At 37.1% G+C, this 144,179-nt stretch overlaps 1 pseudogene; it reads left to right on the forward strand.

The window, feature by feature from the left end:
* Positions 1 to 3,540: 3,540 nt before the first annotated feature.
* On the forward strand, positions 3,541 to 9,177 carry LOC122907469 (annotated as a pseudogene).
* Positions 9,178 to 144,179: the final 135,002 nt, after the last annotated feature.

Here is a 144,179-nt window from a genome sequence, read left to right on the forward strand (position 1 = left end):
TGGACTGGAATTACCACAGAGTTTACACCATGGAGAGCAGTCTCCAACTAAAGTGAAAGGTGTGAATAACTATCCCAGCTTCTTTGTCCCTTGGCTGGGATCATTATTGGTGATTTCTACATCATCTCCCAGAGGTGCCCAGTGGAATTGTGCCTCAGTTGTCAAAAGCAGCAGCAATCTCTTTACTCACCCTCTTTAGTTCTTCTCTTCTCCATCTCTTCTCCACACTCCCCTGTTGGTGTTTCTTGGGATCATTTGCCTAATAAGCTACCTGTTCTCACATAGTTTCAGCAGTGAACTCTGAGGGAATCGGTCTTGAGGTTTAGGCTTCTCAAAATCACTATTATACCCATATTTGAATATTAATAAGGAGCAGTCTTTTACATTTATTTTCCCAATTTTTAATAACATGGGTCATTTTTCTTTCAAATATGAAAATAATCCACAGCCATGAACTACCACTATATTCAACAATATGGATGAATCTCATGAACATAATGATGAGCAAAAGAAGGCATACAAAAGAATACACACTGTATGATGGATTTAAATATATTTTTAAAAGCAGGCAGAACTAATTTATGATGTTAGATTTTAGGACAGCTGTTGCTTTTGAGAAGGAGTATGAGGAAAGTAACAAGGAGAATATCTGGGTACTGTTTCTATCCTAATTCTCATTCTAGGGGGTGCTTACACAGATGTATTCCCTTTGTACTAATTCATCGAGCTCTATTCTTAGTGTTTGTGTGCATTTAATTTCTATATTATTTTTTAACAAAATTTATTTTTAAAAATTGGGTTAAAATTAGTTACTTCTGAACACTTACTAACCCCCAAAGTATTATTTATTTCTCAAACTTGATTTTATCTTGGGTAGCAAAAACAAGTATATGAAGATATTTTTTAACCCATTGTAATATGCTCCCGTTATTACCTCCCCTTAGATTCTTAAGTTGAATATGTCAACCACAATTATTCCTGAAGATACTGGCTTTATTGCTCACAAACTGGTGATTATTTAACATTTTAAAAAAGGCAAACCTGATTGATGATCAATTAAATCTTCAGACTCAAGTGTTTCCCTTTCCACATTTGCACAGGATTAACACACCAACTACCATTACCTTCTAATTTCAGAAAAGCCTTAACGAGGCAGCAACTGTACTAACAACAGAGAGCACTACTCCCCTACGATTTACAAAAGGAATCTCTAAAAACAAAGTAAAACCAATAAAGACTCTTCTACACCACATTGCTGAATAATAATTTGATTAAGGAAAATAAGAGAAAGAAAATTTTATAAATATTCTCTCATTACTGGCATTCACAAGTTATTTTCTTTAACTATATTATAACAAAATAAATTTAAACTCCACAGTTGATGTAATTTAATGTTTTCCTCACTCTTAAGATTGAAAGAAGGCATTTTCATGGCAGAAACATTCTCTCATATTCCTTCTCACAAAATGTCCTCTCAATTGCCTCTCATGAATTCATCCTCTTTGATGAATTCATGAGAGGGGTTGCTCTGGAACCCCATCTGCCTTTGCACACAAACCTCTAGGAAAACCGTTTATTTGGGGGCTCTTTTGCTAACTCTTCTAGGAAGCAATACTGTGCAAGATGCTTTCTCCCCCTGCCATTCCTTCTCTTAAATAATTCAGCTACATTTTGTTCAATATTACTTTTTTTTTTTAAAGATTTTATTTATTCACCTGACAGAGAGAGATCACAGTAGACAGAGAGGCAGGCAGAGAGAGAGAGAGAGAGGGAAGCAGGCTCCCCGCTGAGCAGGGGGCCAGATGCAGGACCCGATCCCAGGACCCCGAGATCATGACCTGAGCCGAAGGCAGCGGCTCAACCCACTGAGCCACCCAGGTGCCCCCAATATTACTTTTAATTAAAAGTTATGATTCCCGAGACTTGCTTTCTCTTCCTGCCATGCCCCCTTTCTGTTGTATAGAATGGTATCTTCCATTCAGACACAGGGTTTTGTCAGGAACTAGCCCAATGTCTCCATGAGCATAATGACCAATCACAGGCTTGTAATCTCATCTGTATCTTTACTCTTCCTCAAGGCTATACACCATGTCATATACTCATATTTCTTCCTTTGCCTTTTCAGTCTTATATCCATAATTGCATGCCAAGGCAACAATCTCTTTTGTTAAATACCAACAACTTCCTGCCCTATGATGTCTACTTATATTTAGCACCTTTTGCTCAGCTGAGAAATGATTTAGAACTGCTTCTTACATCTATGAATAGACATCATCACAATTGTCTACCACTTTTCTCACTTTCACTGTTACCTTTCAAACACACCTCTTTTTCTACCCCAAGCTTTTATCCTCCTCTTCAAAGCAACCCTCTCTTTGTCTTAAGATGAAAGTTCTTAATATGACTTAATATTGATCTCTCTCAGTCTTTCCAGATAAACTCATTCAAAATCCTATAATAACTTTAGTAATTCCTTAATAGTGGACATAATGCAAACATATGTGCATGTACATTTTTCCAGTGATACATATGTGTTGTCCACTTCAATTAGAAAAATTGCTCCAAATAAGGGACTTCTTCCTTATTTCCTTTGGTATTGGCAGCATGTACAGTGTTTTGATCACACAGCTGAGTCAGGTAATTGGAATATCTTCATTTCTTTAAAGATTTTATTTATTTATTTGAGAAAGAGAAAGTGAATAAGAGAGAGAGAAGGAGCAGGAGAGGAGAGGCAGAGGGAGAATGAGAAGCAGACTCCCTGATCAACAGGGAGCTTGATGACTTGGGGCTTGAACTCAGGACTCTGGAATCATGACCTGAACCCAAGGCAGACACTTAACCGACTGAGTCACCCAGGTGCCCCAAGTATCTTCTTTTGAGAGATGGAATAATGTGACCCAAACTTTTTACATGAGTGGCTTCCATAGTTCATCTGACTCCCTGAACCACAGTGGCCTCTGTGACCCTAATCACAACCTCTATTCCTACAGTTATGAGTAACATCATCTCAAAGAAAATATGCCATACGTGCATCTATGGTACAAATAATCTTGCACTGACAACCATCAGTGCATTATCAAGTCAAATCATAGAAACTTAGCAAAGATTCAGAATTTAACAAAAATAGAAAAATGGATAATCAGATGATAGATATATCTGGCAGGCAATTAAGGAGGTAGATACACAAACAGACACAAACAGAAAGACAGACCATCCCAGTGAATGCTAAGGGAAAGGAATTACAATATAGAATAACTGCTAGAAAAAGTTATATTGGATTTCTATTACTCCAAAAGCCAAAGAAATATGAATTCATTTTATGTATGCTTAAGTGAAGAATGGATAAACATCATTCCATGAACATCATACCATGTTTGTTGAAAGAATTTGTTTTCTTGACTATACATTTGGTGCCAATGCTATAGATACCAAGACCATCCTTCCTGACTTTAAGGCACTTTAATACAGTCTAGCAGAAGATAAAATATAATACAATGTGTGAAGTGTTTTATGTTGTGATAGCAGGTGCTTGATTGCAGGATGTGCATGGTTGACTGGAAGGTGAAAAGTGAGTCTGGATTTTTTTTTCCCAAGGGGTTTGATGAGGAAAGGTGTGAATAAAGAGAAAATAAGATTTAAGTGGGGGTAAAGAAGATGGGTTTGTAGGCTGCACGGGAGAAACTAACAAAAGGAATGATGGAGAAATCATTGTAAGGGAGAAGTTGATGGAGAGTGATGCAAATACTGTTTTACTTATCAAGTCCTAGTATAGTATTTTTAATCATTAGAAGAATCATTCCTAATAAAAATGCTGATAGATTTTTATTGCTGCCATCACATTGTGAAAATAGATAAACTGTTCAAATATGCTTATGAAAAGATACACTTTAAATTAAAAATTTTTAATTACTGAGAAAATATCTCAAAATGCAGAAAAACTCAATGTAAGCATATTTATCACAGCATATTATATAACAATGCATTTGAAACAAGGGTCCTTTAGAGGCATGATTAATTATAATAAATCCACAAGATAAAATGTTAGGCAACCACTGAAACTTCTAATGAAAATTTTTATAATATTATAACAAGCATTTTTAGCATTTTTAGTATGGGAAGAGTACGTACATTGTGATTATAGTTACTTAAGATAGAGAGGAAAGCAGAAGGGAGAGAGAGAAGAAGGGAAAAAGAAGGGAGAAAAAAGTAGGAGACAAAGGAGTGAAGTAGGAGGGGGAAGAGAAAGGAGAAAGAGAAGGAGAGTAAAGAAAATAGTACTATGGTAGCAGCTGCAAAATATACCAAAAATTTTAAGCAGTAATTTTTAGTCAGTCATCTTTGTAGTGGCAGTATAGAAGGACCCTACAAGCATTCTGAAATGATTTTCTTTTGGACCAATGATTTCATATCTGATCCTACCTCACCTGTGAGATAATAAACAGGAGTTAGTTTCCATCTTTTCCTAGATTTGTTCTTTCTCATAATCATTCTAGAGGAATATTAATAGCTTTTGAACTTTAAAAGGAAAGTTTTATGGTAGGGGAATTTTGAGAAATACCAGGTTAAACTGTTTTTTTTTTTAAAGATTTTATTTATTTATTTGACAGAGAGAGATTACAAGTAGGCAGAGAGGCAGGCAGAGAGAGAGAGGAGGAAGCATGCTCCCTGCTGAGCAGAAAGCCCGATGCGGGACTCGATCCCAGGACCCTGAGATCATGACCTGAGCCGAAGGCAGCGGCTTAACCCACTGAGCCACCCAGGCGCCCTAAACTGGTTTCTTAATGCAGAAGGTTTTCTTGAAACTTTTATGTTAATGGCTATCATGAATCTCCAATGGGGTATAAACTAGACAGCATTTAACAAATGGATTTAGCCACCAAATACTTCAGTGTGTGTGAATTATTTCATGGAGCTCTTTTTCTGCCAAATGTATCTGGAGGAATTTCTCACTTACTATCATGGTATTTACTTAAAAGTAACAAAACAAAAATTATCTGAAATATTAAGAGCATATATCTCTGTGATATCAAGGTGATACTAGTTTAATGAAGAATTTGAGAGACTTTCTCTGATACAGCCTCTTTAGCTCTGACTACATCCTACACATAATCCCTGCCAAGTCCCTTCCTGTCCTCTTCCTGGGGACATGCTGAATATACTTATCAATGCCTTCAATTCCCTTCACCCTCAACTGGACCAATCTACATCATGACTCTAGCTTAGAATACTTTCCCGAACATCACACTCCGGTATCCAGCTTAACCCTAGACAGCACCTTCTCAATATCTCCTTGAGAGATCACAGGCACCACAATATAATAAATTCAACCAACCTTCTGTCTTTTTTGTGTCAATGATACAACACCTATCTACCCAGTTACTTGGGCCACAGATCTAGTGTCAATTTGAGCTCTCAATCGAGAAACAAACTTTCTCCTCAGTTTCCCTATTGGTTCTACTCTATGGGGACTCTATCAACTCTCACTGACAAATGTGTGATAGCTTCTAACTATTGTCCGTGTCCTTTAAATCCATCAACACAAAGCTGTATTTAAAATACAAATTTGTGGTGTCACTCTCCTTAAAATTTTTCATTATCTCTTCACTGACTGTTGAGTAAAGACAAAACTCTTTAACTTATGTGGCAGGAATGAAGATTTTCACACTCTGATCAAGAAACATAACATTAATTTTTGAATCAAACATATTGTGTTCTGAGGATAATAAAATATTCACTGTTTCTTTCTTTGAGTTTGTCAAACCTCCCTGGACTTGCAAAAGAAACTGGAGTCTTCTCTGGTATACAGGAAATAAAAATAGAAGTCATGACCTTTAGTTTATGGAGGTCACCACTTTCACTGTGACTCTGTTCATTCATGAGGTTGCCTTCCAACTGCTCCCTCACCATCCCCTGGACACTAATCTCATGCTGCTCAGGTTATGTCCTTCATAACTATGCCCCCCTCTTCTTTAACTGCAACTTGCTCGTAAGACACTCATGACAGCCACTGGCCAGAGTGGCAATACTCTGAAGCACATGGGTAGGTCTGTGCCACTAATGGAAATCCTCTGGAAACCTTTCCCACATACAGCTCCCATTGTTCTGGGAAGACCATTTCCTCCCCTTCCATCCAGAACTCCATCCTCACTCAAGAGAAATAAGGCCCCAAAGAAAAACCTAGGTAAGGGGATGTCCTCCAGGAGCTTCACAACATCTTGTATCAGTCCTGAAACAAAATGTTATTCAGACCCTTTTTTCTGCCCAATGAACACCATAACAGAAATAGTTGACTTTCTCCATGAGATGAGGAAGGCAAAAATGCCTATAGGTATCTCAATTCCCCTAGACTACTTAATCTAGTATTTTTTTCCATAGCACTTTTCACTTTTTAATATGCTGAAAGATTTATTTACTTATTTTTCTCATTGCTGATGATCTCTCCCCTAAGCCTTAGGATGGCAGGCCTTTTTGTCTCTTCTGTCAAATGCATATATCTTGATTGCCTGTAACAGGGCCTGGCACATATTAAGTTACTGAACAAACAGTTGCTGGATGGATACATAGATTCATAAATGAATGAATGATCAGGATAAGGAGAGAAAATTCCTCTCATTTGCATCTCTTAAGATCAGCATAAACAAAACAAAAATCCATACTTTATTTTTTTTTTCTTTTTTTTTTTTTTCCCAATTTATTTATTTTCAGAAAAACAGTATTCATTATTTTTTCACCACACCCAGTGCTCCATGCAAGCTGTGCCCTCTATAATACCCACCACCTGGTACCCCCAACCTCCCACCCCCCCGCCACTTCAGACCCCTCAGACTGTTTTTCAGAGTCCATAGTCTCTCATGGTTCACCTCCCCTTCCAATTTACCCAAATTCCCTACTACTCTCTAACGCCCCTTGTCCTCCATGCTATTGGTTATGCTCCACAAATGAGTGAAACCATATGATAATTGACTCTCTCTGCTTGACTGATTTCACTCAGCATAATCTCTTCCAGTCCCGTCCATGTTGCTACAAAAGTTGGATATTCGTCCATACTTTAATCCGTGCTGTACTACTTCTTGTTTTCTTGCCTTTCACTCCTTACACTGTTTTCTCTGCCTAAATATTCTCCCTTCCTTTTTTTTTTTTTAAGATTTTATTTGTTTTGAGAGAGAGAGAGAAAATGCACAAGTTGGGGGGAGGGGCAAGAGGAAAGGGAAGAGCAGAGGGAAAAGAAGGGGCAAATGGAGAGGGAGAAGCAGACTCCCAGCTAAGTGGGGAACTCAACACAGGGCTTGATCCCAAGTCCATGAGATCATGAACTGAGCCAAAGGCAGATGCTTAACCACCTGAGCCATCCAGGTGACCCTGAATGTTCTCCCTTCTATCATATACATACTACACACACAAACACACATCCCTCAGGTAATTTTCAAGAAAAAGGGAGACATGAGCAAAGGTATCTAATCACCATTTCCTCCCAAACAGAACCAAACAACATACAAAATTAGTGAAAACTTCTATCAAGCCTTCAGACAAGACTCTTTTAATTGTAAAGAACTGAAACTAATCTCAAGAAGTTATCCCCAGAAAATAAATAATATATACGTTGACTATGTACAGTTTTTTGTGCTAATCATACTTCAATAGAGTGGTTTAAAAATAAATACTAAATTATATAAATTTAAATAAATGGCTATTGTTAACATTTTTATACTTTGGGACTGTAATGACATCAGAAACCGAGGCAACTTTGTTTAACTGCACTTGTTTCACCTGGTGGAAGTGAGGCAGCAGACTCTCACTTCCACACTAGGTTCTGTAGCAACCGGTTAGCTCCCTTTGCTTACTCTTAGTTTCTAGTCCCTCATCAGTCTGTGAGTTACTACAATAAAACTGATATGGTTCTGATTCTTCATAACGGATTCTTAACCAACTACTGCAAGGCTCCCTGAATCATTTACTTAGATTTTCTTAGCTCAGACTTGGAAAAGAAATAAATTGGCTCAACTTATTTTTTAATGCCACCACATAGATTGCTGCTCAGTCTATGCATTTGTGAGTCAGATTCAGATACCTATGATCCAAGCAGTTACGGCGAAAGGGTTAAGGTCATATGAAACAAAATACAATGATCTAGACAGCTAGAAGAATGTAGCATCAGCACAACAGATATTCAGATGGCTGGCTTATTCAATACAACATGATTACTGAGGCAGCAGGAGCTATGGATTCCTGAATTGGAATGCTAGAAATTCTAAATCAAAATAAGAAAGCAACAACTAAGATTCTACCACCTAAACTGTGACAGTAGTTAATTAACATGGGAAGTGAGTCAAAGAAGAGCTCCTGTTAGAAAATCATTAACTTCCCATATTTGAGAGGATGAGAGCAAATAGGGGAATAGACGAGAACCACTCTGTTTCTGCTATTATAGGTCATTTAAGACCTGTTGTGACAACTGAATAATCCAAGACATACAGGATTACTAGATATGGTGGGTCCCTTCCCTGATGCAATCGTTAGTAGCACCAAGAAGAAAGCTGGTCACAGTCACACCATTTCCCTGGACATGAATCTAGGCTGAAGAGAAGCCTGCATAAAGAACTTTACCTGCATACTTTGACATCAGCACACACTAAAAAGAAAATAAGAAAAATAAAGGGTCCCTCATAGGAATATCTATGATCTATTTTCTCCCTACTTATTTCTGGCCTTAGAGTTTCATTGTCCAATACAGTATCCATTACCATATGTGGCTATTTAAATTTAAATATAATTAAATTGTGTTAAATTTAAAATTCAAGGGTTTATACCCTAAGCAATACCTACAATTGAGGACTCCTTCCCAGGAGGCAGCTGCCTGTCAGCATGGGCTCAAGAGTTTGTGGACAGCAAAATCCAACCTGAGAAGGTGGTTGTATTCGTCAAGCCCACCTGCCTCTACTGCAGAAGGATCTACAAACTCCTCAGCCATTGCCCTCCAAACAAGGGTTTTTGGAATTTGACAATATCATAGCCACCAGTGACACAATCAAGATTCAAGATAATTTGCAACAGCTCACGGGAGCCAGAATAGTACCTTGGGTCTTTAAAGATTGTATAGGTGGATGCACTAATCTGATCGAAATGCATCAGAGTGGAGAACTGTTGAAGCAGCTAAAGCAAACTGGAGCTCTACACTAATTACAGAGCAGACCCCAGGCTGATATCCCCCTTGAGAGCTGGATGGCATTGCAAATGACCAAACTTCCTGGTGGATGTTTCTGGGGCTAACAACTTTTTCCTTAAAATTCTGAAATACATTCACCAAAAAAGAGAGAGAGAGAGAGCAAAAGAGGCAGGGCACATTTTTTGGCAAAAACAGCTTTTCCTTCTTTTGACGAATTTTAAAAGTGGATCAACTTGCCCCAAATCACAGGTCTGAGAAGGTTGATGGACATCTTGAGTACCTTTCAACTGGCCCTTTGGGTTTGAAAAAACTGTGACAAGTTATGGCTTAGGATTCACTCAGTGACTCAAAGGATGTTCTTTCTCTTTGACACATGCTTCTTACTGATTATTCTCTATATGCTAGGACTCCTCTACCTCTAAGCCAGTGTTTTTCAACCAAGTTTATCCCACACCCTCTAGGATGAATCTACAACTGGTTTTCTGCTGATGCCTATTTTATGGAGTCTGACTTTATAGAATTTGCATTACAAAAACAATAGGTATTTTGACTGTGCTTTTCTAAGCTACATCTGTCTCCCCAGTCATCACCCCATCCCACCCCATCCCATCTTGAGAATTTCTGCTCTGAACCAGTTCTTAACCTTGACAACTCACAAATCTCATAGGAAATGTTCAACAACCCCATGAAGAGTCTTGAGGACCCAATCTGAGAAACACCATATGAAAAGTTAACATGGTTGGTCTTCATTTGGTGGATGCCACCGAGATCAGAGGTACAAATACAGCTGTTGTAGCACCTCTGTTATGTATGATGGTTGTCCACATAATCCTGAATGAGTATTAACTTGTTTATATTATAAAGAGAAATAAAATATAAAATTTAAATATTATCAGAGAAAATTTGCAAACCCCTCTCCTAAGAATATGTCTGTGAAAATGGCTGAATTTGAGAAACAGAGTCCAAAATGATTTTCTCTCTCTCTTTTTTCTTTCTACTTTATGAAAACTTGAGTCCCTTATTGTAAAGTTTGTTCTAGAATTTCCATATTAAGTTAATTTCCTTCTGTGGTCTCTAGTGTGAATGGTTAATTTCTTTTCTAATAAAGAAATACTCAGAAATGAAAAAAAAAATTGCATTAGCGAAATCTCAAGTGCTCAATTGTCACATGTGCCTGGTAGCTATCATATTGGACAATGCAATGGAGAACATTTCTTTCCTAGAGTACTGATTGGTAGTAATATATAAGTAATAAACATCAAAATTATTAGATGAATTTCAAAAGTCCATTTGGAAAACATACATATGAAAATCTGAAAACACCAAAAGGGGGGAAAGGATAGGTAATGTGCCTTTAAATAGTATGAAAATACATGTAAAGCTTCTATAATTAAAACAGCACTGGAGATATCAAAAGAAATAGAAAAATAGATCAATGCACAATATGCTAGCACAGAAGTATTTCTAAACATATGTGGGAATTTTAAAATCATAAAATGTGTCATTTAAAATCACTGCTATTTGAACTATATATAAATTCTGAAAGAAAATTAAATAATTAGAAGCTACTTACTTTACATTAATAAAAAATCACTCCAGATAAGACTAAAGATCTAACTGCATTCAAAATAGCTTAATAATCTTGAGATTTAAAAAAAGATGGAAAAGCCCTTTTAAGGAAGATATGAAACCCCAGGAATAATTATAGATACAATATAGGAAAAAATCCTGAGGTATATGCAAACCTGAACTTGCAAATTAAAATGGTTTGCTTTGTAACATCATAATAATGAAAAGAGGCCATCATCTGGAAATGGCTTGAACATTTTCTGAATTTCAAAGATAAAAAGAGAATTCTAAAAGGAATCCAAGCAAGGAAAAAAAAAAAAAAAAGCTTCCCTCTCCCCCCAAAATAATACTTTTTCTTCAAGATTCCTTTAAGCAGTAATAAAAAATGTATATTTAACTTCAAATTCCAAAAAAGTAGAAATAGTGTAAGTCACTTTGACCATGATGAAATAAAGATGGAAAATTTTTTAAAGAATAAATTTAAAACCCCAATAAAACAAATGTAAGGAAACAAAACCACACTGTTCTAAATAGTTCCTAGGGCAAAGAGGAAATCAAGGCTTTAATTATAGACTACTAGGTAAAGAAGGATATTGAAAAACTTCGGCTCCTGACAGATGATAAACTAGCTTGAGTACTGAATTCTTCTAAAAAATTAATTAAGACATATATAGGAATGAAAGGGGAGAGCTCAGATACAAACAACTAACCTGTAAGAACTTCTCAAAGAGAAATAAAGAAGTATTTCTGGAATCCTCTCTCTGGAAGAGAAAGAGAAGCCTGTCTTAGATTCTTGGTCTACAAAGGTAGTGCTCTGGCTCATTACACCTTCTTGCAAATTATAAATAGTATAGTTATAGCCCCAAGTGAAACTGAGCTCATGGACAAGAACTAGATGATAAAGAATATATGAGAAATTATACTTTACAAAGATGCCCACACCTATAAGTTCATTCATTCTAACATGCTCTTCTTACAGTGTAACTTTCACTCCCTTCACCAAGATTTATGGTCTATATTCTTTCCTCGTGAATTTGGACAGAGATTCATGCCTGCTTCAAAGAGTGGAATAAGAAAAAAGTGATCTATCTGACTTCCAAGGCTAGACCAAAAAAATATTACAACTCTGCCTGATTCTTCTTTTTCCTTCTCTCTCTTTCTCTTTTGGAATCCAGACACCATGTTGTGAGGAAACTTAAGCCAAAGACAGAAGGCACATCTGGGTTTTCTTGTAGATACCCCCAGCCAGCCTCCAGCCAACACCTGCATCCACTACTAGAAATGTGAGAAAATGCAATTCATATCATTCCAGTCCCCATGCTTGAAGTCTTCCAGCTGAAGCCCCAGAGACTGTGGAACAGAAACAAACTACCCCTACTGTACACTGTCTGAATTTCAGAACCACAGAAACCATGAATGGCAAAAAAAAAGAGATTACTGTTTTCTAAAGGCATTAAGTGTTAAGATAATTTGTCATAAATTTGTTGTGTGGCAATAGATAAATAATACAAAGGACATTTGTTACAAAGAAAAGCTTTATTACATGAAGTAGGACAAAAAACAAGAATAAAATTCTCAAAGAAATAGATCAGGTTATAGATTGTATCAAACAGGCTCCAGAAGTCAAAAAGAATAATCAAATAGAAATACTGCATACTGAAAATATAACAGTCAAAAAACAAAATAAAATAGATGAAATAAACTGCAGAATCTATAAAACAAAAAAGGTATAAAGAGATGAAATTAAGAGGGAGAACAGAATAAAATACTGACATATATACAACAGAAATCCCAGAAAATGACAAAAAAGATGAGAGAAAAATTCAAAGGTAATGATGATCTATTTCCCTGTATTTCAGAATTGATTAAAGACCTTAAATTCAAAAATCTAGAATATGCAAAACTGAATAGTTAAGAAAAAAAAAACTACTCTCTACACGTTATAACAAAATTTAAGACCATCAAAGCCAGATATTAAATGGTAATTTTTTTTATTTTTTATGTGTGTGCTCTTTATTGGTTACCTACATTAAGTTTGTAATTAGAAAAATAACACAAAATATTTGAGATTAGATATCACCTTCTCCAGAAATACTTCCCTATCCAACCCCCTCTGAGAACAGATTCAGTGTCCCTATTTTGGGATTCCATAATATCCTGTTCATGACTCAGAAATTGTTCTTACCTTGCTATGTCTGTCCCCACCTCTTAGCATGTTGAGTCGTGGTTATTAACAAGAGTGACACATCAAAACCCCAGGGGAGTTGTTTTTGTTACCGATGATGGTGTTTCTTAATCTACTTGTTCCGATCCCACTACAGAATTTCTAAATCTGAATCTTTAGGACTGGAGTACAGGTTTTTAAAAATACTCCAAGATTTAACCTTGGTTTAATCCATCAATACAGAGGAAAAGGCCGACATATTCACCTCTGTATCCTATGACTTACACAGTGCCTGACATATAGCATATGAGAAAAATATCTATTGAATGAACACATGATACCGTAGATATACATTATTTCCAACATATGTTAACTAATGACATTTATGTCTCTAAAACCACACTAAAGTGTTTTGAGATTTGAATATTCAATGTCATTTATTAATCCTAATGTTGTCACCCCATGTTATCTAATATCCTATGCTATTCTTTTGTCAGAGATCAAGTTTTATATCCTACTGACATACTGTCAAGGTTCTTGATTTCAAGTGAACATTTTCCTTCCAATGTTAGATACTGGGCAGCTTAAACTGAAATCTGTCATATACCTTCGCATTCGAGATTTAGTTATGATTACAAAACAGTTTTAGTCCATGGACAGATATCTCACTTTCCCCCAGAGTAATATGATTCAGGTTTCTGGGTAAAAAAAAAGGGGGCGCCTGTGTGGCTCAGTGGGTTAAGTCGCTGCCTTCAGCTCAGGTCATGATCTCAGGATCCTGAGATGGAGCCTGGGATTTAACCCTGCATCAGGCTCTCTGCTCAGCGGGAAGCCTGCTTCCCCTGTCTCTCTGCCTGCCTCTCTGCCTACTTGTGATCTCTCTCTCTGTCAAATAAATAAATAAAATATTAAAAAGGAGCACTGGATGTGGTACATAAACAATGAATTCTGGAACACTGAAAAGAAATTTTAAAAAATAATAAGTCATTAAAGGTACGGAATAAGGAATATCATACATAGAAAAGATTAAAATTACTAAATGTGTGAAGAAACCAATAACTTATCTTTTCTTAGAATTTCAAATGACAGTAGTAACTATTGTCATTTAATGTGGAAAATTCCAGAAAACAACTGCTTATTTTCCACTATTCTTTTTAGGAAGAATCCATGCATGGGTCTCTACCCACAGTGATTATTTTAGTTTTGAAATGGTTAGGAAAATCTCAACAGTCCCTTGGCAATTTTAATACCTTATACTTGTGTAATGCCTTCCAGTTTCCAGAGAATTTTCACTGACATTATCTCATTCGGGCATTATAGCAACCCTATGGGGTTTACACAGTAAGTGTTTTGCTGTTTCCCCTTTGCAGATGAAGAACTTGAGATTCCAGTCTGATAAGTGACTGACTCAGAGACTCAGAGCAGAGCTGGGATGAAGACAAGACCACCTGTCTTCCTGCATGGTGCTCTATAGTGCTTCCAGAAAATCCTGCCCAAAGAAACAACAGAACATGGGTATTTATATATTTTATTGTCCTGTACTCTCAAAGTCTACTATTGACTTATTTCAGTTGGAATTCTGGGAAATAGCACATCCCCAATCAAGTAAAATGAAGAAAGAGAATAAATAAGGATACAATGTAATATCAAGAAAAGAGAATCTTTAGGGCACCTCTGTGGCTCAGTTAGTTAAGCATCCGACTCTTGGTTTTGGCTCAGGTCATAAGCTCTGGGTTGTGAGATTAAGCACTGCCTTGGGCTCCGATGCTCAGCTCAGAGTCTGATTGAGATTCTTTCCCCTCCCTTTCTCTCCCTCTTTTGTTCCTTCCCGGGGCTTACGATCTCTCTCTCTAATAAATGAGTAAAATCTTTAAAAAAAAAAAAAAGAAGAGAATCTTCATAGTCTGTTGTAATGTGCTTTCTATGTGTTATATGAAGAATTTTCTCTTTTTCATAATGTAAAAATATATTTACAATTAAAAGCCAATTAACATATTTAAAATCACAGCCAACTCTAGGCAGTTAGCATCAGGTTTTGGTCAATCTTTATAGGAAACAGTTATTGTGTGGCAGGAACTTCAGTGTTTTCTATAATTCCTGTTTAACCTTCCCCTTCAGTCTTACAAGTGTAAGGCATTTACATTATTCCAGCTTTCATAAGAGGTAAACGCACATTCTATACTATGTGCCAGCAATAATCATAAAAATATGTTAAACGTGACCTGATGCCAAAACTAAGTTTCATGAAAAGTGATCTGTCCATGATGCAGTTGGCAGGCAGGGTGCACAGCTGACTGATATTTAAACTTTTAGGAAATTAATGCCCAGAGGAAGCATATAAAGCAGATGTGGAAATTCACAGAGGAGTTCATCATAGGACATTGTGTTATGGAAACGGCAGAAAATTTTTTCCACTTCCCTAATTCACAGGAATGTTGCAGGAATGAATGTCAACAAAACATCAAACCACCTAGATAAGAACAGTTGAATCTCTCAAAAAAGACAAAATGTAAGTTAAAGATTCATCCAAATTCCCAATTTCTTTGTATAATCTATGTAGCTGACTAGATATGCAAGAGGGACAAATTAATGTCCCTTGGGGAGTTTTCCCACTTCATGACTCAGGGTTTTTAAATTTTATAAATTAAGGCTTAATTTTCATTTTAAAAATAAATTCCAATACAGAAGGAATAAATAACTGATTCATTCTGGTTCTGTGTACTACTTTTCATTAGATTTTATATTTTTTGAGCAACCCGGAGTTCAACTGTGATGTCAGATAACATATGTCACCCAGGTCATGCACCACACCAGTGGCCAGCAGTTCAGCTCCTTACCCTCACGGTGCTGAGCACAAAACAGAATTCCTGACCTCCTCAAAACTTCCCACTACCTCATTCTGAGATTTTCTCTATGAGACAATAGGATAGAACAAAATAATGCCTGAGGCTCAGAAATGTGCACACTCATTTCAGACTAGCTCATATACTTTGGTCTCTATCAGGTCTCTAGACTGGGTCTAGGAACAGAGGAGAATCAGCAGAACTCCCACAGTAAACAATTTTCTTCTCTTCTTGTATTCAAGATAAATCCAATAGCAATATCTAGAGTTTCTACCTTAGCCAGCTGCTTGAGCTGCACTTAGAGCTCTTTGACAAATATACCACAGAGCTCCAGATTGAAAATGCCTTCCCCTTCCAATCTTATGAGCAATGTTTTCCCACAGAATTTACATGGTATTTCAATATTGGAAATGGAATTAAAGTAGCAAGGACATATTCATTCAATATTCATTTACTGAGTATATACCATGAGCCAGGCACTTTGCTTATATTAAGTATTTTATAGATTTACATCAATAACTTGAATTACTTCAACCACATAATATTTGTATGCATGCAGCTGAGATACAATAAAGAAGAGTCATCACACTTAAAACATTGCCATTCAGAAAATGACCATCTAACTGTAAATGGTATAGCTCTTAACATCATGCACTGGAAGGAAGAAAGCCAGAAGATGCCTGTTCTTTGCTGCTAGTGTTCATCCAGTCATACTTTCTTATCAAACGATTAGTTACATTTGACATTCTAAATAAGTTTAAAACTTTGTAAGACAATAGATCATCTCTAAATGTTATGACTTTAAATTTATCATTCCAAGATTTACCCAAGACCCTTTTCTTACAACACACTTCTACATGGTAAATTAACAGAACCCATGTCTCCTATCTATGAAGGAGTTAAAACAATATATTTTATTATAACCGGACTGACTTAAAAGAAGTTCTTCCACAGGTAAACCAAATAAAGATAAACTTGAAAAGATAGTGATAAATAAATATATGTTAATAAGAAGTGAGCAAGTCTAAGATCTTGGTCTAACATACATCTTCCCTCAGTATGAATGATTTCATTTGCCTTTTAAATAGATAAATACAAAAACAGCATTTTCCCTTGGCAAGAAAGTAACTGTTTTGTATTATTTACCTAGACTGCATCTGTGTTTCTAAAAGAACAGTAAATACATTTCTGGAGCAAGACATGTTTCTGTGATAATGTGAGTAATGCTTCTTAAACACTTTGGAGATTATTAGAATGCTTTCCAGAGCTGCTATAGAACTCAGTCAGTTTAGCAAGACCACAAGATAAAGAGGAAAAGATGCTCTCAGCCTTTTTCACTAAACTATTCGTAGAGAGCTGCAGTTGGAAGGCCTCCAGGAGGGTAACTGTCAGAAGGTGAGGGTCAGGATTCTGCCCAGGCATTCAGAAAGAAATCTGATTCCAAGCCAGTTTGAAAGCTACATAGGCCCAGATGCCTTCATCAGAAGGGTTTTCTGAATGATCAACCCAAGTTGGGTGATAACCCCTACCTCCAACCCAAATACTGGAATAAGTTTAAGCCTGCCATGAGAAGTTAGATTCACAATATGGCTATTGAAGAATCTTCTAATAGGTGTTCAGAACTTAATTAAGTAACTACGTCACAACAATGAGAACAAAGTGAAAACACAACAAAGAAGAAAAAAAAGACCTGATAAGATTAAGTCTTATATATGTTCCCTCCCAAGCCAGGCCAGACCTGGAGAATTAAGACTTAATGGAATAGCCTTCTCATGTCTCTCACATACCCTAGAATTGGGTGGTGGTGATAGCATATGCATGCTCATCCTTTTAAATCATGATGGATTAATTCAATATCTACTGAATTTCTATGGTGTAACCTCATGGAGCTTATATGCTAACATGGAGAGGTGGGGAGACAGACAAGTGATAGACTAATAAATACCTAACTATATAATAATATATTATATATATATAATATAACAACTGGTTGATTTCATGTAAGTTTTATGAGTGAAAGAGTGACACTAATTTGAATGCAGGTGGTCAGAGATCTTGCTGCGAATGAGCCACTTAGGAGGGAAATTATATGAAGAATGGGAAACAGACTTTGCAAGTTCTAGTCATTCATTTCCTCAAAGAAATTTTTGAAAGTCATCACTTTTTTGGACATTATACACTTGGGAACTTCATTAAATTTTTTTTTTCAGTTCTTCTAACATTAGATGGAAAAGAGTCCTCCTCCCAGATCGTCTACTTACAAGATTTTTCTAAGAACCCATATGTATTTGACAAAGTTTGCCTGTCTTGCTTCAGTGTATTTAAATACTTCTAATTCCAGACTTCAGGATATATTACAAAGCTGTAGTGATCAAGAAAGTATGGTACTGGCACAAAAAGAGACATATAGATCAAAGGAATCAGATAAAAAGCCCAGGAATAAACCCACAACTATATGGTCAATTAATCTATGACAAATCAAGAATGAATATCCAATAGAAAAATTATCTTCAATAAATGTGTTAGGAAAACTCCAAAAGAATGAAACTGTGTCACTTTGTTATACCATACACAAAAATAAATTCAAAGTGGATTAAAGACCTAAATGTGAGACATGAAAATATAAAAATTCTAGAGGAGAACACAGGCAGTAACCTATTTAACATTGGCCATAGTAATTTCTTATTAGATACGTCTCCTGTGGCAAGGGAAACAAAAGCAAAATTAAACTATTGGGATTTCATCAAAATAAAAAGCTTCTGCACAACAAAGAAAAAAACAAAATTGAAAGACAACCTACAGAATGGGAAAACATATTTGCAAGTGACATATTTGATAAAGGGTTAGTTTTCAAGATATATAAAGAACTTATACAACTCAACACCCTAAAACCAAAAAATTCAGTTAAAAATGGGCAGAAGACTTGAAAAGGTATTTCTCCAAAGAAGACATACAGATGTGCAATAGATGCTCAACATTACTTATCATCAGGGAAATACAAATCAAAACTGCAATGAGATACCACCTCACCCCAGCCAGAATAGCTAAAATTAACAACACAGGAAACAAAAAGTATTGGTAAGGATGCAGAGAAAGAGCAACACTCTTAACACCAATGGTGTGAATGCAAACTGGGTGCGACTACTCTGGAAAATAGTATGGAAGTTCCTTAAAAATTAAAAATAGATCTACCATATGATCCAGCAATTTTACTAGGCATTTACCCAAAGAATACAAAAGTACTAATTCAAAGAAATAAATGCACCCTGATGTTTATAGCAGCATTATCAACAATAGTCAAATTATAGAAAGAACCCAAATATCCATCTACTGATGAAGGGTGAAGAGGATGCACACATACATACAGACACACACACACACACAATGGAAGAAGATGGTGGAAGGTGGTGGTAAATACACATACACACACATACACACCCCCAAACACACAATGGAATATTACTTAGCTATAAAAAAGAATGAAATCTTGCCATTTGAAATGACATGGAGGAACTGAAGAGTGTTATGCTAAGCAAAATAAGAGTCATTCGGAGGAAGCAAATACCATACGATTTCACTCATATGTGGAATTTTTAAAAAGATTTTATTTATTTATTTGACAGAGACAGATCACAAGTAGACAGAGAGGCAGGTAGAGAAAGAGAGAGAGAGAAGGAAGCAGGTTCCCTGCTGAGCAGAGAGCCTGATGCAGGACTCAATCCCAGGACCCTGAGATCATGACCTGAGCCGAAGTCAGCGGCTTAACCCACTGAGCCACCCAGGCGCCCTCATATGTGGAATTTAAGAAACAAAACAAATGAACATGGGGGGGGGGGGGAAGGAGAGAGAAAAGCCAAGAAACAGACTCTTAACTGTAGAAAACAAACTGACGGTTACCAGAGGGGAGGTGGCTGAGGGAATGGGAGAAATAGGTATTGTGGATTAAGGAGGACACTTGTGATGAGCACCAGATGTTGATGTAAGTATTGAATCACTAAATTGTACACCTGGAACTAATAGTATACTATATGTTAACTAGCTGGAATTTAAATAAAAACTTGGGATGGATGGATGGATGGATGGATAGATATTCTTCTAATGATACCTCCACACATCCTCTCTGACCCTTTTACCTGGTACTTACTGATATATTTCCAAAATTGACTATAATAAATATAAGTTTTGCTCTTTCCCCCCAGACTTTTTCCCAGAGCTTTGACTCCCACTCCTGTGACATTAGAATGTTATCTCTTTCAAGTTCAATTTACCCTCAAACTCAACATTTCTAAAACTTATTATTCCATTCCCTCACCTTTCTTCCAACCAGATATTGCTGCTTTATTTCATCCTTTCTCTTAAGACCATCATGATCATTTCATTGCTGTTTAGAATTTCAGGGTCGGTTTTGGTTTTGTTTTGTTTTTAAGAAAGAATGGTGTTTGTGTCATTTAATTTTGCTTTTGAAGTTTTTGAAGCTCAATTAGAAATACATTTAATATTTACTTACATAGACTTATACTTAGAGGAATGCTTTTAAATAACATTCCAGAATTTTCAGATCTCATTTATCAGTTGACTAATTGTAATTGGATCAGTAAAATTATATTTAGCAGGTTAACTTCAAAAGTGGTTGAACAGATTCAACCTCCTATGGCAAAAACAGCTTACACTTCTAAGAAAACAAACACAATTCTCTAGAGTAAACATCCTAACAAATATAGTTGTTTGGATTTTTTTTAACAATCAATCTGAAGTTTATAAAACATCAGGTCTTGGATCTAGTGCAATAAACTTTTGACTATTACAGAAAAACCTTATGCTCTTTTTAGTAAACAGGTTGACAGAAATTCAACATTGTATGGCAAGATACAGAAATATATTTAGCTTAAATTTGGGGGTACCATATTTAGCTTCTAATTCCATATGGGTATATATGGCTATTATCTACTCAGTTTCTGTCAAAAAATGTAATTTTTTGATCCTTGTTCAAATGGCTAAGTACTATATTGACCATGGGTCTTTCTCCTCATAGATTCACTAACTAATGAAAAAGCTGTGTTCACGTTATTTAAACTCAAGATGCAAACATGGATGGATAAAAATAGTATTATTCCTTTAACAGACAAAGGTGTTCCCCACCTACCCATTCATATCTATACAGCTCTAATCAATACTTTGATTAGAGGGGAGGGGTCCCCTGTAGTCAATGCAGGATTTAAGATGCCATTTCTTTCAACTTGTTTTTTTTAACCAACTAGGAATTCTCTGCTCGCTCTCTCTCTCTCTCTCTCTCTCTATATATATATATATATATATATATATTTCTTTTTGTCTCCAAAAAGAAATAAATTTCAGAGAACCTGCACGTTAAATCTTACTCTTAGAAGAATAAGATGCTCATTAGCATATCGAGTAGTCTGAAGGATGTACTTCTGAACCTGTTTAACATCATTGTAAGTTCTTGGACAGTAGCACTCTTTTTTTCAAATAGCACCTTTAATATTTCAAAGAACAATAATCCTATAAAAAACACTTTCACTGAAGGCTAGATCACTTTACTTTTTTATCCTTCCTTTCGAGAACCTCTCTTTCAATACCTTCTGACCATGACCAAGCACTCTCCTTTATCCCAGAAATAGACCCCTTATCTAGTTCCCTTATTTCAAGATGTTTGGCAGCACTCTATAACAGCTAAAATTTCAGCAAAGCTAAGAAAAGGTGAAAAATCGAGTATCCTGATATAAGAGGTATGATATTCCCAAAGAACCAAAGATATCATGGCATTCTTCATGTAACACATCTCACAGGGTATAATATTTCTGTCATCTTGAGGGCAAGATTATATTCATCTTACAAACTGAAGTATTTAATAGTTTCAAACTCTAAAATATTTATTCAATGAGGTAAGAGTATAATGTTAATTGCTAATTTGTTCCTAACTAGATGTTATACAAACTAGGTTACAAATATCTCTCTTGCCTTTTAAGAGTTTATAATCTTTTGGGGCACTTGGATGGTACAGTTGGTTAAGTATCTGACTCTTGGTTTTGGTTCAGATCTTGATCTTAGGGTCATGAGATCAAGCCCCAAATCAGGCTCCTTGCTCAGTGCAGAGTCTGTTTAGGACTCTCTCTCTTCTGCCCCTCCCCACCTCTCTAATATAAATAAATAAATCTTTAAAAAATAAAAATAAAATAAAAGCTTATAATCTGTGATAAAGAGAAAACATGGATTTTACAGAAAAATATAAGCATCTAATGATCAATTGACTTCATAAGCTTTTTAACCCACAAAATACTTTGCACTGAAGAGTGTAGGCATAATAAAGCATGAATAGGCTATCATTGAACCTATGGAGCTGAAAAAAAAAATCTAGAAAAGAGAAACTCAGTTCTTAAAAGATAGCAGAGGCATATAAAATATACCATAAGAGAAGCAGAAAATATAATGAAGACCATGGCAGACAGATTCTAAGGAGGTGCCCATGATTCTTAAGATGTTCATGCCTTTGTGTAATTCCTTCCCCTTGAGACTGGACCAGACCTGTGACTTGATTCCAACTAGTAGAAAGTGGCAAATGTGATTCAATATGTACGATAACATGTACATGATTATGTAAGGCATAGAGCCCATCTTACTAGAGATCCTCTCTCTCCATTGCTCACTTGGAAAAATCTACAAAACCTGCAGTGGCAGAGAAATGAATTCTGCCAACAACCTGAATGAGCTTAGAAATAGATGGTCTAATTAAGCTTCTACATGAAAACCCAATCCAGATGGCTGACACCTTGATTATGCCTTACGAGACCCTAAACAGAGGACCAGCTAAGCTATGCCAGAGCTCCTTCCCCACAGAAACTGTAAGATAACACTTGCATGTTATTTTAACTACCACTAAGTTTGCTGTATTTTGTTATGCAAAAGATAACCTATACACAGAGGTTCAAATGAAAGAATATCTGACTGTGAGCAATCAGAAAATTTTCATTGAGGAAGTAGCATTTTATAGATGTTAAGAAATGGTTATGATTTGAAACCTTAGAGATTAAGGCAACAATCTCTTAATTTCATAGAGCTATTATGTATAATTTGAAAATTAAAAATTACTAAAATAAAAGCATGGTATGTCAATAAGAAACAGTTCATATTTAATAGTGAGAAACTTGAAGCTTTCACACTAAGATCAGATACAAAACAAGGATGGCCCCTCCCACCACTCCTTTACAATACTGGTCTGCAAATACTTGCCTCTGTAATACAATAAGAAAGATAAACAAAAGGCACACAGATTAAGAAGGAAGACCTGTCTTTGTTCATAGATGCTATGGTCATCTATGTAGAAAAACTAAAATAATCAACAACCAAAAAAATTCTTGGAACTAATAAGCAATTATAGTAAGATTGTTTGAAATATATATACACAAAGAATCAATATACAAAAGTCAATTTCTTTACTATATACCAACAAAGGACAAGTGGAATTTGAACTTAAAAACACAATACTATTTACATTAGCACCAAAAAATTGAAATAGTTATAAATCCAGCAAAATAAATACAAGATTTATAAAAGAACAGCAAAATTATGAAGAATGAAATCAAAGAAGAACTAAATAAATGGAGAAATATTCCATGTTTGTGGATAGGAAGAGTCAATATCATCAAGAAGTCAGTTCTTCCCAACTTGGTCTACAGATTTATTGCAATCCAAATTAAAAATTCCTACAAGTTATTTTGTGGATATCAACAAAGTGGGTCTTATGATTATATGAAGAGGCAAAAGACCCAGGATAGCCAATAGAATATTAAAGGAAAAGAACAAAGTTAAAGGATTGATGCTATCCAACATGAAGATTTATTATAAAGCTATAGTAATGAGACTTAATATAAAGTTATAGTAATCAAGACAGTGTGGTACTGGTAAAGTCATAAAAAGACATGAAGAAAACTTAAATACATATTATTAAGTGAAAGAAGCCAATATGAGAAAGCTACATACTATATGATTTCAACTATATAACTTTCTAGAAAAGATAAAACTACAGAGACAAAGGGCGCCTGGGTGGCTCAGTGGGTTAAGCCTCTGCCTTCGGCTCAGGTCATGGTCTCAGGGTCTTGGGATCGAGCCCTGCGTCGGGCTCTCTGCTCAGCAGGGAGCCTGCTTACCCCTCTCTCTTTGTCTGCCTCTCTACCTGCTTGTGATCTCTCTCTCTCTCTGTCAAATAAATAAACAAAATATTTATTAAAAAAAAAAAACACTACAGAGACAATAAAAAAGATAGGTGGTTGACCAAGGCTTGGGGAGGTGGGTGAATAAGTAAACCATAGATGATTTTCAGGCCTGTAAAAATACTCATTATTGTATTATAATGATGGTTATATGTCATCATACATTTCTCCAAAACCATAGAGTGTACAACACTAAGAGTGAACCCTAAGGTATACTACACATTCAGAGTAAATTTGACATGTTAATGTAAATTCAACCTTGGTAAAAATGTACCATTCTCAAGAGTGATGTTGGTAATGATGGAAGCTATAGGTGTAGGGGGGGTGGTGAGTAAGGGGTATATAGGAAATCTTTGTACCTTCCTCTCAATTGTACTGTAAACCTAAAAGAATTCCAAAAACAACTAAAAACAAACAAACAAAAAAAAAAACAAGAAATAGCTATAGCCCAGGCTACTTAGTGTATAGGCCAGGTAGAACTAACCAATATTCTTTGTAAGATGACTCAAATTATTACACTGAGGAGTTCATAATTTATTTGGGGACCAAATAGATGTTACTGAAGATTTCTAGATTGACAGTAATGTGACTGAAGATGTGTTCAGGTAAGATGATTCTGGTAATACAAAGCTCAAGCACTGTATTAGAGAAAGGTAAAAGCCTACAGGAATTGAGGTAAGAAGTGGCTGATTTATAGGAGTGGGAGAGGGAAATTTTCATAGGAGAAGTTTCCAGAAGCATGTACAAATGAAAGTGAAAAAGCCTAGCAACTGCTCAGCATGGAAGGGCAGAGTTGACTCAAAGATTTCAAACCTAAGCTTCCTTCCTCTCATGAGCAGATCAAAAGAGATCTTTTGAATGGTCAAAGGAAAGGAGCACAGGAATTATAAAATGCTGCTGCCAAGCATTTTTATTGATGTGTCTTGATGGAACAGTCTTATCTAAATTTCCAAGTACCTCACTGAAAATGTAGTAAAACAAAGTAAAATATTTCTATGCGGCATTATTGGAAATAACAATGAGTTAAATTCTGCTATCAGCAGTGTCCATGCAATATCCTCTAATCTTTCATATGCAAAACTGGATGGAATATGAGCTGCACTTAATAATTTTATCATTATACAACATTTCTCAAATGTATATGTATATGTAATATGGCTTTTTAATATAATGAGATACCAGACACCTATCTTCAGTGATAGATGAAAAAAAAATGAAGGCTTAATATCCTCAACGAAGCTAATTAGAGGTCATCAGATTACAGGTAATTCCGAGAAACTACAAAATCCAACATCTCTATTTCCACCATCACATACATTGAAACCACTGTGACAATGCTGTCATTCTCCTTTGTGAGACCGAGGCAGGATGACAGGCTCTAAATAATGCATAAGCTACCAACATTCCTGCTCATATCCTTTTCAAAAAGTGGTGAAGTGTCTCTTTTATCCCCAAAGAATTGAAATCATATGGTGAACCCTGATAATTGCTTTCAGGAGGAGCTCTTGGCCCGAGCTGCAGGTTCTTCAGTGCACCCATGTTGGGAACACAGACTGTCACAGCATACAGATGAGGATGGCACCCAAAGGCCTCCTGGCTGCAGAGTTTCCCAACGCTGGAAGATCCACGCAAACTTAGAACCCCACCTCTACCTCTTCCTCACTAATGAGCATTTCCTTCACCCACTCCCTTCCTTTCCTATGAAGTCAGATTAATACTTTACACAAGTCAATAAGGCTCTCAGAAAAATGTGTGACTCTTTCCTTTACCTCTGAATACAGATCCCAGATTACACAGACTGAAAACAGAATAGAAAATATAACCATTGTGCAAGTTAATACTAGCTCTCAATTACTGGGCCACATAAGTACATACTGACAGTTCAGTGTTTCCCTGAGAGTAGGAGCAGAGGCTCTAGGGGAGAGATGGAGTGGTGAGAAGAAAGCGCACTGCCCAAGAATAACGTGCACTCTCCTTTGTTACCTTTTCTTCTTCTCTGGATACTCCCTAGGCTTTTGGCTTTCAGTATGAATTTTTTCAAGATCACTCTAACCCAAACGCCTTACTCTGGTCCCTGAATGCATAGCACACTAAGAGCATGACTCTCCTCTATGACATTTCTTACCGTGTTGCTTTGTTTAATCATTTGTGGTATGTATATGACTTACACTCACTCTCAGGCAAAGGCCATAAGGTAGAGAATGTGTAATATCTCTGGTTACCACCTACATTCCATCCAGTACACAATACTGGGAACATAACAGGTTTCAATAAATATTAGTGAAATGAATAAGGACCAATCTGAGAAAAGCCAGTTTCCTTGGAGGAGTGGGATCAGTGACATGTACAGGGTTTACCAGACAGTAACGACACTATTGTAATCTTACATGAGGAGAAGTAATATAATTCCTTGAAGGGAAAGAAGAGCAAGATGAGAATAAGGGACTAAAAATTCACACTGTCCATGATGCATTCACTGTTAGGGCCAAATGTTTCAATTTAGCTTAAAACATGGAAAGCTCTTAATAACTATTCAGTAGAGATTTACATGTCAGAGATTACAAAAATAAATAAATAAAGATAAATCAATTCATCAACATATTTTTTTCTTGCTATTTGCATGACTATCTTTTAGAAATGCATTTTCTAGTCATTTATGTTTCTAGTCACCTCATACAGCTTAGTTCCTTGTCTCATATTTGTGGGTACTGACATATTGGTTAGCTGATCACACACATACTGAGATGAAACGATCCCCAAGCCTACTCCAGGTATGAATAAACAAGCACAAAAGGGCCAAATATTTTGCCCATGGCCTCATAACAACAGAAGTCATGAACTGAGCCTTGCTTTTCTATGGCATGAGTACATTTAATTTAGTCTTTAGTCAACATACACTATACAGTTAGTGTGGTGAGATATAAAGTATATTACAGACCTGCTTTTGAGATCATAGACCCATACAATTTTGAGAAAGTTACTTTAGCTCTCAATGACACAGTTTTGACATCAAAAAAGAGGGCAATTCCTAACAGGTAGGTATACTGTGATTGGAACTGTGTCTACAACAGTAGTTCCCAAAAGTCAAAGTTCATTAGAATCATCTGCAGAACCTGTTAAAAGATGAGGTGATCAGCTCCATCCCTTGGCATTTTCATTTTATAGTTCAGGAGTGGAGGCCAAGAATCTGCATTTCTAACAAGTTCTCAAGTGATACTGATGCTGAGAGTCTAACAATCATGCTTTGAGAACCTCTGATCTTAAACAACTAACGCAGACTGGACATTCAGTAATTAGTAGCTATTATTATTTCTGAAGCATAGGAAACATTTTAATGAAATGTTAGATTGTAGGGCAGATATTGAACATAAACAGAAAACATAATCAAGAGCCAAGTCCTACCAACTCAGAACACAGATAGAAGGTCACTTCAGCCAAAGCTAATCTGAGAGATTTGAGAAGGAAGTGATGCTCCTTAAGTTTTAGGGGGGAAAAAAAAAGTGCTTCATTTTATAAATGTCTTTTATACATTTTTTAATGGCTAATACAATACACTATATGGAAATGATTTACTTGTCTCTCTTCTTCCTCTTCATGTGTGACCTCTTCCTCTGAATGTGGTGAAACGTTCATGGCCAAGAAGGTGGATGATTAACATTAATGGGAGTTGCCTGTGTTAATCCCTTGTGCTTACTGGGAGAATGGATTTTTATCTGCTAAACTATTCCAGATTTAGCCTTTACACGCATAATATAATGTAGTGTCAGAAAAATTCAGTAAATGTGTTTTATGTAAAAATAAACACATGGAAGTTAGAATGTTGGCTCGTATATATGAGACATGGAATACTACTGAATATCTAATACTCATAATTTAAAACAATGAAAGCACACATGTGAGGGCAGTTTGAGAAAAAGAACTGCATACAACACAAAAATCTCTTTTGAAACTATATAGTTTAAAAAAAGGCAATTATTAAAACAGATGTAAGCTTGAGACTTGGGGCCACACTGTGTTCCCTACTTTTATTAAATCTCCCAGTTATCAAAAGTTAAAAGTAAAGATAGTACAAATATTCCTATTCATCCTTTCTTCATATCTAAGATGACCTGATTCGGTCAACTCTTCTCAAATCCCTTCATTTTCATTTTCACTTCTCCCTTTCAGAGCCTCATTACCTCTCACCTAGAATATTTCAATAACCAATTAATTCCTCATTGCTCCATTCAAGGACATCTTATACTTAATGCTGCATAATTTTTTTTCTTATCATTCAACCCTCTAGTCATCAGGCAATAATTTGCATTGCATAATGAATAAAAGTCCAAATTTGGCCTGGTAATCAAGACCTCCATGATTTGGCCCTAACCCTACTGCCCACTGTTTCACTATTTTTTTTTTTATATTCACCTCACTCCAGGCATATTGAACAACCAGGCTGCTAGCAAATCTTGAGCTTTCATTCTCCTAAATCGTTGCCTACAGTACCTCTGTCTCTTTAAATAACTAATAAAAAAATTTAATGTTTATTATTATTACAAAACAATTTCACAAGAATAGTCTCAATTGATCCCCAAAAGATTAAATAGAGTTGTAAACTAGGCATTTTCCTTTTCATTTAACAGAAGAGGAGAGACTTACAGAGATTACATATTGATAGAAATAGCCAGCAGAGATACAACTGCAATAACTTTAAAACAAAATCAAACCAAACACACATATACATACATATGTGCACACCAATGCACATGTACGTGCACACACACAACTGGGAATCGTTCCAGCCTTAGACAATCTCATCTTATAGATCATAATAAGGAAAGAAGTTGCAAGATCTATACATCAAAAGAATTCATCTGAGAATGTGCCGTGATAGAATGTGAATCAATTCAGTGATAATTACATTTAGGGCAGGCTGATGTTGAATGAATTCCAATAGCCTGAATATGGATCCTCTATGGAACTACCAAGTCATCTTATTGAAAAGTTAATGACTAATAGGTTCTTTATTAATTTCAAGCCTACGGAGTTTTGCACCCCCAGCAAATAGAATCCTCCCCCACTTTCCTTTCTTAAGTTTCTATTCTTTGGCTTTTATAGCCCCTTACCCCTCAAAAAGGAAATCAAAAGTTTGTGGTGATACTAGCTGCCTTCTTAGTGTTTAATATTGTTGTCAATAAAAAAATAAATTTATTTTATCACAAGAAAAAAAGTAGATGGTAGGATTTGACCTGTAGAATCTAAAAGATGTAAATTTTGGACTGTAAGACTAACTATATCAAAATGATCTGGTACTTTGTTAATAATGCAGATATAAATTAGAATCTTCAGCTATGGGGTCTCAAAATATAGTTTTCAAGCACTCCAAATGATTCTCATGCCTTCTAATGTATAAGAAACAACAGAGATCTTCTACTCATATCAACAATATATAGCTTATATGAAACCAGACTTTCTGACTTGGACAATCCTAAAAGATTAATAAAATGCAGAAAACTGAACAACTTTTCAAAGGCATCTGAGAGCAACCAAGGAAGCCTGGACTTGAGGGATTAAACTCTTGAGTGAAAAGAGAAGCACACTGAGGTAAACCTCACATTAACAACCACTTTATTCTTTGACACATTTTCTAATTCCCAGCATAATTCATAGAAATCATACAAAAAGCTGCAGCCCTAATCATATGGCAGCCATGCTGAGCTTGGAGGAAAAATTTGAATTCAAAATTCTAAAGGCAATCAGAATGTAAAGAGCCAAAATCCAGGAGAAAAGAGAATCATAGGGAAGTAAACCATTGTTCAGCTTGGCTTTTGCCCTTTTAGTTACTGGCTGAATGGAGTAGGAGGTAAAAAAAAAAATTAAAAAATTAAAAATAAAATTAAATAAATCACCCTGAGCTGCTAAGATCTTTAAAAACTAAACAGAATCTTTCCTGTTTTTGTTTTTGTTTTTTTCACATTTTCACAGACCTTAGAAGTCAAAATATGAGTTCAGGGTCTTCCAAAGGTCAGGGGTTATAAACTCACCAGACGTTCAAGTTAAACTTCAGAAGGATAACAGATAGTAGTAATAAGAACAAACCAGAAAGAGACCTGTCTGAAAATCAGCCTCAGTTTACCTCATCATTGATCAGATCTAGATGATTAACCTCTAATTGCCTTCTGGAAAAAAAATCATTCTCTCAGAAGGAAAGTGATATTATTAAAAACTTTTTAAATTTTTATACATAATGTCAAGCATGTAATCCAAAATTTCCAAGCATAACTGGAAGTAGGATCAAATGACAAAAAGAAAAAAGGAAAAAAAAAAGTAATGAACCCAGAGTAATGTAAGTACTGGAATGATCATAAGGGGATATTAAAATAACTAATGTGTATGTTCAAGAAAATAGTTCAAAATATAGAAAATTTCATAGAGAACTGAATCTACAAAGTAAATGGTAGGTTTTGAAATAATTTAGAAATGAAGCAATTAAGAGATGAGTTTACTAACTATCAGAGAGTATTAGTGAACTAGAAGAAAGTTTAGTATAGGGGCACCTGTGTGGCTCAGAATAACAACTTAAAAAATTGACAACAATTTTTCCAAATTGGTTGTGCCATTTTATATTCTCACCGGCAGTAAGATTATATTCTTTAGCATGTACTTCTCCTGTCCTACTGAGATAGGCAGACAGCACTAAAAATATTCACCATGGAAAGATCTTCTTCCTCCACAAAGGCCTCCACTCCAAGACCAGACCACTTTAGCCAATACAGTTTATCTGTGTGATTCCCTATTCAGCTCTGCTTCCTCTGAAGAGGAACCATTTCATGACCCAAGTCTCCCCTCCACAGGTCCTATACCTTCTACCTAACTGTGCAAATAGGTGAATGCTTCTCACCTTGGAAAAGTGTAATTTACTGGCCCCTAACTCTAACCAATAGTAGTCTCTCTCTACTCTCTTTATTGTTTTTAATAGCCCTTTCTCTTGTAATGTGGGTCAGGGTTCCAGATGCTTTCTGGTTTTATAAAAAAAAATTTTTTCTTGCTCATTTTCCTTGTGTTCTTTGAGTAGTTTCCAAGTGGAGAAAGGGAAATATCAAATTTATTCTGCCATACTCAAATGTCTACTTTGCCTTTTAGTATCAAATAATGAAAGATTAGGTTTTGGTGATTTTAAGAACACCTGAAGTCCATTTTTTTTTTTAAATGAGAGTCCTGTCCTGGTATTTTAGCATATTCTGGGAATATCAGGGAAGTACCTCACATTCCACAAATCTACCCTTATTAATATATGTCACCTCTGACAACTCTTACTTCAGAATGTTTCTTACGTTCTTGCAATTGACTTTTTGTTAACTCATAACTAACCTCCCCAGATTTCTCCCACTTTCCATAGTTACCTTTTTTAATTCCCAAAGACCTGCTGAGTGCAAGTTATGATTTTAGCAAGATATTATGGAAGGCCTGAGGATAACAGCAACAGAGAAATAACAACTGCCAGTTGAAATGGATAGTCTTAGCATTCCCAAGGCCAACCCCACCCTGAGTCCCTAGCTACTTCCTATGAAGCATTCACAGGCTCAGGTCAATTCCCACCAATGAATTCCCACCAAAAGAGTTCCAGCCCTACTTCCGTCAGCCCCACAAGAATAGAGAATAGAAATGATTTATAGAGGAACCATCCACTGCATTGCAGGGAAACTCCATCGCCCTCTTTATGGATGCTATATAAGCCTACATCACCAAGACAAGAATATCACAATAGTCCAAGGTTATGCATTGTCAGATAATATGCCATGAACAGCACACATGGAGGCAGTCCTGGTAGTGCTTAACTAAGCCCAGCTCAAGTTCAAAGCAAAATCTATCTTCCAAACTAACATAGCCTTCCTGCTCTAGGCTCATCTCCCAACCTTCCATAAACAAAGTCCTACTTAGATCAGAACACACACATGCACACACATGCGGATCATCTTCAATGGCAGAGTTCTTCTAATATAAACATGTTCTTTTTTCTTTAATTTTATTTTTTCATTGTTCCAGGATTCATTGTTTATGCACCAAACCCAGTGCTCCATGCAATACCTGCCCTCCTTAGTACCCACCACCAGGCTCACCCCTCCCCCACCCCCCCTCCCCTCCAAAACTCTCGGTTTGTTTCTCAGAGTCCACAGTCTTTTGTGATTCCTACCCCCCTCCGATTTACCCCAATTCACTTTTCCTTTCCTTTTCCTAATGTCCTCCATGTTATTCCTTCCTTATGCTCCACAAGTAAGTGAAACCATATGATAATTGACTTTCTCAGCTATATTCTTAAAGTTTGTCTAAAATGCCTCCATTTGAATCACTCTGCTAAATCAGAGGTTTCTAAACCAAAATCAGGTCATATGTAACTAAAGATGGTTATCAAAATGTTTTCTCCCAGAACAAAGGAAAGATATGCCCTCATTCTTGTACTCCCCCAAAAGGCAGGAATTATTTGCAACTTCTAAAATGACTGTTTTTCAACTAAATATACTTTCATAAAATATTTACAACAGTTCAAGGAGTAAACACCTTAGATATTCATATCCTTCTCTAACCAAGGGATGTCTGTCCTTAATTTACATGGCAAAATATTTAATAAAACATAATACTGAAACTGAACACAGCTCTCCAGTGGACTCTGGTCCACAGCAAACCCGGTGGGGTCACAACTTATCTTGCCATGGACACTCTACTTGGTTACTGCAGCTTAAGGTATCCTCAGCCTTCTTGGTAACCACGTTACATCACTGGCTCACTGAACACATTTTGGTCTGGGGGCACCTGAGTGGTGCCATTGCTTCAGCGTCTGACTCCTGGTTTCAGCTCAAGTCGTAATCTCAGTCATGATATCAAGTCCCACATCAGGCCGGGTGCTCTACACAGAGTCTGCTTGAGTTTCTCTCTCTCTCTGCCCCCCACCAAATAAATAAATTTTTAAAAATTTTTGTTGGGGCATCTGGGTGGCCCAGTGGGTTAAAGCCTCTGCGTTCGGCTCAGGTTATGATCCCAGGGTCATGGGATCAAGCTCTGCATCAGGCTGTCTGCCTATGAGGGAGCCTGCTTCCCTTCCTCTCTCTCTGCCTGCCTCTGCCTACTTGTGATCTCTGTTTGTCAAATAAATAAATAAAATCTTTAAAAAAAAATTTTTTTTGTCTGTTGCACAGAGATTTTTTTTTTCCACAGGAATAACTATCAAGTAAAGTCTCTTTCTGCACTTTAGCATTCTTTTTTAACTTTAGGACACCACTTGAAATTTAACCCTACTCAATTTCACCTTTCTTATTTTTGCTCATTACTCATCCATCAAATAACCATTTTGAATCCTATCTTCTAATGTTAGCTGTTCAGCTTCAGTTTTTATTATTCATGAATATGATTAAGTTGCCTTCTATTTCACTGACAATATGGATAACATTTTTAACAAAACAGTCTCAAGTGGGATCCTACAGCATGCCACTATATACTTTAGTCCAGATTGCTCTCGACTCATTATTTAACATCATAATCCAGGTATCAACAAACTAAACCCTGTGGGTAGAATTCAACTTGCCTTCTGTTTTTATAAAGAAAGTTTTATTGGAACTCCTGTCAGTCACACATTTATGTGTTTCTATGGCTGCTCTCATGCTACAATGGCAGAGTTGAGTAGCTGCAAAAGTGACCATTAGCCACAAAGCCTAAAATATTTGCTCTGTGGCATTTTCTGGCAAAAGTTTGCAGACTTTTGCTCAAAAGTGACAGACAGATTAAACATGTATAAATATGACTTAATGGTACAATCATCCCCTTTTTAGTCACACAAACATTTCTCAAATATCGTCTTGCTAAAATGAAAATAACTATATATATAAAGCATTGTCTTGGTCTATAGATTCTCACAGCATCATCCATAGAGGAAATGAAATTATTTTTGTTTGGATATTCTTGGAGGACTCCCAGGCTCCTGGTGATTACTGCTTCTTTTCTTCAATTAGCAATTTTCTGTCTTACTAACCTATTCTAAAATGTGGCTAGGAATCCTCCATCTAAAGTTTTTAAATTCCTTGTGTCTTTTGGAAGTTGAATCTATCCTACTTTTCTGGAATATCTCTCATTCTTCTTGGTGAAGTATAAGGATTCCACAAATAGGAAAGCCATTTCATTTAACCTTTGTAATAACAGAGCAAAATAACCACGAAGGTATTTCCTTTATTTAACACTAAGATACCTAAAATAACATCAGTGTTTTACCTTTGGAATAATTTATGTGATATTATGAGTTTTGAATGACTTACTTACATACTATGAATTTTGAACTATTTTTGAGCAATTACAAACTAGTACATTTTATTGCAAATATAAAAATTTCTAAATGTTATGAAAAAGACAATAAACTTATAACATTTGTATGTTAAATATATTTTGTAATTTTTATATAAATCATTAGCTGTTCCCAGTTCTGACACTTTTTTTTACCTAACTCCCTTTAAACCAAGCTGCTCTTGGAGTTGCTACCTCTAATGTAGGACTTCCATTTATAGGCTCCAGAACCTTTGAGCTGAGCTAATTCCCTCAATAGTTTTCAGGAGTGCTGGCTCAGAGCATTAAGTCTGCTCTGCAAAGTGGGGCCACAGTACCACAATTATCGTCCATATTCCCATAGACCCATGAGGTCTGGCCTGGGCTTAGTCTACATTTCCTCCAACAGAAATATCCACCCACATCAAAAGATTTCTCCTTCCAGTTCCAAGCTTAACCTTTCCTTCTATGTTTGGAGTCAGAAACTTGACTGGAGAGAGAGCTAAGGGCCCGGGTTGTTGCCAGCTACTTTGAAATTACAAATTATATGAAAACTTAAAAAAAATACCTGAAGATGACATATTCTGACCCCATTCTCCATTCTGCTACCTTATTTCAGCTTACATCTCTCACCTGGATGAAGGCAGCGATCTCTGAATCCACCTGCTTCTGCCACACTGCCCCCCAAAAGATTTTCTCCATGCTTCAAATCCTCCCAAGACTCCCCATTGCCCACAAACTTCATAACACATTGCTCTCTGTGTTATCTTCCACCCAACACTCCAGCAGTAACACATTGCGTATCCTTGAGCACAGGATGTATCTGTGTCTTTGTACTTATTTCTTCTTTCTGGAACAATCTCCACTCTTTTCCTTCAGAACTGCTATTGATCCTCCACAAAAATGATAATTTTTTTTTAAAGATTTTATTTATTTGACAGAGAGAAATCACAAGTAGATGGAGAGGCAGGCAGAGAGAGAGGGAAGCAGGCTCCCTGCTGAGCAGAGAGCCCGATGCGGGACTCGATCCCAGGACCCTGAGATCATGACCTGAGCAGAAGGCAGCGGCTTAACCCACTGAGCCACCCAGGCGCCCCAAAAATGATAATTTTAACTCATTAGTTAAGTAGTTCCTAACCTGTTCTTCAAGGCTATATTAAGTGTTCCTATTCTGTTCTCTAATCATACTCTTATACAAGGCTCTTTAATGGGGTTTATCATGTCATGTTACAGTTATTTTCTTACATATGTTTCTGTGCCAGAATCTGAACTCCTTGAGGAAAGGGCCATTCTTTTTTCACCTTTGTATTGCTAACTGATATCACTGTACCTCCCTAATGGCCAGAACTGAGCAGTACTTAATGAACAAGTAAACAGATGAGCAAACTCATTCAAAGTAGTCTGGTCCTTTCTTACAAACTCTGTATCCATCTTTAACTCCAATTATGTCTTAATTGTATTTATTTGATCCTTTCTGCAGTTTCATATGGTCAGATCATTGGCAATTTCTATACCTGCAATTTGCAGCTTCTTTAATTTCATAATTTGAAATCCATTTTAAATGGATCTTTTCTCCTAGTTCACCTCAAGTCAAATAAATGGTAAATGAAGCTAAAAGATGTCTCTGCTTGCTTTCACATCCATCAATGCCTCTCTTCCCACTGGGACTATTTTTGCTTCACAGCCATTCCTCTGCACACATGACTGAATCCTCCCCTAGGGTCCCTTCTTGATTAGCCACTTGCCCATCATTATATTTTGAACTGTCACTGCCGACTGTCCCCACTCTCTATCCTATTTGCTTTTCCTCCTCGTGTTTCTTTGTCTGCCCCACAAGACCTTTCCTCAGCATCACATGGCTTGTGAGAGGGAGCTGGAAATCAGAAAATGTAGAGCAAAGCTCCAGCTCCAGCAGTCACCAACTGAGAGTGACAAACAGCACCCATCACTGCCACTGAAGCAGCCGAAGTTACTGCTTTAGATACTTTCCTTGTGTTCTTAGGTGATTGTCAAAACACCCTGCAAGGTATATACAATCTATCTATTTTTAAAGATATGGAAACTGAAACTGAAATGGTCACATGGCATATAAGCTGTGAACTTCAATGAGGCGCACAGGATAAACCAGGCAAACTAATGTTCAGATCCAGACTCTATCACATATTATTATCTGGCCCACCACCAGCCAATTAGTCATTTTAAGTAACAGCTTTGTATTTATTAAAATGTGGATAATACTACCAACTTTGCAGTAATATGTGTGTGATTGATAAGTGACTGGCACATAGGAGGTACTCAAGAAATCATAACTTTTTTAAAAGATTTTGCTTATTTATTGAGAGAGAGAGAGAGAGAGTGTGTGTGTGTGCGTGCGCGCGCACACGCACATGCAAGAGCAATGAGGAACAGAAAGTGAGGGAGAGAGAGAGAATCTCGGGCAGATTCCACCCTCCTGACATGAGGCTCAATCCCACAACCCTGAGATCATGACCTGAGCTGAAATTAAGTCAGCTGCTTAACTGACTGAGCCACTCAGGCACCCTGAGATATGGTAATTCTTAATGTGACACAGTGACACATTTGGCATTTGGCTTCAAATCTGGCTAAAAGTCCTTGTTCCCAGGACCATGAGGCCCTGATTTTTTTTTTTTAAAGATTTTATTTATTTATTTGGTAGAGAACACAAGTAGGCAGAGAGGCAGGCAGAGAGCGGTGGGGCAGGGCGCGGGGGGGGGGGGGGGGGGGGAGGCTTGAAGCAGGCTCCCCGCTGAGCAGAGAGCCCCATGTGGGACTCCATCCCAGGAACCTGGGATCATGACCTGAGCTGAAGGCAGAAGCTTTAACCCACTAAGCCACCCAGGTGCCCCGAGGCCCTGATTCTTATGCAATTAAGTAAGGAAGATAAGATGATTCTAAGTACTACAATAACCTGCCTCCTCCTTCTAGTTTAATGTCTTCCTAACATAGGCTTGCCATTTAATCTCTGAACCTCAGTTTCCTCATCTATAAAATGAAGGGGGTATCTGTCCTATCTTCTTGAAGTTTTTTAGGGTCTAATTACATACCATAAAATATCTTGAGAAATACCATATGTAAGGGAAACCCTCAATGGAGTTAATTGATTAAGACTCTCTCACCACACCACCTCAGAAATGTTTACAGTCTCATAGGGTAAATAAGAAAATAAAAGCTACAAAGAAAAAAATTACAAATATCTAATTTTTGAGGCCCTAGACAGCAAGTCTAGGTAAGTGTGAGAAGACAGTCTACTGCTTAGCAAGGCATTCAGATAATATACCATGTGATTATATTTGGTTTCCAATTCATGAAGCCAGACCTAATGGAGCATCTGCTCTGAAAATCAGTGGGTCTTTATTCCTTGTCTAAACAGTAGATTTCAATCAAGTAAGGAAAAATTATCCTCTAAGAAAACAAAACAAAAAAAAATAAGTCCAACAAGCTGAAACAGAGTCCAACATAAATTGTGTGCAGCTAACATTGCCTGCAGTGTGAATGCACTTGGACAGGACTCTGTGCTCCTGGGCAACTGCACACCCCAGGAATATTATGGGATAGACGAATGGCTAAACATCTCATTGGATATAATTGGTATTATAATTACAGAATCCACTGAGGAAGGTTTTCTCTGAGAGGGGGTGAGAGGTTGGAAGCTAAATCCCTGCATAGCCTGTATTTCACACTATGCCCTGTCTGGTCCATGCTGAACCTAGATATAAATAAATGTGACCTGATACACAGGTTCCATTTCTCCATTGCTCAGAAAAACCATAGCTACTTTATGAAGAAGTCTTGAAACATTGATTCTGACCAAACACTGGAAACAATCTCAGCACCCTACAGTGCCTTGGCTACTATGATTATCACAGTGGTCCTCTTACCAGGTTTGACTTATTTGCTTCTGTAGAAATAGGGAGATATGGTACAAAACAGTAAACAAAAACTCAGTGTAGAGTCAGATCAACATTTAAGCCCTCCATCCAACTCTGCCTTGCTGTGGTGTCTCTCCCTCCCAAGTGCAACTCTTCTTCCACCAGGCTATGGATCCATTCCCTCTCATTGCTTACATCAGGGATGTTTTTTTGGTTTTGTTTTTTGGGTTTTTTTTAAAGATTTTATTTATTTATTTGAACAGAAATCACAAGCAGGCAGAGAGGCGGGCACAGAGAGAGGGGAAGGCAGCCTCCCTGCCGAGCAGAAAGCCGGATGCGGGGCTCGATCCCAGGACCCTGGGATCATGACCTGAGCTGAAAACAGAGGCTTCAACCCACTGAGCCACCCAGGTGCCCCTACATTAGGGATGTTTTATCTCCCATAGATCAAGTCTGCTGTCTTTGTTGTTCCTTCTTCTTCATCTATAAGATTCTTAGCTCTTGTTGATACCATGAGTCAGTCTCCCATTTGTGACCATTGGAGGGCCACTAATCCTTAAGAACAGCAGGTTCTCTACTGTGTCTACTTCCTCATACATTCACTGAAGCCTCCTCTAATACAATTTCCATTTCCAATAGACAACTGTAAATGCTCTCCTGAAATGTGAATAGTGATGTCTATATATTATCTCCTACTCTTTCCTTTCAGGCCTCAAACTACTGAAATCTGGCACTGCAGCCCACATTCATCTTCTTGGAACATTTCTCTCCTGATTTGAGACATTGATTTCTATTGTCTCTACTATCCTTAACCACTTATATTTTAGGCTTCTATTACCCTTTGAGTGCCAACAGTCACTAGTACTCTTTTATCAGTACTCTTTCAACTATTTACCTTGACCATGATGATGAATATAGTCACAACTTGGTTACGAAGGTTAAGATAATTGTTTAATACCTACCTGGTTTTTACTAAGCATTCAAAATTAAGAGTAGTTATAACAAATTTTTTACTTCATTTCCTATCACACTTTACTATAAAATCTACATTTCAATACAAGGAAGATTCTATACTTTCAAACAACAACTTTGTGTTTTCTGAGATACTATCTTCATCATGGAATGTCTTGCCTCCTCCCCTAAGGATTTGTTGCTGTTGTTGTAAAGAACACTTTTTTATCAAATTGTAGTTGACATGTGATATTACATTAGTTTCAGGTGCACAACAGAGTGATTCAGTGTCTATATGTTATCGTATGCTCACCGCAAATGTAGCTACCATATGTCACCATGCATTACTACTATAATACCATTGACTATATTTCCTATCCTGTGCTTTTTAGTTCTATGACTTATTCATTCCATAACTGAAAGCTATATTCCCACTTCCTTTCACCCATTTTGACCATTCTCTCCTCCTCCTCCGTCAACCATCAGTTTGTTCTCTACATTTATGGGTCTGTTTCTGCTTTTTGTGTTTGTTCATTCATGTGTTTTATTTTTTTTTAGATTTCACATATAAGTAAAATCATATGGTATTTGTCTTTCTCTGACTTGATTCACTTAGTATAATACCCTCTAGGCCCATCCATATTATTGTGAATGGCAAAATTTCATTCTTTTTTTTATGGCTGAGTAATACTGTATGTGTGTATATATAATAATATACATATACACACACATATATATGTACATACATATATATGTATCACATCTTTTTTTTATCCATTCGTCTATCAGTGGACATTGAGTTGCTTCTGTATCTTGACTATTGTAAATAATGCTGCAATAACCATAGGGGTGCATATATCCTTTTCAATAAGTATTTGTAAAGAACATTTTTAAAAATAAACTACTTTAAGAAAAGAAAGTACAGAATAAAAACAAACTTTTAGATATTTACATGGTTTAAGCATCACACAACTCTAAGGACTTCTCACAGCCTTCAAAACCTGTTTAAATATCAATACCCCATCAGAATTTTGCTCTGGGCCCTGTGAGCGTATTGTTACCTCCATTAAAACTTACTGCCTTGTGCCTTCAATAATAATGTAGCCTGTCAAAAAGCTAGGATCCCATGGGACTCAGTGTCTATATAAAAGTACATCCAAAGCACAGTCCAACAATTAAAATATTTACAATATAATTTCAGTTTGTATTTTCATCTCCATTTGTATCTGCTATCCAATTTATAATCCACAATAATGCTTCTCAAAAAGTTCTTTCGCCATTTCTTAATTCTTTTTCATTATCTCCAACTGCTCTAGAACAATTCATGCTAAACCGTCACCCATTCACCCAATACCCATGATGTGGGGAACAAAAGCAGAAGGATATGTAGATAAAAATTAAATGTCCTTATAACCTGCAGGCCACTGACAAATACCTGAGGCAGGCAGAGTATAATGTGCCTCCAGGAAGCTCCCAACTTTCTTAATATTAATGCCTTACCAGAGCTAAAAATAACCTTGGTTTGACAAATAGCAAGGCCTTTGGTATCCTGTGAGTCTTCTCTGGCATCTAAAAATCCTTTTGGAACCTCCCTTACCTTTACTTCCCCCAACCTCAAAGTATATCATCAGTTGCTCCTCACAGTCCCAGGGAAGCAGCTCTTTCTGCCCATGAGTCCTGTCCCGTGCTTTAATAAAAACATCTTTTTGCAATGAAGACATCTCAAGAATTCTTTCTTGACCTTTGGCTCCAGACCCCAACGACACTACTTCAAAAACACATCACCCATGGCTTTTTTTTTTTTTTTCTTAACCTTCTAGATTGAATTAGCTTCTTATTTATCTGTTGTTTGTTTTTTGCATCAGTATTCAGATATTCTTAATTCTGTGTGTCCCAAAACTTGGAACGTCCCTGGAAAAGACAGAATTCTTTGTGACAGGATTTGAGTGATACAAACTTGGGACTGAAGAGTAAAATTACCCAGAGCAGGCCCAGGCCAGCAGGCCCTAGAAGATGGTTAGTTACTAGCAATAGCAAGAGATAACCAGAAGCTCCACAGGGAGCAAGAGATAACAAGCTGTTTCTGCTTCTGTAGACAGGCTTTCTGCCACGAACCCGCACTCACCTAACCGCTATTCCTACCTAAATCAACTCTCCTCCCCAATTTAAAACCACCTACCAGCAGTCAGCACAGCCCTTGGAACCTGACCTCCTGCCCTGTCCTATAAAAGCTCTGTAACCCCACTACCCAGGGCCCAGAATTTCGAGTGCAAGCTCATCTGGGTCTGTGGACATAAAATAAACCTGAGTTCTCCTACTTCTCTGAGTGTCGCTTGGTTTCTCACCAGTCTGATTTTTATTGTCTCCAACAGGACAAGGAAGAAACCAATAACACTCACATATGAAGAAATCACATCATCACAATTTTAATTACATGTGTTTTCTTCCCCTTGGTTTAAAATGGTACATAGAGGGGCGCCTGGGTGGCTCAGTGGGTTAAGCCGCTGCCTTCAGCTCAGGTCATGATCTCAGGATCCTGGGATCAAGCCCCACGGAGCCTGCTTCCTCCTCTCTCTCTGCCTGCCTCTCTGCCTACTTGTGATCTCTGTCTATCAAATAAATAAATAGAATCTTTAAAAATAAACAAATAAATAAATAAATAAAATGATACATAGAGGGAGTCTCTATATCATTTGCATTATAAAGCACCAAAGCACCCGTAATTCATGCATTTATTTGTAGAACATGCAGCATATATCATGAAATAATAGAAGCTAAAATACAAGGGAGAGGAAAAGGAAGAAAGAAGAAACAGGATCAAGGAGGATATTGCTCTTAAAGAGCTTATGACAAGTGATCAAGATCAATATGTCTAGCACATTAAAGACACTCAAAACTTATATGCTGAATTGACTGCACTACCCCAGCTACTATTCTCTATTTTGCAGCAAACCGCCATACAAAATTTCATAAATAACTTGCAGTTATCCTCAACCTAGGTGCTCTAATTGGTTGTGAGAATTCTAAGAAGTAATTTATAATAATAATTAAATGTTTGAAGGGTTTTTAATTTTTAAGATAAATTAGTTATTTCTGTAACAAGATCACTTTTACCTATTTGCTTATAATATGCATTCTTAGCTCAAAGAAAAATTAATAAAATTAAAATTAATATGCTGTAAATTGTTCATAAGCCTGGGTATATCCACGAGTGTCTGCCTTGCATGTGACCACCATTCCCATGTGTGTTCACAGTGGGGAAAAAACAAAAGATGATAAGAACTGGTGATCTAATAAAGGCCCCATATTTACTACTTCTCATAATAAATCAGCAAAAAAGCCATCACAGTGATTAAGAAACTCTGGCATTATCATCCTTTCTATTCATGTTTTCCCTCACCTTTTCCTCTTCTTATACTCATTTTTATTCCTTTCACAAACTCCATTTCTTTACAAATGCCTCTTTCCCCACTTGAACACTTTTTATTTTAAATGTTCATCTTCCATCCCTTTATATTTTCCTTTTCATTGCCATGCTTTCTCTGCTTCCTGCCCTACCTCACTCTCCAGCTCCCTTTTGGGACCAGAAGTGGCTAAAAGCAGCAGGAGAGGCTGAGAAAGCTGAGCAGGAAGGAGAGAGTGAAATAAAATGGACTAGCTATATGAATATGTCATTCAAGGGCTTACAACCACACAGACTTGACTGGGGAGGTGACACAGAAGACTTTTAACCCAAGGGGAGATTCAGCATATGCTGAATAACTAGTTAAGACTCATCTGGATCTTATTTTCCTTAAAAAGACACTCCTGAATGTTAAGAATTAACACCCACCATCCTCTTCATCTACTCTCAGGCAGTTCCTCCTGTACAATAATTGGAATGCCCTCTTTACCTTACCTTCTTACCTTACTTTGGAGGCAAATTCATGTGTCATATATATTATTCTAGAATTTTCAGTGCTTAACAAAGAATCTTGCATGTTGTCAGTATTTCATAGCCTACGAATTGGTCTTCTGTCCAGTTTTGCTTTGATTCCCTACTTGCCAATTTTCTTCACAGGAAACTCAGAGTAATATTTCTAAAATACAAAGCTATATAAACTGTTAACTGCTTTAAGATATTTAATTTCCCTCTAGTGACATTGTTCCTAGATCTTCTCTTTAGGACAATATCTATCTCTCCCATTAGTCTATAAAGTCAATAAGTGCTTACTCTTCCATGTGTTGTATGGAGCAGTGGGTGTGGTGCACAAACAATGAATCTTGCAACATTGAAAAAATAAAATTAAATTTAAAAAAAAATAAAATTAGGGCCCCCTGGGTGGCTCAGTCAGTTAAGTGGCTGCCTTCAGCTCAGGTCATGATCCCGGAATCGTGGGATCCAGCCCCGCATCAGGCTCCTTGCTCAGCAGGAAGCCTGCTTCTCTCTCTCTCACTCCCCCTGCTTGTGTTCCCTCTCTCTCTGTCTCTCTGTCAAATAAATTTTAAAAAAATAAAAATTTAAAAATAAATAAAAATTTTTTTTAAAAGAGCTTAATCTTCTTGGGGCACGTGTGTGGCTTAGTATGTTAAGAGTCTGGCCCACAGCTCAGGTCACGATCTTGGTAATGATCTCAGGGTCCTAGCACGGAGCTCTGCCTCCGGCTCCCTGCTCAGAAGGGAGTCTGCTTGTTCCTCTTTCTCTGCCCATCTCCCTTTACCCATCTCTTTTGGCTCACGTGCTCTTGCTCTCTCTCAAATAAATAAATAAAATTTTTTGTTTTTTCTAAGATTTTATTCATTTATTAGAGAGAAAGTATATCCATGAGAGAGAGAGAGAGCGCACACTTATGAGCAGGAGGAGAGGGAGAAGCAGAATCCCGGCTGAGCAGGAAGTCCGACGTGGGGCTCAATCCCAGGACCCTGAGATCATGACCTGAGTCGAAGGCAGACACTTAACTGACTGAGACACCCAGGTGCCCCTAAGTAAAACCTTTTTTTTTTTAAAAGAGCTTAATCTTCTTATAATTCTAGTGGTCAGCAAAAAATCTAGCACCCAAATATTTGATTCTATTTATACTGGTTGTATTTGCTTAAATATTGGTTGAAATTACTGAATGGATCTTGGGATCTGACTATGTTTAAATCAAAGACATGTTAACTTCCCTGGATTTGGAACAATTAGGACAACACATGTATTTTATCTAGTTTATTTGTTTATATGTCTCCAATATTCTGAGCAAATCATGCTCACTCTCCTAGTTAAAAGAGACCATGATTTATTTATAGTGTGCAGGATCTAGCACAGTAAAATGTTCAAATATACAACAACTGTTTACAATGGTGTTACACTTGGGTTAACTGCCTAGTTTTTGAAAATGAGACAATAACAAAAAAATAGATTTTCCAAAAGCCTTATTTTTTAAGTACATTCTCAGTTTTATATTTCCCAGGACTCTGATAAATATTTTACAAATAACTAAGGATATACATCTTTCTCTAAAGAGCTTAAAAGTAACTGTCATTCTTCTTTATCACAGGAGGGTACTGAGACAGAGAGAATGAGTGATATGACCAAGGTCACAAATATAATCATGAGGTGCAGATGACAGTGACATAAACAGAATCAGATAACGATTCACATAACACAGGGAGGAAGGCCAGGAATACTAAGCAGGGAATAATGATGGGGATATTAGACAGATAATTCTACAAATTAATACGCCTCATCCTAAACAATAAAATCCTTGACCATACAAAGCAGAGACCATCAGGAATAAGGGAAGCAAAATCTGAAAGCACATGTGAAATAACTGTCATCTCACTGAGGTTTTAATAAGAAAAAATCTTACAGACAAAAGCCAAAGATCATGCCCCCAACATAGCCTCTCCTAAAAGACAATGCTCATCAGGAACTGTCATCTGCATTCCTTAGAACAATCAATATTATGTAGGTTAAAGTAGTTAATTTAACTACTATTTAGTACCTAGACTATCTAGTTCTTAGACTCTTCCTCATTTTTGCTTCTGAATGCTTACTTATTGTTCCTACTGAACCTATGGCCTGGTAGTTGATCTCACAGTCCATTACAAGAAAGTTTCAGGTTTCAGGTTTTTTTAAAAGGGCATGATCTCGGGACATCTAGGGGGCTCAGTCTGTTAAGCATCTGCCTTCTGCTCAGGTCTCAATCCCAGAGTCCTGGGATTGAGCCCCACATCAGGTTCCCTGTTCTCAGTGGGAAGCTTGTTTCTCCATCTTCCTCTCCCTGCTGCTCTTCCTTCTTGTACTCACTCCCTCTCCCTGTGTCAAATATATAGATAAAACTTTTAAAAATAAAGTAAACACTGGGTGTGGTGAAAAAATAATGAATAATGTTTTTCTGAAAATAAATAAATTGAAAAAAAATAAAATAAAATAAAGTAAATAAAAGGGCATGATTTCATACTACTTTTTGGAGTATTGGCCTTCCTAAATTCCCTATTTTACTATAGTCATGCTCAAAGGCACACTTCTTCCTCCACAATGGGCTTAGGTTTTCAAAATCTCTTTATTCTCTGCTCTTTCACAAACCTAATCACGTGCATCACCTGGTGGCTGACGTCACAGCCTTGTTCACAGCCTTATCAGCCCTGGCCAGAGAGGAGCTGGTCCTTCCCAGTCAATTCTGAAACTTCAAGGAAATCTACATTGTGAAGGGGCATTCCAAGAATTTATGAGGAAGGCCAAGATGTGCTAAAGATCACTGCAGTTTTAAAAGTTATAGTTCTGTCTGATCTGGCAACTAAGACAGCTATCCTTTAAATTACTTTATATATATAATATATATATTTAATATATATATACACATATATAAATGTATATGTGTTTATATATTATATATAAATATTATATTTATAAATATTATAAATTTATAAATTTAATTTTAATTTTTTTAATTTTTAACAAAAAATATAGATTTTATTCTCTTTTGGTCCCTAACTCATATATTACTGCATGGAGGTTAAGATTATGACCATAGCATCAGACTACCAAGTTCAAATCCCTACTCCATCATTTGCCACCTGTGTGACCTTAGGTAAGCTCCTCACCCTCTCTAGGTCTTCATTTCCTCATCTGAAAAATGGAGATGATATAAATGTACACCTCATAGAATGGAGGTGATGGTTTAATGAGATAATGTATATAAAGCATACATGACATAGAATTAGCCCTTCATAAAAGCCAACTACAGATTGCTTTACTTAAAAACTCTTTTTAGTTCTTGGGGCATCTTTAGGAACTAAACATTTTTAGGATCTAAAAATTTAGGTTGCTTATCTTCATATATAAATATAGAACACATTTATTTTCTAAAATATTTTACTGATTCATTTAATGTAGTAATAAATAAAAGAATTTTAGAGACAAAGGAAAATTACATCTTCTAGCAAAAATTTTTTTCAAGGGCTGAGCATTAAAGTATAAACTGCACCATTTTAATGTGGGTATTTACTCAAATTCAGGAATGTTTTTAGGATTAAAGGGGCCTGTGGTCTAAGTGACTAAGTATTGCAGTTTGGCTTAGATTGTCCACATTCAGTAAATCTAGACATTAAAGAGTGCTATATAAATTAATCTTGATTGATCTTCAAAGGTATCTCTGTAACTTATGTCTTCTTAACATCAGTTTCATTCTTTAACACCATTCCATTATGCTTTAGTATGTAGTTTAATGGTTTTTTCCCTTCTTAGTATAAAATATAAGCTAAGAAATAACATGCTTAAGGCAGCGTTTTTGATCTAGCAGTCTTCAATTTTACAGTCAAGAATGTGTTCAACAAGCCAGAGATGTACAATTCCCCAAGCAGGTGAAAAAATGTGATTGTGAGGGCTGACATGACAGTTTTCTACTATTTTCAATGCATGTCTTCTGCATCTGTTCTATATCTAGGAATATGTTTTTACATATTTTTCTAGAGAAAATTAAATGAGCATTTCTATGTTTAGTTTCCTAGTTATCATAAAATATATAAAAGAAAATACATAAATTAAAGGCCAAGGAGATACCTATCTGAGTGCAAAGCAGTAAAATTTCAAGGTTGGTTATAACCCTAGACAATCTTTGTCATCCTTACAAGTGTTTCTTCAAACAGTGATGAAATTAATGCCTGCAATGGGCATGAAATAGAACCTTGTGTTTATTTTGTTTAAAGTGAATACATTCATTAATTTGTAGATAAATTTTGCAAGACTCTGAAGTCTCTTTTCAAATAAAGGCAATGAAAAATTAAAAACTCATTTAGTTGGTGCTATAAGTTTTATCTTGAATTTAACTGGATTCCAATTAAAACTCTAATCAGCTTAGAGATATGATACCCATTACAAGATGTCTCACTTTTAAATATTTTAACAACACCATTATACACACACACACACACACAAGAAAACAGAGCCATATATTACTGTTTGATTATTATTTTATATTATAGTATAATAAATCATATTAATATTGTTGATTATAACCTGAGGTTTTTAAGAGATACTTAACATTTGTATAGACTACCCATATGTTTGTAATTATTATTATAAAAGTATTATTAAAAATATTATAGTAGTCAGTTATTTGTAATCTTTTGGAATTTTAGTTAGTAAAGACAATTGAGTAAAATATGCCCCTGCTATTCTATTTTAGTAAAACACTTCAGAAAGGAAAATTTTAACTGAAAATAGGGCATAATCTTAATGATTGCTATGGACTGAATGTGTTTTTTCAAAATTCATATGTTGAAACTTAAATCCCCTATATCATGGTATTTGGAGATGGGGCCTTCAGTAGGTGATTAGGTCATGAGGGTGGAACCTTCAGGAATACTCTAAGTGACCTTGCAAGGATACTCAGAGACCAGAACTCTCTGCTCTCCACTATGTGAGAATATAATAAGAAGATGGTCATCTGCAAACCAGCAAGCCATACCTCATCAAAACTAGATCCACAGGAGTATTGATCTTGGACTTCCCAGCCTCCAGAACTGTGAGAAATAACTATTTGTTGTGCAAGTCAACCAGTCTATGGAGAATTTTTATAGTAGCCCAAACTGACTAAGACAATAATATTCTTTTTTTAAAATTTTTTTTAAAGATTTTATTTATTTATTTGACAGATAGAGATCACAAGTAGGCAGAGAGGCAGGCAGAGAGAGAGAGAGAGAGAGAGAGAGGAGGAAGCAGGCTCCCTGCTGAGCAGAGAGCCCGATGTGGGGCTCGATCCCAGGATCCTGGGATCACAGGATCCCGGGATCATGACCTGAGCCGAAGGCAGAGGCTTTAATCCACTGAGCCACCCAGGCACCCCAGACAATAATATTCTTTCAAAAGTATTCATTATTCTTCTCCTTGACTTCCTCTTCTCTTTGTTTTCCCTCCATTTCCTTCCTTTGCCATCCTGAGTAACTCAACCAAAAAGGCATTAGATGTGACAGGCAAGATAAATACTCACTTGGGGGAAAGGGTTAGAATGCATGGAGTGACAAGACCCAAGAAGGGTGATGAGGGATAAGATTAGGGTTTAAGAAACAAACAGAGTTGCTGGGGGGAGGGTGGTTGGGAGAAGGGGGGTGGGGTTATGGACATTGGGGAGGGTATGTGCCTTGGTGAGTGCTGTGAAGTGTGTAAACCTGGCGATTCACAGACCTGTACCCCTGGGGATAAAAATATATTATATGTTTATAAAAAATTTAAATTTAAAAAAAAAAAAAAAGAAAAGAAACAAACAAACAGAGTAAGAAGGTCATCCATGTTGGAAGGTGACCTGGTATAGGATGTCACAGTTCAGTTAAAAGATTCTCATTTAAATAGTTGCTTTACTACTATTATATTCCCATCTTTTTCTATTATATCTGCCTGCTCTAAATAATTTTTAACTCTTTCCAGCTACATATTCATGAATAGTTGATTAATGAAAAATTTTCTTTTTCAGTGGTCTTTAATTTTTTGTGCTCATAATATTGCTCATTATAATGAGATACTTACGAAACATGGTCTCTTAGAGAAGATAAAATGGGGAAAATGAGGGGCTTTCCTGAGGATAGTTGGGACAAAAGCATGGCCAAGCTTTGGGTTCTCAAAGATGATGCCAAAGAGCTGATTATGGACTATTTGCTCTCACATCTGTAAAAAATTAATGCTGTGTGTATCTTGTGTCATTGGAATAGATTCTCTTCATTAACAGATATATTCATATACATAGAAAATCAATGGCATTAACAAGTTCTTGAGAAGGCATGAGGTACAAATGTTGAAATGTTGATATGGATACTTTAAAAGAGTTCTGAAATGTGGTGAGCAACATCATTTGGCCTCTCTTTCAGGAAGAAGTTCAAAGTTGTTTCCAATTCCATGTTGATCCTGGGATCATCCCAGGATGAATATGGAATTTAGGTTCCTTTTAACTTCTTAGCCAGTATTCCTTGTCATGGCAGACATACTGGTGCACTTGTCTTGTCATATGTACCAACAGATTTGGGTAACTCTTCAATAAAGAGAATGAGCAATCTTGCCATTGAGAAAGCAAATTTGCATAGTGACTTAAAGTATGAGCTTTATCTTCAGAATAGCCTAGATTCAAATCTCATCTCTATCTCTTTACTATCTATATGATTAAGTAAGTCACCTGAGTAATGATTTCTTTAGCAATAAAATGGACATAACGATAGCTAGCTCAAGGGGGTAATGTGAGTATGAAATGAGACGACACTTACTGATTGTACTTAGCACACTATCAGGCACATGGCCATCACATCACACACTGCAGCGGTTCCAGTTGTTCTTTTAATTGTTCATAGAAGACAATGGGATAAATGGGGAATCAGTCATCTAGCCAGGTTTGAAATCCAGAAACCCATTTGATAGTAATTTTCAACCAAAGCTTCCTGATATAGCAGGTAGACCATAAAGGTATAATATAATTTAATTAACACATCCGTGGAAGATAGGAGAGACTCTAAGTCCCTAGGTACTCTTGACTGGTACTCTAACCATTCAGTATTACAAATAAAAAGCAACTGTTGTCTCTGTTCCTAAGATAAGAGTCTAAAGAATGTACATGGCCACAGGTATTTTTTTAGGTGAACATACTCTTGGTATTTTGAGTTCACAGATCTGGTACAGTTTCTTCAGCACTGAGACCCTAATTGAGCCTGTAGACATCTTGTCTGGAAACTTTAAAAATTGGTTGGCTTGGTTAACAGGAAACGGTGATTATTTTGCAAACCTTAAGTCAGGCTTTCATCCAATGTCCATCTACAATAGTGAATGGTTAGTGCACCAATCCCTAAAGCCTGAATACAGCCATAAACTAAAATGCCAAGCAATAGCCAGGGACTAGGAGGAGTGGGATCAATAGCCCCAGCCATGGTAGATTTCCAGCCTTAATATTCTGAGCCTGTTGCAAATATATCAGCAAGAAATCTGTCTTTGGGGAATTCTAGGTCAGGTTCTGCTAAAAGGGTGATGATTAATGTAAATATATCAGTCAAAGAAGTAAGTGCTTTATTCTGGCATTGCTTCTGAAATGCATGGTAAGAGACTCAACAGGAACACAGAAAGAAAACATGGAATTGGAAACAACTTTGAACTTCTTCCTGAAAGAGAGGCCAAATGATGTTGCTCATCCCATTTCAAGCCAGAGAAACTTTTTACTGGGTAAAGGCAGTCACCATCTGGCTACCCTGGGCCATATCACAGCCAGACCACCCGATGATGCAATAATCTTCTTACCAGGGGCACCTGGGTGGCTCAGTGGGTTAAAGCCTCTGCCTTCGACTCAGGTCATGATCTCAGGGTCTTGGGATCGAGCCCCACATCGGGCTCTCTGCTCAGCAGGAAGCCTGTTTCCCCCTCTCTCTCTCTGCCTGCCTCTCTGCCTACTTGTGATCTCTGTCTGTCAAATAAATAAATAAATTAAAAAAAAATAATAATCTTCTTACCAAAACCTAAGTAACTAAGAACAAGTGTCCTGAGTGAAATAAATCAAGCAGAGAGAGTCAATTATCATATGGTCTCACTTACTTGCTGAGCATAAGGAATAACACAAAGGACACTAGGAAGGAGATCGGAGGGAGAGACAAACCATGAGAGACTGTGGACTCTGAGAAACAAACTGAAGGTTGTGGAGGGGAAGGGATGGGGAGGATGGCTGAGCCTGGTGGCGGGCATTAAGGAGGGCACGGATTGCATGAGCAATCCTGAGTGCACTGAGTGAGGTACATAAACAATGAATTTGGGAACACTGAAAAAAAAAAAATAAAATGAAATGGGAAAAAAACAAAAAAAAAGAACAAGCATCCTCCTCAGTACCACAGAAGAGTTTAGAAATAATTAAAACTAGTGTTTCCTGTGTCACCTATAAGAGGTAACACCCATATGGAACTTTAGCATCATCCAACTATGGGAAGAGGGGGCAGAAACAACATTAACTTCTCTGGAGTTATCAACCTAATTTTGGAAATAATTCAACATAGATCAAGTGCAATGATGCCTGACAATCTCACTTATCAAAGTGTATTTTATTCAATATTTCATTATTCCCTTTTATAGATTTTAATTTTAAATTTTTTTATTTTTCTATTTAATAAACATTTACATAGCATTTACCTTGTCAGAAATTTCTAAGCCCTTTACAAATATCAGCTCATTTCCTCCTTTTATAACTTTAGGAAATAGATACCCTTATTAACTACATTTTACATATGAGGGTATTGGCAGTGGTGTGATTTGAGATACTAAAAGTGTTTCTAAAATCAGTGAAATAAAAATACTCAAAAAGACTCTAGATTTCTCCAAAAATTGGCATTCTAAAATGCAAGAAAAGTAAACAGCATTCTTATCAGCATAAAACAGGCCCAGAATCTGAAGACAATAATATAAAATACTCCAGATAAGCCCTTAAAATGCCAAGTCCCGGTTATTTTAATGGCATACTTTTCAACTAAAATTTGGTGAGGTAGATTTAAATGCCAAATGGCTTTACACTTACTATCCATTTCCCTTTCTGGGATTCCTGCTCTCTTCTTCTCTGCCTGTCTTTGTTTTCTTCTATGCCTTGCTTCTTTCAGACTCCCTCAAAGAAGTAATTATCAGAAGATTTTTTTTCTCTCTCTGATAAACGACAGGGGCTAATAAAGAGATTGGTGAAGAGGGGCACAAAATACGAAAGGACTTACTGCAAAGGACTTACTTCATAGGACATCAAAGTGACTTTTCAGGAAGTCAGGAGATGTTGCTGAACTAAGCTCGGGTAGCTTTCTTCTCCCCTCACCTCCTTGCTCAAACCACCACTCAGACAAGATTCCACAATGGAAGGTATTTCATAGCCCAAGCCGTCTTTCTTCTTCTGCACCAGCTAGCGAGAGTGACAGATGCATACCAGGTGTCACATCTTTTATTTTGATTAAGTAAATGCTCTCAATAGATATCACTGAATAATATTATCACCTAATTCTCTTGGGGTTTCTTTCTCTTTCTTGAAGTATTTGACAGTAGTTTTCAAATTAGGTAGCATAAATGCAAGAAGGATTTCTGCCAGTGTGGCCTAGTGTGTTGAGTGATGAGACTAACAGATGAATCATCTGTGATGTCATCAAAAGCACATTATTGGAGCTGCAACAACACATTTTATAAGAAAGGAAACAAATGAGCTATAAAGAACCTATCATGCTACAAAACCAAATGAAGAGTTTACCTTCAAAACTGGACAATGTTGACAATATAACAAATACCCACACAGAAACTGAAAGGTTTTGATTGTCACACCAATTATTTCAAACATATGGACTTAGGTTGTCACAGAAATGAAGCATTTAGATGCTTTTCTTTGTCACTTTTCATCCATATCTTACCTATACTTACGCCATAACCTCAGAGCTATTTCTGAGTCTTTCTTTCTCCTTAGTACCAAGGTCCATTACCCATTTCCCTTTGCATCTGCTCCACTTCCTAGCCCAAGCTCTGTCCAAAAGAGGGATGTAAAACACAGAGAAAATACAAATAAGACCGTTGTGTGCAAATATTTCATGGCTTGAAGTTGATCTGGAAAACAATGCTTTGGCATGCATTGTCTAATTCCAGCAGGACAGCCCATTTTATGTCAAACTTGAGAGGATTTTTGCTAACAGTTTGCTTTGCCTTTTTTCTTTCTAAGAATGTGAATTGGAAGTATAAGCAGTTGATGGCAACAAAAGTCTGTATTACTTTTCACTCAGTCTATCAAGTATGTGATTCCATAGTACAAAGTAATGGGAAAGAATTTAGGAACAAAATGTCTTCTCCATCTCTTTAAAGATTGAAACATATGACTGACTCATGCCCAGTGTTACCTCTAAGGACTTAGAAAAATTCAACATTAGATTTTTAGTGCTGTCATCATTTTACACCTGCTGCTAAAACCCATATTTTTCTAAACCTCCTATAGCTTTGGATTTACAGGGCTATCTACAGTAGAGATTTACTTTCTAATGTGTTCAAAAACTGTAATAAACAATGACTATTGTCAGCTGAAAAGCCAAGAACATAGTGCAGAGTCTGTTTCTTTTCCTTTGCTTCTGAGGACAAAAAAAGAAAAGAAAAGAAAAGAAACTAATCAAATTAAATGGTCATGTCATTTGGCATAGAAAAAGCATTTGACAGAATCCAATACCTCTCATAATAGAAACTCTCAGTAAGTTGTTAACCTCAACTTGATAAAAACATCCACAAAAAACCTACTGCTAACATCATACTTAATGATGAAAGGCTAAATGCTTTCCCTGTAATATCAGCAATGTAAGGATGTTTGACACCTACTCTCACCACTCTTATTAAATATACTACTGGAAATTCTAGCCATTGCAATAAGGCAAAAAAAAAAAAGGCATATAAATTGGAAAGAAAGAAATAAAACTGTCTCCCTTGCATGTAACATAGTTATCTACACAGAAAATCCCAAGAAATCTATAAAAATTATCCTAGAACTAACAGATGAGTTCAAAAAGTTCAAAAGATAACAAATAACATAAGAAAATCAATCACAATAAGAAGCAAAAACCAAGATTAAAATTTCAATCCTATTGACAACTGTTTGAAAGGAAATGAAGTACTTAGATATATTCAAAATACAACATATATAGGATCTATATACTGAAAATAAAAAAATACTGATGAAATGAATCAATGTCCTTAATAAATGGGGAGACACACTGTCTTTATAAGTTGAAGACTCAATATGGTAAAGATATCAATTCTTCACCAATTGATCTTTAGATTTAATGTAATGCCTATCAAAATTCTATTGAAAATTTTTTGTAGGCATAGCAAGTTCCTTCAGAAATTCATATAGAAAGGCACAGCTCTTAGAATAGCTAAAACAATTTGACAACAAAGAACATAGTAGAAGAAATCACTCTGATATTAGGGCTTATTATATGGCTATAGTAATAGAGACAGAAAGTCTGTGGAGGGACAGAATCATAGATCAATGGAAGAATACTAAAGAATCCAGAGATAGACTCACACAAATATTCTCAACTGATTTTTTACAGTCTGCCTTTGTGTCTGCCTCATGATCCCAGGATCCTGGGATGGGGCTCGACATTGGGCTCCCTGCTCAGCGGGAAGCCTTCTTCTCCCTCTCCCACTTCCCCTGCTTGTGTTTCCTGTCTCACTGTGTCTCTCTCTGTCAAATAAATAAAACCTTAAAAAAAAAAAGAAATGGGCAGAAGACATGAACAGACATTATTGCAAAGAAGACACTGAAATGGCCAATAGACACATGAAAAAGTGCTCATATCACTTGGCATCATCAGAGAAATACAAATCAAAACCACAGTGAGATACTACCTCACACCAGTCATAATGGCTAGAATTAACAAGTCAGGAAATGACAGATGCTGGCGAGGATTCAGAGAAAGGGGAACCCTCCTATACTGTTGGTGGGAATGCAAGCTGGTTCAGCCACTCTGGAATACAGTATGGAGGTTCCTCAGAAAGTTGAAAATAGAGCTACCCTATGACCCAGCGACTACACTACTGGGTATTTACCCTAAAGATACAAATGTAGTTATCCAAAGGGGCACATGCACCCGAAATGCTTATAACAGCGATGTTCACAATAGCCAAACTACGGAAAGAACCTAGATGTCCATCAACAGATGAATGGATAAAGAAGAGTTGGTATCTATCTACAATGGAATACTATGCACCCATCAGAAGAAACAAAATCTTGCCATTTGTAACGATGTGGATAGAACTAGAGGGTATTATGCTAAGCAAAATAAGCCAATCAGAGAAAGACAACTATCATATTCTCTGTCTGATAGGAGGAATTTGAGAGGCGGGGGGGGGGGTCATGGTGGGCAAGGAGAGAAAAAATGAAGCAAGATGGGATGGGGAGGGAGACTAACCATAAGAGAGACTCTTAATCTCACAAGACAAACTGAGGGTTGCTGGGGGGTGCAGGAAGGAGGGATAGAGTGGCTGGGTTATGGACATTGGGGAGGGCATATGCTATGGTGAGTGCTGTGAAGTGTGTAAGCCTGATGATTCACAGACCTGTACACCTGGAGCAATAATACATTATATGTTAATTTAAAAAAAAGAACTGCCTAGAGATACTTATATATGGGATGATACTAATTCTTTTTAATTTATTTGGGTGTAGTTGACAGATGTTACATTAGTTTCAGGTGTACAACATAGTGATTGAACTTCTCTGAATGTTATGCTATGATTACCACAAGTATAGCTACCATCTGTCACCATACAATGTTATAATAATATTATTGACTATATTCCTTACACTGTACCTTTTATTCTAATGGTTTATTCATCCCATAACTGGGAGCCTACCCTACTTCTTTTACACCTGTTTTGTCCATCTTCCCCACCCTCTTCCCTCTAGCAACCATCAGTTTGACCTCTATATGTATTGATCTGATTCTGCTTTGTGCTTGTTTGTTTATTCATTTGTTTTGTTTTATAGATTCCACATAGAAGTGAAATCACATGGTATTTGTCTTTCCTGGTCTGACTAAAATAAGGGAAAAGCAAACAGGAGAAAAGATCCAGAAGGAACACACAGGTAAATCCAAAAAGCTGGAAATTTCTTAGTTCTTAAATTGGAAATGGATTCAAAGTGTTTATGTTATCTTGCTTTATAACCTTAATGTATCATGCATATGATCATTCCTTATATGAATCAAATATTACAAAATAAAATTTCCAAAAAATTAAAAGTTAAGGGAAAAATTAAGAAGAAAGTAGGGAATAAAATGTAGACTTGCACTCTAAATTTCCCAGTAATCATTTCAGTAAAATGACCTTTAATGTAAGCACATATTTGAGTGAAAAGACAGGTTTTTGAGTTTAATAATATTGGATATAAATACTGGCCCAGGGAATCCCAAGTATGTGACAAGAGTTTGGGCAAGAGTTACAGCTTCCCCCCCTCCATAAACAGAAAATATTTGCATCTACCTCACAGGCATATCGTAAGGCTGACTTGTGAAATAACACAAGAACAGCTAGCACAGAATCGCTCAGTATGTTCAGTCAATGGTAGCTGTAATTTCACTGATGCTCTCCTATAAATTGGTTAACCTCTGAGGCACTAAGCAGTTACCAGTCTCCAAATTGCGGGGAACATCTTGTTTTCACCACCAGGAATGAATGAAGAGTGGAAGAAGATGGGAACTACCATTTTAGTAGAACATCTACTATTTGCTAGGTGTGGTTTAGTCCTACGAGTTCTACAGATGTTCAAACATCAGATCTTCAGGCAATTACAATGAGGAAGGCTCTATCAACTCTATGATACAAATGAGAAAATTGAGCTTAATTACTTTGCTGAGGATAATTCTCTGGTCATTAACAGACCCAGAATTAGACAAAAGTGGGCTCCCTTGTCCACATTCCAGGGCCTCTGCTGGAAGAACAAGTGCTAACAAACAACCTTTCTCCTGGTTTAACCCAAGTCAGCCCCTACAAACTTACCCTCCAGCTCTTATTTTGGTCTCAGGGTCCTCTATAGCTCACAGCCCATTTTCCGAGAATGGAAAGTTGATGCCTTTGAGCTCTAAAGAGTTCTTAAAAACTGCCTTGAGTTCCTTACCTCTCTCATTTTTTTATTTTGAATTAGCTTTCCTGAGTCTTCCATGAGGAAGTGACTGAAAAATTCTCGCTGAGTTCTACAATACCTAAACCTTCACAGTTTGTGTATATACCATAAGAATAATACACAAACAAGTTTATTACCATAAGACAGACCTTAAATCTTATTACTAAAACTCGGCGAAGACCTTTGGACTCTAGTAGACATTTCACTGAGGAAGAAAATAGAGAAAGAAAGCAAAGCAGTGTACCAGGTGGAAAAAGACAGGAAGGAAAACTGGAGGACTCCAAACTGAAACTGAGCCTGCTTCCCAATACTGCCAGTGGCGATTCTCACTCCATATGATACACATCATCATCCTCATCTCACCACTCAGAGCTCCCCACCACGTTCTAGTCCTTGCTTTTTAAAAACCTACACAGTTTATGCTGTGCACATTTCCTTTAAGTCTGTCACTTTTCAAATTTTCCTCTCTGAGATGGTTGGTGGGTAGCTAACAAATCATACTGCTGAAGAGTGTAGGCTCTGGAGTCCGAACTCCTCAGTTCTATTTTTTATTAGGTAGACAACTTTGGTCACATTATTTAAGTTTTCTGAGGTTCAGTTTCCTCATCTTAAAGTGGATTTTAATTTTTATTTTTCCAAACATTTTATTTATTTGAGAGAGAGAGAGAGAGATGGCAACAAAGATAGTGAGAGAGAGCATCAGCAGGGAGGAGAGGGAGAAGCAGGCTCCCCAGCTTAGCAGGGAGCCCCGTGGGCTTGATCCCAGGGCCCCAGGATCATGGCTTGAGCCAAAGGCAGATGCTTAACTGACTGAGCCACCCAGGTGCCCCTTAAAATGGATTTTAATAATAGCATCTGCCTCATTAGATTGTTATGAACATTAAATGAGGTAATGTAACACCTCCAAAGGGCATAGCCTGGTACACTGTAAGTGTACTGTACCCTGGTACACTGTAAGTGCCAGACATTTATCACCAACATTGGCATCAGCCTCAAATCATGAGCTCCAAATTGAAGTAATACTAATACATTTTATGCAGAATAGGACCTTCTGTGATGTTTGATGATATTAATGATATGAGGTGATGATGTTACAAGAAACCTACCAATGGGACAAAATCCCTTAAGAGAATTTTTTAAAAATATAATTGCAAGATAATTCACAATAGTTCTGTACATAATGAGAGCTATAGGCAAACCCTGGCCCTCACTTTTTGTTTCTGTATATTGTATCCTTTTCTTCTTCTTTTTTATATTGCCTCAACTTGTAAAATAATTCATCTTACTATAAGAAGGATTCCCAATTATTTCATAGGAAATAGGAATACTAGGGGAAGAAATCAGAAAAGGTGACACAACAGCATATTCTTTCATATTTTTACTTTGTTTGGTACCTTCCCCCCACCCCAAATGGGATATAACTGTATGTCTAAAAAGATGTATTCTTAGTGATTTCAGGTTCTACAAGACATGAAAAAAACCCTCATGTTAATTTATGGCAGTTTATTTTACATCCATATGGGAAAGTTCATTTGGCTTGAACTTTTTTCCAGACACTGATGAGGCTGCTATTGATTTAGCACTCTCCTAGAATACAAACCCACAAAACACATAACAGGGGAAAAGCTAATTATGGTAATAAGAATCAAGCATGCATAATTCCATTAAAAATAGTCACCTCTCTTTGTATACCATGACTTTTTTTTTTTTAACAACTCTTCTGTTCATTAGGAGAAAATTACCTTTTAGTGTTAAGTGGACTATAAATGCACTGTTTACATTGAAACCGGGAAAAAAAAAACTAATGTCATATTTTGTGTCAAGATGATTATTGCTATTGGTGTTTCCTGACTACATTACTTCAAAACAGTGTGTAATGAACACCTAGTTTGCACATGCTAAGTCACTGTCTGAGATTTCATTGCAGTAGAATAAGCCCTCCCAGTCTTTGTGGGTAGACAGTTGAGTTGAGGCTCATTTAAGTCTCCAAAGTTACCTTACTGGTTCTTACTTTCTATAAGGAGCAGGTGTTTTCTAATAACTCAACTACTGGGACAAAAGTTTTGTGTGTTTTTTTTGTTTTGTTTTGTTTTGTTTTTTAATTTCTCTAGGAACCATAGTGCAAAAATTCAGAGGGATCTCAGGGTTTCAGAGGTTGAAGAGACAGCCAAATTTTTCTATTCTAAACTTCCAACAACTGAAGAAATCCCCAAAGATGGATGCTTCCAGCAAGAAGTCCATTGCCTCAAAAGGTAAACTATTCTATATGAGTATCCTGTTAGAAACTTCTTTGCTGGTCTGAACAGCTCTGTTATCCTTATCTGTTGAAGAAAGTTCTTCTATCTAAACATAGATAAAGACCAGGAAGACACAGAGTAATGATGTAAGAAAGATGGAAAAGTTAAACAAATTGAACAAATACCACGAGAGGTAGGGAATATTTACGTGCTATAAAAATGTGAAAACTTGTCTAAATTTCTATTATCAAAAAGACACAAATTAATAAAATTGCCACTTTTAATCTATCAAGCTGACAAGTACTTTTGAAAACTAGTAAATGTTAGAGGGTTGGATGAAGTAAGGAATGGGAAATAGGATCACTCATACAATGCCAGCAGACTGTAAATTATTACACATTTTTTACTGTGCATTTTTGCAGTAAGTATCAAAAGCTTCAAAATATATTTATTTTCTGACCCAAACTTCCATTCCTATTAATCTATTCTAAGAAAAAATGTACATAAGGATGTTCATTAAACTTATTTAAACATAAAATTAGAAATCATAAATATTGGGGCACCTGGGTGGCTCAATTGGTTAAGCATCGGCCTTCAGCTCAGGTCATGGTTCTAGGGTCCTGGGATCAAGCCTGCATCAGGGTGGTCTCCCAACTCAGCAGGTAGTCTGCTTCTCCCTCTCCTTCTGTCCTCCCATCCCCACTCGTGCTCTCTCTCTAACAAATTTTTAAAAAGAAATCATAAATATTAATATTTTTGTGGCCTTGTTTAATTCAAGAGACTTCAAGGGGTTTTCAGGGTCAAGGGTAGTTTATACTGGATGCCTGAAGCTCTCCTGTCAGCTTCTCTTTTGTGGAAATCACTCCCTGGGGAATTAGTCAAAGCAGGTCCAGAAATTCACAGAAAAAGAAAGTAAGAAATTTTGAACTGCCATTCTGGATCATTCTCCTTCAAACTGGAATCTGCATGAAATTCTGTCTTCACAATGGCAGCAACCCTAAACTAATGCCTCCTTCTTACTCATCTGAGTGACCATCATTTAAATCTTCATAAAGATCTTCAAATTCAGTTTCCAAAAAAATAATTAAGTCATCATGCCTATCACTGTTGCCTAAGTAGTTGAAATTCCCCCTTCAACATTTTAATGTGGCTTACTCTGCAATTTTAACAGGAGCATGCTACTACAGATAATTATGTTATCATTACTTTAAATTGCATCAAAGTTCTTAATTGCAAAAAAAACTTAATTGCTCATATTATGTCTTTCTTTTGCCTTTCATTTGTTCATAAGTTAACCTTTCAAAAAAGATCTAGGAAAATCTTGTAATACTGTGTGGTTTTCTGACAATCTGTTAAGCAGGAAGTAGATGTTCATTGAATAGATTGTAAGTTGAAGATAAGTGGGAATTTGGTGTTGCATATGACTGACTTTGGGTCAACTTAACTGATAGTACACAAATCCTCTTTATTTTGGTTTGCTCATGGTAAATGATAGTATTCATGGTATAAGGTATGCAATGATAAAATCTCTTACAGGAAGCACTAACTACTTAAGTTATTATATTACTTAATTTAAAAGGGATCTCAAATGAGAAAAATTGCTCGCTGAGTACAAAGAGCACAGTCTTCTTTCATTGAGCCACCTGTATGAATGAAAATGCCCACATACTACTTTAAAAGCAATGTAAATAAAATAGAGCTAAAAATCAATATGAGCAAAACTAAAGGGACTAGAAAACTGTGCTACTGTAATAGTGACTAGATTTGTAATAACCTGGGGAAGGAAAAAATAGGCATTTCTTTAGAGGAGGCAGGGAAGAAATATGACATAAGAGCCAAAGGCTATACTGAGTCAGTGAAATTGTCCATTATTTAAGCTGCAGGTGGTGACACTCACATAAACTGGTATAGCAAGATGCATCTAAAGCAAGTGATGGGAGCGGATTTAGTGTGAAATCCACTGCAGGATTCTGTTCTTCGTGGAAGAGCACAAGTGAGCTCTGCCTTAGGAAAACATGGTCCTAGAAATGCCACCTCTGAAAAAAAGACAAATTAAAGTCCAAGTACAATAAATCTATAATTTAAACCCTATTTCCCTATTATGTATTATTAACAACTTGGCAGAAAATTTTGGGAATTAAGATTCCTGAGGTGGCAAAGAAGAAAAAGATAGCAAGGGAAAGGAAAATAAATGGCACAAGAAGATGAGGAGTAAAGCAAATGCAGTGGGAGGGGGGCTGAAGAAGGATAAAGTGAAGAGTGTGGAAAAAGAGAGATATCTAGGAGACAGGTAATAGAAGTAAGATCCAATGTTACCAAAATATTGAGACTATATCAATGGAAATCTCCAAAAAAGTCTTCCTGCTTCCAGACAAAACTGTAAAATTGATGCTATTGGTCTTCATCATGTCCACTCTTAGTCTCTATTTCAGGGATCATATTTTCTGTAAAGAGGCTGATAATAAAAGTTTTTGGCTTTATCAACTACTCAACTCTGTTGTTGTGGGATGAAAGCAACCACAGGAATGGGTAAGCATATTGAAATGGGTATGTACCAATAAAACTTTATTTATAAAAACGGGCAATAGGCCACATTTGCTCAACAAGCCCATACTGTTCCAATTTTACTATATTTTTTTGCTTCCTCTAAGACTTTCCACTAATGCCCCATCACTCAATGCACCAACTCTTTATAAGTTTTACAAGTATGCTCCCTGTCTTTAAACTTGCCTCCCCATTTCTTTTTTTTTTTAAGATTTTATTTATTTATTTGACAGAGAGAGATCACAAGTAGGCAGAGAGAGAGAGTGAAGGAAGCAGGCTCCCTGCTGAGCAGTGAGCCTGATGTGGGAAACGATCCCAGGACCCTGAGATCATGACCTAAGCCGAAGGCAGAGGCTTAACCCATTGAGCCTCCCAGGCGCCCCCCATTTCTTATCACGTAAGTCTTTCTGTATCTTTCAGGTAGCATCTAGACACCGTAATAAAATTTCCCGGCTTAGAAACCCCCAAGAGGAAGACAACGACACTCACAAGAGCACTACAGATCCTTCTATCACTACCAAATGCATCCCAAGTGAACTGCATTTGGCTCCTATCCAACATCTACACCATTATGTGTTCAATCATTCAAGAATTGAGTACCTGTTATGTGTTTCATCCTATAAACAAAGATAATTTTTAGAAATTAATTCTTGGCTTTAAGTGACTTAATCTACAATCAGTAGAGATTACTTGCATGCCCATCACCTTCTTAAATCCAGCCCACCCCATCAAGTCATTAGAAAGCCATTCGTAACTTCAATAGTCGCAAAATCAAACTGGAACAGGGAGGCCAGAAGTAGGAAAAAATAATGGAGAAGATACTTGAGGATCAAGGATTTGATGATATATGGCAATTATTTCTCCCCACAGGAGTTTTATTTCTAGTCAGTCACTAGGATATGTTGGGTAGCAGGCACCAAGAATGCTCTGTCCTGATAAGGGAGAAGAGAAGAGACCAATTTATCAGATAAAAGACTGTCTTTACTCCTTTAAGTTTATATCATTTTGTGAAGAACTTCTGGAGAGAAATGTTTCATGATTACCAGCCTTTGATATCAAAACTAATTTAAAATTTTTATTAAAAAAAATAAGATGCAAGAGTCTGCTTGTAGCTATGGAACATTATAGTATATCAGATAAATCTTCCTGCGAGTGCCAAGTAGAAAAGCTGGATAGCAAGTAAGAACATCTGCTTGGAGGAAGCAAATGGCTACCATGGTAGCAAGACAAGCATGGAGGTACACATTCCAATCTCCATTCAAGAGAGAACACGCTGCAAAGATTGCACTTAGCTAAAAGCTCCACACTTCAGGATGTGTTGAGGCACTCATGCTGAGGCCATGGACTCTCCAGGCTGCTCCTGCCCAAAGGAAACTCTTCTAGTGAGCATTCTACTCTCCAGCTCCTTATTAGCCTAGCTGAGCCTATCTCAGAGCCACACTAGTCTGAGAATCTTCCTGTCCAGTCCTCCTGTTTCCTTCCTTCTCTGCTCTCACAGGCATCGGGTCTGCATTGCAGTCTCTGCCTACTCCTGCTCTCTCTATGATTCACATTTACCAACCTCAAAAATAATGACACTTTCTCAGTAGTGCAGCCACATTCCACAGGAGGCTGACAAATGGTATTTTAATCAAATACTTTGCTTTGGTATATAACCAACAGCTTATATAAACATAGCAAAATACTTCCTACCATGTGAACTTTTGGAGTGTTTTGCCAAGCAAAATGGCTGCAGTTTTCTATTAGTGGAGAAGTTTTTCCTGAATGGAAATGCATAATTTAGGTTTAATAAGACTTTTTAACATAAGCTGTACATACAAATGTGTATTTTCTTCTTTCCTTGTGTTTACAGCATCAGATAAGCTATAGACCAATTTTATGCAACCATTTTATATGCAAATAAGAGGTTATTTTTACGTGTCTTCAGTTTTATAGGAGACAGGCAAGAGAATTTCAAATGATGCAGTTTTCCACTCTAGTCAGAGAACTGACTTTTATATTTTCTGCTTTCTGTGGACATCTTTATCTCTTGACAGCTGATGACAAAATGCTTAAACACTAAAGGTTTAAGACATCAATACAATTTTATAAATAATTTTATTATTTCAGGTTAAATGACCTCATTTTTGCTTTTTGAGCATGAGTTGAAATGGCCAGTTGACCTCTTCCTCCATTCAGAAGAAAGAAGCATCTTCTGTATGAATAATTTCCCAGGCTCCCCACATGGAGATAAGTCAGGTAATGATGTCACCTCCCCTTGTCCTCATAGAAGGGGGAAGAGGAGTTAATTTATTGGATGGCATCAGTGACCACAAAAGGAATTGAGAAGAGGATTCTGACATGAACAGATTACAGATCCCATAAATGGAGCTTCATTTTTGGCAAGATGGATAGGTTTGGAAGGACCCACAGACCTAACAGAGCTAATACAGACAGCATGCTGCTGATCCAATGATTCTCCAGCAGAAACAAAATCTGCTTTGGCCAATAGTACATTGAAGGAGCCAACGGCCATTAGGCAGAGGCTCAAGTAAGCAGGTGGTTTCTGTCAATGAATGTCCTACAGTGGACAAAACAGAGCATGGAAGAGGAAAAGGAAATAGGTACACAATAGGTAGAGATCTGGGCAGAGAGTTTTAATGGATATGGTATGGCAGAGGGAGCAGAAACACGAGTTCAGCAAGACTTCTGTTCTGATATAACTGAACAGAAGGTAGCACCTAAAATCAAGAGGAAAAGAAGTTCTAAACAGGGCTTGTTCGACAGGATTGACCAAAATCTACTTACTAGAGTCTACTTACTATATTAAGGGCCATAGCAGAATGACCAGCAATTCTTTTCATATGCTCCATACTCAGAACTCTTCAAATCCCCCCTGAAAAGTGCTAGGTCTGATGGAGGGAAGGTGGCCAGGAGAACTGCTGGAATTCACACCTGTGAGATTCTAGGGGCTGCTATAACAGGAAGCCAGACAGAATGAATAGAGGGAAGGGCTATGAGGGATTGGAAGAGAATAAGTCCTAATGAAACTCAGTATTATAATCTGAAAATAGAAAATAATGTCAACTTCTAGAATTGTGGAAATGATTGAAAGCCAGGTGGTTAGCTCACAGTTAGAACTCTATGGATATGAGTGAGCCAGCCCTTTCAGCTACCCTTAGAATCATACAATGACCAAAGAAGGACGTTCTCTTAACTTGGGAGTTTTTAACAGGTTATGAGCAGTGTGGCAATTATAGCTAACATACCTTGAGTACTTATTATGAGCCAATCACTACCTTGGTTCTTTATAACTATTATCCCATTTAATCCTCTCAACCTTATGAGATGAGAAGCAGTATCAACCCCATCCTACAAATATATGAAAACCAAAGAACAGGGGAGAAGTGACTTGTCCAAGGTCACACATTAGCAAAGTGGCAGTAGCAGGATTTGAACAGAGTCTCAGGAGGCACCACTAATAGTTGAATTACACATAGCATCATACTTCTATTATGATGGGAAGGGGGGAATAGAGAAAACAATGTAAAAGCAAGAATTGGTCCATTTAGTACCTACTCAGAATACCAGTGGTAGACCACAATACTTGTAGTAAAAGTATTTAAACTGTGGCAGCAAATTTTTAATGTAATTTTTCCAGCGTTCATTCCCCTAACTATGTTCCTGGCATGGAGATATGTTAGCACAGCCATGCCAGGAGCAGGGTCTATGGCCAGAGTCTTTATTACCAGCATGAGCAATGGTGCTGTAATGACCAGCATCAGGAAGATTTAATATGGTTTGCAAAGGCATCGACTCAAAAAAGCTTTCAATGATAATTCACCAAAAATAAAATAAAAGTAGAAGAATGTTTTAAACAGCAGCCTGACATCTATGATATATCCACAGTGTATTTAATATGTTTTGATGCATTTTTTACCTTTACTTAAGCACTGTATGCTCATTTTAGATAACTTAGAATAACATAATTTAAAAATCACCTGAAATATTACCACCAGAGATGATCATTATAAACATTTTATTGTTAAGCCTTCCAGAATTCTGTCCTGGTCATTTAACAGTTAGTAAAAATAAAAATATATTTGTCACACTATATATCCTGTATAACTGCCACACTCATTTAGCTATATTAGAATACCTTCCCAAGTCCTATATGAAATTACATTTTTAAGACTACATATTTTTATTTTGCTTTATGGGTGCCCATCATTTATTCTGTCAATCCCCCATTGTTGGATATCTGCATTACTTCCAATTCTTCTTACTTATAAGACTGCTTCTTACACTTAGCAAATTAACATTTAATCTATTATGTAGAAGTATTACATAGAAGTATTTAATCTATTATGTAGAAGTAACATTTAATCTATTATGTAGAAGTATTGTTGTCCAGTCTCTAGTTTTCCTTTTAACTTTATAGTAGTTTGCATTCAAAAGTAATTTTTTTTATTTTTGTGAAGAAGTGTATGAACATTCCAACTGTGAATTTTGCCTTTACTGCTACTCTGAGAAAGCCTTTCTTTCAATAACCCTCCTACCCTGTGATATGTGTGTATTCATGGGTGTTTTCCTCCAAGGCTTTTATGGTTTCATTATTTTTCATTTAATATGTTCTTGAAAGAATAGATACTAATATAATCCTGGAAAATCGCATATCAAGAACTTCCAGATAGCTTGCTTTGTAAAAGAATATGAGATGACTCTGCTTCACAGGAGAAAGGGGCCCTTGCATTTTATAAAAACTCAAAGTAGAAGACATTGGAGAAGTAAATGATTTGAGTACCTTTCTATAAAAGTTGGTAAGACTGTGCTATAAGGACAAGGAGATACTATCTTCAGTATAGATATCCAGAGCAGGCTACCTGTGATTAGTAAGCATAACCATTCCTTGCTCTATTTGTAAGGACTCTTTTCTGAAGATGCTACACCATCCCACCAGTTTACTATAATTCCAAATGGATTGCCTCCATGACTTCATCTATTTCTTAGGAGACCATGAGAGATATTTTTACATCAGAGTACACTGGTCAGAAAGAGAGAATACATATCATGGCTGCTACTCCTAATAATAGTACTACATTTCCACACCATGTAATTTGACTACAGAGATTTTTTTATAGTAGCAGCTAAAAAGTTTGACATGTAACACGCAAACTGCAAACCTTGACAAGATTCAACATGCCTTTTTCTTTCCCTGATTTTATTTCTAAATTATTTTTTAGGATCCTACAATGCCTCTATGATTAAACTTTAATAACCTTAAAAATCTATTCATTATTCCAAGGCCACCTTTAATACATCAGCCAGTGATATCACTAACTTCCCAGCTTAAGAGGTTTTTCCCCTTGGAAGAATCTGTTCATTACAATAGTTAACAGCTACTCAGTTAGCAAAGAGCCCTAAGACAAGGCATGGGACAAGTTAATGGTGTAACAAATCAGTCGTTAAGCTAAACGGTCAGTTTGCACAGTAGAGTATTATTGCTTTATTGAATCCAACTTAAAGATTTACAGAAGTTACACTTTATTGCAGGTACAAGATGCCCAAATGAAATACAGAGGGGTGCAGTTTTGTTTTACGCTGCTTTCATTAAGAACCCAATTGCATGGCAAAATCAGTTAGTATATATCTCGTTCCATGTGACAGCCAATTTTCCACTGAGATTGGAAACTCCTGGAGCCTTTTAATCCTTGTCCCTACTCTGGGAGTACAGGAGTGGGAGTTACAGCATGTTTTTAAATTGTTTAAAGTAAAGCATCAATGGTAACAAGGTCTTATCCCTGACTCCTGAGCAATGGAACATCTCTGGATGGATGGGGCATGGCCTGAACTCTAGGTCTACTTTGATGATGAAATCTGTCTGGGACATACTCTTTGGCCCAACATACTACGGTGGTTTTTTATCCAGTGAGAAAATACGTAGTGTTATAAACATAGCTACATTAAATAACCTGTGACACAGTCAACTTGACCACCTAAAGGCTCAAAGCTGATAGCATCATCATTCACTTAACAAATATTTTTTGTATCCCTAATACATGCCAAGTACTTGCAAAGATCTAGGGATATAGCAGGTACTAATTCTCATGGGGTTTATAGTCTTGTGGAGAAGGCAGACTTCAAAAACAAATAATTTTACATTAATACATTATCATATTACATTAAACAGGATACATTAAGTACATAAAACATTACACGAAACAGGATAAAATACATTAAACACAAACATTAAACAGAATAATTTTGCAAGTAATGAGTGTTATAAAGAAAAAATATGTCCAGGAAGAGTGTTGAATGGAATTCAACTGTTCATGTAAGGAGTGGAAATTATGTTATTTGGAGGACTGCAGACAATCAGTCAATCAGGGGTCCGTAAGTAAAAAGAAAGATAAGTAAGTATCACTGAATACTTATAAAGCACCCTTCTACATGCTTTCAAAGGCCTATCTGCTGCTTTTAGTTTCCATGAGCAAACCTTTCCCTTCAGAATAGAAGAGCTACGGCGAAAGATTAAAGCTTAGCATTTAGGGATAGTGCATGTCCAAGATTCCTGCTCAGTGCCCAGCACTACATACATAATACTTTTTTATAGCACTAACAACAATGACGAGAAAGGTCAAATAGCGAGGTTTTGGAATAATTGCTCGGTTCAGATCTATAAAAAGCTATTAAATCTGTCCTCTAGAGAATAATATGTTTTGTTATTCTATAAAGGCATAAGTGTAAAAGTTATCTAGCTTACAGACTAATTCTGGACCTCAGCTTACTATCACTTAATACATTTATGTTCTAGAGTTGCAAACCACAAAATCACTTTTAATGTCTTTAGTGGGAATAAAATACCACAAAATAAACTGTTAGATTTTGTGTGTGTATGTAATAACATCTGAAAATCTTCACTTTCCAGACTGAGTACTTATGAGCCAGCAACAAAAAAGAAGAGATTTTTCAGAAAGCCTGTGTTTGAAAGTATACATATCATTTGAAATATTTTAAAAATGAATTCTTTTGGTAAGAGTTATTTCATTTTCATATTGTGGTTGGCAAGATAAACCCTTGCTTTGACAACGAAAAGACTATTTATGAAAAATTAATGACATCATGTATAGCTCACATCATATGGTATATTTACATAAATGTAAATGACATAATTTTAGGATCCTTTGTTTCTTGCTCTACTGGTACTCTTCCCAAATACAGCTTGACAATGTTCCTATACTAATTAATCCATTTATTAAAACAACCATAACAAAGTAAAACCTGTTGTCCTTTCCTCTTGGAGCTCACTGAAAATTAAATGAGAATTCCTTGTCATGGTTCTTAGTTCTCCCGGCCTTAGAAGAGGAAGCAAGGTGTATCAGTCGGGGACCCAGCAGGAAACAGTGACATTGTATCAAAGGTAACTCAATAGAGTGTAAGGAACGGGACATCTTACAAAGGTGAGAGCAGGGTAAGGGAGACCAAGGCGGTGGTGCAGCAACCCAGACTGGCAATAGCAAGAACAGTTTCCACTATGCTTACAATGGCAAGGGGAATGTGTTAGTTTCCTATTGCTGCTGAAAAAATTTACCAGACTAAGTGGCTTAAAACAACAGAATTTTTTTTTTTCCTTATAGCTCTGGAGACCAGAAGTCCAAAATCAATCTTACTGAGCTAAAATCAAGGTGTTGGCTGGCAGAGTCACTCTCCCTCTCCCTCATGAGGCGGTATGGAAAAATCGATTTTCCTTTCTTTTTCAGTGTCTTCTTTAATTTTATTTTTTCAGTGTTCCAAGATTCATTGTTTTTGCACCGCACCCAGGGCTCCAAGCAATACACGCCCTCCTTAATACCCACCACCAGGCTCATGCATCTCCCCACCCGCCTTCCAAAACCCTCAGTTTGTTTCTCAGAGTCCACAGTCTCTCATGGTTCATATCCCACTCTGATTTCCCCCAAATCACTTTTCGTTTCCTTCTAATGTCTTCCATGTTATTCTTTATACTCCACAAGTAAGTGAAACCATATGATAATTGACTTTCATTCCTTGCATTTAGGCTTGTGGTCCCTTCATCTTTCAAGCTAACAGTGTAGCATTTACTCCTTCTGACTTTGCTTCTAGCACATGTTTTTTCCCCTCATCTGTATGTAGTCAAATCTCCCTATATTCTCTTCTTTTAAGAATATTTTTAACTAAGGCACTAGGTTGGCTCAGTTGGTTAAGCATCAAATTCCTGATTTCAGCTGAGGTCATGGTTTCTGGGTCATGAAACTGAGCCCCGTATCAGGCTCTGTGTTCAGGGGGGAGTCTGCTTGAGATTCTCTCCCTCTCCTTCTGCCACTTCCTCCCTCTTTGCCCTTCCCCAGCTTGCATACAGGAAAACTCTCTCTCTTTCTCAAATAAATAGCTAAATAAAATCTTTTGGTTGCGGGGAGTGCCTAGTTGGTACAATTGCTCAAGTGTCTGACTCTTAGTTTCTGCTCAGGTCATGATCTCATGGGTCATGAAACTGAGCTCTGTGCTCAGCAGAAACTTTGCTTGGGACTATTTCTTTCCCTCTGCCCCTCCCCTCACCATGCCTGCCAGCGTTCTTTCTTCTCTTTCAAATAAATAAATAAAACATTTTCTTAAAAAAAGAAAACTATATTTTCTATAGGGCCCCCTTGGATAACCCAGGATAATTTCTCTATCTCAAGATCCTTAACTTAATCACATCTGCAAAGACCCTTTTTTATATGAGGTAATATTGATGAGTTCCAGAGATTAGGATCTGAATATCACGGGGGATCACTACTCACCTGCTAGAGGACGAAGGGTCTGGAACTGGAACTGGAACCCAGGGAGATCTATAGCAATAGGGAAAAACAATCTGACAGAATATGTGGTTTATAAACACTGACCACACATGTTAGTAGAACATGGCCACTACCAAGAGATGACCAAACAAGAAGAGACTCTGGGAAATAAGTACCCCAAACTCTCTCTTATCCTACCCTCCAGTTTCTGCCTGTGAATCCCACAGTCCAACCTCAAATGGAATCCAGAGGGCAAGGAAGGTCAGACCACCCATCCATAAAGGTCAGCCTGCTAGCACACAGGATGCCACAGAAAACTGACCAGTGGTCTCAAGAATCAAATGAAGAATATCCAGCAATGTGCCCTGGAAGGAAACTGACATTTCTGGGGCCATGTGTAAGAATGAACACTTCCACAAGAGACCGGGGAGATATGGATCACGTACCACTGCTTAAAAAAAAACAACCAAGCAGCCTGAATGCAGAGAAGTAGGTTCATTTCAGCACCCACCATAAGGGCCGACACTGGAGACTGGGAAATCATTCTAGAGATCATTCACTGTGCATTCATGGAGCTCAACCAGGCTTTAACTCTGCAAGACTCATTCCAAGATTTTGGAACTTTAACCAGGTTTTTCAACTGGAGATTTACAGCTTACAAATGCAAATAAAGAATGTATTTGTTAAAACCACTAATTCAAAGGGATAGATGCACCCCTATGTTTGCAGCAGCATTATTTATAATACTGAAAACTTGGAAGCAGCCCAAGTGTCCATCAGTGGATGGATGGATTAAAAAAAGGACATTTTAATATAATTTTAAATATAATTATATATGTGTGTATGTATATATAAACAATACACACCCATATATATAATGGAAGTATATATATATAATGGAATACTATTTAGCCATAAAATAGAATGAAATCTTGTCATTTGCAATGACATGGATGGAGCTAGAGAGTATTATGCTAACTAAATCAGTCAGAGAAAGAGAAATACCATATGATTTTATTCACATGTGGAATTTAAGAAAAAAAAAAAAAGAGAGAAAAAAGAGAGAGAGAACCAAACCAAGAAACAGACTCTTAACTATAAAAAACAAATTGATGGTTACCAGAGGGGAGGTGGCAGGAAGATGCGGGAAACAAGCGATAGAGATTAAGAAGGGTGCACTTGTGATGAGCATAGGGTGATGTATGCATGTTTTGAATCACTATATTGTATACCTGAAACTAATATAGCACTGTATGTTAATTATACTGGAATTAAGATTTTAAAAACTTAATTAAAAAAAGAAACAAAAAGATGTATTTGTTTTAATTGGGTGGGAAGAATCTAACCCATCTTATCTTGGTTTGTATTAATGGCATCATAAAAGTCAACATCGTGTTTGGAGCCTCCTCTTTTTCTCTAGAGATACTTAAGCTGTAATTGAGGCAGATGGGATTAAGGAAGGCAAAACTTGGTTCGATTTGACATCCCACTGCCTTTATGGCTAGGAATCAACTTGCTTATGTCAGAGACCAAATTAGTGTCACTTCTAGGCCAAAGTCTCTGCAGGCAATTCAGTCCATGCTTCCAAAACTCTGAAACTCAGGATGTTTGGCCTTAGTGGTCTGTATTTCACTGGTCATGATATTAAGATCCAAAGAGTGCCAATCCCTTGAGCAAAGCCTAAGGACAAAAACTTTGTGATAAAAGGGTACCTAACAAATGAATTAAATATTAGCATTTGGAAGAAAAATCATTGCAGTTTGTTGTGAATAGTAGGAATTCTAAAGACTACTTTACTTCACTCCCACTTTAGAAGTTATTAAAAATTATTTTTGAATAAAAGAATAGATCAATGTAAGTTAAAACTCCGCCAAAATAAAATGGTTGTAATATAAATGATTTGGTCTGTAGGTACAAAATACTTGTTATTTAATCAGTATAGTCCCAAATGACCACGGTTTTTATACCCTCCAAGCTGATCATAGTGTAACTCTTAAAAAAAATAAAAAGATTTTATTTATTTTTGAGAGAGTGAGAGAGAGAGAGAAACAGTGGGAGCTGGACAAGGGGCAGAAGGAGAGGAAGAGGGAAAAAATCCCAAGCAGACTCCACAACTGTGAAGCCCCACCTTACAACCCTGAGATCATAACCTGAGCAGAAATCAAGAGTCATTCACTTAACCCACTGAGCTACTCAGGCACCCCATAGTTAAACTCTTACACAGAGAATTATAACCAAAAACCATAGATGAAGTATAATGCTGGTAACACTGCCAGAACCCCAAAACCATGGACAGGGACTGGACACTCAACTGGCCACACAGTGAGACTCCTCTCTTCTCTCACCTTCTTCTACCACTCTTGGTAGTCCTGTGTGCCACCCTCTTGCTTGAAGAGGGGCCTGGAAAGTGGTTGCCAGTGGTGCGATATCTTGGAGTAGAGGAAGAACAAGTAAAAGATTCAATAACAGAAATGAGGAAGCTGAGGGTTGAAAGAGATGAAGTCACAGATTTTTCAGAAGAAGGAAGATGATGTATTTGGGGAATCTAAAGACTTAACAAAGGCAGATGCATCTATCCTATTTATAAAAGGAAAAAAAGAGACCAGCATTGTGAAGTTCCTTATAGACTTGATACATAGGGTACAGAACTTTTGTTGTTAATGAGATGTTTCATTTCATTAGCCTCAGGATCACCAATTTTATACCCAGAATATCACAATTCTTCATCTAAACACCATAGGGCCATTTCAGAAACAGGCAACTTAGAGTCCCCGTCATTCCTCTTTGAGAGTCCATGGGCGGTTGACCCTGTGATCTACTCACATATCTAAATTCAAAGATTTGAATGGCAATGTATTCCAAGATGCTACTTTGATCAAACAGTTACAATTAATGAAAGAGAATAGGTTAGATGAAGAAACTATTATATATAGTAATATATGTAACATATATAGTAACATATTTACATATGTTTCTTGCTGGTTTTTAGCTACTAGCTATTGGACTTTATCAATTCCCATAATCTAGACATCAAGAGATTTATACAGCAAATAGAAATGTATACATCACACCAGTGTGATGCCAGTGGGAATTCATTCTTCATAAAATTTCGAATAAGATTGATAAAGCTTCAACCGGAAGTTTTCCCAAAATACAGTCACAGAAGAAATCAATGGAATCTGATGAGCAAATGGTCTTTTGTTCAACAATTCACACTTTACTTAACTGTTCCAGTATTTTTCAGTTTGGAGGGAATTAACACAGAGAAGCAATATCACCATAGAAGGCAACTGCAACAGATGTGTGGACTAAGCAATCAGTCAATGGTCATAACAATGCTGAAAATGGACCACATTCACTTCTGCAAAGTCACAAATTTGCTTTTCTACAACCACTGGAATCAGTGTGTGTGTGATGTGTGTAAACAGTTGGCTCATCAGAATCATTATTGTACCACTTGAAGCATACCTTTAGAATACTAAATATAGCACCTGTGTCTCTTATTCACAGTTTCTAATATTTCTCTCCCAAAATGCAATATATATTTGCCCAACATGATGGCAGATTTCATGCCTCAAACTGTATCAGAGAAAACAATCTGTGTCTTCCCAAATCATTCCAAATCCACATTGAGGACACAGATAAGCCTGTTGTTGTTGTTTTACAAAATAGTATTCTGAAGACACAAGTAATGCTTTTTAGCATTTATTAAAAATGCTACTTTCTTTTCTTGCTCTTTAACATGCACATTGAGAAATTCTCTCAAGGAATCAAGAAATTTGGGGACCTTCCAGTGACAAAATTGTGAAGCATGAAAATTTCTGCTGACTTTGCTACGTAAACCTCACCTCTATTTTTTAACAAAAACTAAATAGTGCCACACACACATACACATACACACAGTGAACAAACTTTGGGTTAAGGGGAAACATTGACTTAAGTAAGAATAGTTTATAAATGATCCATAATTAAATAAACATTGGTTAATGAACTATTTTTAAGTTCCAGAAAGTACTTAGTTTTCCTAAATTCTTATATACAAAAATTATATTTTATAGCACTTATTATAGAAACTAAATCAATAGGTAATTTCACTGAAAAAAAATCTCAGGGACATACTTCCAAATCAGAAGTTGCCCTTTCCCTCTCCAAACATCTCCCAAGTAGGGCACACGGGGCACAGACAGACAGGAACAAGTGTCTCACATGGAGTAATCTTGAAAACTTCTGGTCCAAGATAACAGTTGGAATCCATACCTTTAATTCTATCACCTCTATAAATTGTCCCACTTACATATCTAAAGAAATATAATTAGCAATTATCACTAGAAATTAGGTTAAGAGTACCACCCACATTCTAGAAAATTTTAAGGACCTTTCCATAAGGGTGGCTGGGTGATGGACACTGGGGAGGGTATGTGCTATGGTGAGTGTTATGAATTGTGTAAGAATGATGAATCACAGACCTGTACCCCTGAAACAATACATTACACATTATTTTAAAAAAAGATATAATAAGATTAAACAAGATTGAGGTAAAGACCTACCAAACTACAACCAATGAAAAAGGCTGTCTAAGGAGTAGTTGAAAGAATTTTCCAGTGTAACTTAATAAGCACCCCTCCCCACTCCTCAACTCAAAACAGCAGAAAAAGAGGGTTATCAGCTCCTAGAAGAGATTAATAACTTAATCAGTCACACTAACATTGAGAAAGTGGCCAGATTCCAGAATTCACACAGATCCTGCTGAACATCTGACTTCTATGTGGTATGAGCAAAACAGCAAGTTAAGCAAGCAGGGGACAGTACTATTTCTTAATATGGGTGTTTTTGCCTATTGGAGAAGGCAGTTACCCACAAGAGACTGAGGAAGGGCCCTCAACTGGTAAGAGATACAAGGAGAAATTCTGCCTTTGTGCTTTTACCTTCATAGGCCATTCGATTGTTCTCCTAAATACCAGCAGATTTCTTATTTATCCTTAAAACCCAAAAATATCAACAACATTTATTTAAATGTAGGTTAGGTTTCATCATTCTGCTTTATATTTGAATCTTCATCATTGTTTTTAATTTCTTTGACAATTTCTTTCTCATATTTCCTGTTTTCCTCATACAAATTTTATTATGTGCCTAGTCGATATATATTCATCATGTCTCTTTTCTTGAATTTCCATGTACTGGTTCATGAATTTTGTAGAAATTTTTGAGTACAACTTTTAATAAAGCAATTTTCTCTTCATTGAATGGTATCTACAATTCACTGTTGCCCTTTTAATTAGACAAACACACTAAGAAGTCTCCCTTGGTCTTACATTGTTCCCTTGTTATGTCATCAGCTCTAGTTTTAGAACAATGTCTTCTTAATGTCACTAAGAAAATAAAGTATGATAAATGTTTATTCTCATTTCTTTATTTATAAATGATTTATCCAAATTTTTATTAGACCCCTGTGTTTTAAGTTATAAAATCCGCATTTGCCTCTTGGTTTTCCTCCATTTGATCATCCTGACCAGAGAGAGTTCATATAACGGAAAATGGGAAATGAGATTTACTATCTTCTACTTCCCAAAATTAGATTTATTAGTCTGCTCTCTTTTAATTAAATAAAAATGAAGATAAATGAACAAAATATTTACTTCAAAAACTTAGAAAAGGAACTTAAGAAAGCTAAAATGATATCATTAATAAAGATTAAAAGCTGATTAAAAAAGAATAAATCAATTAGAAAATAAGAATTCAGTAAAATCAATTATTCAAAGAGCTGTTACTTTGAAACAATACAACAGATAAAATCTTGGTAAGGCTAGTTGAGCAAAAGTGAGAAAATATAACCAGAATTATATTATTTTTGAAGCAAAATCATTTAAATGTTATCTCAATATCTTTGAAAATAAAAAATTTTCTAAGAAAATTAATAAAATACCAAAACTAACTAATCAAACAGTAGTTCAGAACAGTCCAGTATTCACAGAAGATATTTTAAAAGTTACCAAAGAATTACCACCTCTTCCAGTTCTGTTCATCTAACCTGGATATAATCATGGTTTAAAAAATGTGATCATTCCTATAAGTATTACTGTCCTGAAGCACCAAAAATAATAATAATAATTTTAATTTTTTAAACTAGCTAACCTGCTATCAAAACCAACAAAACCACCATAAAACAGAACTACAGAGAAACCTTATTTGTGAATATATATTAAATATTGTAAATACATAGTAACTAAATAAAATATTACCATTTGAATCCAGCAGCAAGTTTGGTATATTGATTGATAAATAACTAGTTTGGTTGTTGGTATTAAAGGTATACATTCTCCTTGAAGAATGGCAGGAAAAGCAAAAATCCTTCTAATTTCCACTATGAAGATATAACCACTACTAACATTTGGATAAACATGCTTCTATTTTCTCTCTAAAGAGGCACACACACATACATAGAGCTCAATGCAAATAACTTTGTGTGACTAAATCATAATATATGTACATAATATATGTAATCTGAGAGTTTCATTCAACAATATGTCGTGGACATTCATCCATGTCAATAATATAGATTGATACCATTTGTAATGGTCACCTATTATTCAATTATACTTATGTACCATAATTTACTTAACCCGTTTAATGGGTGTTTGGCTGTTTCCAGTTTGGGGCTATTATGAATAGCTCTGTACTATTATTCCTTGGGCATAAATCTCTTCCCATTTTGTGATGACTTTTTTTTTTTTTTCGTGATGACTTCTAAAAGAAGGTTTGCTGGATCATATAGCACATACATTTTCTATTACCAGATTGCCTTCCAGAAATGTTCCACTATTTATAGTCTTATCGACTATGCTTGAGAGAGCAACTGCCTCACACCTTCAACAGCACAAGGTACTGTAATCTTTTAGTAATCGATAATGATTTGATAACAGGAAACACTAGTTGTCCAATAGTTTACTCACCATTTTGGGCATATAGTTTTTCAGCAAGTAAGATATAAAATGTCTATAGATGCCAGAAGCTGAGACAGGTCTAGGCACTGAGAATTTATTAATTGACAAGAGAAATGTGGGCACTGGCTTTAAAAAACATTTTTTGAGAGAAGTGAAGACACTAAATTAACAAATAAATAAATGAAGAAAATAATTACATATGGAGATACTGGACTATAGGAAATAAAGATATTTTGAGAATAACAGGGGAAGGACATAATTTGGTGGGGAGAGTTAGAAATTGCATCTCTAAAGAAGTGATATTTAACCTGAGATAAGAAATATGAAGTAACATAGTTCTAGGCAGAAGGAAGACAAAGGCAAAGATTCCAAAGCAGGAAAGACATTATGTGTTCAGGGAAAGAAGGAAGGCCAGTATAGCTAGCGTGCAGCAAAATGAAAAGAGGGAGGCACCAGACTATGCACAGCTTTGACAACTACAATAAAGATGGTTAGTTATCTTTTAATATCTGTGGGTAGACACTGAAGCAATTTAAATTTGATACAATTAGAACCACCTGTAAAAAATCCCACTGTCAACTCTGTGAAGATAACTTGGGTAAACCTTGGCTTAGAAAACTTTGAGTCGGTAGTGATGCCACTTACTGAAATGGGGAAGTATGGGTGAAAACAGGTTTTAGGCTAGATGAATACCAAGTATTCCAATTTTGTACATGTTAAGGTAGAGATGCCTATGACATATCTAAGTGGAGATGCAACATTAGCAGCTGTATATGTAAGCCTGGGGCTAAAAGAATTGTCATATATTTGGCAGTCCCCGGTGTATGCATGATATTTAAATCATGCAATTGGATACACCCATCTAGGGAATGAATATACATCAAGAAGAGATTTAAGAAATGTTCTTAAATTAAAAAGAAAAAAAAAGGATTATTATAGAATGTAGATCTATAGTCAAAGATAAAAGACCAACTAATTACTAAAAAAAAAAAGTCAACAAAAAAATGTAAAATATGTTAACCAGCATCATAAGGGATCAGTATTCATTAATGAGGAAATATCCAGTGCCATTTTCCACACTAAAAAAATCCATGTATTACTTTTGACTTTCCCCAAAACTACCAATAGCCTACTGTTGAAAGGCAGCCTTACCAATGACATAAACAGCTCATTAATACATATTTTATGTTATATGTATAATACACAATAAAGTAAGCTAGAAAAAATGTTATTAAGAAAATCATGAAGAAAAGAAAATATATTTAAAAAAAAAAAAAAGCTTGGGTTGTTTGTCTTTACATTTTACTGCTTCAAACTTTGGAGGAATTGCTACTGAGTCCCTCAAGGTTGCTGTGGACAAAGGAGAAAATGAGGAGGCTGCCTCAGCCCTATGAGAGGTAGGCTGTGTACTCCTCAAAGGGAGGTCAAAGTAGAGACAGAGGGGAGGTGGGATTGTGCTAGGAAATGTGCCGGTGATGACAAAATGCCCTCCCATTTTCTTCTACCCCAAGAGAACTGCACAACATTCCACCTAGCCATTACAACCAGAGTTGTAAGTAGGAATCCCTGCTTCCCACTGGGGAACTAAGAACCTTTCTTCCTCGGGAAGAAGATAAAGCACTGGGCATCCCAGCGCAGCATCGTAAGATTCTGATAGAGAACACTAGCCACAGGTTAACAACAGTCTTTATTACAGTCATTATTACTATTACTATTACTATTACTACTATTATTACTATTACTATTATTATTATTCCTCGTTGGCATATAATTCAGAAAGAGAGCTCTGAGGTGATTCCTGATAAGAATCATTAGTCTGTGTTATAAAAAGATGTAACTAGAGATGGTGGCACCTGTACAGGCAACTTTAGACATTATAATACAGCGAATTACAACATTCCAGCCAAAACAACATTTAGATAATGATCAATTCCTATTATACCAGGTCAAATACAAGCCCCAAGAATGGAAGATAAATTTATCTTTCAGTGGCCTGTGTAAATCCCTTGGTTGAGAGAGGGGGAGGGGATGTGAAATATCACTAAAAAAATCAATATCTTTATTGATTAATCAGGCTACTGTGATTTATTGGGCACTCATTCATTTGTTTGTTACTGTCATTTCATGCATTGCCTCTGGCTGTGATAAATGGTTTGGACTCTTCTTTGGGAAAGAGCAAAGCTTTTTAGCAGTTGCTCTTGTAGTGTGGGCCTTCCAGATACCTACATATTTACTACCATAGCAAACTGAAAGCTTACAGATTGCATTTATGCATGGCCTTGAAAATATCAGAAAATTTTCTCAATGTAAGGAACCCTAACAGCAGTGCACACAGACATCAACTCTGGATTCTTCCAAAATGGAAACAGAAAACTAACCCAGAAGTATCTAAAGATATGATACCTATTCCTCATTGGCATATAATTGGGAAAGGAGAGCTCTAAAACATACGATACTTGCTGACATGGTTAGGACTTACTATCTCAGAATAGGCCTGGCATTTTCTGTATTATTTACTGGGTATGTGTTTTCATTAGGATGTCAATAGCCTACCTTCTGCAGGTGCAGAATATTTTACAAATATTATGTAACCTGACTGTTGTCTCCCAGGGCCCTTTTAACTACATTCAGTGGACATAATCCTCCTTTACCTCTGGAAAAAAAACTGTCTGTTGCAAGGCACCATTGTTCATTATTGGGGAATAGGTATACTCTGGTTACTTTAAAACACAGTAAATAAGAATGTACCATCCAAGGTATCAAAACACCAGACTTGACTTAGTATTATATCCCCACTTGACATAGTATTACTACTACATCTTCTTTCCTTCCTGCAAGGCAAAGGAACATGGTACTTCTCTTCAGTTTCATCCAGCAAACTTCTGCCCCTACTTGACTTCCAGCTGCTATTTCATTCTTGGCCAGAGATGATGGAAAGAGTATGAAAATGGGCCAGTTCTTCCCTGACTAGGTGGCTTCCCATGCTTTGGGCCCACCAGATGGTAAAAGCTGCATCTCCAAGTGGTACCTGGCAGACCAATAAAGGTGACTTTTTCTTTCCAAGGATATGCTTTCACTGGATCTTCATTGGTTCCCTGCTAGATTGTGCTGGCCTACAGTTGTACCGCCCCAGGCCAAATAAGTACCTATTCCAAGAGGCCACTTGGGCTCCTTTCTCAGCTATGTTCCAGAATACTATGCTATGTTCCAGAATGCTCTCTACTGATATTCCTCTGCCCCTCCAGATGGCTGTACTGGATAAGTCTCAAGATGACCCCATGCCTGCTCTCTCCCATGTGGTTCATATCTAGACTACAGAAAACAGGTCTCCCTTCCCTCGCAAATGCTAGGAGTGCTGATCAGTCTTAACACAATATCAGAGTGACCAACCATCCTAGTTTGCCCATGATTACCCCAGTTCTGTTACCAAAAGTGCCATAAATCAGGAAACTCCACAATTGTGGGCAAACTAAGACCCTTTAACTACAGAGCTTTTCTTGGCTCTATCTTCCAATTGCCTCCTACAGTCAGGCCCACCCAACCCTACAATCTTACTTGAGCTTTCTTGGGACTACCATTAGTCCTTTGCATTTCCTAACCACAAAGTACGGCTTTTGAAGCTCAAAAGGGATCTTCTTTTTTTTTTTTTTTTTAAGATTTTATTATTTACTTATTTGACAGAGAAAGAGAGATCACATATACACAGTGAGGCAGGCAGAGGGTGAGGGGGGAAACAGGCTTCCCGTTGAGCAGAGAGCCCGATGCAGAACTCGATCCCAGGACCCTGAGACCATGACCTGAGCCAAAGGCAGAGGCTCAACCCACTGAGCCACCCAGGCGCCCCTCAAAGGGGATCTTCTTAAAGACCCTTTCATTTGGCTGAGAATATAAGGTAGCATCCCTTTCCACTAAACTATGGTGATACTTCTCACACATCTTCAGAGAGAGGCCACCATGAGCCCAGAGCCTTCTCAATTTATAAAGTTACCCTAGGAGATGAACTGGTGTATTGAAATCATCCTTCTGGGAATTTGTTCCCAATTAAGTTCAATTAAGTGGAAAGCTTACATCTTGTTTAATTTGTGACAGAGATTCACTCATTCAAATTCAGGAAGACATAAGCAACATACAGCTCTGGGCCTCACTCTCGATTCCTTCCTAATAAAGTCTCCTGTTATCAAAGAGTTGTACTTTCATGGCACCTGGGTGGCTCAGTCAGTTAAGTGTCTGACTCTTGGTTTTGGCTCAGGTCATGCTCTCAGGGTCATGGGATCGAGTCCTGCATCCAGCTCCTGCTTAGCGTAGAGTGTGCCTAGGATTCTTTCCCTCTTCCCTTCCCTCACTCTGTCCCTTCCTTCCCCTCCGTTCCTGTGTGCATGTTCTCTGTCTTAGTCACTCTCTTTCTCTCTCAAATAAGAAGTAAAATCATTTTAGAAAAAGTTATACTTTCTACTTTTCAGCTATCATTGGTAGACATGGACAAGGCTTGTGGATTGCGTGTGGATGATTAAGCCCCCAACCACCATGCCTCTTCACATGGCACAAAATGGCTCAAAATACTCCATGGAGGCATCATGGCACCATGCTAACCAGACTGTGGCTATTGACTGGATTTTGGTGTTCAAGATGAAATATGGCCCCAGAACATAACAGGGAGAAAGAGACTGCTTATATGAATAACCACTTGGTGCCACCATCTAGATTTTCATAAAAAATTTCTCCTCCATGGAGAAATATTTATATATTTAATATTTATATATTTATATATTCTCCTCCCCATTTCACACTACTCAGCTTAGCAGAAGTTCAAAAAAAAGGTGCCTTGTTCAGCCACTCTTTTTCTCATGCACTGTTAAAACGGCTGTACTAACAACTATAGTGACATTTGGGTCTATGGGACTAACTTCTAAGTTCCCTTAAAATTCTACCATCAGTCAAAGGCTGAACTATTTCTTACAGCCATTTTCATTGTAAGACTTCATGCCCTTTGCTACCCAGGACCAAATTCACACAAGAGATTCAATTTGAAATTTCCTCTGTAGCCATTCAAACCCCAAAACTGTAATATTCTCTTGATACCCCTCGTGAAATTCTTTGACCTCTCCTATTCTGGGATCATAGCCAAATTCCCTCATTTCATGACTTTGTCCCTAGAACACTACACATCTGTTCCTGCTTTAGAATTTTTTCTAATAGGCTGATTGCTCAAATCTTGCCAATCAGGAACAATTCTTCCTGATTCTTCCCAAGCTCTGCTCACTTCTGCAGAAAAAACCTTTAAGTTATTTTCCAACTACCTTCTTCAGCATCATTATCACAGGCTCCCACTGACATCTCCAGGATGATTACACACACCCTCAAGAAGCCACCACTCTTATCTGGGCATATAGTCTTCCTAGGCAGCACTAACATTAAACAACAAAATATAAGAAATTAAAATACACTTCAATTCTTCAGGTTGCAGCCAGATGAAGATAATCTTGACTTCACATATGAATTTATGATGGTTATAATATACAAAAGATCTGGTGCCAGAGTTCATATGTATAGAGTGTAATATAATGATTCATTATCCTCAAACCATCATTAATACAAGCTAATGCCATAATGACCCCAAACTCCTCCTCTACTTGGCAAGACAGAAAACAGGAACTTTAAGGTGTCTATATGCCATATACCCAATATGTGCAGAGATTTAAAAAAAAAAAAAAAAAGCTCTGGTAAAAGTCTGTAAGTTGAAGAACAAAGGGTTATAAATCTCTGGTCCCTAGGTGATACTCCTCATTGACATGGCTTCTGAGTAGAAATGCCTCCAGTAAGATAGAAAGAGAGGGTGTGGGCTGCAGGCCTTTGGATCTGCTGCTGTCTTCAGTCTCGTCTCTTATGTTTATTTCCCTAGGGAAAGCTTTCTTGACCATCCACCACCCCTAGACTGTTCCTTACATGTTCCTGTATGTTTTTTCCTATATGTTCCTCTAACAACTATACTTGTTTATTACAGGATCCATCATATCTTGTTACAATTTCTTGTTTAATACTAGTCTGCCTGACTCTAGTCTGACCTTTGAGCACTGAGACCATGTCTACCTTGGTTCCTGCTACAGTCTTTCTGACAAATAGCAAAAGTGCAATACTATTTGATGAGTGACTAAGACAAAGAAACAAAGAAACAAACAATGATTGGCTGATCACCATCACAGATATTCAGGGCACTTGGATCAATTTTTTGCTTCACTGCAATCATTTGATTTTGAGGGCATATAATTAGATAATGTGTCACTGAACTGATACAATCATCCCTCATATGTTGATTCTTTAAACTCATCTATCAGGCAAAATAGGTATAAAACACTAAACTAATTATTGTGATAAATAAATCTTAATGCCTATATATAGTTTACAAATACTTACTTTGCTTTATACCAACTTGAAGTTCTAGTAATTTAAAATTAAAATTGGAAGGGCATAGTTCCTTTTAGACTAAATTTTCCATTTATTTAATCTTTAAAATATACTCCAGAGAGAACCATACATGAAGACTAAGTTTTAACTTAGTACTTGCTTAATAAGAGTTGTTTCATGAACATTTTATTACATCTTTGGAAAATTTCAACTAGTAATACTTTGTCTCCACAAGTTCAGAAAGGCAAAAATTAATATTGGCAGCCCCATTAAAATGGAAAGAGGGAAGCCTTCCACAAAAGTTGAGAATCTTTTTAGACTCACGACATGTCCCAGTCCCTGGCTATGTGCCTCCAAAGCAGCTGGAAACACAGCCCATGTTCACTGCCAGAGTATCTTCACCTACAAACAGGACAAAAATGTTCCCAGAGATGGACCGTGTTTCAAAAGGGGTAAACATACTTCATTTTTTATGAAGTAGCATTTTTAATGCTACTTCTAACTTTCTTTCTTCCCCCTTTTTTGGAGAACTTGGGAAATTTGTCTCTGAGGCATCTGCATGTTTGTTCATTTTAGATCCTGTCTCATACTCAGAGTGACAGGAGCAGCCAGCATTAATTTGAAATGGTCTTATAAAGACATATTTTCTCCCTGTTCTTGGCTTGGAAAGGCAGTACTTTCCTTTAGCGGATGGATTATGTGTTAAATGACCTACAGCAGATGGGCTTAATAACATCAGCTTCACTTGAAGAATTCTGCACGTGTTGAAAAGTCATCCTAAAGGCATTTGTTTTCATGATTCTTTCACATCTACTCTAGCCAAAGGCTGAGTTTCCTCAGGATTCTGTAAAGTCAGTGGCTACTGACAATCCTCAGTCAACCAAAAAGTCACCCTGGATTGAAATTAACACTGTTTAAAGACAAAACCGTGATACTCTTCTCCTAAGAGAAAGTTGTTACTTACCTTTGTTTCTGGTTTGAATTCTCCTCTCAGGTCTAAGAGTGCTCTCAAAATGTTTTCCCCATGACCCTTCTTGGTCCCCAAGCATATATCTTAAAAAACCATCCAACCTTCATCTGAAGGTACTTCCAATATGGGGTAAGAAACTGCTCAAAGATTTTCATCAGAGACATAGTCTAAGGACAAAAATACTGAGATTTATGACTTGGAGAACTATCTCTGGCACCCACAAATATGCCCCCATTAGGATGATGGGATTTATTTTTCTTATTAACTGTAATAATTATCTATGTTCACAGCTTTCTGAAATTGATGAAAATATGTTCAGTGGCTATGTCCTGATTTAACAGGAAGATCTTTTCTCAAAGTTCAACACAACTTCAACTGCAGGAAACAATGAGCCTAGAATCAGTGCATGTCTAAACAAAATCATTAGGACTCATTCTGGTGGGAAATGATATTGTATGCAACACATCATCATGAGTTAGGAGGAGTCTATGCATTGAATGTTATCCATCTGTCTGATATCCTCAAGACTCCAACAGCAAAGGTCAAGACACTTAAAACTCTAGAAAACCCTCATGCCCAACATTCACAGCCTGGCCACAGTAAATGGCCTGAAAATCACTAACTGATAATCAAGACAGTCATTTTATGCCAGTCCCAGGATACCCAGGCCATCCCTCTAGACTCTCTAATCAACATAAGGTTCTTCCCCTACCTTGTCTTCTGCTCAAACTTCCCAGATCTTCCCCCTTCCTTATTCTCTGCAAAGATCTTGATTTCCCCGTTAAAGGAAGCAATTTTAGAGAACTCCACAACCTCCTGCCATCACATCTACTCACCCTCCTGCATGCGGGCCCAGATCCTCAGTTCTTGCCCATTTCTATGCTCTTTCCATGTCCCTAAATTGGCCAGTCCATCTCTCAGTGACTTAAATGCCAGAGCCCATTCTCATCTTTCCAGTACTAGCACGGAGCCTCTTTTTCTTACATCATCAGCCTATCATTCTCACTGATTTCTCCCACTAACATTCAAAATACTATTATTTTTCCCACAATAAAATAAAGACAATTCCCTCATGATCCCACTTAACTCTCCAGCTACTGACCATTTCTTTCCTCCCATTTACAGCAGAATTCCTCCAATAGGTTGTCAGTCATTGTCTCTAATTCTCCTGTTTGCTTTTAAGCCTTCTGTAATCAGAGTTTTGCTTCCACAACTTCACAAGAACAAACTGTTCTTAGTGCTGTCACCTATGTCTTCTATCATACTATCCAAAGAAAGCTTTGGGGATCATCCTTACCAAAAATTAAGACATTTTTGTGATTTGAGGAACATCGAAAGAATCCATTGGCCATCTTGATAAGTTGAAAGTTACCTCTCTGGAATGTCCCCTTTTCCTAAGCTGTAGGTTTTTCTATAACTGCACTTTCCTACACAAACATATTACACAGATTAGCAGATATATAGGTCAGTGAGTATCATCCTGAAAAACAGACAAATGAATTCACTCCATTCTATGCCTGTTAATGCAAATATACAATGAAGGGATTGGTGGGGCATATCAATCAGCCTACATGTTGGCATATAATCCTCTTCCTGCCATATGGGGTAGTGGTCAAAAGTGCAACATTAATTTATTTGAACAGATTTGTGTCATTGTCCCTCTTGGGGAAAAGGGCCAGAAAAAAAAAAATACAACTTTTTTTGAAAAATATTCCCCTCCCCTAACCAGATCTATAATTGACTAAATTGCTAAGCATTCACTTTTAAGGATTAAAACTAGCTGTGCAAGAAGATAATTAGTTACCTAGCTAACACATTAGCATAGATTTCTTAAGGTAATTAGTAAGCCATTGCCATCCACTAATGGCACTCAGAAAGTGGGGTCCAGAGGAAGGAAAAACTGTGTGAGAGAGGAAGAACCCTAATAAGATGAGGCTAGGATGGTGTGTGAAGGAGAAACTGTCCCTTGGGACAATGTTTGGCTGGCCATGGCATCTGAGGAGCAGATACCATGAAGGAATGTGAGGGAGAAATATTGCAAGAAGTGGTAGAAGGCTACCTGGGGCTCTCAGCTTTCTTCACACTTTTGTCCAAAAGTAAACCCACTTCTCAGATGTTTGACCTTCTATTTTCTTCTCAAGTCTATTGTCACTAAGCTCCAATAAGATAAAGTTCTGATAGAAACTACATTTTAAGAAACTTAATAATGCCTTTTTTGAGGAAAATAAAGTGACAGTAAAGTAGGTTTTATTTGTTGACTAAAACTGACTTCCAATCATCCTTTTCCCATTGAAATGTTTATTACTTAAATTTTAAATGTGTCTTTTGATCTTTCAGGCCAGCTTCCACTTATTTTGCTCAGATGTCTTTTTCTTCAACTCACGATGAAAAATTTGCATCTTCACTTTCTTCTCCTCTAATTTAACAATCCCCCTTTGACTTGTATATATATGTTTTCTCTCACAAATTACCTTTACTGCTTAAACAAATGGTTTTAATAAAGCCAATGTATTGTTAATCACTGGCACATTGACTGTTCTCATCTCAGCTGGTACTAGAGATGATTCCTAAAAAGCTGGTGTTGGAATTAGGGCTAACCCTAGAAAAAGATGGGGATTTATCTTTTCAGGACTGCAGTACTCACTCTGAACCCCAGGGGAAGAGTTAGAGCTGAGATCTTGGAACGTTAAAGCTAAAGGGAAATTCAGAAATCACAATCACAGACCAGCCATCTCATTGTGCAGATAAGATGGACACCCAGAAAGATGGAGAAGTTTTTTCAGAGTTTTAAAGAAACCTCTCACAAAAGTTGTTACTAGAGAATTTTCCAAGGTCAGAGACCCTGAAAGCAAATTCTGAGAAAAAGTGTCATAAAACAAGTGATAAAGATATGCTCCCAGGGGTGCCTGGGTGGTTCAGTGGGTTAAAGCCTCTGCCTTCGGCTCAGGTCATGATCCCAGGGTCCTGAGATGGAGCCCCACATTGGGCTCTCTGCTCAGCAGGGAGCATGCTTCCTCCTCTCTCTCTGCCTGCTTCTCTGCCTACTTGTGATCTCTCTCTCAATCTCTCTCTCTCTGTCAAATAAATAAATAAAATCTTAAAAAAAAAAAGAAAAAGAAAAGAAAAGAAAAGAAATGCTCCCAGAAGCTAGTAAGGTATGTAACTAAAGTCTGTGGTGAGGGTCAGAAGGAATTAGTACCTCACAGAGGCATCTGGTTCTCTGTGCATGTGCAGGCAAAGCAGCTCCAGGAGCCCTCAGGCTGTTGGCTAAGGTGGTCTGAAGGTACAGGCTATTAGACTGAAAGCGCACAGGAGCTGGGGGCCAGTGTAAAGACCTGAAGAAATCTGGGCCCAGCATCAACAGTATCTCTGGGTGTTCTGTCTCTAACTCCACAAGTGTCATCCTGTTGCAATGGGATGGGGGAAAGATATTTTCCCCTTTTGTACCTTCACAGAATTCTTATAATTACCTTACAGAATTCTGCTTTTAAACACTTAAAGGTCACCTTGATCATGTTATCTTCCTGCTGTGGCTCCTGTTAATTTGACAAGTCTAAACATTTCAGCCGGACATTCAAGACCTTCATAAATGTTATCTTAAACTCCACATAAGGCCTACTTTCCATCTCAGAAAAAAATGTATTTGAGGCAAATTACTAGCCATCTGTCTTAAATTTCACACCTTTCTACTTCCATGTTTTTCTCTTACTAAGCACTGCCAAATCAGCAAATCCCCATCAATCTAACTCAATCCTCCAAAAATATCAAACTATGTATTTTGTACGGTCCTTTCTGACCACATTCACTTTAAGTAATACCTCCTTCCTCTGAGTTTCCACTGCAAGTTTTGTCTAAACAAATTTGGCAACACTATTCTGCGAAATCATTCCTACTGCGTTGTTCTTCTATTTTACTTTTAATTAATAGACCTCACATTTTAGAGCAGCTTTAGATTTAGAGAAAAGTTGAGCAGAAAATAAAGAGAGGTCCCATATATTCTCTGTCTCCTCTGCCCTCAGTTTCCCTTATTATTAACATCTTGCATTTGTCTGGTATACTTGTTACAAATGATGAAACAGTATTGATCCATAACTATTGTATAAAGTCCAGAGATTACATTAAGGCTTACTCTTTGTGTTATCCAGTTATATGAATTTTTCATAATGCCATATAACCACTATTATATTATCATACAGATGAGATCTACTGCCCTAAAAATCCGCTGTCCTTCATCTGTTCATCCCTCTCTACCCTCCCCTGAAACTCCTGGCAATGACTGATCTTTTTATTATCTGCATAGTTTTTCCTCTACCAGGATGTTTCCCTCAGCTTTTTAAAAATACCCTACTACCATTCCAAAGTCCATGCACTTGTGCCCTGCTTCCCCATATAGATTGGAAAATTCTCATTATATTTCCATTAGCATTTACTAGTGAAAAGACCATGTACATGTAGACTTCAGTAAGTATGTATTAGTTTTATTTAAATGAGTGTGGATTCAGGTTCTTTTTTTCTTTATGAAAATTATTAGAATACCTACATCTTGATGTGAAGAATTGGCTTTCCAGTGTGAGGCAAAAAAAATTTGTTAAAGATTTTAAAATGTTAATTCAATAAAGAGAATCAGCTGAAGAAAGAAAAAAAAAAAAACCTAGTCAGATGTAAATAAATACACTAAAGCCGATCTTTCCCAGATGCCAGAAATAAATTGATTCAAAATATAATGGAAAAAAGATTGTGAATAATCCTAAGAAAGATAAATATATTAAGAAAATTATAACTATGATATTTTATGGAGAGACATGAAGAAAAGATGTGAATAAGTGATAAGTGAACCATATTCATGGATGGAAGAATTCAGCAATATAAAGAGGTCAATGTTTCCAAAACTAGCTCATGACTTACTTTTGAGAATCTAAAAACATATTTCTGAGGTTCATTAAAAAAAAATAAAGTATATGAATACCAAAAAATAATTTTTTTAAAGAAAAATAAGAAGCTAAAAGAGAAGTAAAAGAAAAATAAGGAGCTCTTTTCTGACGGGTATAAAAACATAATAATGACAAAAGTAAAAAGTATTTAAAATCTAAATGACTATAACCTTTATGTTTTCTAAATGTGTCACAAGCTAAAATATGTTTCATAATTTTGAAAAAGCAATAAAGGGAATTAATGAGTAGCCTAAAGAGAAGAGATGGAATCCAGAAAATAGAAATAAATTTGGAAAGAATAAAGAATACTAATAGATATACTAGCACTAGGGTATAGTGGCTAAAAACGCTTAATGAAGGGGTTATTAAATACTTAATTTCAATTTTTTACTTAATTTAAGTACTTAATTTCAATTTTTTTTACATTTTTTACAATTTTTTTGCATGCAAAAAGTATTTTGCTCAAGACTTTCACTAAAAATCTGCAGTGACCTATGTACCTAGACCTGTGCAAACATGCCACAAAGAGAATCTTAAAGACCTGAGAAACGGGCAATGTATCAGCCATGCCTCAGTGCGAGGAACAGAAACCATCTGAGATGTTTCGAACAGAAAAAATTTAAGAGATACTTTCAAAATATTTTAAAGGGCTGGGGAAATGAAAAACAGGGAGCCACAATACAGCTTCTGCCTTGAGATCTTATTATTGAGTCCAGGATCCAAACTTCGCTCTGCTAAGAACTTTGCTGCTAACATCACATGTGCCCCCGATTCATGAAGGTGGTAATAACAATGGAATGTGGAATCTGGGTACCATTAACTTCCACACCTCCTGGAAGCCTCTAATTCACCTGTAATTCTACTTCTGTAGCCTCGCTACAGAAAGGTGGAATCAATCCCCACTTCCACCTTTCAAAACTCGTGTCCCTTTATCTGATTGATACAACCTAATTCACATTTAGGGACTAGGGAAAAAGATGGATTTTAGTTTCCCACCTATTCTGAAAATGAAAGTAAAATGGAGATGGAAAGAGCCTTCATAATTATACAAGACCAACAAACTACTAAAGAAGAAATCTGAATGGTACATTTTTATGAGGAAAAAAAAAGTTCAGTTTTACTTGTCATTAAAGAAATACCAATTAAAACCCCAAAATAATTTTCTTTGAATATTTAATAACAATCTGAGAAAAGTACAGTGAGATGAAAACTCTCATGCACTACAAAAGAGAACAGATAAAACTTACCTAGTTATCTTATTTGATTTGGCGATTAGTATCTAGAACCTTAAAAATGATTCCATCCTTTGACACAGTAATCTACGTGTAGGACTCTAACCTAAGAAATAATGTGGTGTATTATGCTCAGTGAAATAAGTCAGACTGAGAAATACAAATAGCATATGATTTTATTCATATGTAGAATCTAAAAAAAAAAAAAAAATGAACAAACAAACAAAAAGTAGAATCAGCCCTATAAACACTGAGAACAAACTGATTGTTGCCAAAGGGTAGGGGAGTGGGAAGAAGTTGGGCAAAATGGATGAAGAGAAGTGGGAAAACAGGCTTCCACTTATGGAATGAATACAGTCACAGGGATAAAATGTACAGCATAGGGAATATAGCCAGTGATAATGTAACAGTGCTGTATAGTGACAAGTGTTAGTTACACTTGTGGTGAGTGTAGCATAAAGTATAGAGAAACTGAATCATGATCTTGTACACTTAAAACCAACATCACATTGTGTGTCCACTATACCCAAATTTTAAAAAATATATTAAAAGAAAAAATGTTGTCTCCAATTTATGATCAGAAATATTGGCAATGGGGAAAAAATAGGCAGCTTTATTTATGTGTCAAAAATTGGAAAATAACTAGTACCAACCAAAAAGGGCCCAATAATTAAATGTTATATTACCCCTATAAAACAGGTTATTCTAAAGCTTTGTAATGACAATGGAATTTTTTTCATGTTATAGAAAAACAAGTAGGACACAAAGATGTATAAAATATGGAGCTAACTTTGTAAACTCTTGACAAAATTGATGTAACAGAGAAGGGTCTAGGAGAAAACACATAAAAGCCCTAACACAGTATCTCTGATGAAGAAGGGGTAGGATAATTAAATTTAATCCTCATCTTTCCAGACTCTATACTTTTTAAATATTCTACAGTGAGACTACATTTCTCAGAACTATTAAAAATAAACCAAAATTTATCATTAAAAAATTAAAGTAATATTCTAAGAAAAAAAAAAAGACTTACTTTTTTTCTCTTTCTCTCCGGTTTGAAAATGTATAAATATACTTTAGTGGATTAAGGATTTCTGTCTCAGTTTATAGCTAGGACTTAACATGTCCTTGAGTTCTAGAAACTGTACTTTAAATATGTCATGTCATGGCAGGGATGAGGGTGGGGAGACTAAAATTTAACAAAAACTTGGCATAAAGTTCACAGTTAGGAGACTTCCTAGTCATCAGAATTTCTCCAGCCACCTCAATGTGTGGTTCTCCTCACATTAAGACTATAGTCAGCAAACCCACTAGACACATTTGTTTCCATGTCTATTTCATGAGTTCAAATTCCATAAAAAGTTAGGAATTTCTGAAGAAAGAAAAAAATAGTGAGATCTATCTGTAAGAAGATAATAATAAGATAATATTGTAGCAAAACTCTCGTGAAAATATACATCTACCAGGTGTCACGTTTTGTTACTCTCCTTAAGAAAAGTTTTAGAAGAGGAGGAGTCAAGATGGCGGAGAAGTAGCAGGCTGAGACTACCTCAGCTAGCAGGAGATCAGCTAGAGAGCTTATCTAAAGATTGCAAACACCTGCAAATCCATCGGCAGATCGAAGAGAAGAAGAACAGCAATTCTAGAAACAGAAAAACAACCACTTTCTGAAAGGTAGGACTGGCGGAGAAGTGAATCCAAAGCGACGGGAAGATAGACCGCAGGGGGAGGGGCCGGCTCCCGGCGAGCGGCAGAGCAACGGAGCACAAAATCGGGACTTTTATTTTATTTTTTTTTTTTTAAAGATTTTTATTTACTTATTTGACAGAGAGAAATCACAAGTAGATGGAGAGGCAAGAAGAGAGAGAGAAGCAGGCTTCCTGCTGAGCAGAGAGCCCCATGCGGGCCTCGATCCCAGGACCCTGAGACCATGACCTAAGCCGAAGGCAGCGGCTTAACCCACTGAGCCACCCAGGCGCCCCGGGACTTTTAAAAGTCTGTTCCGCTGAGGGACATCGCTCCGGAGGCTAAACTGGGGCGAAGCCCACGCGGGGTCGGCGTGACCTCAGGTCCCGCGGGGTCACAGAAGGATCGGGGGTGTCTGAGTGTCGCAGAGCTTGCGGATATTGGAACGGGGAAGCCGGCTGCAGAGACAGAGCCGACAGTGAGCTCGCAGCTCAGAGGTGCCTTGAACCGGTCGCAGGCTCGGTGAACTCGGAGCGCAGCCGGAGGTCAGGCAGACGCGAGTTACTGGGAGCTGTTCTCTGAGGGCGCACTGGGGAGTGGGGCCCCGGACTCTTGGCTCCTCCTGGCCGGAGACCAGGAGGCCGCCATTTGTATTCCCGTCCTCCGGAACTCTACAGAAAGCACTCAGGGAACAAAAGCTCCTGAAAGCAAAGCCGAGCAGATCACTCAGCCCGGACCCTGGTAAGGGCGGTGTAATTCCGCCTGGGGCAAAGACACTTGAGAATCACTACAACAGACCCCTCCCCCAGAAGATCAACAAGAAATCCTGCCAAGACCAAGTTCACCTACCAAGGAGTGCAGTTTCAATACCAAGGAGAGCAGCAGAATTCCAGAGGAGGAGAAAACAAACCACGGAACTCATGGATTTCTCCCTGTGATTTTTTAGTCTTGCAGTTAATTTAATTTTTTTCTTTTTCATTTTTTTTCTCTTCTTCTGCTAAAATTTTTTAAAACTTTTACCCTTTTCTTTTTTAACGTTTTTTAACTAGACTATCTAATATATATATATTTTTCTTTTTTATACTTTTCTTTATTCATTTTCTTTTTTTAATTCTTTTTTTTTCTTTTTTTCTTTCTTTATTTTTGAACCTCTTTTTATCCCCAAATCAGAAGAGATCCTAATCTCTTCAATCTTTTTTTTTCTTAATTCTTTTTTAAATTATTGATTGAATTTTTAATTCAATCTCTTTTTTTTAATTCTTTTTTTCTTTTTTTTCTTTCTTTCTTTTTGAACCTCTTTTTATCCCCAAATCAGAAGAGATCCCAATCAGAAGAGATTGGGAGATCCCAATCAAAGGAGATCCCAATCAGAGGAGATCCCTCACTCAATCATGAGAGGGGAGAAATCCCCCCTCACGATTTGGGATCTCTTCTGATTTGGTTAAAGCATATTTTCCTGGGATTGTTGCCACCCTTTTAGTATTTTACTTGCTCCTTCATATACTCTTAGCTGGACAAAATGACAAGGCGGAAAAATTCACAACAAAAAAAAGAACAAGAGGCAGTACCGAAGGCTAGGGACCTAATCAATACAGACATTGGTAATATGTCAGATCTAGAGTTCAAAATGACAATTCTCAAGGTTATAGCCGGGCTTGGAAAAGGCATGGAAGACATTAGAGAAACCCTCTCCAGAGATATAAAAGCCCTCTCTGGAGAAATAAAAGAACTAAAAACTAACCAAGTTGAAATCAAAAAAGTTATTAATGAAGTTCAATCAAAAATGGAGGCTCTCACTGCTAGGATAAATGAGGCAGAAGAAAGAATTAGCGATATCGAAGACCAAATGACAGAGAATAAAGAAGCTGAGCAAAAGAGGGACAAACAGCTACTGGACCATGAGGGGAGAATTCGAGAGATAAGTGACACCATAAGACGAAACAACATTAGAATAATTGGGATTCCAGAAGAAGAAGAAAGAGAGAGGGGAGCAGAAGGTATACTGGAGAGAATTATTGGGGAGAATTTCCCCAATATGGCAAAGGGAACGAGCATCAAAATTCAGGAGGTTCAGAGAACGCCCCTCAAAATCAATAAGAATAGGCCCACACCCCGTCACCTAATAGTAAAATTTACAAGCCTTAGTGACAAAGAGAAAATCCTGAAAGCAGCCCGGGAAAAGAAGTCTGTAACATACAATGGTAAAAGTATTAGATTGGCAGCTGACTTATCCACAGAGACCTGGCAGGCCAGAAAGAGCTGGCATGATATTTTCAGAGCACTAAACAAGAAAAACATGCAGCCAAGAATACTATATCCAGCTAGGCTATCATTGAAAATAGAAGGAGAGATTAAAAGCTTCCAGGACAAACAAAAACTGAAAGAATTTGCAAACACCAAACCAGCTCTCAGGAAATACTGAAAGGGGTCCTCTAAGCAAAGACAGAGCCTACAAATGGTAGATCAGAAAGGAACAGAGACAATATACAGTAATAGTCACCTTACAGGCAATACAATGGCACTAAAATCATATCTCTCAATAGTTACCCTGAATGTTAATGGGCTAAATGCCCCAATCAAAAGACACAGGGTATCAGAATGGATAAAAAAACAAAACCCATCTATATGTTGCCTCCAAGAAACTCATTTTAAACCCGAAGACACCTCCAGACTTAAAGTGAGGGGGTGGAAAAGAATTTACCATGCTAATGGACATCAGAAAAAAGCAGGAGTGGCAATCCTTATATCAGATCAATTAGATTTTAAGCCAAAGACTATAATAAGAGATGAGGAAGGACACTATATCATACTCAAAGGGTCTGTCCAACAAGAAGATCTAACAATTTTAAATATCTATGCCCCCAACGTGGGCGCAGCAAACTATATAAACCAATTAATAACAAAATCAAAGAAACACATCAACAATAATACAATAATAGTAGGGGACTTTAACACTCCCCTCACTGAAATGGACAGATCATCCAAGCAAAAGATCAACAGGGAAATAAAGGCCTTAAATGATACACTGGATGAGATGGACATCACAGATATATTCAGAACATTTCATCACAAAGCAACAGAATACACATTCTTCTCTAGTGCACATGAACATTCTCCAGAATAGATCACATCCTTGGTCCTAAATCAGGACTCAACCGGTATCAAAAGATTGGGATCATTCCCTGCATATTTTCAGACCACAATGCTCTGAAGCTAGAACTCAACCACAAGAGGAAGTTTGGAAAGAACATAAATACATGGAGACTAAACAGCATCCTTCTAAAGAATGAATGGGTCAACCGGGAAATTAAAGAAGAATTGAAAAAAATCATGGAAACAAATGATAATGAAAATACAACGGTTCAAAATCTGTGGGACACAACAAAGGCAGTCCTGAGAGGAAAATATATAGCGGTACAAGCTTTTCTCAAGAAACAAGAAAGGTCTCAGGCACACAACCTAACCCTACACCTAAAGGAGCTGGAGAAAGAACAAGAAAGAAACCCTAAGCCCAGCAGGAGAAGAGAAATCATAAAGATCAGAGCAGAAATCAATGAAATAGAAACCAAAAAAACAATAGAACAAATCAACCAAACTAGGAGCTGGTTCTTTGAAAGAATTAATAAAATTGATAAACCCTTGGCCAGACTTATCAAAAAGAAAAGAGAAAGGACCCAAATAAATAAAATCATGAATGAAAGAGGAGAGATCACAACTAACACCAAAGAAATACAAACTATTATAAGAACATACTATGAGCAACTCTACGCCAACAAATTTGACAATCTGGAAGAAATGGATGCATTCCTAGAAACATATAAACTACCAAAATTGAACCAGGAAGAAATAGAAAGCCTGAACAGACCCATAACCAGTAAGGAGATTGAAACAGTCACTAAAAATCTCCAAACAAACAAAAGCCCAGGGCCAGATGGCTTCCCGGTGGAATTCTACCAAACATTTAAAGAAGAACTAATTCCTATTCTCCTGAAACTGTTCCAAAAAATAGAAATGGAAGGAAAACTCCCAAACTCATTTTATGAGGCCAGCATCACCTTGATCCCAAAACCAGACAAGGATCCCATCAAAAAAGAGAATTACATACCAATATCCTTGATGAACACAGATGCAAAAATTCTCACCAAAATACTAGCCAATAGGATTCAACAGTACATTAAAAGGATTATTCACCACGACCAAGTGGGATTTATCCCAGGGCTGCAAGGTTGGTTCAACATCCACAAATCAGTCAATGTGATACAACACATCAATAAAAGAAAGAACAAGAACCATATGATACTCTCAATAGATGCTGAAAAAGCATTTGACAAAGTACAGCATCCCTTCCTGATCAAAACCCTTCAAAGTGTAGGGATAGAGGGCACATACCTCAATATCATCAAAGCCATCTATGAAAAACCCACTGCAAATATCATTCTCAATGGAGAAAAACTGAAAGCTTTTCCACTAAGGTCAGGAACACGGCAGGGATGTCCATTATCACCACTGCTATTCAACATAGTACTAGAAGTCCTAGCCTCAGCAATCAGACAACAAAAGGAAATTAAAGGAATCCAAATCGGCAAAGAAGAAGTCAAATTATCACTCTTCGCAGATGATATGATACTCTATGTGGAAAACCCAAAAGACTCCACTCCAAAACTGCTAGAACTTATACAGGAATTCAGTAAAGTGTCAGGATATAAGATCAATGCACAGAAATCAGTTGCATTTCTCTACACAAACAACAAGACAGAAGAAAGAGAAATTAAGGAGTCCATCCCATTTACAATTGCACCCCAAACCATAAGATACCTAGGAATAAACCTAACCAAAGAGGCTAAGAATCTATACTCAGAAAACTATAAAGTACTTATGAAAGAAATTGAGGAAGACACAAAGAAATGGAAAAATGTTCCATGCTCCTGGATTGGAAGAATAAATATTGTGAAAATGTCTATGCTACCTAAAGCAATCTACACATTTAATGCAATTCCTATCAAAGTACCATCCATCTTTTTCAAAGAAATGGAACAAATAATTTTAAAATTTATATGGAACCAGAAAAGACCTCAAATAGCCAAAGGGATATTGAAAAACAAAGCCAAAGTTGGTGGCATCACAATTCCAGACTTCAAGCTTTATTACAAAGCTGTCATCAAGACAGCATGGTACTGGCACAAAAACAGACACATAGACCAATGGAACAGAATAGAGAGCCCAGAAATAGACCCTCAACTCTATGGTCAACTAATCTTCGACAAAGCAGGAAAGAATGTCCAATGGAAAAAAGACAGCCTCTTCAATAAATGGTGTTGGGAAAATTGGACAGCCACGTGCAGAAAAATGAAATTGGACCATTTCCTTACACCACACACAAAAATAGATTCAAAATGGATTAAAGATCTCAATGTGAGAAAGGAATCCATCAAAATCCTTGAGGAGAACACAGGCAGCAACCTCTTCGACCTCAGCCGCAGCAACATCTTCCTAGGAACATCGCCAAAGGCAAGGGAAGCAAAGGCAAAAATGAACTTTTGGGATTTCATCAAAATCAAAAGCTTTTGCACAGCAAAGGAAACAGTTAACAAAACCAAAAGACAACTGACAGAATGGGAGAAGATATTTGCAAACGACATATCAGATAAAGGACTAGTGTCCAAAATCTATAAAGAACTTAACAAACTCAACACCCAAAGAACTAATAATCCAATCAAGAAATGGGCAGAGGACATGAACAGACGTTTCTGCAAAGAAGACATCCAGATGGCCAACAGACACATGAAAAAGTGCTCCATATCACTCGGCATCAGGGAAATACAAATCAAAACCACAATGAGATATCACCTCACACCAGTCAGAATGGCTAAAATCAACAGGTCAGGAAATGACAGATGCTGGCGAGGATGCGGAGAAAGGGGAACCCTCCTACACTGTTGGTGGGAATGCAAGCTGGTGCAACCGCTCTGGAAAACAGCATGGAGGTTCCTCAAAATGTTGAAAATAGAACTGCCCTATGACCCAGCAATTTCACTACTGGGAATTTACCCTAAAGATACAAAAGTAGTGATCCAAAGGGGCACGTGCACCCGAATGTTTATAGCAGCAATGTCCACAATAGCCAAACTATGGAAAGAACCTAGATGTCCATCAACAGATGAATGGATAAAGAAGAGGTGGTATATATACACAATGGAATACTATGCAGCCATCAAAAGAAACAAAATCTTGCCATTTGCGACAACATGGATGGAACTAGAGCGTATCATGCTTAGCGAAATAAGTCAAGCGGAGAAAGACAACTATCATATGATCTCCCTGATATGAGGAAGTGGTGATGCAACATGGGGGCTTAAGTGGGTAGGAGAAGAATCCATGAAACAAGATGGGATAGGGAGGGAGACAAACCATAAGTGACTCTTAATCTCACGAAACAAACTGTGGGTTTCTGGGGGGAGGGGGGTTGGGAGAAGGGGGGTAGGGTTATGGACATTGGGGAGGGTATGTGCTTTTGGGTAAATTGGAAGGGGAGATGAACCATGAGAGACTATGGACTCTGAAAAACAGTCTGAGGGGTTTGAAGTGGCTGGGGGGTGGGAGGTTGGGGTGCCAGGTGGTGGGTATTATAGAGGGCACAGCTTGCACGGAGCACTGGGTGTGGTGAAAAAATAACGAATACTGTTTTTCTGAAAATAAATAAATTGGGGAAAAAAAAAAAGAAAATGAAAAAAAAAGAAAAGTTTTAGAAAATGGTGACTACTAATCCTTCCATCTTCAGAGACAATTTCACAAGAACTGGGTGGAGTCAGGGTGGTCAAATGAGAACCAAGAACAAAAGTGAATAAAGAGCATTGCTTTATGCAAGAAGTATGTCAACACTAGATGCCAAGCAGCAACCCACACTCATGGGTATTCACAGCCCTTCCTTCTTCCTCGCAGGCTAGGCTACTCTTCAAGAATACAGAGTGCCCTCCATTGTTTCGTATCTTCCCTGCATCACCTCAACAAGTAACTCCACATATCCACTTCCTCAGTTCCTGTCTCCTCCAACTGATCAGGCAAATAATTTACAGTCAGCCTTCCAAGTGACTGCTACAGCATGGGCTTTTTCCTAGGACACTGAAAGAAAACCTTTGTCTTCAGCCATATCTGCATCTATATCCAAGGTCTTGATTGAGACTTTTCCAGACCATTCCTACATTTTTGGCCCCCATTTGTTATTTATATGCCAATTAATTCACATAACTAAAAGCAAAACAAGAACTACAAATTAAATGTCATCCTACTAGTTTCATTTTATTTCATTCAGTTAAGCTTCTCTTAAGAACTGCCCATGTTATAGATTCCAAAGACTCCTGGCTTTGACTGAGGCAAAGTTCCAATAAACACATGGACTCTGTTACCAGTCTGGGAATAAGACGGATACATTTGCTCTCAACATTAGCCCTGGCAGAGGTTCTGCTCTGGAGTCTGGGGAGTTTATGTAGTTTGGCCGACAGTTTTGCCTTTTATAAAAAGCTGAGATGATTGTTTCCATGTATAGTATTACAACTGTAAGGACAAAATGCACTTTCCCAAAACTCCATTTTTCTCATTTTCTAACATACTCTTGAATTAAACCATCATAGTTTATCGATCACAATCATTCTGCCTACTTATGTACAATGTAACTATATATTGCTATACTAATGGAACCTAAAACCATGGTATAGTCTCATTGGAACAAAAGGAGCTTTCCTCCGTTGTGTGAATTTTACCCAAAAATAAACCTCTATGCATCAAATTGATTAGATTTCTTCTAAAAGAGTAGCTGCCGTTGCAAATCCAAAGTAATAGATGGTTGACATGTGACACTAATAGTAGCCAATAAAACATCTACAGGAAAATTTTCCCAAATGCTTTGTAAATTGATTATCTATAATACCCTATGATAAATTGACCCATAATGTCATCTGATGGCTATTTATTTAGGCAGAAATTCAGTCTGGGGAATTTGAGAAACAAAATCTCAGAACTGCAATGATGAAGGTAACACATTTCACAGTTCTCGAGAAGAACAGATATTGCTGTCTTTTACCAACCTTTGTCTTTGCCCATCTGGCTAAAATAAGACTTTCACTACTACTAGTTTGGTCAAGAAATAAACCTACTCTGAGTAGGTTCTCTAGCAGCACTTCAAACTCCAACTGTCACCTACCCCCCACCTCACTCCCCACCCCACCAAAATCAACTTCCTGATTTCTCTATTTCACTAATAGGACTAGCATTAGCCCACAATTCAAGGGTCAAAATGAGTTATCTCCAAATTATTCTTTTCAGTGAGCTCGCAATTCAGTTATCACCAAGACCAGTTCTTACTTCTCACTGTCCCTCTCATACACCATTTCTTACACTCCCTCAACCCCAAAACAATTTCACTTATTAATCCTCATTCTCAACTCTGTAGTCCTCTGTTACTTGACCTCTCCACCTCTACATTTCCCTTCATTCTGCCTTATGAATTCCACACAGATCTGTGAGGGGTCACCCCCTCCCATTCATATGATTCAATGAGTCCCTCTGGCAAAGAACAGTGATTTTCCAAATTGATTTTCCACTGTGACATATATGTATGTCATCCAAGCTGGAGCATAAATAAAATATGCAGTCTGGAACTAGAACTCTGTTCTTCAAATACTATCTTCTCTCTGCACCTCCAGGCAGAAATGATTCCCCTTCCTTGTGTTTTCCTATTTTGTCATACTCACTTGAACACATCACCAATTGCTATATATTGAAAATATTTATATATGTATTGTGGTAGGCAGAATCAGAAAATGGCCTCCAATGATTCCTACTCCCTAATATATGTGATCTTGTATAATTCCCTCCCCTCAAATGTGGGACAGGCATAGTAATTTGTTTCTAATAACAGAATAAAATAAAAATAAAGGGATGCCATTCTTTATTCAATTATAAAAAACTAACTTCAACCTAGGTAGCAGACTCTCCCTATAGCCTACTCAGCTTATACACTGAACTCCAGCAAGGACATAAAGCCCTCAATCCAATAGCCTCAAAGGAACTGAATCCTGCCAACAGTTGTGTGAGTGAGCTTGGAAGTGGAACCTTCCCCACCAAGCCTTCAGATGAGACCAAGCTTTGGCTGACACCTTGATTTCAGCCTTGTGACAGACCCTGAAGCGCAAGACCCAGCTAAACTATTCCTGGAGTCCTGAGCCACAGAAGCTATGAGATAACTACTTTAAGTGCCAAGTTTGTGTTTGGAGGAGGGGAGTTATAATTTGTTGCATGTAAGTAAATAAAATACATGTATCTTATTTCACTTGCTTAACTATACAATCTCTGCCAGGCACACAATGAATGACAAAACTAGGTGCAAGCACAGTGCTAAGTGTAAATGATAATGCACAAGAAATGCTAATGTGCAGTAAATGCTAATTAGCAGTGATTGAATAAATTATTTTACTACGCAATTTTCCCAGTCATTGCAGAGAGCAAGTATCACTTAATTTTTTCTGAATGTATGAACTACATATAAAGTTTACACTATCCCTCAATGTCAGATCTTATGTTTTTATTTTTGCCTATTTCTCTAACTCATTTGAATTTCCTCTTCCATTATTAGCAGAAATTTGGTCATGTCATCTTATCATTTACTCATCTAAAGGACAGCATAATTCACAGAATGATAAATAATAATAAACTTGGACTCATTTTTAAAGGGCAATATAAAACAAATATAATTTCTTCTATGATATAAATGTGTTTAATTGATAAAAGGAATAGATATCTATATCAGGATGCTTTGAGCAGCAAATAACAGAAAAATGGAACTTGTGATTCATAGCAAGGATATATTTGATATATTAGTAAGTCTGTTGGTTCCAGGATTAGAAATTTAAGTAGGTCATCAAGGACCCAACAGTTTTTCTACTCTGCTCTGCTCTTCTCAGAATTATAAGTAGCTCATAATTATAAGGTAGTTGACACTACTCCAGTAATCAGACATAAGAATATCCAGTGGAAGAAAAGCATTTCTCTTCCTGTGTGTCTCTTTTTTAACAGCAAAGAAACTACTCCCAGAAACACCCAATAGACTTCCCTTTGCATCTCAATGACCAAAACTGGATCACCTAACACATCCTAAATTAAACCCTGATAAGGGAACTAAGATAACCATCATTGCTAGGGAAGGGCTTAGATGACTCAAGAAACTTGAGATTTCATCAGCAGAAAAAAAGAAATATCTATACACCCATGGAAGATAACATAAAGTACTACATATTTCATCACAAAATGTGCTTATGTGAATTCAGCAAAAGAGGCAACTACTGTCACCTTGACTGGTTTGGGATTATGATAAAAGACTTACATATTAGGAGATGTAAGGGGAAGATGGCAGAACTTGAAGATCCTAAACTCACCTCGTGCCACAGACACAACTAGATAACACCCACATCAGTGTAACTAACCCAGAAAATGACCCAAAGACTGGCAGAATAAACGCCACAGCTAAATGTAAAGAAGAGATCACATCAAAGAGGCTAGGAAGGGTGGAGATGCGGTCAGGAGCAAACAGACCTGTGACCTTCCACAGTGGGGAGGGTGCTGCAGACCTAGAGAGGGGAAAGAAAGAGACTCTCACACTGGTAATCCCACACAGGAAAGAATAACCCCCATAACACTTGACTTTGAAAACCAGAGGGGCCTAATTTTTCAAGTTTTTACAATCTGCAAGACTTAAAACCTGGAACTTTAAAGATCAGCAGACTCCACCTGGGAGAGCTGGGAGGGTAAGAGGAAATGAGTCCCACCCTAAAGGAAACAGTACAACAAACAGTCCCACTGAGATATAGCACAGAAGCAACAGTTTGAAAAATGCCTGGTATACTAGTGATGCAGGAATCATTGGGAGAATTCTCCAGGAACAAAGGAGCAGGCCAGCAACATTTCTTTTCCCTGCCCCCCCCCCATATTAAACACTTGGGTCACCTGAGAGTGTCAACATTTGCTACCTAACTTGCTAACATACATCCTGCCCCCATGATCACTTGTGGACATGAGCCCTCCAGCCAGGCCTCCATTCCAGGTCTCCTCCTACAGCAGACCCCTGCAAACCTTGCAAACACTGCCCTCCACCCCCGTCCCCATACTTCTGCAGACCCACTCTCTCTAACCCAGCCTGCTTCAGTCCCAGTAGCTGCAGGTCCCCTCCTGCTGAGGGCCAGTACAAACCTTGCTAATATCCACCTCTAGCCCTACACACTTCTGCAGATCCACTCCCTCCAATTCTCACTAGGCCAGAGTCCATTCAAAGCAGTGCCTTAAGTCTGACAGTGTGTAAGCAGCTAGGACAGGGACCAGTACCACCCCAAAGTGACCACTGCCCCAGGAAAAGAGAAAGATAACCACATACAACAATCAGACTATGACCACAGCAGTGAGCTGGAGGCAGACAACTGGTAGACACAGGCACCACCAACAAAAGAAAGCTTCTCACAGACACAGAAAGAGTGTCTTGAAGTTCTGTGTTACTGTATCTCTGGCTCATGACTGGTTTGACTCAACTCAAGCCCAAGGCAGCCCACACTAACCCACTAACACCACAGGGCCCAAATCCGGCCCATAACAGGCAAGAGAGCCATTGCAGATGAATGGACTAAAGAAAAAAGCAACTCAGCTACAACAGCAGGGTGCACACAACACATATAGACATTCCTGAAGCACCACGTTCTGGCAAACAGGGGATACTGCACTATAACACCCTATAGGATTGCTTCTTCCTTAGACCATTACTTTCAAGAGTGGGAGACATAACTGACTTCCCGAACACATAGAAACAGACACAGAGAGTTAGGCAAAATGAGGAGATAGAGGATTATGTCCTAATGAAAGAATAGGACAAAATCACAGCAAGAGACCTAAGCAAAATGGAGAATTTTAGAGAATTTTAAAGTAATGGTCATAAAGACACTCACAAAAGAGTGGAGGACCTCAGTGAGACCCTTAACAAAGAGACAGAAAATATAAAGAAGAAAAAAATCAAAGCTAAAAAACTCAATAAATGAAATTAAAAGTACACCCAGTGGAATGAATAGACTAGAAAGAGCAGAAGAATGGATCAGCAACTAGAGTACAGACTAATGGAAAGAAACCAATTTGAACAAGTGAGAGAAAAAAATATAAATGAAAACAGACTTAGAGAAATCAGTGACATCATCAAATGTAGTAACATTTGCATTTTAGGGATTCTAAGGAGAAGATATAGAAAACTTAATAAGTGAAAACTTTATGAATCTGGGGAAGGAAAAAGAAATCCAGATCCAGGAGGCAGAGAGCCCCCAACAAAATCAACCCAAATTGGTCCATAGCAAGACACATAATATTTAAAGGAGCAAAAAGTAATGATAAAGAGAGAATTTTAAAAGCAACAAGAGAAAAGAACACAGTTATATACAAGGGAAATCCCATAAGACTATAAGCTGATCTCTCAACAGAACCATTGCATGCCTGAAGAAAGTGGCATGATATATTCAAAGCACTGAAAGGAAAAAAACCTGTAGCCAAGAATACTCTATCCAGTTCAGAATAAAGAATGATAAAGAATTTCTCAGATGAAAGTTAAAATAATTTATGACCCTAAACCAGTCTTACAAGAAATGTTAAAGGGGACTCTAAGTAGAAAGGAAAGAACATGCACAGGAGTAATAAAAGTAGGATTCACAAAAGCAGTGAAGGAAAAGAAAAAATACACACACACACACACACACACACACATATGATATATGTATGATACCTTATACCTAAAACATGGAGGAGAGGAGTAAAGAATGGGTTCAAACTTAAGTGACCCTCAACTTAATATAGACTATATACAGAAGATGTTATATACAAATATAAAAGTAGCCGCAGGTTAAAAACCAGTTATATATATGCAAAAAAAAAAAAAAAAAATAGAGGAAGAAATCCAAGTATGTCACTAAAGAAAGCCAACCAACCATGAGAGAGAAGAGAGCAAGAGAAGAAGGAAACAGAGAAGAACTATAAAAAACAAGGAACAAAATGGTGATAAGTACATAGCTAACAATAATTACTTTGAATGGAAACAGACTAAAAGCCCAAGTTTCCATCAATAGATAAATGGATAAAGAAGATACAGTACATGTGAGCATGTGTGCGCGCACGCGCACGCACACACACACAGGAATATTACTCAGTCATTAAAAAGAATGGAATCTTGCCATTTGAAATAATATGGATGGATCTAAAGAATATAATGCTAAGTAAAATAAGTCAGTCAGAGAAAGACATATACTATATGATTTCACTCATTTGTGGAATTTTAAGAAACAAAACAAAGAAAAAAAGAGACCAAAGACAGACTCTTAACTATAGAGAGCAAACTGATGGTTACCAGGTGGGAGGTGGGTGGAGGACAGGTGAAATAGGTGACTGAGATTAAGAGTACACTTATCTTGATAAGCAATGAAGAACATATAGACACACTGCCCCACTTTACACCGAGTTACAGCAGGGCACATCTCTCTCCTGCTGGTCAGGAAGCAGAGGCAAGAAGAAACCTAGACCCCTGTTAAGCACATACTATTATTAAACAGATTGCTCACATCTTTGCCTCTACATCCTTCTCCAGAGGCTCAAATCTTTTTACTTCATAAACTGCCTGCACATTAGGGTTTGCCCTTCTAACTGAGGCTCTTTGTCTTTCCAAGTGGCTTCCATTCACTGGCCTTGGATGTGAGAAATGCAAATATGCATCTGCCCTGCTCTGTCCTCCTTCAGAATCTGGCATAGCTGAGAACCTCTTTAAACCTCACAGAATATATTTAATTCTGCGATTTCTTAAGCTAAGTCACTGAACACTGAACAAGGCAGAGACAAAGGACTTGAAATGATGTTTATTTCTTTAGCTTTTATTCAGATTTAAAACTGAGTTTTTGTAAGTGATGGATATGCTGTAGTGAATCACCTTTATTCCACTTTAAAGTGATCCAAATCCATTCAAGACACCTTCTTGTTTGCAAATCAAAGCAGTTAAGTTGTTTTTACCCATCATAATCATGGGATTCTGGTTTTAGAAATCTTATTAGTAGGCTGCAAAGAGTATTCAGCTCAGACTTCAGATTGTTTGTGTGGCATAATCACCTGGCCAGATAGAAGGTAACAACATTCCTAGTATACTTTTGCTATTTTTATTCTATTTTGTGTTTCAATAACCATTTCCAATTATCTTCTAATAAAGCAGTATTAGTATATTTGAGTATGAATGAATCATTGTCAAAAATTTCTAAAGTGAATAGTAATTTTCACTGTAAATTCAAAAGTTAAAATCAGCATCTTGGAATTCTATTATTTCAATAATTATCTTACTTGCCCTATCATATTGAATCAAAAGACAAACTTTTTAAGGCACCATGCACTGAATTAGAAGAGAAATCCATTTTTATAAGAATCATAATAGAAGTACTAATTAACATATGAAAGTCCTTTGAGAACATTTTGATGAAGAACTTAATGAAAAACTGAAAGTAGAGGTAAAGATGGGAAATGGAGATTTTCTTGGATAAAATGTACAAACATTAACTGATACTGCGAGCAATCTTAACTGAGATTATACACCAAGACATTTTTTGAAAATTTGATGAAATATTTTTTTAACTTGCACTACAACCTAGTCTGTATAGATAAATAATGTTATTCTATACATGACAACTTTCAAATATGAATAAAGCAAATCTTACAAAATGTGTTGATATACACACTCAATAATTGTGTTGTTGGAAACCAAACTAACCTTCTAAGGGTGAGGGTAGGATCTTCTCTGGGAAAAAAATCCTACTGCCAGTCTTCCTGAAAGAAGCCTATCATAAGAGAGAAATGATAACTCAGTGGAGCTTTAATAGAATAAGACAATTCAATGCCCCTTTATCTGTCCCTTTATTAAATATCTTATTTAATTAAAATAAGGCAATTCCATGCCCCTTTATCTGTGGAAGTCAGTATGGTTGGGAATTCCAAGGTCTGAAGACACCTGGAGTAGTTCTGGTGGAAAGAGAGAGAGAGACAAGTAGATAAATGGAATGCCTGCCAACCACTATGGACCCAGGTGGCAGGCGGCCAAAGAGGATGTCTCAACTGTGTAATTATTATAAATTATTCTCTATCTAGACTATCTCTTCCCCGACCCCACAAGTTTGGAGGATTGGGTAAAGTTATAGCCTGACTTCTAGTGTTCACAGAAGATAAAGAAGAGCTTACTCTACCTTTGGATTGGGCTTTCTAAGAGGATAGTTCCAACACACACACCCACACCCATGCCCACACATACAGCCAGTGACTGCAGCATCAGAGGATCCCCTTCAGAGGAGAAGTAGCAATAGTGAGGAAGTAAGATGTATAGGTTGGAGCCCAAGCAACACTAGGCATCCACTGATGAACTTACCAGAAAGTAAACAATTCAACTGCTATTTTGACCAAATTAACCAGATGATTCAATTTAGTCAAGCTATAATTTAATCTTTATTTTCTTGTTAAACTAACCAATTGTTCATTTAAGCTTATTGTACTAACTAGTTTTTTTTTTATGTTTTATATAGATTCAAGAGGATCAAGAACTATATGGGGAAGAAATCTCATAGACTTTTGAATGTTCCTCAGATTAAAGCCCCTCACACTTGAGCTCTTAATTCTCTCTTCTGCCATCCTTTTATCATCACTTGAGACAAATTTAAAGAAAATTGGTGAAATGACTCTCTTTGAATATCCAACAAGTCAATAACAAAGAAAGAGGTCTGAACCTATATCCAAGGAAAGGATTCCAGTTAGAATAACCAACAAGGTTAATATTTCAAAATTTTCACATTTATCACCCCATTTTCCCTCTCAATATAAAAAGTCTTTTAAGCTAACACTATAAAGATATTCAACTTATGTTGTCATTTAATCATCTCAAAAATATGTTAGGAAAGAATTAGTACTTTCTGTAACTTATAACTAAGCATTTTTCATTTTCATAAAATAATGTATATATTTTAGTTTTTTTATGAACCTTAGATTAGTAAAAGCTTATAACCAACACAAAAAAAGATAGATAGAAAAATGGAATTAAATATCTTACTTGGAATGATTCTATATATTGCATATATGTTTTATATTATTTCTTATATCTCCTAGCCTACAAAAGCTTAAAAAAAAAAAAAAAAAAACACTGTTATGCCCAAATAACAGGTCCGTGATTAAAGGAGCAAGACTGATACAAAGCGAAGGTCAAGCAAAGCTTTATTTTGCGCCAAGCACCAAGAATCTAACCGAACGTTCGGGGCCGCACCTCTTGCAAGAGAGGGCAACCCTTCTCTGTTTCACGGACTAGCTTTTAAGGGCAAAGGCCATGTGGTCAGGCCTGGCCAGGCACAGGTGGCCAATGAGATTGTAACACACCCAGGAAACTCCACAGTGATGCTAGGTGACCAACTGAATTACAGTTTACCCTAGTAGACATTAGAACCTGCCTATTACACCTAGATTAGGATTGTCGCCAAAAAGGCTCCCAAATGGGGGGGGGGCATACTTCTTGGTAGCTAGGGAGACAGTATGCAACCCCCCACTGATCGGATGTCTCCACCTGGTCTGACCCATCCTTGTAGCTGTGTTTTGTTACCTGAAGCTGGCTACCGGGACTTGTTTTTAAGTGAATCCCCTGGGGGAAGGGAAGCAGGGACAGTTTAACTTTAATGAAAGCCTCTTGCTAAAAAGGTCCTTACATAGACAAAATTGAATATAATGTAAACTAAGTCATTCATTGAAATATTAATGAAGTTAGAAGAAAGGATGATTCAATTCTATATATCAAAAAGTAAATAGGGTCTATTGTTTAAATGTTTGATACAAATAAGAGAAATGACAACTAACAAGTCATGTACCTTTAAAAAACTGTTTTCTTCTCTCAGGAACTGTTTGCCACCTTAATTGTTTGTGTTTTCTACCTAGAAGGAAGAGCCATCAAATGGAGACAAGTCTCTTTATGTTTGTGTAGGATCAAGTGCATTTCCAGAACTCAATAACTAATTCTTTAGGAATAATTTGCCAATGAATGGCACCTACAGGCTGAAGCTCTTCATTGTGTAGTAAAGCTTACCAGAGAATTCAAATCATCTTAAATCTTAGCAGGCAATACCTGTGATCTTAAGAAAAGTCTCAACTCCTTAAATCTTAACTTAAGAAACTTAATTCCTTCTTGTTTTTCCATACAATAAAGTAGACTAAATCGTGTAGTACACAAATTGAATATGATTGACATTTGACATTTAAGAAAGTGAGAAAGCATCCTCGGGGATAATTCAAGTATTTCTTTAGTGCATGTTTCATGCTTGTAAGTAGATTAAATCTCAAAGAGAAATCTTGTTTTAGCATAAATGATCACCTCAATATCTGTTACATTTGTTGCAAAGTTAACCCTTCCCATTTTGTACTTGAAACAACAGAACATTAAAAAAAAAAAAGGAACAACTTGAAATTTTTGTAATGGTTTCCATCACTCAACAAATAATTTTGAGACCCCAGTATGTGACAGGCAATGTGACAAGCTTCAGTAGGAGCTGAAGAAACACACTAGGAAAGGCCCTTGCTCTCGTGAAGATCATATTTTACAGATAACAGGCAGTAAACAAGTATATAAATAAATAAGAAGCTAATTACAGGAAACAGTAAGTGTTATGCAAGGAACAAAACAGTGCCTTGGCAGAGGAGAGTTGAGGGAAGTGTTTTTGTCTAGGCTGCAGAGCCAAAACCTGAATGATGGAGGTGTTGGCCCACCAGTGACCTAGAGAAAGAGTAGTCCATGCAGAAAGAGAGCAGATGGAAGACCCAGCAGAGGAATGCAGTGGTCTGGTAGAGGAAAGATGCAAGGAAGGTCAGCATATCCAGAACACAGGGGAAGAGATTAGAAAGTTTCCAACTTTTGTAATCTTCTATTGTCAGCTTCATTAAAATCAGAATTCTATAAGCATTGTTGTACCGGTGTGGTAGCATTCACTGAATGAATTTGGTTACTATTATGTTACTCTTATGAGTGAATTTGGTTACTATTATGGATTGAAATGCATCCCCCAAAATTCACATGTTGAAGCTCTAACTCCCAATATGACTATTTGGAGATAGGACCTGTAAGGAGGTAACTAAAATTAAATGAGTTTACATGTATAGACCCTAATTCAGTAGGACTGGTGTCCTTGAAGAAAGAGGAGGAGACAGCAGAGAGCTTTCCTCTCTGCATACAAACAAACAGTGAGGACAGAGTGAAAAGCTATCTACCTGCAAGCCAGAAAAAGAGGTCTCACCACAAAACAATGCTGCTGGCACCTTGTTCTTAGACCTTCAGGCTCCAGAACTCTGAGAAAATAAATTTCTGTTGTGCAAATACCTAGTATGTGGTGTTTTGTTATGGGAACCCAAGGACAGTAACAATTACCATATCTGTTGATTACCATAACAATTAACCATATCTGTTGAAAAACAGATTTTTCAAACGTTTTAATATTTATCTATAATCAATTTGATTCACTTAGAATCAAATCATTTTAGTGGCAGAAAAAGACTTAGAGATCATCTTCTCAATCCATTCATTTTACAAATGAGGAAAGTTGAGATTTAAAATGCAATGGTTAAAGGCAAACAAATTAATCTCCCCCAGGTCACCACAAAGGCCCCACAATCCATTCATGCTGCTGGTTTGTAACCAGTTATGTTCGGACCTCTGATGTCAACAAGCCAACAAAACAAATCATGTAGTCAGTGAAAAACTAAACTGCCCAGTCACATCCACAATAAAACAGTAAAATTTTTTTTAAAAATTTTAAATGTAATAACAGACAAAAAATTGCATTAAATGCAACAGAATAAAGTTTCTCTTTAATATACAGAAAATACAAATGTATGAGACAAACAGAAAGACTACAAATGTTACAGGAGGAAAAGACATCACAGACACTTCATACACAAATGGAAAAATATATATATATGCGGGATATACTTCTCCATGATGAAGAAATGAAAATTAAGACAACTTTGAGAAATCATTTCATGCTGATAACAGTAGCAACAATTGTAGAACACCTGATGTCATTTTAGTGAAATAGATACACTGAATCAAGGCCCTTGAGATGAATTAAAACAACCCTTTTGTGAAAAAACAAAATCACAACATGTAGCAGAAGCCCTAAGGATGTTATATCACCTGAGATTACTTTTCCTGAGAATTTCAGTGGAAGCAAAATAACAGAAGCATATAGAAAATTCATGACAGAATTTATATATTTACACCTATATCCTTAATATTACAGAAATGCTTTAAGGAAATTATTATATATCAAAATAATAAAATATTATATAGTCACTAAAGGTTATAGCTTTCAGAATTTTTAAGAAAAGTAGGAGTAATATATCCTAATGGTTGAAAATAGAAGTATTGAAATCAAATGAACCAGGGCAAGAATCTGTCTCTACCGTAAACAAATTATGTGAACTAAATTTTCTCAGCTGTAAAATGGAAATAACAGGGTAACAGTGAACATTAACTGACCACTTGCTGTGTGACAAAGTTCTATATTTAGTATAGTCAACCCTCATTATTCAGGGGATCCCATATTTACAATCCTCCTATTCAATAACATTTATTTGTAACCCCAAAATCACTACTTCTGGTGCCTTCAAGGTCATTCAGGACAGGTACAGAGCAGCAAAAAACACTGTAAGGTACCTGAAATTTGTAGCTCAGCCTTCCTGTTCAGCTAATATGGAGGTAAGAGAGGATGAAGAGCCGGGGGGTACGGGCTAGTGCAAGAAGCCCAGCATCTGGGGCCAGTGGGAGAGGGTTTGAGTCACAACTGGGGCCACTATGAGTGACAAGTAAGTCAAGGCAAACCACTTAGATCTGTACCTCATTTTCTCTTTCTTAAAATAAAACAGAATCTACCAAGACAAGATTTTTCAAGATTAAGGATTATAATCTATGTGAGACAAGGGTGTGAGGGAAGGGTGCACACATGTTTTCCCTACAGTTGATAGTTTGGTATTCTCTAATCAGATAATTGGGTATTGACTAATTTCACCTCACACAAATCCTCTGAAATTCAAGTGACATAAAAACTGGAGGAAACAGCTACCTCCCAAGGCTGCACAGAGATAAAGCACATGGAGTGGGTGCTCAGAAGGGGCCATCACCCAGGTCTGACTGCCTCTAGTTATCGGAGGCTGGTTTGTGGAATGGCAAAAGAAGGTGGAGGCTGGGGCTAACCACTACTGGAGTTAATTGCCACTATTCTGGCGACACTCTCAAAAACGGGATGGGGAGGGATCAGAAATCCCTTCTTTTCCAACTTCCATTTGCCCTCCAATCTTTCTATTGGTAGAACCTGTAAGCAAACTAGGCAAAGGCATCTGGGAAATGTAGTTTTCAGAGTTTCAGCCCTAGAATCAGGTGGTGGGGAGAGGGTGACAATAGGGTAGTAAAAGGTAGTGTGGAGTTAAAACATTTAAAGTTACATTTATTAGCATGGGTTTCTAGAAACCAGAGCACAAACCAAAACCTTATGTGTTGCTATTTTTTTAGAACATTTAATCTCAGAAAGAGTGAGGAAATGCAGAATGAGGCAGAAAACGAGATAAATAGTGGCATATTATCAAGCTGGCCACCGCTTGGTATCAGGTGGAACTGGTTGCTCCATCTCCTGGGTTTATCTTTCAAATTGCCTAGGACCTGCTGGGTCTCAGGAGGAAAAAAATAGTAGAACTCATCTGCTTGCTCCTCTCCTACACTGGTCAAGTATTAGCCACCTGGGCATAAATTCCCCACATTCCATATTGCCCATGTGTGGTAGCAGGGTCTTTTAGAGTCTCAAAGGCAACAGAAAAAACACAGGGCAGGAGGAGAGAGGGGGATGGTGTAGGCATGGCGAAAGGCACTACTGGGTTGCACTGAGATGGAACATTTATTTCACAAGTGGCTGAGCAGAGCCACAAACATGTGGCCATTCAGAGGCTAAAATAAAAGATGTGGACAGAGGCTCAGAAGACAACTGAAGCCAAGAGAACATACAGGAGTACAGAATTATCTGATGTAGTCAATGACAAGAAGCAGGGGTTCACACAGATGCATGCACTAAAATATCTAGGTATGTCTAACATCAGGCAGGATTAGAGAATTCATATAATTTACATTTAAACTGGACATTTTTCTCTAGGATGAATGCTAAACTGGACAGGATCTCCAGAGAAGTCAATGTGTCCAGTTTCTTTAGATATAACTAGAAGAAGCACATGAAAATTGAATGGTTATCTAGATGAAGTATAAGGAAGGCTTTTTAAATATGCATTTATTATTTTTTCTATAAAGTTTTAAATTTTACTTTTGAAAAGTACTCATTAGGCAGATGAAATTATAGAAATAATAGGCCATATGTTTAATACTCTGTATTTGTGGATGTTCTTGGCCCTTATATTAAGAACAATATAAATATCTCTTCTGGCTGTGGGTATAATCAGGAACCATCCCTTCCCTCAGCTGCCAGTGATCCTGCCTTCTAGCATTCATTATATTAAGGTTCTACCTATTTTTCAATCAGCTAAAGAGAAGATTAGCTTTTCTGTTCAAGGTATTCCTTCTGAATGCCTCTGAACACATTCACTTTTTACCTTTGCTAATTATACCTAAACACAAGCATGTTGAAGGTTAAAGAAAAAAATTATTCGGACACATGTAAAGTGGTAAGGGAGACTGGGATGCCTGGGTAGCTCAGTTGGTTAAGCCGCTGCTTTTGGCTCAGGTCATGATCTCAGGGTCCTGGGATCGAGTCCCACATTGGGCTCCTTGCTCAGCGCAGAGCCTGCTTCTCTCTCTGCCTCTGCCTGCCACTCTGCCTGCTTGTGCTCTCTCTCTCTATCTCTCTCTGACAAATAAATAAAATTTTTAAAAATAAAAAATAATTTAAAATGGTAGGGATACTTTACCCAAGACTAAGGCAATAGAGAGAAATCAGGCTCAACTCCAAATACAACAAATACAAGTGGGGATTTACAGCCACAGAGCAGAATGAAGGAGTCAATGGATGGAGAATTACTTAGAACACATCAAGGGTAGGGACGTTTTGCTATACTAACTTAATAGGATTCTTAACTGATTTCAGGCCAGAGTGATCAGAATGATTAGGGGTGGAGACTAAGAAGTTTCATTAGATATGGGGGTGATCAGAATCAAGGATGAGAGGATTTTCTCTAAAATGATTCTGCAGGATTCCTTCTTTTTTAAAAAAAAAAAAAAAAAAGATTATTTATTTATTTATTTATTTGACAGAGAGAGAGATCACAAGTAGGCAGAGAGGCAGGCAGAGAGAGGAGGAAGCAGGTTCCCTGCGGAGCAGAGAGCCTGATGCGGGGCTCAATGCCAGGACCCTGGGATCATGACCTGAGCTGAAGGCAGAGGCTTTAACCCACTGAGCCACCCAGGTGCCCCTGTAGGATTCCTTCTAATACTAGACTTGGCAAAAACAGACACAGAAGCCCAAGGTCAAGACCCAGTCAAAAGAAGGCTTAGGGGAGCCTAAGAAAAGTTTGATCAAGGAAAGAGTCTGAGTCCCTGAGAATGTAGCCGATATAGGGAAGCACCATGGAAAACCCTTCTCTCCATATGCTATACTAGGTCCTAGTATCAACTCTCACTGACTAGGTGACCCTATCTTTATTAATATCTTTCTGTCTTTAAATCTGTTCTTTTAAAGGCCACATGCCTTGTACATATTTATAGGCAGCTATTTCTGGTATGATTTCAGAATAAGTACAAATCCTTTTTAAGGAAAAGAAGAATGGGCTATGCTGGAGTGCTAATGGATTTCAGCAGGAAGCCTATCACCCAGCATTCTGCCTGAACAGTCCTCAGCTGGACAGCACTCACAAGCCCAGATGCCAAGCTGTGGACAACTGTCTCCAGGCAGCACCATCTGCTTCCATGGGAATCTCCCCAGGCATTTGGTTGGCAGCTCCAGGTTGGCCTTGAGGTCCGCCATGTGGGAAGGATGCTGCTGGGAGGCTGTCTGGCTTTTCTTAACACTTGGGAACTCATTTCCTACCATTTAGCCAGAGTTAGCATTTCATTCAATTTCCTTTCTTTGAGGACAATAGTAGACAGTTGAGTTCTCCTTGGTAGGAACTTAGCAGAAAGTAAAACTGAGTTCAATTATCTGTCCTTGCTGTTGAGTAAATCGTGTTTTTTCCTTAGAACAGCCAAGCACAGTGCATCTCCCAGAGTGTGTTGCAAACCTCAATTTTGCACAAATTGCTCCAAGAACAAAGGGTCTCAGTGTCAAATAAGTTTGAAAATACTTCACATCACACATCTTTAGAGATTGTACCATGCACATAAAGTAGTGATACCCTGAGAAGTACAGTGAAAAGCAATCACTTTAACATGGCCTAACTCAGTATTTCCCAAACTTAGGAGAACCCAGAATTTCAACTCAGTTCAGCTACTTTTCAATCTGTAAATTGTGTAATTTGCACCCAGAAAAGGGATAATCAGAACACAGCAAGTCACCATCAATCATCAAAAGGGCTTGGTGGCCTTGGGGCAGCCAGCCTGGGCTGCACAAGAAGGGACAAATGTCTTCCATTTCTTTTATATTCTGTGGTTGTTAGAATACAGCATGTATTTTATGAGATGGGCAGAATTCATTTATTTTTTTCCTCCATTCAACAAACATTAACCATGTCCCTACTGGCCCCAGCATAGTGCCAGGTACTAGGGATATATAAGCAATCCAAGTAACACGGCCACAGCTTATACTTAAACCATTAAGAGGCACATTTTGGAAAGTATTTATAATGAAATACTATGAGCCCTCACCTAAAATCAGGATTTGCCTCTGGATGTTTTCTTTAGGTTCATTGATTAGCGAGAGTTTACCTAATCTGGAGAATAGGTAAGGTCTCCCAGGAAGCCTCTTCCAGCCCACCCAAGCAGCTAATGAGTCTATCTGACGATAGCACAAGACATGCAAGGAGCCCTGAGAACAAAGATTAAAGACAAGAACAGATCATTAGTGGTCTTTTAGAGTCAAAACCGAAAACTCCTGACAGCCTACCACTGCATTTAACAACTCAACAAAATTCTGCACAACACCAGAGTAGATTTATCTTAAGGAAAGAGACCATTTCAGATAAATTTTATACCCTCTTAATTACACAATAGTTCCAGGTACATTATGAATTTTAAACAAAGAATAATACTGCATAAAGTATACCTTCATATAAGTACTAGTAATAATGTCATATTCACACAACAGGTATTCAATAAATATTTAGTGGATGAATAAAAGAAACATTTGACACATTAAGGATCATTCAGAATTTCACCATTTCCAAAACTTTTTTCTTTTAAAAAGACAGCCCAGAGTATAAAAACTAGGAAGGTAAAGGAAAATAGTATTTGTTGAGTCCCTGATATGCAAAGTAATCTGCTAGGATCTAGATTTTCTTTTAATCTGTATACTCCTTGAGGGTACTGGCAAAGTTTACACCAATCACTACCCATAACCGTGGTACATGGTGCCATGCTGGTACTATTAAACGCAGGTTAAAAAAAAAATTGTTGAATGGAGAAAAAAGAGAACAATGAATTCTGCTCATCACATAATTCAATTCTCAGGATAGACCCATGAGGAAGATACCATACTCCCAAATATTTTCAGGAAAATACTGCTCTGAACTCTTCTCAAGATTGTCTAGTCTTTGAGAGGTAGGTACTCAGCAATCGATTAAATGTTTGTAACTTCTTCTAAACAACTCTTAGGCAATGGTTTATTTCACATTTCTGCTCTAATGTGAGCAGAATGGAGCACTAATAAGCACATCTGCCTCATCTTGTCAGCTGTAGTTTCAAATTTCTAGGTATCCATTTGATTTCTTGGCAAATATATGTAGAATTCTAAGTTAAATGCATGCACCATGCTATACTCCATAGTTAATCATGAAAATTTACCTCCTCTTTCCCCAGACCTTGGTTCAGATGTCTCATTTTCTTACCTTGAGCTGAACTTGCTCAAAGAACTGTTTTGGGACAGGCTCTGTGCCCAGGTTAATGGCTCCTCCTCCTAGGCTGGCCATGTCCACTCGTTGCCCCTTCCCTGCCCTGACTCTCTTACTATGCACAAACACATACCAGCACACACAAATATGCTTCCTAAATCTTAAAATTGACTATGGGGAATCGTAAAGCACAAAAACAAAAGCAATCTAGCAAATGAGTAAGGTAGATAGCCTGCCATACTGCTAGTTAATTCCACCTGGTTTTTCTTTAAAGATCACTTTATATATATACTTTACAGGTTATCTCCTTCATACCACATCCATAATGAGGCTATTTATCCTGAATATCCAATGGGATTGTCTCTTAAGTAACACATCCTCTATTCTAAGAGATGCCTGAGAGGGTAACCACTTCAACCATTAGAAGATGCACACTTTCAACTAAGAAAGTGGGACTTTTGTTCCTCAAAACCAAAGATGGCACCTCAAGTTTTAAAGTTTTCTGATTGTCACAATTACAGATGTATTATTTAGCAGGTACACTAGAATTCATGCAAATAATGTACACCAATTAATTATGCTAAGTGCTTAATCAAAGAAACTTGGTATGACTTTCTTGAAAATCTCCATGCAAACAACAGATGTGTGAGAGATAGAGATTAAATGGACATCTCATATCTGTATATACATCAACTATCTCAAATCAAAGTCAAGGGGCGCCTGGGTGGCTCAGTGGGCTAAGCCTCTGCCTTCGGCTAGGTCATGATCCCAGGGTCCTGGGATCGAGCCCCACATCGGGCTCTCTGCTCAGCCGGGAGCCTGCTTCCTTCTCTCTCTCTCTGCCTGCTTGTGATCTCTCTCTGCCAAATAAACAAATAAAATATTTTTAAAAAAAAATCAAAGTCAAATCACCTATTTAAGTAACATCTCCTATTTTCTCTGCTCTGTATAAAAGAACAGCGTTAATGAGTACTGGAATGTCTCAAAGTCTAGCAGCAAAAAGGAGGAGAAAAAAAAATGAAAGGATCAGCATAATTCTTTTTTTTTCTTCTTTTTTCAGGATAATTTTTATCAAGATTTTTTGCTCCCTGAAAAATCAAGGGTTGATGTTCAGTATGAAAGGCAGGCTTTGAAAAGAAAAGATTTTTTTTTTCCTCGCACATCTTTATATGACTGCTCAAGATTAGCAAGAGCAGGTCTTTCCTCGCTCTCCTTTATATGAAGAGACAAAGGCACAGGACTAGGAGTCTCCCCAACTCCCCCTTCAGGTTAGGCAGTGATTCCCCTCTTTGAAAGAGATTTAGTTCTGTGAAATCTCTATTTCAAGGAGGACATGGCAAAAATCCAGTTATTTCCCACAAATTCAAAGTGTTCTGTGTCTTTTGTTAAAAGATACTACTGGGTAGAGGTTGCAGTCATCTGTAGTTGCCTCCCGTTGGGTGATTGATGTCACGGGTGGTGTGTGTGGCCTGGTGGGCTGGAAGACAGGCATGCTGCTGGGGAGAAGCCCGAAGCTCCACCCCACAGAGCCTCAGAGCAGGATGGATTCACGGGTAGAAGAAATCGACAGCTATAGAAAACGGACTGATTGTTGAGACAAATCAATAATGATTTTAAGAAAATTAAATGCTGGCTGAAAAGGAGTGAAAAGCACCTTTGAAAGCTCGAAGGCTTTAAGTAGCAATGGAAGGTCTAAATTTAGGACCTCCTGGGTGATTTCCCAGACCTGAGCGTTTTGATTCTGTGTGACCATTCTCTAACTCCTTATCAGCTCATTATCTCAGATGACAGGGCTCTGGGCCTTCACTGTATAAACAATTGCTTAGAGAAGAGAAGCAAACCCAGTGGACCCAGCTATCTTTTATTTGTATCTGGGGGCCCTGAAAGGATTACTAAATGGAAGTCCCGGGGTTCTGTCAGGGCCCTAACACAGGCACACACAAAGCAGCCCAGAGACATTTTTACAAAAGAAGGAATAACACAAACACCATGTAATCACCATCAGGGACTTTCCCCCTCCACTCTGTGACTCTCCTGTTATCTCACATATCTCCATCAGTCCCCAAATGCTTATTTGCAAGACATATACATAAGTGAATAAAAAAAAAATTCTGAGGAATATTCAACACTTAACTCCCTTCCCAAGTGGCATACAAAAGCCCCTTAATAACGTTTAACTTGATTAACATGCTATTTAAACCCAGCCTCACAAATTAAAGTCTTTGTGTTTATTAGAGTATGGAAGATCCTAAAAAACATAACTATCTTTTTTTTTTTATATAACTATCTTTTGATCAGAAACTCTCTCCAGTGTTCCACCTAGCTCCACATAGTAAGAAATGATGTAATTCCCCAAAGCATGGGATAAAATAATACTCCCTTCACAGTCCTGCCCACTCACAGAGACCCTCAGAAAGTCCAAGTTTGTCCTGATCTGTGTTCATAGCTATGCTGGCTCTATCTGTGGGGGGCTTGGAAACTCACTAGCAGTAAGGAGAGTGTGGGGCCAGGTCAAGGAGGGCAAAGAGGCTAGCACTGTGAGGAGGTCTCTTTTAAAAAGACTATATTGGCCTTACTGTGTCTGCTCTACTCCCAGTGTTCTATGTTAACCTAAACCCCTCGAACAGCTACATTAATAACCAATAGGATTTTACATCTGTTTGGCTCCTTGCCTCTTACAAGGCATGGCTTTTCGTATTATTCAACTGATGAACATAGCAATCCTGTAAGCTACACAGACAAGTATTTTTGTTCAACACATACTTTAAATATTTTTTCAAATGCTTAATGATTTTCCCAAGGCACCACGGCTAGAAAGAGGAAGAGTTCTGTGCAAGAATTCAGCCTCTTTAAAATCATCCCCAAGAAAGAGAGGCAAATAGATTTAATTTCCACTCTGTCATGTAGGAAAGTTCAGTGGCTATAATAAAAGCTTTGATTCAAATAAAAACTTAGCACTCATCATGTAGTAGGTTGAATAATGGCTGCCCAAATATGTTGATATCTTAATCCTTGGAACCTGTGAATGATATTTTTACCTGACAAAGGAGACTCTGGAGATGTGACTAAGAATCTTAAGATGGGGAGAGTGTCCTGAACTGTCCAGATGGACCCAATCTAATCACAACAGTCCTTTTAAGAGGGAGGCACAAAGGTCAGAAAGGAGAGTCAGTGACATGACCATAGACGCAGAGGCCGGGAAGATGTAAGACAAACAAAGATTGGAAGATCCTACACTACTGACTTCAAAGATGGAGGATAGGGGCCATGAGCCAAGGAATTCGGGTGGCCTCAAGTAGCTGGAAAAGGCAAGAAAATGTATTCTCCCCTATAGCCTCCAGAACGAATATACCACTACCAACATCTTGACTTTAGTCCAGTAAGACTGTATCAAATTTCTCACCTGCAGAATTGTACTATACTAAGTCAGTGATGCATTAAATCACTAAATTTGTGGTAATTCATCCAGCAGCGATTGGAAACCAATATACATCACATGACAGCTTTCCTTATGTTAAAATGGATTCACAAAAAATCATAAAATGTGATTCTATAAAATGGAAACTGAACCTACAACTTGCCATCTAGACCCACTCAAATTTGAAAATAAGTACCAAAGGCAATTATTGTGGCTTACAGAGAAAATAACAGCTAATATTTATTGCTTCATATGTGCCATATAATGTTTTGCAGCTGGGGGTTTATGTATCTCATTTAATCTTTATCATAACCCAAATTATTTAATCTTTCTGTGCCTCACTTCCCCCAAGTAAAAAAGGAGGAAGCACCTATTTCATATACTCTGTTGTAGTCATCAGTCCCCAAGATCACCCCCAATGCTCAACTGTGAATATTGTGATTTATAAATATATGAAATATATATTTGGGTTTTGTCCACTTTCCTGGCACACAGCTCCCAAAACACATGGACTTTCCTGAATGATTGGAAGAATAAGGGTTCTTTTTAAAATAATATTTGGGAGACTATGGACTCTGAAAAACAATCTGAGGGGTTTGAAGTGGTAGGGGCGGTGGGAGGTTGGGGTACCAGGTGGTGGGTATTATAGAGGGCACGGATTGCATGGAGCACTGGGTGTGGTGAAAAAATAATGAATACTATTATGCTGAGAATAAATAAATCAATTTAATAATAAATAAATAAATAAATGAATGAAAAATAAAATAATATTTGGGTTTTTGTCCTGGGTTACTAGTTTCAGTGATCAAGGTGACTATGGTATGTTTAGTTATTTATAACAAGTCTGTTTCAACCATATCTGAGTTTATGTTAAACAAGTGATTTTGGGGACATTCCCAAGGATAGGAGCTGGTGCCCAAGGGAACCAAACTTGATTAGAGGGTTGGAAATTTCAGGTTTCCCACCCTCTGACCTCCAGGGAAGGGAGGGGATATGCTGGAGGTTGAAGAGATCACCAATGGTCAATTATTTAATCAATCCTGCCTACATAATAAAGCCTCCATAAAAATCCAGAGGTCTTCCAGTTTGGGGAACATGTGAAAGTGTTGGGATTGTGGTGCCAGAGAAGGCCTGGATGCTCTGGACCCCTTGCTACATTTCTTGCTTCCACCTGACTGCTCCTGACTTATGTCCTTTCATAATAAATTGGTAATCTGATAAATAAACTGTTTTCCTGAGTTTGGTGAGTAACTTTAGCAAATTAGTGGAACTCAGGAAGGAGGTGGTAGGAACCTCCAATTTATAGCCAGTCGGTCAGAAGCACAGGAAATCACCTGAACTTTTCCAACAGTATGGTAAGAACCAAGGCATCCTGCCAACAATCAGCACTAACTTATCAAGCATGGGAATGAATGACCTTGGAAGCTGATCCTCTAGCCCTGATCAGGTCTTCAGATAACTGTAGCCCCAACAAACATTTTGACTATAATCTCATGAGAGATCCTAAAACCAGAACCATCCAGCTAGGCTGCTCCCAAATTCCTCATGTTCAGAAACTATGTTGGATAATATCTTTTGTTGCTTCGAGTTCCTAAGTTTTGGCATCATTTGTTATGCATCAATGGATAACTAACACAGTTTTATGAGAATAGAATTAAGTTCATATTTTATTAATACAGAAGGTGCTTAAAGTAGTACCTGCCACAAGCTATGTACTATTTAAGTGTTTATAAAATCAATTCCTTCATTAAAAGTATGGATACTATGAACTGCATCCTGGTGTGTGAAGGGATTACACAGATGACAAATACATAATCCCTGCCCTCAAGCAGCCCACAATGAAGGAGAGTGAGGAGTAGGGGATGAACATAGACAAAACTGACATGTTTCATACAGCAGAGCTACAAGTGCATAGAGCAACAGTCACAGGTGTGGAAGGCCAGCCATGAAAATTAATATATTTCAGTAAATTTGTATCAACATAAAATGTTTCAACAATTACAATGAACGTTTCAGTGGTTTGATTTTTCTGCAATTGTTATTCTCCCACTTCCACTTATTTGTTCCCTTAAGTTTTTAAAAAGGTTTGTGTCTTCATGTAATAATAACTTGGTATTTTCAAGGAATTCTGAATACTTCCCCACATTAATTTATGCTATTAATTTTCACATTATTTTTAAGCCATGTGCCTTTAAGAAAACATCTTAACTCAAAAATAAGGAATATCTTTTAAATACTTAAAATAAAAATTTTTTGAAATAAAGAACATTTAAAATAAGGTAAAATAAGGAATATTTTTAAAGGAACTTGTTTGTTCTTTATTTACTCCCTTTGAGTCATTCAAAAGCAAACCCACCATACCAGCCTTTACCAAAATAATGTTAGAAAACAGGGACAGTATTTTTCTGTGAAAAATGAATCAAAATTATCTGAATGAGTCTAAACAAGATGTCTGTATATCTCTGCTCTCCTTGTGCCAAGATATCCAGCAATTTAGAATGCTGCTCAGTTCAGCAATGTTTCCGCAGGTTATTGTTTTTTACCCTGCAACTAAGGTTCTTACTACTTTTTTGCAAATTCTGCACTTGATTGAGGCAAAACCAAGATATCCTTTTAGTGGCTAAAGAGTATGTATTGAACATTTATTTTAGCTTGTAGAAATGCTCAAAGAAAAAGAAGGAATTAAAAAAAAAAAAAAAACCCTGTGACTTTACAAGGACAATCTTTGGTTTCATGGAACACTGAGGATGTCAGAACTGTCAGCTCTTATAATACCTACCTGCAGTTAATTTGATTTCTCCATTCGAGTCAAAATGAATTGCATAACTGAGCAACCACATACTTTCCATCTTATTAAACCAATGAGTACTTTATATACTGTATACTTCTAGTCATCCTAACTGAGCTCTTCACTCACAGCTGAAAGGTTTTAATTGCATAACCAGCTGTTATTGTCACTTGAGGCTCTATGTGTAGTAATTAGTGAGAAGACACTAAGTCAACCCAAGAGAACTCTGATAGAATTCTGCCCACAGAATTACGTTCTGCCCACAGATGTGCAAATCATCGGGTGTGTGTGTGTAGATAGTGACTGAGATACAGCATTAGTCCCCCCAATCCCCTAGATACCATCACAGCTGTATATTTAGGAATGGGAACAATTCCTGGGCAATAAAAGTTGATCCACCCAAATGGGTGCTCCAAAGGACAGAGGAATTCACATGGAAGAGTAAACACGAGAACACAGAATTGTGAAAATTATATTTGAGAACAGCAGGGAGTTGAGTTTGGTTGGAGAGAAGCAGAGCTAAATCTACTGTAAGAAGGGCTTACATGTGAAGCTAAGGAGGCTGGGTCCTAACTAGGCAAGGCATAAATGTTCAAACACGTGTGTGCATCTGTGTGTGTATGTGTATGTGTGTCTGTGTGTATATGTGTGTGTGTGTGTGTGTGTGTGTGTTGGTGCACAGATCAGATTTGTTTCTTGGGAATATTGGCAGTGAACGTAGTGGGAAGAAGAAAGATAGGAATGTACTATGAGAACTAATGAAATCTTGAGCCAAATAAGAAACTGGGAATGTTATTTAAGTAAACAGAAATGACTTAAACTCACTTTTGAATAATGAAAATAAAAATAGCTCTTATTAAAGCTAAATAAACTGGAACAATTAAGAAGGAAGGAAGGGAGAGACAAATAGTAGTGAAAAAGAAAAGAAAATGGAGAGAATTTTAAAATTTTAAATCAAATGTATTTGGTAGTCATTTCTGTATGTGAGAATGAATGAAAAGGCAAGAGAATGATACCTTGATAATCTAGGACTCAGTCTAGGATAATGGTGAAGGTGTCTTAAGATATTTACAGTCTACTGTTGGAAATGTGTCTCTAGAGCTTAGAAGAGGTCATGGTTTCAGAGGAAAAAACTCAATGGTCATTATAATATAGAAAACTACATTTATTAAGCACTCATTCCCTTTCTAAAGATTCTACTATATATTTTATATATACAGTCTCATTTAATTTTTTTAAAAACCCTATTAATTAAAAAAATGCCTTCTATAATGAAAGACCAAGATTTAGGAGGATAACTAATTTGCTCAAAATCATAAGGTTAGCAAGTGATTAAACTGGAATTCAAAATCAGTAGATACTCAGTTTAATTTCTGCTGAACCCAAGTATTTTCGAAGACTTCTTATTTTTCAAGATGAATAGTTGTTGGTTAAAGCAGGGAATCATTAAAAAATGGTTGCCTATAAACTTTAAATACTTCATTTTAACTTGAAAAAATATATACATACCAATGGCTAGATGTTGAGCCAAGAGCTCTTCTTTCAGTATGGGCTCACTAATGGAGATCTGTGCCTTCATAAATCACACATATAAATCATACCCATCATCCACTGTCTGTGATTTCCACTTTGTATTTATTTTATTTTTTTCAGTGTTCTAAAATTCATTGTTTATGCACCACACCCAGTGCTCCATGCAATAAGTGCCCTCCTTAATACCCACAACTAAGCTTACCTATCTCCCTCCCCTCCAAAATCCTCAGTTTGTTTCTCAGAGTCCACAGTCTCTCATGGTTTGTCTCCCCCTCCGATTTCCCCCAACTCACTTCTACTCTCCATCTAGTTTGTAATTCTTAAAGAGGAAGGAGAACCTAAATCCATTTGTAAGGCATTGTGAGCGCAGAGGGTTTCCCCAGTATATTTCTGTTGCATTGCCCACACCTAACTTGACAGAAATTTTTAGGAAGTCAATTTTGTCAACTACTTCCAAAGTATTCAACTTAATTTTCACAAGATATACTTTTTCTTTTTATACTCAAAGTGTAACAGTTTATCCTATATTTAAATAAATAAGTCACTACAGTCCATAACAACTGGAGTCACAGGTTTGTAAATAAACACGAGTTCCTTGCTAAGAAAACAACTCAACTGTTAGAAACAGAAATATGCTGGCACACATGGAATAGTGGCCTGCAGTGTACAAGGAATGTTCAATGTCCTCTGGGCATCCACACTTATGAGCTATAAGTGAATGAGAGCATCAATCAACCTTTTGAGACAGTTCAGGGAAGATCTGTTAAGAAAGCTCCTACTTTGGCCTTATGTCATGGGAATTAATACTTGGGATGATAATCCTGAGTTATAAATATTTTTGAGCACATGAATCATTGTGTATTTAAAAACTGTGCAAGACTGGTTCCTGCCCTATGGGAATTTAAAATCTAGTCACCGAAGTGAAAGATCTTTAATCATAATGGTATTTGTTGAGTACTTGTGAATACTCCCAGACAGTGTTCCAAGTGTTGAACATAGATTATTTCATAAAAACCTTTGAGCAGGTACCTTTAAGACCTGATACATAAGGAAAATAAAACACAGAAAGGTTAAATGATTAGCAAAATGTGACCCCTTTAGTAAGTGATGGGTTAATTTCAAGCCCAGACTCTCCCATCTCCACAGCCTGAACTATTAACAGCAATCATATATGAATAAGTTATCATATGCCAGGAACTGGACTGTACCACTCATTTATTTTTATCTAATTTTGATCTCCAGATAACACAAGATATATACTAATAGTTTCACTTTCAACATATGTCATGTCACAGAGCTGTGAAGTGGCAGAGCTAGAATTCAAATATAAATAATTTAACTTTAGTTTTCACATTCTTCACTCTATGCATCACTGTCTCACAATATTATTTATAAATAACTACATGCTCATCTGTATGAAAGAGCTCTGAAGATAGCAGAGAAGCAAATAAATCGCATTTATCTAACTGAAAAAACCAGTTGGGATGCTTCACAGTGTTATATACCACTGAACACTCAGATTAATTACCCCTGTTCTAATAGAAAATTACTTTCTCACACACACACACACACACACACACAATAGAATATATTTAGACTTTTTCTGATATGCTTATTGAAGAGAAAATTTAAAATTTAGAAAAGTGAATTGAAGAAAGTAAAAACTACTCACAATTCCATCATTAGATATAATGTCTGTTAACATTTTCTTATATTATCTTCCAAATTTTTGAGTGCTTGTATGTATACAGAAATTTCTTCTGCAGATAATTTTTTAATATTAATTGGAATTTAACTGAATAATTAGCGAACTTCATTATATTATGTGGAGGAGTGTTTTGTGACTGTTCTTTGTTTATCATCATTATGAGTGATTAATGTGCTGGGAATTTGAAATAAAGTCTTATAGAGATGGAGAATATATCTTGGCTTTCTCCCTATCTCTTTCTGGCTGACTTTTTATTTTCTTTGGCACATCTTTATCCTCCTCTAACAACTACATGCTGGCTTGCCTCATGACTCTGAATTCAGCACTTGACTCTTCTCGCTCTGTATTTTCCGCAAGTGATGTGATCCACTTCTACAACTTCCAAATCACCTATGATCTGATACCTCCCTCATTTGTATTTCTAGTCCATTCCACTTTTCTGACATTTATAGATATCGCCTAGGCATCTCCATTTAGCTATGTAAAATCCATCTCAAAGTCAACCCTAGCTACACCTCTCACACCTATTCCCTATCTTGTATTTCCTTATCCACACAGTTCACTAAGCCAAGACTTTGAGAAACTTTTGTGGCATGTCCCTTTCATTTATATTCCATAGTCAATCCATTACAAAATCTACAGGTTGATACTTTCAAATTTATCTCTAATCTGTCTACTTCTCCCTAGCTCCGTCTTTGCTCAAGTAATCATTATATGTCTTTGTTCGAGTAACTACATATGACCAGGCAATAGTTGTATGTCCCACTTTTTCCACTCTTGAGCCCTAACATTTCTTTTATAGAAACTGAAACAATCTTTCTAAAATTAAAAAAAAAAACATATTAAGCCATTCCACTGTTTAAACTCTTAACATGGTTTCCCACTGCACATAGAATAAAATCTAAACTCCTTAACATGATCTATAATGTTTTACATGATTAGCCCCTCCTACTTCCCTGACCTCACTTCATACTCCATTCATTCCACTTCAAATATCTTCTTCCAGTTCTTCAAATACACTAGATCCTCTCCAAGGGAAGGAGAAAAACAATTTTGTATTACCAGAAGTTTAATGGTGACTCCTGGTCTGGACAAAAAGGCACAGACCCATTTTTCCCTGTTCCCACTAGACTATAAACCCTGGAAATAATGCAGCAGACAAGCAAAGAAGAACCCTGAAAGATGGCAAAAAGGCAAACTTGCACAGAACCCCAGGGCTGGAGGAACAATACAGTGCTGTGTGCCTCTCTCCTCCACAACAGAATTTGTAAGTCACCCAGGCTCCACATTTTCAGGCCCCCAACCCAGCAACAAAAGCCTAGCCAGGCTTCTTCCTTGCCCTGAATCAATGGGAGCCCTTCTGACAACAACAGGCATACCTGAGAAGAACTGGTAAGAAAAATCATTCAGGAGCCCCACTAATAATTAGTGCCTGTGGAACTGTGCTTCTTGCTTAGTGGCTCAGACTCCCTTTCCTCACAGAAAGATACTAGAGATGCCAGGGGGCTGGAAGAGGGACCTAAGCACCGCCAGCAGCACAGTCCAGAAAGCCCCTCTAACCCTGCAGACATAATACTTCTCTTCCTTACTGGGAAACAGAACAAGCTCAAGGTAAAGAAGTAGTAAAAGAAAGAACTGAAATTAAATAAAACACTTCTTTTTTTATATTTAAATTTAATTTAGTTAACATGTAGTCTATTATTAGTTTCAGGAGTAGAATTTAGTGATTCATCACTAAATGAGCCATAAATCAAAGAGGAGTCTCAAAAGAAATTTTTTAAAAAAATATGTATAGAATCAAATGAAAACAAAAATATAACATATTGTTTCTAAAGCAATGCTGAGAGGGACATCTATGGTATTGCATACATTAGAAATGAAAGAAGTTTTCAAATTAATAATCTAAGTTCCTACCTAAAAAGGGAGAGGGTGGTTGGGTTATGGACATTGGGGAGGGTGTGTGCTATGGTGAGTGCTGTGAAGTGTGTAAACCTGGAGATTCACAGACCTGTACCCCTGGGACTAATAATATATTATATGTTAATAAAAAATTTAAAAAATTTTTAAAAATTAAGCAAATACAAAGAAAACCTAAAACAATTAGAAGGAAGAAAATAATAAAGACAACACAAAGAAAATAACAAAATTAAAAATAGAAAAACAATAAAGTAAATCAATGAAACAAAAAGCCAGCTGCTCTTAAAATATGAAGACAATCAATAAGTCCTCCATAGGATTGAACAAAATAAGAAGAGAAATGACACAAATCACCAATATCAAAATATCATTACAGATCCTGCAATCACTTAAAAGACAATCAGGGAGTATTATGAGTAACTTTATGCCATAAATTCAGTAACTCTGAAGAAGTAGACCAATTTCTTAAAAAATAAAAACTACAAAAACTCAACCAAGATGAAATAGATCCCAAAAACAAAAGCAATAAGAAAGAAGAGAACTACAGACCAAAATATAGATGTAAAAATCTTTGACAAAATAATAGCAGCCTAAGTCCAACAATGGAAGACGGTATAGAGATTCCTCAAAAAATTAAAGAGAGAACTACCCTAGGACCCAGTAAATGCACTACTGGGTATTTACCCAAGGAATATGGTAACACTAACTTGAAAAGATATATGCACCCCTATGTTTACCATTAACAACAACAAGGACGAAGCTAGAGAGTATAATGCTAAGCTAAATATGTCAAATACCATATGGTTTCATTTATATGTGGAATTTAAGAAACAAAACAAATAAACAAAGGAGAAAAAAGAGAGGGACAAACAACAAGAAAGTGCTCTTAACTATAGGGAACAAGCTGACGGTTACCAGAGGGGAAGTGGATAGGGAGATGCGTGAAATCAGTGATGGAGATTAAGAGTACGCTCATTGTGAGGAGTGCTGGGTGATTTATGGAATTTTTGAATCACTATATTGTACACCTGAAACTAATATTTAAGCACTGTACATTAACTATACTAGAATAAAAGTAAAAATGTTTAAATTTTTTAAAAATGTATATAGCAAGTTAGGAATTCAGTGATATAACTTCAGTTTAATAAAACAATCTATTAAAAAAAACCTAGAAGTTACATCATATTTAATGATTTTTAAAAAGTTGAATGATTTCTCAATAAGATTGGGAGCAAAGCAAGAATGTCCATTCTCACCACTCTTACACCATGTAGTATTGGAAGGTCTAATCACTGCAATAAAGAAGAAAAGGAAATAAAAGGCATACAGATAAGAAGGAAAGAGATTAAACTGTTTCCATTTGAAGATAACATGACTATTTATCTAGAAAGTTGGAAAGAAGGGTGCCTGGGTGGTGCAGTCAGTTAAGCATTCGACTCCTGGTTTCAGCTCAGGTCATGATCTCATGGTTGTGAGATCAAGCCCCATGTGGGGCTCCATGCTCGGTGCAGGGTCTGCTTGGGGTTTCTCTCTTCTTCCCCACTTCCCCCCGACACTTTGTCTAATATAAATAATAAATAAATCTTTAAAAAATACCAAAAAATTCCAAAGAAACTATAAAAAGTCTCCTAGAACTAATAAATGATTACAAGTTTACAGCATACAAAGTCAATCCAATTTCTATGTACTATCAATGAACATATAGAATACAATGCCTGTGAAAATCCCAGCAAGGATTTCTGCAGCCATAGACAAACTTATTCTAAAATTTATATAAAAAGGTATAAACCCAGGACACCTGAGTGACTCTCAGCTCAGGTCCTGATCTCAGTGTTGTGAGATCTCTGAGTCCTGCATCAAGCTCTGTGCTCAGTGTGGTGCCTGCTTGGGATTCTCTTTCTCTCTCCTTCTGCCCCACTACTGGCACACAATGTGTTCTCTCTATCTCTTTAAAAAAAAAAAAAAAGTACAGGCCCTAGAAAAGCTAAAACAATCTGCAATCTTGATTTTAAAAATAATAAATTGAGAGGAATTACACTACTGAATTACAGTGAGCTGAATATTAGCCCCCCAAAATATATGTCACATTCTGGAACCTACAAATATTATCTCTATGACAAAAGAGTGAATATTACCTTATATGGCAAAAGATGTGATTAAGGAAAAAATCTTGAGAAGAGGAACTGATCCTGGATTATATGGATAGACGCTAATTATAATCACATATATCCTTACAAGACAGGGGAAAGACATACAGATAGTCCATACACAGAGGGAAAGAAGCGGTAAAGACAGAGGCAGAGACTGAAGTAAAGCAGCCATAGTTCAAGGAAGCCAAGGATTGCCAATAGTTACCAGAAGCTGAAAGAGGCAAGGAAGAATTCTCCCCTAGAGCCTCCAGAGGAAGCACAACCCTGCCTACACCATGATTTCAGACTTCTGGCCTCCAGAACTGTGACAGAATACATTTCTATTGTTTTCAACCAAGTCTGTGGTAATGTGCTACAGTGGTCCTATGAAAAAAACATATAATATCAAAATGTATACAATCGGTATTTAATACAATGTGATACTCGCAGAGAGACATAAATTAATGGAACATAGGAAACCCAGAAACAGATCTATACAAATAGACTTAACTGATTTTTGACAAAGGTGCAAAACCAATTCAATGGAGGAAAGATAGTCATTTAAAGAAATGGTGCTAGATCAATTAGACATCTATAGACAAAACAAAAACAAAAGCAAAAACCTTGACTTAAACTTTATAACACAGACAAAATGAATCCAAATTGGATCATGGGCTTAACTATAAAACTTTCAGAAAGATGAATAAAAGGAAATCTGGGATTAGGGCGCCTGGGTGTCTCAGTGGATTAAGCCACTGCCTTCAGCTCCGGTCATGATTTCAGGGTCCTGGGATCGAGCCCCGCATCTGCCTCAGCATCCCTGCTGAGCAGAGAGCCTGCTTCCCCCCTCTCTCTGCCCGACTCTCTGCCTACTTGTGATCATCTCTCTCTCTCTCTCTCTCTCTCTCTCTCGATCTGTGTCAAATAAATAAATAAATAAAAGGGAAAAAAAGAAAAAAGAAAGAAAAAATCTGGGATTTAGGGTTAGACAAGGAATTTTTAGACTTGACACCAAAAACACAATCCATAAAAGAATAAATTGATAAATGTCACCAAAATTTAAACATTTCATTGTGACGGCCTACCTAAAGAGGATGAAAGCATTAAGCTACAGACTCAGGCAATACATTTGCAAACCACATATCCAAAAAGAATTATATTTAGAATGTTTAAGGAAATCTGGAAGTTCAATAATTTTTAAAAATCCAATTAGAAAATAGGCAAAAGTCATAACAGACATTTAACTGAAGAGGATATATAGATGACAAAAAAAGCACATGAGAATATTTCAGCATCATTAGCAATCAGATAAATACAGATTCAAACAAATAAGATATCACTACACATGAATCAGAAGGACCAAAAGAAAAAACACCAAAAGCTGTGGAGGATGAGGAGAAACTAGATCACTCATACACTGCTGGAGGAAATGTAAAATGATACAGCCACTCTTGAAAATGGCAGTTTCTTATCCATCTAAACATACAATTACCATATGACCAAGCAACTGAACTCTTGGACACTTATTTCTCCAAAAAATAAAAACCTCTGTTAAACAAACACCATGACACGCATGCTCATAGAAGCTTCATTCAAAATAGCCAAAAGTTGAAGTAGCCCAGGTGGCCACCAGCAGGCAAATGCTTAAACAAATTATAATACAAATTCCATGTAACACGTTCATTAAAAAAAAAGAGGAACAAACACTTGGTATACATAACAACTGTGGTGAATCTCCAAGGCATTATGCTGAGGTAAAAAACCAATTCCCAAAAGTTATATACTTTATGATTCCATTTACATAGCATTTTGAAATGATAAATTTAGAAATAAAGAACAGATGGTGATTTCCAAGGGTTAGAGAAGGGAGGGTGAGACCCAGGCGGCAAGAGGGAGATAAATATGGTACAAGGGCAAAATTTGAAAATTCTCAAGTGAAAAGATTTCAAAATAGAAGAAATTTTTGTTGTTGTTTTTATTGTTGTTGTTGTTGTTTAAAAAAAGAATGCCGAGGGCACCTGGGTGGCTCAGTTGGTTAAATGTCTGGCTCTTGGTTTTCACTCAGGTCATGATCTCATGGGTCCTGAGACAAGTCCCCACCTCGGGCTCCATGCCTGGCAGGGAGTTCACTTGAGATTCTCTCCCTCTGCCCCAGCCCCACTCATCCTCATTATCTCTCAAACTAACAAATAAAACTTAAAAAAAAAAAAAAAGCACGCTGAATAATTTAACTTTCCAGTGAATATTTTGATTTGGCAATCTACACAGATAAATTTTACTAGATTGTGAGAGTAAGCCATTTTACAGCAGTTAAATTCCTTCTAATATATGTGAGAAAATCTAAAATAACATTGTGAAGATATTCTTCTTCTGAAACTCTCATAGCATTTACGATGTGAATATTAATACTGTATATTCATTCTATGTGATTTTTAAAAAAAATTTATTTAGAATCATATTCAATAAATTGTTCTTCATTTTTGTTCCTCCAGCCTATGCAATTGTTCTTGCAGATCTGAGAACACATACAGCTGTAAGGAATCTATTTCTCCTCACACATGACCTGGGGAATACTTGTTCACATATCCCTTACATACTTCTGAAATTATTAAATGAACAATGATTACATCTGTGTCTTGAATTATTTCAGTCAGAAAAAGCACGTACTGTCTTTATTGACATGATTACTACAGATTTGTTAATTAAACTACCATTACTGTCACAATTCTATATATAGATGACTGCCAGTTTAGAAATTATTTAACCATGAATTCCTCTAAAATGGTAGCATTTTAAATCTTTTATTAAATGAAGTTTTTTTTTTCCTCTGATACAAAAGCAAGAAATTTTCATTACAGAAAACACAGATAAAAAATTAAACTGCTGGGACGCCTGGGTGGCTCAGCCATTAAGCATCTGCCTTTGGCTCGGGTCATGATCCCAGGGTCCTGGGCTCGAGCCCTGCATCGGGCTCCCTGCTCAGCGGGAAGCCTGCTTCTCCTTCTTCCACTCCCCCTGCTTGTGTTCCCTCTCTCACTGTGTTTCTCTGTCAAATAAATAAATAAAATCTTCAAAAAAAAAATTAAACTGCTAATTTCTGGAGAAGATGGCAGAGTAGGAGGATACTAAGCTCACTTCATTTCACAGATACAACTACATAACATCCACATCAGCGTAAATAACCCAGAAAACATCTCAAAGACTGGCAGAACAGACTCTCTACAGCTAAATGTACAGAAGAGTCCACATGAAAGAGGGTAGGAAAGGCAGAGACACAGGAGCCAAACAGAGACATGGAACTACATGCAGGAGAGAAGGATACAGTGGGTGCAAACAAAGAGGAACAGATCCCATGCCAGACACGGCACGTATGGGGGATCCCACTGGGAGAACAAATTCTTGTAACATTTGGATTTGAAAACTATAGGGGCCTAATTTTGCAAGTTCTTACAATCAGCAACGCTTAACAGGTGGAACTTTAAAAATCAGTGGGCTCAACTCTGGAAAAGCAAGGAGGGTGAGAGGAATCTGAAGCCCCACCTCAAAGAGACAACACAACAAACAACCCTGCTGAGATACAGTATAGAAGCCGTAGTTTTAAAAATACCTTGGGTATATGGGAAGGAGATTTGTTTACCAATCTCAGACCTTGTGCTCTAGGGGCAGGGATCTTTAGGAGACTTCTCCAAGAACAAAGGTGCTAGCAGGCAAATTTTCCTCCCTCACCCCCAGCCTAGATACAGAGACACCTGCAGGAACCAGTGCAGCTTAGACATGCTCCACCTACTTTGTCAAAAGCATGCCCCACCCCATGTTCTCCCTTGGACATGCCCCCCGCCCCACCATTCCAGCAAGAAATTTGCCCTCCCCCCACCATCCCAGCAAGGCAGGAGTTTCCTGGATGGCCAAAACTTCCCTCCCACAGCAGACCAGCAGACCTTGATGGCAGCATATGCCCCACACCACAACCCTCAGTGGGAGTCTGTATAAAATGGCATGACATGCCTGGCAGCATGTGAATAGTCCCAAAAAGGGACAGCACTTCCAAAGTGCCTCCTGCCCCAGGGAGAGGGGAAGATAACTACACAACCAACTGTGACACCAGTAGTGGCAGGAGGCAGGCAGCTGGTCTGACTGCAGTCCCCAATAACCAATAAAAGCTTCTCAGGTGACAATACAGAGGAAATGCCCTGAAGTTTGGTGCTACCACAGCTGTGGAAAACACTTGGTCTGATTCAACTAAAGGCCAAGGTGGCCCCAAACTGGCGCAATAACAATATAAGAACCAAACCCTGCCCACAATAGGTAAAGAAAGCCACTACAGATGCCTGGACTAAAAGCAAACATGTTTTAGCCACAACTGTAGGCACGCACAACACACATAAGAGACACCCCAAAAATGCCAGGTTCTGGTGAACAGAGGACATTGCACTACAGGGTGCTATAGGACCTCTTCTTCATAAGGCCACTGCTCCCAAGAGCAGGAGACATAGCTGACTTTCCTAACATAGAGAAAGAGACAGAAAATTAGTCAAAAAGAGAAGTCAGAGGAATATGTACCAAATGAAAGAAGAGGGGGAAAAAATCAAGCAAAAGAACAAAGTGAAATGGAGATAAGTAAAATGCCTAACAGAAAATTTAAAGTAATGGTCATAAAGATACTCAAGGGACTTGAGAAAAGAGTGGAGGACCTCAGTGAGACTTTCAACAAAGAGATAGAAAACATAAAAAGGAACCAATCAGAGATGAAGAATTCAGTAATTGAAATTAAAAATGTACTGGAAGGAATAAATAGTAGACTAGAAGAAGCAGAAGAATGGATCAGTGACCTGGAGGACAGACCAAAGGAAAGCAACCAAACTGAACAGGAGAGAGAAAAAAATAATAATAATACATGAAAATAGATTAAAAGATCTCAGCAACACTACCAACCACAATAACATTTGCATTATAGGGATCCCAGAAGGAAAGGAGAAAGAAAAGGGGGCAGAAAATATATTTGAAGAAATAACAGCTGAAAACTTCCTGAATTTGGAGAAGGAAACAGAAATCTAGATCCAGGGGGCACAGAGAGGCCCCAAAAGAATAAACACAAGAAAGTCCACACCAAGAAACAGTAATTAAAGTGGCAAAAAGTAGTGATAGAGAATTTTAAAGGAAGCAATAGAAAGGAAAGCAGTTACATAAGGGAACCCTTATATAAGGGAAACTTTCAGAGTTTCTCTGGAAAAATCTGCTGATGGCATTAGGCTAATTATGGCTAATTAGCCTAATGCCATCAGCAGATTTTTCCAGAGAAACTCTGAAAGCCAGAAAAGAGTAGCACGATATATTCGAAGTGCTGAAAGGAAAAAAAAAAATCTACAATCAACAATCATGAATACTCTACCTAGCAGGCTATTATTCAAAATAAAAGGGAAAGAATTTCTCAGACAAATAAAAGTTAAAGGAACTCATTACCACTAAACTATCCCTACAAGATTGTTAAAAGGGGACTTTGAGTGGAAAAGGACTGTAAGCAAGAGAATAAAAAAGTAGCACAAAGCACAAAAAAGTGCACCAAAAAAAAAGTAGCACAAAGCACAAAAAAAGCGCACAAAAAAAAAAGTAGCAGGAAGCACAAAGCAGTAAAAATAAGTATATCTGTAAAAATCAGTCAAGGGACTCACAAAATAAAAGGATGTAAAGTGTGACACTATATACATAAAATGTGGCAGGGGAGAGGAGTAAAGAATGGGTTCATATTAAGTGACCATCAACTTAATATAGACTGCTATGTGCTAAGATGTTATGCACAAACCTAATACTAACCACAAATTGAAAAACAGCAATAAATTTGCAAAAAATAAAGACAAAGGAATCCAAGTATATCACTAAAGAAAGCCAACTAACCATGATAGAAGAGAGCAAGCAAAGAACAGAGAAGAAGTACAAAAACAATCATAAAACAAGTAACAAACTTGCAGTAAGTACATACCTATCAATAATTACTTTGAATGTAAGTGGACTAAACAATCTGGTCAAAAGATATGGGAAGATGGAATGGATTAAAAAAGAAAGATCCATCTATATGCTACCTACAGGAGACATATTTTAGACCTAAAGACACCTGTAGATTGAAAGTGAAGGAATGGAAAAGCATTTATCATGCAAATGGAAGTGAAAAGAAAGCCAGGGTAGGAATATTGATATTGGACAAAATACGCTTCAAAACAAAGACTGTTAAGAAGAACGAAAGAAACAATTTAATGATAAAGGGAAGAATCCAACAAGAAGATATACAGTCATAAATATTTATGTACCCAACATGGGAGCATCCAAATACATAAAGCAGTTATTAACAAACATAAGGGAAGTAATTAATACTAATATAATAATAGTAGGGGACTTTAACATCCCACATATATCAATGGATAGATTATCCAAGCAGAAAATCAACAAGGAAACAGTGCCTTGGAATGACACATTGGATCAGATGGATCTAAACAGATATATTCAGAACATTCCATTCTAAAACAGCAGATTATACATTCTTTTCAAGTGTACATGAGACGTTCTCCAGAACAGATTCCATGTTAAGCCACAAAACAATTTTCAACAAATTCAAAAAGATCAAAGTCATACATACATCTTTTCTAACCACAACACTTAAATCATCCACAGAAAAAATCTGGAAAGAACACAAATACATGTTTGTTAAATTAAATAACATACTACTCATGAAAGTAATTGAAGGAAACACAAAAAGATGGAAGACCATTCTATACTCATGGATCAGAAGAATAAACATTGTTAAAATGTCTATACTGCCTAGAGCAATCTATACTTTCAATGCCATTCTGATCAAAATTCCACCAGCATTTTTCAAAGAGCTGGAACAAACAATCCTAAAATTTGTATGGAACCAGAAGAGCCCCTGAACTGCTAAGGAAATGTTGAAAAAGAAAAGCAAAACTGGGGCATCATGTTGCCTGATTTTAAGCTTTACTATAAAGCTGTGATCACCAAGACAGCATGGTGCTGGCACAAAAACAGACACATAGACCAGTGGAACAGAGTAGAGAGCCCAGATATGGACCTGCAACTTTATGGTCAAATAATCTTTGACAAAGCAGGAAAAAATATACAGTGGGAAAAAAGGCAGTCTCTTCAATAAATGGTGCTGGGAAAATTGGACAGATCTGTAAAGAAGCATGAAACTCGACCATTCTCTTATACCATACACGAAGATAAACTCGAATGGATAAAAGACCTCAAGATGAGGCAGGAATCCATCAGAACCCTAGAGGAGAACATAGGCAGTAATCTCTTCAATATCAGCCACAGCAATTTCTTTCAAGATGTCTCCAAAGGTAAAAGAAACAAATGAAAAAAAAAAAAAAAAGACAAAATAAACTTTTGGGACTTCTTCAAGATCAAAAGCTTCTGTACAGCAAAGGAAACAGTCAACCAAACAAAGAGGCAACCCATGGAATAGGAGAAGATATTCACAAATGGCACTAAGACAAATGGCTGATATCCAAGATCTATAAAGAACTCCTCAAACTCAACACACACAAAACAGATAATCACATCAAAAAATGGGCAGAAGACATGAACAGATACTTCTCCAAAGAAGACATACAAATGGTTAACAGACACATGAAAAAGTCTCATCATCATTAGCCAACAGGGAGATTCAAATCAAAACCACATTGAGATACCACCTTACACGAGTTAGAATGGCCAAAATTAACAAGACAGTAAACAACATGTGCTGGAGAGGATGTGGAGAAAGGGGATCCCTCTTACACTGTTGGTGGGAATGCAAGTTGGTTCAGCCACTTTGGAAAACAGTGTGGAGACTCCTTAAGAAATTAAAAATAGAGTTTCCCTATGACCCTGTAATTGCACTATTCGGTATTTACCACAAAGATATAGATTGAGGGAAAAGAAGGACCATCTGTACCCCAATGTTCATAGCAGCAATGACCACAGTCGCCAAACTGTGGAAAGAACTAAGATGTTCTTCAATGGATGAATGGATAAAGAAGATATGGTCTATATATACAATGGAGTATTATGCCTCCATCAGAAAGGATGAATACCCAACTTTTGTATCAACATGAACAGGAATGGAAGAGATTATGCTGAGTGAAATAAATCAAGCAGAGAGATCTATTATCATATGGTTTCGCTTACTAGTGGAGCATAAGGAATAACACGGAGGACATGGGGAGATGGAGAGAAGGGAGTTGGGGGAACTGGAGGGCGAGAGGAGCCATAGGAGAATGTGGATTCTGAGAAACAAACTGAGGGTTTTGGAGGTAAGGGGGTGGGGATGGGTGAGCCTGGTGGTGGGTACTGTGGAGGACATGTATTACATGGAGCACTGGGTGTGGTGCATAAACAATGAATTCTGGAACACTGAGAAGAAATTTTTTTTAAAAATGCTACTAAACAATGAATGGGTCAAGCAATAAATCAAAGAGAAAATAAAAAATAATACATAGAGACAAGTGAAAATGAAACCACAACAGCCCAAAATTTGGGGGATGCAGCAAAAGCTTTTCTAAGAGCAGAGTTTATAGCAATACAGGTCTAAGAGGGGAATTTATAGCAATACAGGTCTATTGCAAGAAGAAAAAAAAATTAAATAAACAAGTTAACCTTACAACAAAAGGAGCTAGAAAAAGAAAAATAAACAAAACCCCAAACCAGTAGAGGGAAGGAAATAATAAAGATTAAAGCTGAAAAAAATTAAATAAAACAAGAGAACAGATCAGTGAAACCAGGAGCTGGTTCTTTGAAAAGATCAACAAAATTGATAAATCTTTATCTAGACTCATTAAAAAAAAGAAAAAAATTTAATGAGCAAAATCAGAAATGAAAGCAGAGATAACAACAATAAACACTGCAGAAATACAAAGGACTGTAAGAGAGTATTATTAAAAATTATATGCCATCAAATTGGACAAACTGGAAGAAATAGAATAATTCCCAGAAACATATAACCTACCAAAACTGAAATTAGAAGAAATAGAAAACTTGAAAACACCAATTAACAGCAATAAAACTAAATCAGTAATTAAAAGAAAAAAAAAAAAGAAAAACCTCTCAACAAATGAAAATACAGGAACAGATGGCTTCACAGGTGAATTCTACCAAACTTTTAAAGAAGAATTAATACTTACTCTTATCATACTATTCCAAAAAATAGAAAAGGAAGGAAACCTAAATTCATTCTATGAGACCAGCATTACCCTGATACCAAAACCAGATAAAGACACCACATAAAAAAGACAGCTACATGGGGCACCTGGGCTACTCAGTTAGTTGAGGGTCCAACTCTTTTTTTCAGCTGTGGTCATGATCTTGAGGTATTGGGATTAAGCCTTTCATTAGGTTCTGCATTCAGTGGGGAGCCTTCTTGAGGCTTCTCTCTCTCTCTCTGCCCCTCCCACCATTTGTGCATGTGTAGTCTCTCTCTCCCTAATAAATGCAAAAAAATCTTTTTTTAAGAAAGAGTACTAAAGGTCAGTATCTGTGATGAGCATAGAAGTAAGAATCCTCAGCAAAATATTAACAAACCAAATCCAACAACACATTAAAAAAATCATTCACCATGATCAAGTGGGATTTATTCCAGAGATGTAAGGGTGGTTCAATATTCACGAATCAATCAATGTGATACATTATATCAATAAGAGAAAGTATGAGAACCATATGATCAATTCAGTGGATGCAGAAAAAGCATTTGACAAAGAATAACATCCATTCATGACAAAAACCGTCAACAAAGTGGGTTTAGAGAGAACATACACAACATAATAAAGACCAAATACAAAAATCCACAGCTAACATCATACTCAATGGTGAAAACCTGAGGCTTTCTCCCTTAAGGTAAGGAACAAGACAATGATGCCCACACTCACTACTTTTATTTGTTACAGTACTAGAAGTCCTAGCCATGGCAATCAGACAAGAAAAATAAATTAAGGACATCCAAGTGGGTAAGGCAGAAATAAAATTTTCACTATTTCCAGATGACATGATCCTATATGTAAAAAAAAATCTAACAAGTGCACGAAAAAACTACTAGAAGAGCACCTCAGGGGCTCAGTCAGTTGGGTGTCTAACTCTTGGTTTTAGCTCAGGTCATAATCTTGGAGTTGTGGGACTGAGCCCCATATTGGGCTTCACACTCAACAGGGAGTCTGCTTGAGACTCTCTCCTTCTGCCCCTTTCTGCCCCCCTAAATAAATAAATAAACAAATATTTAAAAAGAACTATTAGAACTGATAAGTGATTTCAGTAAGGTTGCAGGATACAAAATCAGTATACAGAAATCTATTGCATTTCAATACACCAATAATGAAGTAGCAGAAAGAGATGAAGTAGCAGAAAAGAAAATTAAGAAAGCAATCCCATTTACAATTGAACCAAAAATAATAAAATACCTCAGAATAAACCTAACCAAATAGGGGAAAGACTTGTATTCTGAAAACTATAAAACACTGATGAGAGAAACTCAAGACAGTCAAACTGAAAAATATTCCATGCTAACAGATTGGGAAAACAAATGTTGTTAAAATATCTATACTACCCAAAGCAATCTACAAACTCAATGCAATCCCTATCAAAATACCAACAGCTGGTGGGTATTATAGAGGGCATGGCTTGCATGGAGCACTGGGTGTAGTGAAAAAATAATGAATACTGTTTTTCTGAAAATAAATAAATTGAAAAAAAAATACCAACAGCACATTTTTCACTTAACTAGAACAAATAATCCTAAAATTTTGTATGGAACCACAAAAGATCTTGAATATCCAAAGCAAACTTGAAAAAGAATAAAACTAGAAGTATCACAATCTCAGATTTCAATATATATATAAAGCTATAATCAAAACAGTATGGTACTGGCACAAAACAGTATGGTACTGGCACTCATAGATCCATGAAACAGAATAGAGAGACCAGAAATAAACCCATGATTAAGCTTCAACAAAGAAGACAAAAATATGCAATGGGAAAAAGTCTCTTCAACAAATGGTATTGGGACAGCGACATGCAAAAGAATGAAACTGGATCACTTTCTTACACTATATACAGCAATAAATTCAAAACGGATTAAGGACATAAATGTGAAACCTGAAACCATAAAAATCCTAGAAGAGAGCATAGGCAGTAATTTCTCTTATATCAGCCATAGTAACATTTTTCTAGATGTCTCCTGAGGCGTAGGAAACAAAAGCAAAAAACAGAAACAAAAATAAAACAACAACAAAAAAACTATTGGGATTTCATCAAAATAAAAAGCTTCTGCACACTGAAGGAAACAATCAACAAAAATTAAAGACAACCTAAAGAATGGGAAAAGTTACCTGGGTTGGTTTTTTTTTTTTTTTCAATTTTATTTATTTGAGAGAGAGGGAGGAAGGACACAAGTATGACAGTGGGAGGGGGGTAGAGGGAGAGGGAGAAAAATATTCCCTACTGAGCAGGGAACCTGATGTGGGGCTCAATTCTAGAACTCTACGATCATGACCTGAACTGAAGGCAGATAATTAGCCAACTAAGGCACCACTGGGAGAAGTTATTTGTAAATGACATATCTGATAAAGGGTTAGTATCCAAAATCTATAAAGAACTTATACAGCTCAACACCCAAAAACAAATAATCCAATTAAAAAAATAGGCAGAAGACACTTCTACAAAGAAGACATATAGATGGCCAACAAACACATGCAAAAATGTTGTGTCACTCATCATCAGGGAAATGCAAATCAAAGCCACAAAGAGAAATCACCAGACACCTGTCAGAATGGCTAAATCAAAAACACAAGAAAGAAACAAGTGTTGGCAAGGATGTGGAGAAAAAGGAACCCTCACGTACTACTGGTAGGAATGCAAAATTTTACAGCCACTGTGAAAAACAGTATGGAAGTTCCTAATAAATGAAAAATAGAATGATATGATCCAGTGATCACACTACTGGGTATTTACCCAAAGAATACAAAAACACTGGCGCACCTGGGTGGCTCAGTAGGTTAAGCCTCTGCCTTCGGCTCAGGTCATGATCTCAGGGTCCTGGGATTGAGCCCCACATCGGGCTCTCTGCTCAGCGGGAGGCCTGCTTTCCCCACCCCCCTGCCTGCCTCTCTGCCTACTTGTGATCTCTGTCTGTCAAATAAATAAATAAAATCTTTAAAAAAAAAATACAAAAACACTAATTCAAAAAGAAATATGTATCCCTATGTTTGTTGCAGAATTATTTACAATAACCAAATAATGGAAGCAACCCAGTGTCCACTGATAGATGAATGGATAAAGAAGAGGAGATAGATAGATAGATAGATAGATAGATAGATAGAAAGAATATTGTTCTGCCATAAAAAGGAATGAAATATTTCCATTTGCAACAACATGGATGGATCTAAAGCATATAATGCTAAGTAAAAATGTCAGTCAGGGGTTCATGGGTGACTCAGTCAGGTAAGTGTACAACTCTTGATTTTGGCTCAGGTCATGTTCTCAGGGTCATGAGATCAAGCCCTGTGTTAAGCTTTGTGCTCAGTGCAGAATCTACTTGGAATTCTCTCTCTCTCTCTCTCTCTCTCTTCCTCTGCCCCTCCCCCTGCTTTCTCTCTCTCTCTCTTTCTTGCTCAAATAATAAATATTTAAAAAAAATAA

This window comes from Neovison vison, chromosome 5 (genome assembly GCF_020171115.1).
Source record: "Neovison vison isolate M4711 chromosome 5, ASM_NN_V1, whole genome shotgun sequence".
In the NCBI taxonomy this organism is placed as follows: domain Eukaryota; kingdom Metazoa; phylum Chordata; class Mammalia; order Carnivora; family Mustelidae; genus Neogale; species Neogale vison.